Source organism: Tachypleus tridentatus, chromosome 9, assembly GCF_004210375.1.
Source record: "Tachypleus tridentatus isolate NWPU-2018 chromosome 9, ASM421037v1, whole genome shotgun sequence".
Classification (NCBI taxonomy): domain Eukaryota; kingdom Metazoa; phylum Arthropoda; class Merostomata; order Xiphosura; family Limulidae; genus Tachypleus; species Tachypleus tridentatus.
Genome location: NC_134833.1, coordinates 43842292 through 43952547, shown reverse-complemented (window position 1 = coordinate 43952547; position 110256 = coordinate 43842292). Strand labels below are relative to the sequence as shown.

The 110256-nt window shown below is 30.7% G+C and overlaps 1 protein-coding gene across 2 annotated transcripts; it reads left to right on the top strand.

Moving 5' to 3' along the window:
- The first annotated feature begins 28004 nt into the window (after nucleotides 1-28004).
- Nucleotides 28005-108977, top strand: LOC143225158 (sodium/potassium-transporting ATPase subunit alpha-like). 2 transcript variants are annotated; one of them, XM_076454100.1, is made up of 21 exons: nucleotides 28005-28158; nucleotides 45082-45231; nucleotides 45615-45674; nucleotides 49023-49226; nucleotides 51068-51181; nucleotides 53405-53657; nucleotides 56498-56766; nucleotides 61836-62034; nucleotides 69575-69686; nucleotides 72291-72423; nucleotides 75999-76191; nucleotides 76551-76726; nucleotides 80390-80526; nucleotides 82209-82426; nucleotides 85063-85164; nucleotides 86189-86343; nucleotides 92404-92498; nucleotides 99572-99746; nucleotides 103964-104094; nucleotides 104201-104302; nucleotides 107442-108977. In XM_076454100.1, exons 1-21 carry the CDS (start codon nucleotides 28042-28044, stop codon nucleotides 107560-107562), a joined length of 3216 nt encoding a protein of 1071 aa, XP_076310215.1. In that variant the 5' UTR covers nucleotides 28005-28041; the 3' UTR covers nucleotides 107563-108977. The 2 variants fall into 2 exon arrangements, with proteins under 2 accessions (XP_076310215.1, XP_076310216.1); XM_076454101.1 differs by lacking the exon at nucleotides 92404-92498 and adding an exon at nucleotides 91961-92055.
- The last annotated feature ends 1279 nt before the right edge of the window (nucleotides 108978-110256 follow it).

The following is a 110256-nucleotide window of genomic DNA, read 5'->3' as shown; positions in this document are numbered from 1 at the left end:
TATAATTGAAAATTTATTTGTGGTATTTTAGGCGTTCACTACATATTTTTAATTTTGAATTTATTTGTGAAAAAAAGGTATATGAGTTTACTTAATTATTTAGATCATATTTCGCAAGTTTCTGTTGTTCAACAAACAAGTTACAAAATTTTTAAAGTTATAGTCTCTGGTTATTGGTTGTGAAGTAGTTCACTTAATTTTAAAAATCAATACTAGGAACCTGTTTCAGTTCTTAATTCTGTCTCATTGTATCCAGTTATTTGCTTTAGTAACTGAACACAGGTTGAAGAAACATACGTAATGTGAGATTGTTGTATTCTGTGACCAGTAAAGCCATTATTAGAGATGAAAATACTCTAGCTAAGATAACTGTGTTGACATTTTGAATAAAAACATGGTGAAATGAATATTAACAAGTGCTTGAGGCTTTTTGCTTGAGGAAGAGAAGTGAATACAATCACCATTACTACCGTAAATTGTAACTTCTAGTTATACTAAATCTGAATTAGTGACTTTTCCCTATAAAAGGTTAGGATTTGGTTTGGAAGGTTGTTGGTAAATGAAGATCCAATTTGCAAATGGCTAAGTTAACACTGGAATCTTTAGACAAACTTTTGTTATAAAGTTCATTCATTTTTTGTTACTTGCTGTCTTTATTTTGAATAATTAAGCCAGTAAGTATCTAGGAAAACTCAGCCGTCATAATGAAGGACCCACAATCGTTCCCAACTGTAACTTACTTCTCCATGTTATTGAGCTGATGGTATCTGATTAGACCTTTTTCCTTGGATCCCTAACTGCAGTAATAACGACAGACCAATTCCCAGTCGTTACAGATGGATTAGTACAATTAACATTTTTATCTATAATGTGTAAATGCAACTGATCAGAAATTCCTTATTTTCCATAGCCATCGTAAAGTCTGTATGTAAACATATTTCAAATATTTTAATACTTTACCATGTTTTTTGCTTAACTTATTCAAATAACTTTATCTTTTGTCAAATTTATTTATGTAGTATTCTATGTAATTTCGTATAATTTTGAGTTTATTATGATTTTATTTCACTGTGATCTTGATCTGAGTTTATAGTGATTTATCCTCAATTACAGATTCTTTCAGTCATAGTTCTTCAGAACTTTTATTATTTTGTAATTTATTAAGTGTTTACTTTTGGCTTAGTTCAATGTTATTTGGTTTAGTTTCATATTGTCTCTAGTTTTGTTTTCACTTTTGTTTGCTGGCTGTTGAAACCAATATTTGATAAAATTTCCTTAATTTGTTTATTGTGTAAGTTTGTATGTTGAAATATATATTATCTAATCAGCTTATTATGGAAATCACAATTGTACTAAAGACTTAAGTTTGGAAATTTAAGTTTTATTTTAAGGCCTTCAGTCTAGAAAAGCCCTTCCATAACTAAAATATCAAAAATATATTTTTATTCAAGAATATCTTTCAAAATGGTTCCTGCAGATGTTTTGCACTAGTCAATGCCTCAATAAACAGAACAATTAGTAGTCAGTACCTTGTTTTAGTCCTCATCTGGAGCTAAAGTTACCATTCATTTAGGAGAGTCTAAATATATGTTTGTTTTGTTTGTTTGTTTTTGGAATTTTGCACAAAGCTACTCGAGGGCTATCTGTGCTAGCCGTCCCTAATTTAGCAGTGTAAGACTAGAGGGAAGGCAGATAGTCATCACCACCCACCGCCAACCCTTGGGCTACTCTTTTACCAACGAAAAGTGGGATTGACCGTAACATTATAACGCCCCCACGGCAGGGAGGGCGAGCATGTTTGGCGCGACTCGGGCGCGAACCCGCGACCCTCAGATTACGAAGCGCACGCCTTAATATATGTACTAATTTTGCTAATATTGTGGATTGTACTTAAGTGAAGAGGTGGTGCTCAGGTTTTACAAGTTGATATGAACTACAAGTTAACGCAAACGCAAACTAACGTGGCAGGGGTTTAGTTTAGAGAGAGAGAAATCTGAAGAATTCTCTCTCCAACTGGGGTGTTCAGGAACGTTGTAGTTCCTCTTCGTCCCCTCACGTGAGAAATTGTTAAAATTTCCATGGGGGTTTTTCCTTTACTTTTATTTTGATATTTTTAAGGTGGAGTGGGGTATTTGTGAGTGAGAGGAAAGACGGGAGAACTGGACGAGAGCAGCATAAGTGAAGTGAGCCAGACCTTGGCCCGTGGACGGAGTACACTGGCGACTTGATTTAAAATTTACTCTAGCTGGATAACCTATGACTGAATAAACGGCCCTTTTCAGAATGTGGCTGGAACCTACAGATCCAATGCCAGAGATTTTGCTGTGAGAGGAAACGGGAGTACCCCGAGAAAACCCACTTTCACAGCCTGGGCGCCGAAAAATCTACCCAGACCGTGCCCGGAAGTTGCTGGGAAGAAACATAGGAAACAAGAAGAAAAAAAAAGTAACTTCGTCATGAACTTGTTTTCACACTTGAAGCCCATTGGTGCAAGTGAAAAACGTGGTCTAGGTGGTGGAACAACTGGCTGTTCTTCGGTGAGTTGTTCTTCACTGGTCTGTGATGCTTTGTTTCTTCTTGTGACTTTGGTTTGAGTTTTCTGCGTGGAGGTAGTTTGTTTTTCAGTTTGAACTGTCGCGTCGATAGTTATCTTGGTAATGGTTTGGGTCTGGCTGGTTGTTGAATTCTGTGGAACTGGGACTGAAGTCTGGCATGATCTGTCCTTTTTCTTTCTTGGACTGCTCAAACTTGGCATGTTGCTAACAGAGGGAGTTGACGTCTTCCGGGTCGAGTTATCTGTATCTGTCTTCGTGTTTCTTCTGGTTAGATCTGGACTCGGCTGTATTTTTGTAGTTTCTCGTTGGAAGTTGTCCGTTGGTTGTTGGATTCTTTGTTTGACCAAGTGTTGAAGGGTCGTCGATGTGGGCGTTCGGCTCTAAAGTGAAATATGTGATAATAACATCCATCACGTAAAATACAATCAGCACTGTACTTCGACGTTGTTACTATCTTCATGAAGTACGTAGGAAGGTTAGTGTTCTTAGAAAAAATTCGATGAACAGCATATACATTGGCTTGGATTTGAGGTTCTATGGCTTGATTTCTTCTGGTTGTATTGATGGGTCGACGACCCTGAGGAATACTGAATAAAGACTGACTGGACTTTTGGTAGGGGAACAACTTACATTAAATTCGGTGTTCCATGGCTGGCACAGATAAATTTGGTCTGCGGTAGTGGCGGGTTGGATGAGAATTCCGCCCTGTCGTAAGATTCGGGTCCTGGATTTTTCAATGGTTGCCCCTGGCTTGGCTTGGGCGATCAACGTGGCAACTTGAAGCGGCGTGAGGTTCGACGGTAGACCGTTGACGATTACCGGCGGTACTAACGGCCTGACTGGCGTGGATGAACGTTTCGTCCATCCAGCACGTCTGACTTGGTCAGTGACTAGCTCTGGACTCCCTGCAAGTTAATTTTCTCTTGAGTGTTTATAATGAATATAATCAGTAGCACGGGTAATCTCAGATTATTGGATAATCCATTAGAACTTAAGTTTAACTTGAAAAATGTGACATAAATATTATTTTTTTTGCCTTCATCAAAGAAGTAGTATTTTCAGAAGCCAGCAAACATCAGAATTTGAATACAAAAGCAAGCTAGGCAGTTTAGTATGAATTATTGAATAAAGAAACCAATGCTTTGTATATTAATAAAAAATTTTTATTCTTTATTTGACACTTGTGTCAATTTCACATTCCAAGTGTCTGTCATTCTTATGCAACCAAATTTTTATCAACCTCCCATGTTAGGGGCTTAATATTTATGTGTTGGCTCTATACCTACCTGTGACTACCCTATTTTCTCCGAGTCATGCACTTACCAGAACCTTTGCTCTTTCCTTGTTTTTAAATACTTCATTTGAGCAACTGATAAACTAGAAACTGATATGTGACATAACATTACAACTACCTATGTAATCACAGTGATAACTATTTACTAGTACTTATTTTTATATATATATATCCACATTTATGGTAGAACATATCACAAAAAGGCAAACCTATCAAATGCATTTTTAGAAAAACAAAGCTTTTGTATAAATATCATATATATATATAGTTGAATTTATAAAGCAAGCACAATTTATAAGTTGAATTAACTTGATAAATTTTTGCCCTCAGTTTATGAATTAGTAAACCCTTTTATTTCAAGACTTATCATTATTGATCAAGTGTTACTCATATTAGTTTAGCATGTAAACTTATGCTTGTTTTATAATTTTTAAGAAACTTTAGTTCATATATATATATATAGAGAGAGAGAGTTATGTCTTTAATATAGATAACATAAAAATTAAATTAATTTTAACATGTAAATGAAAGACAGTGACAGTAAAACAACAGCATGTCCTTAGATACTATAAAGAACAACCACATGCAACTTACTAGTCTAAAGACAATAAGAACTACTTCAGGTTTGGCCTTAGAACTAGTCAATGAGGTCAAATTCTGGGATACTTCAAGCTTCTAATCTAGCTTGTTCTATTAGAATTAGTTCCAATTTGCAGGAGAAGTTGAATGCAACAGAAGTCATCTGGATGCCCAGAGAGTAACTGGGACAACCTGTATAGGACTCTAAGCCAGTCATTATCAACCACAGCCAAACCTTACTGCATGTTGGAGTCACTAGTGTCCAAAAAACAGCTCAGAATGTTGCTGGTAGACAATGAAAACCTCCAAGAATTGCATGAATAACTTAAGATTTCATTTGAAAACTTACAGTTTAAAAGAGGTTTCAGGGGCAATAAAGTTTAAAATGATAACATGAACAATTTTTCAAAGAAAAAGAAATCCACAGTTATTGTTGCAGTAGTTCAACCTCTTCTGACATACTTCAAGATCTCATCCAACAAGCTGAAAATCCTCAATTCTCATCTACATTTCTACAAGAAGTAGGTATTACCATGGTGCTCTGAACAAGTTGTTTGAATACTGCTGGAGAAATTGTCCATATCCTGTCATACAGGTTTTCTTCCAGCCAACTGCCAAGCAACTTCAGGAGAACTGAAGGAAAAATAGCTGTCACAACTTCAACTATTTTAAACTCTGATGCTTTAATTAGTGTTGGCTAATGACTAGGGTAAATGTAGCCACAAACTTTGATTAAAAGGTGTGGTAGGAAGTTCAGTTTGTCTAAATCTGAATGTAATTTTGTGCTTACCTCTAAAGGTACATGAATGTCAGTTTAAGTTTTAGCATATTCTTTAGGTATGTGTACTGTTTATTATATAATTTTATAGTATATATGTATTTGGAAATATACCTGTATCTTACATCTTGCATCTGTAATAAAATATTATAGACTAGGAAACTTAGAATTATCTAATAGGCAAAAATTACTTTAAATAGCTCAGATTATATCAAAGGGAAAATGTGATGCACCTATGAGGCATCAATAGCAGTAAATAATATATTAAGTTTTACATAACTGAAATAATAGAAGGTTTGTGACTTAAATTTGAATAAAGTAGCTTATTTCAAATGAGCAAAAAATATTTTATCTAGAGTTTTAAGTGACTTTGGAATTAAATATTTCATGATTTGTTGCAATTAAATTATTCCTGAGCTAGCAGGTGTATAAAGATAATTGATCAGGTTTTACTTTCTTCAAAGTGTAGTTTCATTGTACACGTAGTTTTGGCTATGTTGATATAAACCAAATATAAATATACTAAACATGGTATAAATTAGTTTAAATTTAATTTAATTTGTAACAGAGTTAGTGCTGAGATGTTAGCCATATGCTGTTTGACTCTTTCCAGAGTTAGAAGCACTAGTCATAGTCTAAGTTACAGTTAAAAGCATATGGTCCTTATACTAGCAGTTCACATCTTTCCTTTTTCATGGCAACTAGATAGTAATAGAATCTCATATATGTGAACAGGAAGTCATGTTAAACTGTAGGAGTTATTGTCACTAAGTGATAGCCTGACAAGAGAAAAAGTGTTTATTTCTTCCTTATGAAGCCTAAGTTGAAGTGGCACATTCACAAGTAATAGGGAATGTTTCTTACATCACAGAGTAATTGCATGTGGAAAAATTAATGTGTTGTTTTATTATTTTACAATCTGTTTTAGAAGTTTTCAATTCTGATTTATAATGTGCAATCAAGTTATTGGTTTCTTACTTGTGTGACTTCAGCTTTAACCACATCCTGATTCTCCACTACTATATTGAAAGAATTATCTTCTACATGAGTTTATGGTCTCTGCTGGAATCCAATAAAGTCCCCAAAGTATGCCCAAGGAAACGGATAAGTGTTACATGGAGAAAGAATTGGCAACTCAGTTTCTCGTAGCTAAAGCTAACTATCAATTTAGCAATGATTAGTGGGGAAAAATGCACACTTAAATTAACAAGAAAGTACCGAAATGTGAATTGAAATGGGAAAAGTATAGAAAAATGGGGATAAAGAGGTGTAAGTATTGTGTTGTAATGAAAATAAACATCTATGGAGGGTGTCATAAATATGAATTGTTTGTTGCCAATGAAAGAAGTATTGGAGCTCATGTGCTTTGCTATATTTTAATTAGTACAGGCATAAAGTTTATCTTGTAACATTTATAATTTACTTAGAACTCTCAGATTTTGATTTCATGTGCCAGCTGCCTCACGTGCAAATTATAACTTATAAAAGTACGTGTGTATAACTTATTAAAATTGAAAATAATATTTCATCATATATGATTCTGTTTGTCATTAAGTGCAAAGTTGCACAACTGACTGTTTGCACTGCCTACACCATAGGGATCATACTCTTTATTTTAGGTTTATAAACTCTCAAGCTTACTGTTGGTCATTGAGAAGCTTATATACAACTTATAAAGTATAAAAGATGGGGGAAGAAGTATACACACAACAAATATGTATATGAACAGAAAAATTCAAAATAGAACTAAAGAAGTGTATATACAAGGTGTAAGGTTAACAATTATGTACATACAAATAAGAGTAAAGCACAAAAGTCAAGAAATATAAAGAAATAGTTACCTGAAAGTTAAAAACAAAATTATTCACATTATAACTTATGAATGTTAAAATAATTTCAATTCTGAAACAAAGTAAATATATTTGCTGTATTACAAACTTTAAATAGTTAATGGACTTGTTAGTGTGGAAACAAAAACTCATGACAATCATTCCCAGCAAAGAATCTTCAGAGTTTCCTTAAACTTTAGTGAAGCTAGACCACACTTGGAGATCAGCTGAGTGTTTCTCTGTTAATTCTTTTCCCATAATGGGATTTGAACCCTGGTCTTATTAGTTACTGATATTTTGATTTGTTCATCCCTACACACTCTTGACCACAAGACCCACTGAAATTTAAAAGATTTTTGTTTCTAATTACTCTCCAAGTTCCCTAATTTCTCTTTGTCCACATCTATCATGAGACTCTTCTCTACTGTCTCTTCCAGTTCCTTGACATCCTGAGCTGTTTCAATAAGCAGTAGGCAGATACAGTGAATAACCATCTTACATTCACTTTTACAGCAAACAATTGTGTGCTGCAGCCCTGGCTCTGTATTTCATTCATGAGATCCTCATAATTTGCCAGCTTATTCTTAACTCACAGGGTACTGTCATCTCAATTTCTACTATTTTTCTGCTGCTATCAGAAGAGAGGATCAGGTCAGGTCCTTGTCCAATTCTAGCAAATACTTTTGAGTGTTTTCTTATATCTCCAAGTTCAGCTGCCATATCTCAGTCATTTGAAATGTCAAGTATTCCACTTGTTGGCAGTGTTTAGTGCTTTCTCTAAGAAAGTAAACTGCACAATGTCAACTGTTTCTGAACAGTTTTTGAACAGTTGGTTATGTCTATATATATATCTGCAGGCTGATAACACATAACAAGGGTCTGTATATCTCCCTAAATGCTACATTTTGGGTCATTTGACCTCACAGTTCAACAGATAATAAAACTCAACTGCATGGTGCTACATACACCTCTCCATGATAGGAATCTTTGCGAGACATCTTCCTACTTCCTCCATTTTCCTTGTTGGACTGCTCTCTGAATTTGACCTCTCCTATCACCATGTCTCACTTCTCTTTGGTAGAAGCCTTACCATCAAGTCTGTTTTTATTTTCTAAATTCTAGCCTATGATTGTCTCTTTGAAAGGCACCTATCACCTTTTTAAACTTTACAGCCTCTTCTGCCTATTCAGCCACTGCCTGAACCTTCCACTTCCCTCCTGTTTTCAGCTATTAGGTGTATTAGTACCCCTTCCAAAATCATCCAGCAGAAAGCATAAGTGTGTGTGTTAACTCCTTTGTTTGGGTAAACTTGAAACATGTATATGTATCTCTTTGTCAGAAACTACATTTTAATAGAATATATGGTAATGTAAATATATGGGTGTATTTGGCTAAGGTTTCTTCTACATTATGTGTTTGTAACTTGTTTGTGAATAAATTCTATAGCAAACAAACAGTGTGTACTTCACTTGTTTTCTTTTTTTTGAAACAAGTTAAAAATATGTACAAAGGTGTTTACACAATAGAGATCATAGTTGTATTTTAAACACTGTACAGTTCTCTGCTCCTTGTCAAAAGCCCACATAGGGAAGTTCAATTGCTTTAGAATTCAGTTGACAAGCCAAACTATTTTCGTCTATTTTTTTCACAATGGTAGCCATGTATAATTCACTTACACTGTCTCATGAGTTATCACTGTTATATTCTGAATTTCCGATTATCATCTACACTTTATACTTCCAACAATCGTCTGTTTTTTGTCAAAATCCATATAGGCAGGGTCAATTAGTTGAGAACACTCTTTGACAAAACAAATTATTCTCCTTAACTCTTTCAAACTATTAATATTATTCTAACATATCAACCATCAGGCCATTCACTGGCATGCATGTTAACGTTTTTAACTTTTTTCTGACCAAACTTCTCTTTCATGTTACTTTACTCTTACTCTGCTTCCATTCTTTTAGTCACATTTATGTCTATCACTTAGGTCTTCTGAAGATCTTCATGGTCTCCACATAATAAATTGCAAACACAATGTTTGATAGTCTCAATATTGATCAATTACAAACAAAATAAATTAGTAATATTACTTACACTAAACAGCCTTTTATATCTGATACTGTTGAACTTCTTAGGGAAACCAATTGACAATAAAGATATATGTATGTCTTATTTTCTAATGCCCCATGGCACAGTGGTATGTCTTCAGACTTGTACATCTAGAAACTAGGTTTCGATACCTATGATAGGTAGAGCACAGATATCTGTTTTTGTACTTAATAACAAACAACTTATCTTAAACTGTATAAAAGTTTACAGTTATTGCTCTCTATATTAGGCCAATTGCCCTGATGTACTGAAACTAATTACTAACTGGCTTGCTAATTTCCTAAGTTGCAATGCAAGGTTAAAATGTTTTGTAAAGCACTGAAGGCTGTATTAAACCATTTTATTTTTATATTTGTTTTGCTATTGTTCAGTATGGTATAAAAACATTAGTTGAGGTCAGCTAACTATATTTCTCGACATGAGTTTAGCGAGGCTTACCCTAAGTATGAATAGGATGAATTTTAGATTTTACAACTAAATTTTGCAGTTATATATGTGCTAAATGCTGTGAATCAAACAGTTGTATATCCTTTAAACTTCTTGGCTATGACCAGTTACTTAAAAAAAGAGCATACATTATCTTAAAGTTCTTTACAATCACTAAACAAAACTGAAAGAAAATCACACCTTCAATACCACATAGAGATGGCAATGGTTAAATATCACTTTAATATAATCTTGAGTTCAAGCTAATCATAATCATCTGGCATAGTAGCGAGGTTTGCAAACAAAAAAATTCCTGACACAAACATACACAGATACATATCATAACAACATAATACCATGAGCAACTACAAAATATCTGCATGTACAGTGTCTTTTTGTGATGTTAATGTGTACTTCAGATGTTAGAACCAAGAGGTAAGTGTCATGTTTTGATGATATATTTCTCAGGACATAATTTAAGCTACACTGTAGAACTGCTGGCTCATGTATGACTTAATAAATGATATTTTAATACGTGCTACAATTAATTAATAATAATTAATAATTAATGTAGCATAATAATGCTACAATTAATCAAGATTTGCCATAATGTCTGGCTACACCATATATAATTTCAAGAACAAATTCCATCAAAAATTGAAGAACAAATTGTCTTTTTTTTTTCACTGCTTCAGTAAAATAATATTTTTATTTTGACCATGTTATGATTATTTAAGTCACACCAAAGGAGTAATTTTCAATAACTATGGCACTTTCTTTTCCTAGTTTGGAGTTGCCTTTCAGATATCAGTTTAAAATATTTCATGTCATATAACAGGTTTCTTGTTGGAAATTACAAAAACTGTGGTCACTTTCATGTCTTTACCTTCCATGACTTACTGCAGTCATGAATGAAGTCAATATATTGGAGGATTCTGCCAGCAGTATATGTTCCTTTACATGCTCAAAGTCATTTGCAATCATGTGAAACAATCCTTAAAACTTTCTTTGGTACTTCAGGGTAGTAATTAATATCATTGAACTGTATACATCTTTCAAAGTCAGCTAAATATTTAGATTGCACAAATACCACTGGTTAGTTGAAGAATAAGAGAGATAAAACGGCCAAGAATTTGATTGTAAATAAAAGTCTAAATTCAAAATACAAGGATGAATTTTAATGAGTCAGAAAGTCAGCTAGGTGTGTAGGTTGAAAAGGAGTCATAACTGGTTACAGCCATTATATCCTTTTAAAAACTGCTTTTAGAAGCAAAGTAATAAATGGATTATCTTGGTCAAGTAACATTTCTACATGGTTGACAAGTTCTCATGCTCTAACTGCCCATAAGATGTATCCCTATCACCCATCAATGTTTTGATTCACAGGCATCGTTGAGTCTGCACTTGTACAATATCTTATAAGCCAAGCTATTTCCTGCTTTAATTCCCATAGTAATGCCCAATGTGCTTACCTTTCAACCCAGATGCACTTCTTCCTCTAATTTCTAGTTATTACATAAACTGAACCTAGCTCTAGTTGAAAAGGAATGAAGTTATGGCTGCAAAATTATATTCCAGACATGATTTGACCCACATTAACAAAACACCAACTTTCACTCCTGACTATTATAATCTGCTAATATTTACATTGTCTTCCCTAAGAGACCTTGTTTCAGTTACAGCTTTAGTGTAATTTACAAAGCTTCAGTAAGTGGATGTTACTTTCTGCATATGTCAGTACACTCATAACTTGCATTTTCACACATCATATATATATTGCATTTTGCTAACTTCCAAACATTCCAGTTTGATCTATCTGAAAAATCTGCTTTACTTTCACTGAAACACAACAGGTGAAACTATTTTTTTCTCTTAAACATTGTAGAAGTCTCTTTGTTACTTTCATTCTTCCACAAAAATTTACTACCTGCTGAATATTTCTGTATAAAAAATTGAAATACTTCTCTCAAAAGTATTAACAAAAATAGTCTTTAAACTCTTTCTTCAAATAATACCTTACAGTCCAGTTCACCTGATATCACTAAGTTTCAGCATCCACATCAAATCTTTTATGAGTGGCTTGATAGTTATGTTCTTTGTTTAACTTATTCATTTCTGTTTTCCAATACTCAAAGATTACTTTAAGCAACTTTCCTACATGTATGAAATACTACACACATATATTTATTCATAAGCTTGTAATGCCATATGGTATTCTTTCGTTAAACATCATTACATACACTAATAATTAAAAACAGACTGCTTATGGCTCCTGCTCAAATTACTTTATAATCATCTCAAACAACACCAACAATCTACATTTCGATAACCACAGTACCTTAATATGCTGCCATCTAGGACACATCACACTTAACATACTCTTCTCTTCAGGCATCACAAAATAAATAATAAACAACAAAATTTAGTTAAACTGAGATTTTTCAACCCAACTTCTCATAAAAATATAAGTGCTGTTACCACATACAGTATACATGAATACACACACACTGGTGAAAACCCCATTGTTGCATCTGGAAAAAAATTATATGTAGCAAGGACTATACAATATTTGCCAAAGAATTCTCATCACTCAGCTATATCCAGCAGGTGATTCACCTAAAGACAATCAGTGAGCAACTCAGAAAGCAAGTGTGCATCTCTTTCAACCATGTGTTTGAGCTCTTAACTTTCATCTCCACTTGTGCATGAAACTGTTGCTACTACTAATTATTAGGTTAGGTTTAATTCCAATAATATCGTTCACAATACCAGTGGCAATGACTTAACTGAGTTGAAGCTATATCTTACCTCTAAATCTGGTGCTTCTTGCCATGGCTTTCCATGAAAAGCCAGATAAGTACCATTACTTCTTTCTTTCTTATTCCAATGCTTTATTGAGTCAATCACTACACTAATTATTCTAGAATTTGTTTATTCCAAACAATTACCTGTCTAAAATTGGTTGTTTTGGTTTCTTTAATGGACTTTCAGTCAAAACCAGGCTAATGTGTCCTAAACATCAGACTTACCAGGCACAGTATCATCTTGATGACCCTCAGGCATCTATGTTTTCCTTTCATTAAGATTAGTTCTCAGAAAGAGAACTCGGGCAGCCATTCTTTATGCACCAAATTTTGTAATATCTTTTTTGTGAGTCTGCAGCAGCAACAGGAAATAATGCATGGGCCTTAGAAGCATTAGGAAAAGTCCAATGTCTCTTCGACATAACTTTTTATACAACCTTCTCCCTTCAGTGACCAACTCTCCCTCTTGGTCACAAGTTCTTCAAGTTGTGAAAAATGCTATTTATTCAGAACAAAACCATTTTAAGCTTAATAGTACATGAGTTCAAATGAAAGGCAATACACATATCAGCAGAAAACTCCAAATAAGACATCCTGCAGCCAAGTCACAAAATATTTCTCCTTCCTATCTACCTTGTGGTATTTTTAGGTGAAGCTTATTTTCCTCAAAGCAATGTGATGTGTCTGCATAAAAATAGAAGATTTAACTTAACAAAATATTTATTTCAAAGTTGTTTTGACTTGTTTTTGAGTTTTAAAAAGACTGGAAAGAAGGTAAAATGTGGAGTGAAAATAACTTTATTTGTACTCAAAACATTGAAAGTGACATGACAAGATGAATAACAGTGCTTTTAATACATATTTACATGTAATTCTTTATACTCTTAATAACTTTTAAAGATGTTTAATAACAATTAGTTAATGATACAGGTGAAACTTCAAGAGAATATTACTATTTACATAAAAAAGGGATTAAATTTAATTTACTAAACAAAGTTCTTGGGCTTGAAAGAGAAATAGTGAGTTAACCAAGATTTAATATTGTGCGTACACACGCACACAGGTATAAATATATATATATACACACACATACTAGTAAAAAAAAGTATTTTCTAAATATAAAATTATATTGAGATGTTACACTCTAAAATGAATAAGTACAAAATGGTTACGAGATTGGTCAATTCAACTGACCTTGTAGCAAGAACCTGTTATACTCCGCAATACTTAAGATATGTTTTAACTCAACTTGGTTTTCTTTGTAAGTCCTATGGTCTTATTTATACTACATTGATACCTACCCTGACATGGACATGATATTATGATAAACAAGCTGCATTCCAACACTCGGGAATATATAACTTCTAACTGCAGTAATATTAAAGTTAAGTAAGCATTTCATAATGTAACATTAAATTTTAACACTGAAAGTCATACAGGTGTGATTTATGTATAGCTGTAATATCCATATATCTTGTTTGCATTATTTTTGGCACTACAATCTTTACATTATTTTACATCTACAAAATGTGTTTATGTTTTTTATTTCTTATTTTCTGACGTTTTCCCTCGGACTAAAAATTAGTGTATTTTATGAATATGTGTAACAAAATTATATGTATAGATTTTTTTTATTCCTTACTTCATACATAATATAGGGTTTGGCTCCCTAAAGACACCGATTGTATAGTGTACAAAGCATTTAATACTCTTTACATTACAGTAATCTATTGCTCATCAATTATCAGCTGGTAATTCCTGTTTCACTTTGTACTTAAGCTTTTTGAAAGAACACCAGACTTCTGTAAAAAAGTTAACTTCAAAGCGTAATGACAACACTGTTTACATTGTAATTATAATTTCTTAATCACAACTGTGTGTTAGTGTGTTTTCTTATAGTAAAGCCACATCGGGCTATCTGCTGAGCCTACCAAGGGGAATCGAACCGCTGATTTTGCGTTGTAAATCCGAAGACATACCGCTGGAAGCGATTAATCACAACTACTTCTACTAAGCGATGACATTGTGCACTATCCAGAAACACATAAAGTGGATTTTGGTTTAAAACTGTCGTTAGTGGTAAAGCATTTGTAGAGTTTTCTCGAATGAAATAAAACCAATTATTAACAGTTTGATGGGTTGATCATTTCTAGTTTGGTATGTTAACAATAGTTTCTTGCCTAATATTTGTGCTCGTTGAGCACAGTAACAAACGAAAGTGAGTGGCAATATTTTTTAAAGTAAATCTCTCACTGTTTATTTTTATTTTGTTTTGTTTTGCATGCATATTTGTGTTGTGCCTATTGAATACCTTGTCTATCCCTACATATAGAATCCACAGACTCTATAATAACAATATCAATCCTATTGGAATATAAGGGGAGGTGTAACTTTGAGATATCACTTAACCTACCATTGGGGGACACTGCTGTCTATATTCTTACACAACTTGCAGTGCTACAGCAATATCTCTAGTGAGATGAACAGGTATATCTAGAAAATTACAAAAGAACAAAGAAAACTAGAAGGAAATGATTTAAATGACTTTCTGAACAACGTGTTGTGTAAAGCTTGAATTTATACAGAATAAATGAAAACTTCGGAATAAATGTTTTAATATTACAAGACGAAAATGCATGGTTTATTCATTTTACCACATTAACAAATGAAATAAATTTCAGAGCGTTTCTTTGAATAAAGATTGTTTGTTGCAACTGTACATTTGTGTTCAACCTCTATATTGTTATTTCACTGAATTAAATTAATCGCAAAATGCAGAATTATTTCGTAATAAATATCTTGAGAAATCCCCCGTTATCATGACACTCTTGGGATAATTGTTTTGTTTTTGAATTTCACGCAAAACTACACGAGAGCTATCTGCGTTAGCCGTCCCTAATATAGGACTAACTGCCATCCTATATTAACTGGATGGCAGTTAGTCATCACCCCATCGCCAACTCTTGGGACACTTTTTTACCAAAGAATACTAGGATTGACAGTACCATTTACAACGCTCTCACGGCTGAAAGTGCGAGCATGTTTGGTGTGACGGGGATCCGAACCCCTCTTGGAAGAAATCGGTGCTATCTGAAAATACAACAATTTTACACTTTCCTTTAATAAAGACTGCATAATTTGGTTACTCCACACGCAGAAGTATAACTTTCATTTTTCTAAATTTTAATTAAATGATTTACTTGTCACATCAGAGATTATTCCTCTTGTTTAAAGGACAGGTAATAATTTATTACGTCTGAGGAAGAAAAAAAGTTTTCAGTTCTTCGGCATTATAATAAACTTTTACAACCCATCTCCTCAATATTAATTCAGTAGGCAGAAGCTAAATCCCCAGGCCCTTTGTCAGAAAGGGCCTGTTATGAAGTTTTTGTCGGTTATTTTTAACCTTAGTTTTTAGTCAAGATTATAATAGATCCGTTAGAAAATAATATCCCCAGGCCTGTATGACACCTAATCCGCCCCTGTCAGTAGGAAGTACAAATGAATACAGGTAAGAACATGTCGCCATAATACATTATTATTACTGTACACTTATCATTCAAAATAAATCAACTGTGAAAATTTATAAAGAAATGTTGTAAATACCTAATGGAAATTATTTTCTGTACTATGAACTATTTGCCACGCATTTATTTATATATCACTTGTAATTTTAGCGTATACTTTTCTTTATAAAAATCACAGATAAATATAAAAAAAAAACTATTTACTACTTAGTGAGTTAATATTTAAGAATTTTCTTGGTGTTTCTAGGTTAACCAGGCACTACCACTATAGACATTTGGGATTTGGGCCAACGACACCCGTGCTTCCTGTATGTGTACAACATAATTTCGCAATATTTTGCTTCTACAGACGAAAGATATATACTATAAACTACTAAAAAGTTCCAGCTAACCTTATCAGTAAACACTAATAACAAGGCTGTTCGTTGTTTGGGCTGCACGGCCACGTTAAGGCAATTAAAGAGTTACAATCCATGAGATATCTCTATAATCACAGGTATATATTTAAATGTCGAAATGTTTGAGTAAATTAACAAAAACAAACGTCCAAGAAATGTTTTTTTCTTTAAACTAAAGGAAATTAGAACTTCTATGCTTACAAAGTTTTAGGTCTATTACCACGTGCCACGACCTTTAGAAATAGATCGTGGTAAGTTGGACGAAAACCGAAAATGAATGTTCACCAATTTCACATCAGAAGAAATCATATTACGAAAACAAAAATTTTGTAACTTTGTAATACTGAAATAGTGTGTGATGTGTTAATTTTAACTACACCAAACCATTGTTAAGTTTGTTCTTTTTTTTTTTTTCAAAATAATCCCAAATAAAACATTAAGAGAAAATACTTGATTCGGGCAGCATGTAATATTAATACAGCAATACACAACTTATAAACACAAAGCTATAATAATTGTATAAACATCACTGTAGTTACAAATCCTTAGTTAATTTAGTGCCATGGGTAAGCCTCCGCTAGTACAGCGGTATGTCTACGGATTTACAACGCTAAAATCAGCCGTTCGATTCCTCTCGGTGGGCTCCGTAGATAGCCCGATGTGGCTTTGTTATAAGAAAATACACACACGCCATCGGTAACTGTTTAATAGTCAGTTATTTGATATTATCAGCTTTAGTGCACACCCAAGTTAAAACCTTTAACTGCTTTCACACTTCTTAACAATGTTTTTGACATTTTTTATCTTAATATTTTTCTAAGCTTAACGTATACTGGAAATAAGAGTAAGTTATTATTACCAGAAGAAACACGTACATATTTTTTTGTTTTCTTTTGTGGGTTTTTTCATGTTATAACGTTACAGGCTACACTTAATTAAGCAATTCAGTGTAAATACATTGATGAAATAGTATTATTAAAGGTATGAGTATCACAAAATTGTCGATTTAAATATGCTAGTTGCAAGTAATTTGTAATAAAAAACTAAACAAAAAATTTAGTTGTTACTTTTCACCAAGCGTAGCAGTGTACGGGTATTATATTTATAACCTCCATCCAAACACCGGTGTATCACGTGGGTTCCCCGGTTATAACGCTTTTCGCTGCGTGAAATTTACCCAAAATTCCGTAGAATCTTTTCTATGACAAACTAAAAGAGTCAACTCTGTTACAAGATAAACATCACTGGTTTTCTCGTGCACCAAAATCCAATACGCAATTCTTTAAGCATCAAATACTTGAAAGGAACAAAAATATGTTGTCAAAAAAATCAATAAACTAATTATTATTGTTTGTTTTCAGTTCACTTTAAAATAAAGCTATATACAAATATATATATATAATTTGTTTTGTATTTTTGTTTTGGAATTTCGCACAAAGCTACTCGAGGGCTATCTGTGCTAGCTGTCCCTAATTTAGCAGTGTAAGACTAGAGGGAAGGCAGCTAGTCATCACCACCCACCGCCAACTCTTGGGCTACTCTTTACCAACGAATAGTGGGATTGACCGTCATTATACACCCCACGGCTGGGAGGGCGAGCATGTTTAGCGCGACGGGGCGCGAACCCGCGACCCTCGGATTACGAGTCGCATATATATATATAAACAGAATAAAAAAAAAGAGCCCCAAACACTTTGAAGTAACTCATAAAGTTCAAATATTTATGTTCAAAATACTGTCAAGTCTATTCAGCTATCTTCGTTTTAATATATTCCAAGTATCAGTTTTAGTTACATGAATGGTTATATAACTATTAAAGTAGCGGTAATGACATTACCTTAAGCAAATTATAAAAAATAGCAAGTAAAATTTTTAACTTTACCCAAACATCTGTAAAAAGCACAAACCTAAATAGCACTGATTCTTCTGATACGAGTAACATCACAAACAAGTTGTGTTAGCAATTGAAGTATTTTTGATTAATTTATCCCAAAATAATCACTACAATACCTGTCTCCAAGTTCATATTTAAACTACTGGTAGTGCCGAAGACTTGAACTGGTTGTTCAGTGTACAGACCAATTATCTGATAGTGTTTGTTTGTTTTAAGTTAGGCACAAAACTACACAATAGGCTATCTGTGCTCTGCTCACTGTGGATATCAAAATCCTGTTTCTAGAGTTGTAAGTCCACAGGTATCGCTAGGGGACAGTTTTGCAGTGTAACCACAGCATTTTCCTTGTGCACTTACACAAGTTGTATCGAATTGCGTTGTCACTTCTTTAAATGTTTTTAGAATTTCCAATATTTTAACAGCTCTAATATTTTGTACTGGCATCAGTTACCTCTGCAAGCCAACAGAAAGTAATACTGACACACAATTGTACAAAACAAAAATTAGAAAACTGAGCAACTACCAAAGCAGTAAATGATCATTTCTAAGATCGAAATAAAGGTACAGTTCATCTAGGGGTATATCCTTTGCAAAATGTGCCGAAACAACCGTTAATTCTCGCAACAATGTATGCCAAAATATAAATGATTTTAATAATAGTTTGATAATATAATAAAATACATTTACTTTAAGTCAACAAAATGATTTGCTGTACTATTACGAAAATACAAATGTAAAAGAAGTTCGAATGGGAAATAAAAGCAACTATAAATTAGTATTTAAATCTGAAAGAAAAATGAATGATACATTTGTGAAAGTCACATGTTATAGGCCAAGCTTAACCCTGATGTTCTTATTTACTAAATGCCACTAATTACGTGCTAAACGTGGAATGCTGATGCAATGCCTGTTTGATAAATGATTAAAATTTAGGAAAGGAGGTGTTAAAAGTTTTATTCCCATTATAAGAAAAAAGTATTGGTATTCAAAGAGCACTGGATATCACAATGAACATTTCTGAATGTCACTGTTTAGTTTATTATAGTTTAATCCGTTACTTGATGTTCATCATATCAGTACATTAAAACATCATTTACGGAATTTCGAAAATGTTGACTCAGTGCATGAAGATTAGCTGTTGTGGGAGCTTTGTCACAAGAAAACTTCAGTTTTAAAGAAAGATATAAATGTACACTCTCGTGCAAATTAATTGAAACAAATGGTCATTTTACAATATTTTCAGCATGGCGACCAGTGTAGGCTCGCTGGACCCGCTGATTTCCTTTAATAATATTTTTTTCACACAGACGGCGTCATTAGCTGTGTTTTGTAGTACGGTCGATCTATTTTTGGGACATATGACGAAATTTTGAAGAATATTACGTCATTCAATATTGTGTTAGAAGAGCAAGGAGACCAGTCAAAAAACAACTTCTTACCAACTCAATAAAGAAAAAACGGTATCAATGGGGTCTGAAATACAAGAACTGTACGCAAGAACAATGGAGGAAGGTGTTAGTCAGTGACGAGACTCATTTCTTCGTACAGGGTGAAAGAAGTCTGCATGTTCGCAGATCTCCAGGTGAGAAACTTCGAGAATCTCACATCAGTCAGTTCGTAAAACATCTCTTGAAGAAGATGTTTTTGGGCTTTTTCAGCTACTATGGCGTCAAAGGCTTACATATCGTAGAAGGTATGATGCGAGGACCACAGTACATCGAAGTTTTGCAGAGAAGAGTCGTTCCAGAATTGAAAAAGATATTTCCAGATGGATCTGGGATTTTTCAGCAAGATCTGGCTCCGTGTCACACATTGAAACTTGTGAAGAATTTTATGACTACAACGCGAATAAATGTGCTGACTGGCCTGGAAACTCTCTGGACTTAAATTCTATTGAAAATCTTTGGGCGATTTGTAAAGAAAGACTTCGGGAAAAAGACTGTACTACGAAAGATAAGCTAATTGAGGCCATAATTGAGGTGTGTTACCGCGATCCAAAAATTTGTAAAGATTACAGTCAACTCGTGGACTCGATGCCAAAGCGAATTAATGATCTTCTGAAAAATAAAGGCAGTCATATCATGTATTAATTTGTGAGTAATTTTTGGATTCTCAGAAATAAAACGCCAAAAATTGAAAAAATCGTATTTTTCCGTCTTGTTTCAATTAATTTGCACAAGGGTGTATGTTAAAACAACATAAAATGCTTTCCATGTTTAATTTTTGTTTTATGCAAAAAATAAATAACTCCCAGTTTATAGATAACTAACTGTTATCGACATTTTGTTTGATAATTTTCTTGGAATGATAAAGTTTTCACACATCTTCATCGGTGATAAGCTCTTTACATGATTTGAATTATACTTTGAATTATCTTTTATACTAGCAGTACAGAAAAAAAAAAGTTTTTTTTTATTCGTCTAATTACATTTTTAATCCAAATATAATAGCTGGTGTACAAGTTCAAAGCAAGGGGGTCGTACCTAAACACTGCCTCCTCCGCTTCTCTCCCCAGAGAACTCTAAGGACAAATGCCAGTTTGGGTTACAATTGGCCTGGCTGTTCATGTGTAATATATGCGTGTGTGTAATGCAGGAATATTATACATTTTACATCTTATTTAATGTAGAAATTCTCACAAATTTTCATTTATCCTACACGTTGGCAATGTTCATATAGCCCATAGTCAAGTAAGTAATTAAGTTTATTTTTTCTAGCTACTTTCGTACTTTGTCATTTATTTCGAGATACTGCCTGGTTTGCCCATGGGGAGGGGCTGTAGTTGTAAAGTTGCACTTTCTACATGAAACTCGAAACTTGACAATAGTGTCCTCGAATAGTAGATCAAGCGGAGTCTCATGTATGAACGAAAATAACCAATCACCTGGGTAATACCAGTTGCTCTCGATAAGCAAGTTACTGATTCAACTAAATATTGTGAGGTTTGAACGATCTGAAACATCATTTTGAGTGAGTCAGTCAATATGGAAATAAGACTTGAGGAAGTACATTGCTGCCAACATTCATGCACAAGATGAAATTTTACGGTTATACATCTTATTCACAGACCAGACATTATCTCTCAAGGAACGACAAAGAATGCAGTTACCTAGAAGAAACTCGATTTAACAACTTTCTTGACACATCTTATGCGAAAAGATTCCACATACCTAGAATAAATTTTTAAAAAATGTTGAAAAATTAAAATAAAAGAATAAAATAGAAAATGCATCTCAGCAGCTAACAAGACTCATACTTCAACCAGGTATTATTCCTCCTATATCATTTAGTGCACGAACACAGCGTGGCTTCAATAGGAAGGAATTGGGTCGAGACTACAGAACTAGTTCCTACATGCGAACTGATTCGTGTTAGGCAGTGGTGTTAGTACTCGTTAACGTTCAGATGGTTCCTCCTTAAGAATCTTTTTCCAGTAATAAGTTCGTATTGCATTTTGTGACACTTACAAAGTTTTACCACATGCATGTTTCTTTTCATCTTCATCCATCTAGTACACTCACAGCATACAATTTTATACAATACAACTAAACATTGCACTGAAACAATGTTAGTGAAATATTAAAAAAACTTTGTGTTATCAGAAATGTTCACTATGCATAATTTGATATTTTTTACCTTTAATCAAATAAAATCCTGGGTGCACAAAAGTTACCTTTGTTATGTTATCTTAGTTACTGATAATTTAACATACTCGTAAATATTTCATTTTAATGCAACTGAAATATTTTGAACTGTTTTTAACAAAAACAAAGAAAGAGTTGTATTTGCTCAAACGTACTATGAGTTTTTATGCTACTTTTTTCTTAATTCACTATGTAACAAATATTCCAATATCGAAATTGAAATATTCTTTCACCAATATTAATTATAATAATAAATACACTATACCTTCAAATAAAATATTCCAGGTCAGCAGTCACAGTTTATCTCATATCATAAAGTTTTAATATCTACATCAAATTATTTTACCATCCTCATGTTGAGTGACATTGTGTTATTTTGTGTAATTTATCCATTCAGATTATACATCGCTCATGAATGATTTTGTGAAATGCTCATATACACAGGTAAGGCCATACAAATGTATTTATTTATACGCATGCACTGCTATATACATATATCATTATTACACATTATCATATACTCTAGTAGTTTAGAACAGATTTCCTCTGGCTCTTGCACAGTGAGAATTGTCATGTTCAATGTCTAAGAGGCCACCGTGATAGCGACATTTTTCATGAAACTTAGAGTCTTATATCCACACAAATAAAATACAACGATAAAATGTCGTCGATTAGGAGAATTAAATGAAATAAATGCAGACAAAACTAATCATTAATAATGAAAGTCACACAGCAAAGAAATGGTCCTTGAATAATGGTATATAAATAAAAATATTGTGTGACATAGAATCTATCAATATTCTTTAACATAGAAAGCAATATTTAAGTTCAAATATATATACAAATATCATGTATATTAAATAATTACATATTAAAAATGCTTTAACAAAGATACTCTGCACCTTTCAAAAGTGGGAAGTCTAGCAATTTATATAAATAAAAAATAATTATAATAACAAAATGACAGAAAGGAAAACTCTTTAACATAAATTGCCCGTTCTCTTTAGAAAGGAATAGTCCAACAGACTATACAAGCAGAAAACTACGAATCAAATAATACACATAAAAATAGCTTTAACGCAGATAATCTGCCACCTCGATAAAGAGGTAGTCTACATATTATGCGTGTATAAAATTGCAAATAATACATTGTTAAAGTTACAATAACTGTTTAACAAAGAAATAAAATGGAAAAAAGAGATTTTTGAAATTAAAGAAACTAAAAACTTGTATTAAAGAACCAATATGCATTAATATAAAGTACAACTAAAAATTCCCTCAACCAAAAATAGGAAAAATGTCTATGTAACAAATAACATGTGATAAAATAAAACGTTTAAATGTAAAGATAATATAAGAGAAATCATAAGGAAAGAAAAATCCTTTTAAAAATAAGAGAATCTGATAACATAAAAGACGAAACTTTAACGTTAAATAAAATTCAAATCCTTTATCAATAAAGCAAAATACCAAAAAGAAAGTACTGATTGCTTCTAGCTAATAAGTGGGTAAAAGCACGTTATGAATACATATGTACAAATATAAATAAAAAAGGAAAGAAAAACATAAAAAGTAAACTCACAAAATCATCAAATACCTACTATTAAATACGTGTTTGCATTCATGAAAAAGTGAGAGTATGTAAGCAGAATCTCTCTCTATCCAGAAATATACATATTATACATGAAAGGTTAGGCCTCTTTCCTACATACACATCGATTTGAACTTAAACAGAGGATAATTTTAAATTAGAATACAAAGTCGTACAAAATGCGCATCGAAATTTTAATAAATAAATGTCTGAAGCTTCATTCCTCCTCATCTCAACGCCACATTAACAACCAGACAGAGCACTGGACAATCAGCAAGGTCAAGAGCGAAGCCTTTGTCTCAGGTGGTTTAGTCATTGCCATTAAAGGAACTTGTGATTAAATCCAATGGCAGCCAAGAGTAAATTTCCTGAAACCTTTGTCCATCATCTTCAACAGCACAATAAATCCCAATGATGAAGCGTCATTGTCAGAAAATGACTGCATGATGGATTGAGAATTAGGTCTTTTACAACAATAAGGAGGATCACTTAAGCTGAAGATCGTCATCACCATCTTTACAAGAGAAGGAAGTCCACAGGCTGTGGACGGAATTGGCCTAGACCCACATTTTTTTTGTCTATTCTTTCTGGTCTTTTTAGGGGAGTGTCTGAATAGGGAATAGATGTAAACATACTGTTTAAAACACTGTGATATTTTAGCATTCTGTAACGATAGGTCTATCATACCAGATGTTTTCTTCTCTCTTATTTAGACATTAATTATATCATGTTTTACCAAAGTTGAAGGATAAGACTGCAAATGTATGTATTTATCATTGTTGGTGGATTGGTTTTCGTACAGTTGTGGTGATTTTTCTCCCTTCTCTACTGATGCGTATGTCATAAAACGGAACGCTGTTTTGTTGCTCAATTCCCATGACGAAGTAGGTTCTAATGTGAATAGAATTAAGGTATTTTAGTAAGATTGGTATACTTTCCTTCATCTGAAAATTTAATTTGCATAGCCTCTAAAACCTCTCAAATAGTTATCAAACATTTTTATTCTGTAAAACATTATATTTTATGTATTACCATAATTCTATATGGACTCGATTGATTTGATGAAACTTGTAACTACCATAAAGAATACGAAGTAAATCCACATTGTTTTTCTTTCTTTCTAAATTGACTGCAAATCTTAACAGAAAACTAAAATTGTTTATCCTAAGAAATTCAAGGCTAATAACGTTCTATATCAGTCTATACTTAAATTGCCAATTTCTCGAAAAACGCGTAGCCTACGTTATTGCATTGAATGACAGGAAGCTCGAGTCTGTTTGTTGTTGTTATTTTTAACTTCGCACAAAGCTACTCGAGGGCTATCTGCGCTAGCCGTCCCTAATTTAGCAGTGTAAGATTAGAGAGAAGGCCGCCGCCAACTCTTGGGCTACTATTTTACCAATGAATAATGGGATTGTAACATTATAACGCCCTCACGGCTAAAAGAGTGCGCATGTTTGATGGGAGAGGGATTCGAATCCGCCACCTTCGAATTACGAGGAGAATGCCTTAACCACCTGACCATGCCGGGTCAAGAATTATTATTATTGTTCTTTATCTAATCTAATATAAACTTATCTAACCTTATAAATCTCTAATTCTTACATTTCAGTTACTTTTATAACCATAATTAAAAGATGTACATGAAAATAAGAAATATAGTGCTTATCTCTGACCTTTTATTTTTTTGCTGTCGTTATCAGTTGCCGATGAAATTGAATACCACTTTGTATATGTTACTAGTATACTATAATTTTTACTTACTTAAATAACGTACTTAAAACACAGAATAGCAATACCCAGAAAGCAAACAATACCTTATAACTATTATAATTTAATTGGCTTTCTAACTAGGAAAAGAAGTACTTAAATGGCTTTGCTGCTTGATACACGAACCACGAGATAAACTTTAAACTGAAGAGAAAAGTCACAATACTATGTTCTGAAAACAATGTAAGATTATGTTCATTCGATGTATTAAAACTATGATGATATGGTATGACATTTCAAAAGGAATTACGGACAATTTATGAAAGAGGTGATGCGACAGGTGGGTGTGAAAAGTGGATCTGATTTTCTAATTTATAAATGTGTAAATAAATAAGATTGAAGGCTATAAAAATTAGATTTTACCTCAGTAATACGTATATTAAGTACTTTCAGAGAGGAGTAATAAATACATTGTAAAAAATGGAAGACCTAAAGAACTATTGTTACAGTTTTCTTGCTACCAGAAACTGTAGCTTTTTGGGATACTTCCTTACAAAAGTAACCCTTACGTAAAATTAAAATTTGATTTACTGATTTATGTTTTTTATGCTAAATTTATTCATATAAATTGATAATAAAGAAATTGAGTTAAATTTTGATTGTAACTCTGTAAAAAGTCGTGACATGCGCACTTTGATCTATCTACAGAGAGAGTTAATGAATTAGAGTATATTACAACAATACAGTTCTTTAATAATCATTTAAAATCACGTTAAAATAAGTCTCTGACTAAAGTTTTAAGTTTAAGATTAATCAAATGTAGAAAATAACGTTTAACTGTATTTCTAAACCAAAACAGAGAATAAACCGTTCAGCTAAAAGCTTTAAATGGATCACCGTACGAAAGTGGCAAACAGATTACAGCGTTTCATAGATTAATACCACTTAACTCAAAATACAGTAATGCAAAAAGAAACTTTAAAACTGAGATTCATATCATAAAAACTGTAAAAACACTAAAAACATGAAACTATCCCAAACCACAGGAAAAGCATACACATTTACTTTATTTAATACTAATATATTTAGCAATACTAAATAAAAAGGAAATATATTGCTCAAGTTCGGTGATACACTAAAGTGGACAGACTAACAAAACTAATCATAGATTTAGAAATAAAGAAAAAAGAAAAAACAGAACACTAACATTTTAACAGAGACATAAATGAAAATACCCCCAGATATCATGAGCTGCCACCAAGGTCACAAGTCGCCTTTCAATCTTGAAAGGTACCTTACTCAACTACTCATTATCTTCAACATTATCTCATTTAGAAGAGAAAGAACTCCAACTGACAGAAACCATCTCGCAGTAGTACATCCAGCATCTTTCCTCTAGTTGCTGATGGTCTGGCCTGGGAACTACCTGTGACTAAGGTCACATCCCCATGCGTTCTTAAATTTTCCCCGCACCATTTCTTTTCCATGACTTCATGAATATCATTTATTTAAATAATGTACTGGTGATTAAAGGGTTAAAGGCAAGCAAAAAAAAAAAAAATGCTGACAATGATTTCATTGTTTACGGTTGTAAGATAGCTGGATTTTAAATGTTTTCTTATCTTCTGTCTTAAGAGTTGTACATACGAACAATATCTTGATCTTGAGTTTTATACGAGAAAATTAAATAGCTCAAATCGTGCAAATATTGTTGGAGCATTATTATTTCGTTCGGAGATTATTTTAAATTAATTGGTAGAAATAATTCAACTTCCAGTCCACGTGGCAATAACAAAGTTTATATACATATTATCCTCTCTTTACCGTTTGTACACTTTACAATACGTTTTAGGTCCCTGTTCGCAGTCACACTATCTGCACTACACTAAAGTAAAAATTAAGCTTACTTTTACAAAGTGATTCGATACGTATGTATCTAATACATATACAAAAACAAAAACACATCGATTGATTCACTTTACCGGTGGCCCGGCATAGCCAGGTTGTTAGGACGCTCGACTCATAGTCTGAGGATTGCTGGTTCGATTCGCCGACACACCAAACGTGCTTGCCCTTTCAGCTGTTGGTAAGTTATAATGTAACGATCAATACCACTATTCGTTGGTAAAAGAGTAGTCTAAAAGTTGGCGTGGGTGGTGATGACTAGGTACCTTTCCATTAGTCTAACACTGCTAAATTAAATAGATCTCGTGTAGTTTTACACGAAATTCAAAACAAATAAATAAACGAACAAACACTTTGCCAGCTGGAAAATAACTTTATGTTTTTATTTTTCTTTGCTTAACTAGAGAAATCAACTAAACTAAAAACACGATAAGTAAATAGGACAAAAAACTTTGGTTTCATAACAACAGAACTGTTTGTAAAGTTTCGATCTAGGCATGGTTAGTACAGGTCTTTCCTTGATCTCTTGTGTTGGGAATAGCTAAAATAATACTTTTAATTTAAAGAATGGAATATTTTATACATAGAAGTACTCACAACCGAGAGAAAGAGTTTATTGATGGAGAGAAATGGCTGCAAAAGAAAGATATCCAATCTATGTAAAGTCCATTCCAGACATAGAGCTTTTGTCCATACTGCAAAGGTCTATGAAATCTGTTAGCTTACAAGCATTGAATCAAGATTTGTTTGTGTCTAAAGTATCAAGAAGACTTAACTTAGAAAAATTCCTTGCTTCCAGTTTCAACATTTTCATTCACCTGCTTTTTATTAGCCTTTCTAAGTTCCTAATTTAATTTTAATGAAATATCTAATTTTGTTAGACTTCGGTAAATCTTCCATTCTATTCATATCATATTCTCTAACAATCCTGCTTGTTTTCTATATTTCGTCTTGCGCTTAAATGTGTTTTCTCTATTTTGCAACTCATACTCGTGATGTCATTACACTTCGTGTTTCCCAGAAATAAATACAGCGACCACAAGAACGATCGTTGTCTCTTGCTATCTGCAGTAGTAAGGAAAATGGCGTCTACGGGAAAGGCGGACGATCAAGTAAATATTTTAATCTGTATTTCAGTTTTATTACGATATATGCATATGAATTATTTATTTATATTTTTATGCACCACATAATATAATAACTAAGTAACAAAATATAAATCTATAGAATTAGAAGTAAACATGGTTGAGGAAAACTAAGTCCGTATAACATTCGTTACCTTTTTAATAAATTTAACTGGATGCTGCTAACATTAAATTGTTAATGTGCTAGCGCATGCGTTATGAGAGGAGGGGTTAAAGTAAGTGCACCCATAAATTGTATCTTTATAATGGTATATATGAAATACATCCAAAAAAGGTAAAGTGAAATCTCAAACAACATCAAAGTGCACAAGTTTAAATGAAAATTCCAAAATTTTGTTAGAGAGGGCATGCTCCAACTTCCTTTCATGGCTTTGCCATGCATTTTCCTTTCCCTCTTTAAGTAACATTCTAATATAGATTTTTTTCCGAGATCTCCACCCTTTTTCTTATAATTTATTTACCTGTGACCATACACTCTGTATTTTATACCAGTACTTAAAAACTTTTCATTATTGTTAAATAATTGTGTTAAATAATTGTAATTAGTTCTTCGTTTTGTGTAAATGAAATTGTGTTGTGTAGGGATGCCATACAAATAATCTAACAGCTTTTCTGCTATAAAAATTATGATATTGTAAATGGGTAAGAGTCCATTATTTAATTATAACTGATTAAAAAAAAAAAAAGCATATTACCATCAGACCTGGGGGAATGTTTACAACTAGCACAAGATCTGTGCATGATGTCTCTTAAGTTTATTTCACTTATCTTTGTTGATATGGGGCATAAAGCATGAAACTTGTGATTTTAAAGAAAAGTAATACACATGTGTTTGTAGGAAAAGAAAGTCCATCATTTCTCTTTTGTAATGTATTATAATATGAAGCATAGAGTAAACCTGTCTGAATGATTCTTATGAAACCCATTCCTTTTATATAAAACAATTTTTTTGTTCAAAAAATTGGAAATGGTTACTTACTGTTTAACATTGGCCATATTTAGTATAATGGTAGCATTATTCAGTGTGAAAAACCCCTCTATATCTGTTTTAAGCCCATTTTTAAAGAAAATATTTATTAGATTGTTTGAAAACTGATTTTGCATTTTATAAATGTTTTATAAACAAGTAAGTTTTTTATATATGTTTTACTGGAAAAGAAGAGATGCATATTTTCATTCTCTTCAATTTACAAGAATGGAAAGTTTGTTTATATTTTTAAAGTTTCTATCCCTTTATTCTTAATATCAGTATAGAAATGACTGACTATAAATTTAAGTGGTACTGTGCATGATATTTGTGCTGTTTTTTCAACTTATTTGGACATGATTATGATAAAAGTTTGCATAAAGCACAGAAGAGAAGGTAAGGTGGTGATGGCAATATGTATTATCCATTAAAATAACTCATCTTTCATAAAAGGGGGAGGGGCAATATTAACAAGCCCTTATTATCCATATACTTATCTAACAAGATTTAAGAATTAGAGTTCAAACTGTAAACCCTACCACATTATCAGGCAAACCATTCCATTATTAAGGAAAGTGTATGCACAAGTTATCATAGTTTAATCAAATTACCCATAATGTATTAAAGTTTAGTATTTTTTAAACTTTTTTTCCACAAGTTAAATTCAGTAAAGAAAGCAACTATACAAAGTATTAGTTTGAAATTCTAGTATTTTGGTCTCCTTCCTTTTCAGGAAACAAATTTTAAACTTTTAAGTCTTTTTTAATTAAGTGGAAGATATAATCTAAGAATCCATTTTAGTTGTGAATCTTTGCACTTTTCCAATGAATTAATTCCCTAATTGTAATAAGAGGGCAAAACTGTGCCCCATAATTTAAACTGACATTTGGCTAAAGTATTGTATAATATATTTCAAACTGTTCAATTACACTAGCTTCTGAAGAACCAGCAGATAAATATCTTGATAAACCTGTGTGTACAGGTTGGAGACCACGTGCACATATGATCTTTTATGGAGTATCATTTAATTATCACTTTATCCTACAATGCTAATTTAGCAACAGTTTGTGATTAAAGTGAGTAAATACCAGATGCAGTATCCAGGAGTAGTTGATAAAACTGCATGGTGTGTATTTAGAAGATTCTGCAAATGTGAAAACTGTATGGTGTCTTTATTTTACATCTTAACATCAACTTGCACTAACTTATTAAAACAGATTGATGTTGTTACTTTAGAAACACCCCGAGTACAAATACTTTTGTAACACTTGAATTTTTGTGTACAATGGATTTGCACATTTTCACTAAAAGCATGCAACATTTTGTATAGGTACACATAGTACGTTTGGAATTATATTCAACATTTCTTTTCTAATATGAGATCTATACAATGCACATTTAACATTATTCCTATGGTGTATGTTACTACCTATCAGTATTTTCAAGTATAGGTATTTGTAATTGGTGTATATAAACATACCCTAAAATTGTATCTTAGAATGGCTGGTATGGGTATTTACACTTTTATTGATTAGGAGAGAACAACGTTTCAGCCTTCTTAATCTGAAGAGGACCTGGAAAGGCTGAAACGTTGTTCTCTCCTAATCAATAAAAGTGTAAATACCCCCACCAGCTGTTTTGAGATACATTTTTACTTCAAGTGAGTTTCTCACAATCAAGAAATACCCTAAATGTGTCTCAGCTTCACAACTAACAGCAGTGTGTGATTTACATAATAACCCAAATTCACTACCATGTACTTACTACATAATTAAAGCTCATTTTCCAAATATTTGTTCAGTGTACAATTTTATCTAAAAAAATACATACTTTAACATCCTTAGTACAGCCAGAAATATTTGAGAGTTTAATATCATCGATATTACACAGGTGTTATTTTTTCCCAATTTTATTAATGTACATAAGAAAAAAACAAGGTCCCAAGTACCACCATGAAACACTCCACTAGTAATAAGAATCCTGTTTGATTAGTTTTACTTGATAATAACCTTTTGCTTTCTTTTGTTCAATTGACTAATCTTGCCCAACTTTTTCCATGAGATTTTCTTAGCTGATCTTTTATGTGGCATCATTTAAACAACTTTTATAAGTTTAAGCATGCAAAATTTAGATTCCTGCCATCATTCTTTTATCTTTCTATTTTCCTCCAAAGTTTTAATATCTAACTTATTCAAGTCAATTCCAGTGCTCTGTATATTGTATTTAGGGTCAGAAGTATTAGATATTTTCTCTTGTAAAAACAAGCTGTAGCATCTCGTAGTATAATCAATCAATTGATGAGCACATTAGTTGTTTAGTAAATATCTATAATTGCTCAGCTTTAGTTTGCAGCAGCAGTAGGCCATTTCCTAGGTGTTCCTATATTGATTTCTGGTATTGGAGAGATTAAAGTTTCTGCTCTTGTACATAACTAGAAGAGTAAGGAGCCATTGACAACAGCAAAAAACACTTGTCACAGAAATGAAGTGTGTATGCTGTTAGAATAAAGATTAAACAAGAATATTCTGTATTTAGCATTCTGGAATCATATTTTGGAAGTTGTTTGTTTTCAAAAACTGTTGGGTTTCCATTGGTTCAAAAGTTGTAATTCTCAGTTGATTCCAACAACCTCTGGAATACTTGTACTAGCCGAGTTATAAAATTGCAGTTGGCCATGATAAAGTAGCATAAGCCATAGAAGAAGTTAAGGATATTGTTAATTTTATTTATTTCAAGAAAACTTAAGGTCAGCCAGTGTAGAAACAATTAAGAACTTCTTGAACTTGTCATAACCTTTCTTGGTAATATCCTTCCTCATGAAATGTGATTTATATCAAATGGAACATTATACTGTGCATGATGGCTGGCATTATGTGCCCTCGAAAGCTGGATGTTTATGGAACAATAAGTTTGCCAGCTATGAGGAAAGAGGACTCTGCAACATCTGCATCTTTGTACTTTGAGTTTTTATCATAGGACATGGCTCTCTACTCGTATGTCATGTTTACTTGTTACTGTAACTTCATTCAGGTTCCTCAAGAGATCTGGATCATATTTCTTAGTCATGGGAGCTCAAAAACAAAAATTACAGGGGCACCACAGAAATTACACACTTGAATAGTAAAAGACAATGCTAAGAGGTGTGTAGACATTGTTAAGAAGAACAGAAACATTTCCTGTTATGAGTTGTGCAGCATTATATAAGACACTTGTCTATTATCAGAAATGGGCTAGTAAGTCAAGTTTACAAAATTTTTTGGGGGATTGATATGATAAAGATTTATTATTTTGATGATAGTTGGATCATAGTACACAAACTATGGGGGGGGGGAAAGGGTTAAACTCCAGTAGATACAGTGTTATTGTTATAACAGAATTTTTGGTATGAACTGTTATTGACATTAATGAAAGTTAACACTATCAGAGTTTAAGAGAGAAATCTATGATATCCTGGGAAATAAGGTGTTTTTTTTTTTTTCCTTTCATCAGTAGGTTTGTATGAAAGGACAGTCTTGCAGGACCAGATCCTTGTCTATATATCATGGTGATTGGTACTCTATACAGGGTTATTGAAAATGTATTTTAATAAGTCTGCAATGAGTTGCTTTGATTATATTACCACATTGGATATAATTGGTGGGCTCTTTTTAAATTATCTGGTTAAAATAAACACCCACAAGGATAACAGTTTAGTTTATTTCCTCTAATTTTTCTGTAGGCTTTGATACTGTAGTAATTTGTAGGCCATGTTTACATCTAAGTTTACTGTACTACATTAATATAAACTTCATCATTGGACTGATAACAAAATAAAATACTGACTGAGATTCACTGCACCTGACTACAAAGAACTTTTATCTTGTTTTGATGCTTTGCTAAAATATCTATGTATAATCTACTCCTTGAATTTACCAGAAGACCTGGCATCAAAATGTTTATAACTAATGTCAAGCTTACATTGTTGAATCTTTGTCTTAACATCTAAACTACAAGTACAAAATTAGTTAATATTATGGAATCAAAGTTAATTGTTATATTGGTTTTGTAGAGATGGAATTAATAAAGAGATAATATTTATGGATTTTGTTTAAGATTCTTGAAAAAGAGAAATACTTTCATGATCAGGTAGTTTATTGATATGAATATTTCATTATTTGTTCTTTTAGGTGCAACTGGCTTTTCACAAGTAATAAATTATCCATATATATTATCACTATCATGTATAAATCATGTAGATGCTAAAGTGCATATATGTTAACTGCTCATCACTTAACCTTGTGAGCAATTTTCAAAGACCTTGGGCCTCAAGTACAAACTGTGATGTCATAACTCACCAGTAATGCGACCATAGTAGACGTTGATTAACCTTGTACAATGTGTTTTATTTGCTCTTCTTGAATAGATATGTAAAGCATTATAAGATTGCTACTCTAAAATTAATAATGAAATAGTAAGACACTACAGAAAATACTTCATTTACACTTATACGTGCCTGTTATTAGTTCCATGCGCTTTTAATAACATTCTTTTATAATATAAAATCGTTTTCACTTCCTCAGCATGTACTTGTTTGTCGGTGACCGCCCATTATTTCAAAGGTCAGATAGTCATGGCTTTGGTTTTCACAGTATAAGTAAAAATTGAATGAATAAATATATTCGTAGTTCCTTAATATAAGAAATTAATTTCAAATGAAAAGTTTAAAAGGTACGTCTTTGTTTGGGATTGGCCGATCCTGAACGCTTGCTCATTTTAAATACAAACGGAATTTTTTGAACTGACATTGTATACTACAGCTCATTGCATTGACTTGATGTCGAGAAGATTTTACTTACTGGAATCTTTCAGCACGTTTAATGAGTTGGATGCAACATTCGTTGTCGCAGTACTGTGGAACTAAAATCGGCAATAACCATTATCTCAGCAGAGCTGGATTCCCAAATCCAATTCTGACGTGTAAATGTGTGGGATGTGCATCTACTAATATACGTGAATAGATACAAAATAAGATTGACAAAAAGATAATAAACATTAGCCATCTATTCATGAGAAATTTCAACCTTTTAGACATATTCAGGGGTGTTTTTGTAATAAAGTTTCACAAAATAACTGGACAATCGATTTAGCATTTAAACTGTTTAAAGAAAGGAAAAATACTTCGAAGTAATGAGGGTCTCGAACTTACGAATCATCACTCCTTTGTCCAAGCTACGGGAATTACATTGTTTCGTGTAAACATTTCCAGGAATTGCGTAATATCTACAAGTTTCAGTAATTTTTTTTAATACTTCTAACTGTAGCAAAAACATTTTAATGTACAGATTATCGTAAACCAACAGAAATACACGTTTACGTCATTGGATATGACTAAATATTTACAAACACATTAAGAATACTAATGGTAATTAATATTTCTTAATGTATCAAGACACCAAACCTACCTCGTAAAAATTAAAAGCACAAAATTGTTATTGTTACGAGTAACAATTATAAGGAAAAGGGAAGAATCGAAAAAAAATTCTGTCCGTCGTGTGTTGAAAAGTTTGTAGAAGAGGATTTTTGTAAAGTATCATGGGTGATTTTGTTGGGGAGGTTGAAAACGATTTGTGGACACCAACCTGAAAGTTTGGCTGTAAATAATTCTTAAAGACACTTGAGTGAAAAAGCGTATTACACTAAAACAATTATAAGTTAACACTCCTACGAAAAGACGTTTCTAGTCCTGATTTCTCCAAGCCCGTTCCCCTGGCTGTGGTTTCGCTAGATAGTAGATAGGGACAGTGGGAATCTCGTTAATCCATTCATTAATGGATTTAAATGACAATTTCATTTAAATACAAAATTATTAGCCTAATATTAATAACCTTTCAAGTTGCTCTGGGGCCTATTAGGCCCCACTTTTCGTAGGAGTGTTAACAAACAATGAAGTGATTTATTTCTTGGGGAATATAGTACGTATTTCAACAGAACGCTGATCTGCCTTTACGTTTTTTTCTACTGTTTTTTAGGAACGTCGTAAAAATGGTGGGATGATAGTGTGTGAGATTAAGAGGATGTTTCAACCAGTTTTTGATATTCGAAAGAATTTTATTGGTAGAATCAATTTTGAATAAGATACATCCATCATTTAGTATAGTGTAGATCCCTGCTTTTTTAATGTTCTATTTACAACTGGCTTTCTTGCTGCTACCACAAATAAAACCAGAATATTCAGTTGTAAAATGTCACTATTGCAAAATAGTCATAAAAGTAGTATTCTAAAGGAAAGGTATAATGATGAAAGCTGAAATCCTGTTCAAATGCTAGCCTTTCAATAGACAAAGCGGGAAAGCCAGTAATATAGGGATTTTATTCCGCGTGTAGAGACGCTTAATCTGTTACGTTATCATTAGTCGATCAAGTGATATGTCCACTTCCATCCCTACTTTATTTGGTTCCTCGTTTTTTTTTCTTCAAGTTTAGGCAGTTCTACATAGCTACTTATATTTAGGGATAATTTGTTTTCCATATATATCAGAATCTCGATCTTAATTTCTTTTAAGGCTTCATTGTTGTTCAGATGGGATTTTAATTTTGCCATTACGTGTTTTAAACCTATAGTGTATGTTAATTCTGATTATTTTTTTTTCAACTTCACTAAGATTCAGGGTTAATTAATGTACTATTCTGTAGTAGCAACAATATGTCTCATTGGTGAGTTATAGGTCTGATTATCAGTGAATAGATCACTCACTCGACATACTTAAAACTGAAAGGAAAAAGATTAACAGGCTAGAAAAAAATTTTTCTTCTCATTTCCTATTAGTTGTGTTTCTTGTTTTGTTATCTTAAAGAAGAAAGACCAATGTTCTGTCGAAACACCTAGTATGTCCCCATCTCCAAATCACTTCATTAATAAGTATAATAGTACTTAATAATAAGAGTTGTGATGAAACAAAATAACGGCCATAAAAATTGTCCGTTTAATTAAAACATTTATAACGTTTAAATATTGATGACGATTTCATAGCATTGGCAAAGCAAAACTAAAACTTGTAAATATAAAGCCTCCTATATTTCTATACGTGTTTACAGAGTGAATCAAAATTCCACTATTTCAACGTGTTGTCATCTTATTAAGTAAATGACTCCAAGAAAAGTAGGCAGAAAAAAAAAAAAGACGAACATTATAGCTCCAATTCTTTCATAGTACTCTACTAGATAATGCGCTACTTTGATATATAATTAGATTTTAGGGTGAGTTGATAGAGCTTCCTACGAGTAATAAAATTTAATCGGGTATACGGGTGCCTCACTCGTGGTATTGCTGGCGCACAATAATGTAGCTCATAAAAAGGAAACGGGTATAATAATATTTTATAAAGACCAGTACGTAACCTAAAGCATTACGTTTTGAATTACTACAGTTACCTAGGTTACACATATATATCGATCCCTAGTTACCTTAACAAAATTTTTATACGTTATATTTATAAATTGCTTTTTGTCAACTTGTTAACTTAAGGCGTGGGTGACAAAATTTCGCATCAGGTTATCTTTTACTGATGTTAGTAGAAAACTTATGTTCGCAGTTGATTTTCATTTTATATAAGATGTTTACTAGATTTTAAGCCTAAGGTTATAGCTAGAAGATCGAGCCTTTGGATATTAATAGTTCAGAGTATAGTTCTTTGGCTCGACGCGTGTACGTGAACTGGACCAAAGAAATGTATACGTACGTACGTACGTGTTGACGTCAATACAAACTCGCAGGAGGTGTTATAGTAAGGAAAAAATCGCTATTGCAACATGATTACGCAAATGCTAGTGAATTTTAAGGAAATTTTCGAAGTGGATTAGTAATTCAGCTTATTTATGAATGCTTGAATGATGAAATATGGAAGTCGTTTTTCCTTTTTATGTATTGCGAATGTTAGTGTAGTGTTCTTCAGTGATGTTTATTTCTGTGGTATCAAATCTGACAACATGGAAAGATTGCAGCTGTAACAATGATCTTTCGCAAACGAAAAATGACAGAATGGAAAGAATATAAGATACAAGATTAGTAGAGGAAGGAAAGATAGAGAAATTAATAACGGTAAATAATTAAGAAATAAAATTGCCTATGTATAATATAGTAATATCTGACATGAAGGATGTAAATGAAAATACTGATAAATATTAATTAAATGTAACACGGTAATAATTTTGGCATGTATGTATTTGTTTAGTAAAAATAGAAACCGTAAGGAGGAAGATTCCCTAGGTCGCCAAAAACGCCAACACCAAACACCGACCCAGACAACAGGACGACAATGTCGTCATTAGTCGAGGCCGTATTGCCTTAAGTCTGGTTCAGTATAATCGAATCTTGCCAACGAACCTAACAATTCAGGGAAAGCTTGCCTAGTATGCACGTGCTCTGTTACGTCATTCACTTGCAATCGGCTTTGAAGTGGTTCTATCTTTGATTTAAATCGGAAGTAAAATAGGTTAATCGAAGTTTGTACAAACTACAGACTACACAACTATAATTTTCCGTTTTTGTGAACATTTACAAACTAGTTGGTCTATCTAAAGCTATTTGATCAACTGTGTACCCACAACTTACACTGTTTAGATGATTAATACTGAGTGAGTTGATGTGACTGTTGTTTCAATTTCGTGGATTCTGATATAACGTTTGAATAAATAAACGAGTAAGAAAAACATTATTTACTTTGTTTCTGAAGTTAGACTTATATCATTAGTTTGTGAAAGGAGATTGAAACTTAATAGAAATATGAAACGGTAAAAAAAAAAAGATTAAGAACAAAAATAAAACAAGATGAATGGAGGGGTAATCTTGTTCTGACAACTTCTACATGCAACCTGAAATGTGACAAAATTTCCTTTATGATGCTTACATCATTAATATGTTTATCTTGGCAAAACAGCAAGCTTCCATGCAATCTGTGTTTAGTAGTAGTAAAATATTGGAATACAACTACTGAAAGACGGGATGCAGATATTTGACACATTCATTTTAGAATGGGTGAACAAAATATCTAGTGTAACCACTGAATGTTTATATCAAATATATGTTGCCTTGACAAAAACTGGAAAATATAGTATTTGTAACGTTTTTTCAACCATATATTTAATTCCACAAGCTAAAAACCAGTATGTTCCAATAATTGTTTATAGAAATATGGTGTTTTAAATTCCTTTATGAATGATTAAAAACTTTTGATTAATATTTTGACCTATGTTTTTGAGTCATTCATTTTATTTTCATATACAAATTAAACAAATAATAAACTGCTGTAATCTCCATTATGTCAAAAAGTTCTTACTTCTAATTACAATCTTGATATTATCTGTCATAGGCAGAAGAACCCCTAAATATCAAATATATATGCATTAAAGTGCATCAGGCTAGAGTTTGAAGTCAAAAATAGCTCAAGTTTTTCAATTTCCCAGAAATGAAGAACACTGTAAGAGAAGCACAAAACTTTAAAAGCAAATCTTCATAGTAAGTTAAATTACACAACCATGTAGCATATGCTGGGAAAACTAAAAAATAAAACTAGGAATGTGAGAAAACTGCAACTTAATACCAGAGATGATAGTTACCAGCCTCGATATTTTATCTTTCATTGTTACTCCTTAGTGGATTATTTTTGGTCAACTTAGGATGAATTTGTTGTAAAACTTGTTTTTGTTTCTTCCCCATGAATAATGAAGCTTTTTCACAAAGGATTTTTGTGTTGTAACTGAGCTCACTTCATGCTCTGTGATATTAAATGAAAAGCTACATAAGAGTGGCTAGTAACAAATGTAATTGAATTTTTTTTCTTCTTACTGGAAACTGTTAAGCCAATTAAGAATTAATATTAATAAAATCAACACATTTATTATTACAGAAAAAGTGTAATGTATCAGTTTTGGCATTTTATATTGTACACAAATACATGTCTGAAAATGCCAGGGTGTCAAATGATCTTCAGCTCATTCTGTATAAGTTTTATGCAGGTTTAAATGGAAGAAATGCAGTGATGTATAGCTACTCTAGCATCAGATCTTTCTCTGAAGACCTGAGTTAGCAAATTGAATCATTGTTCTCTGATAGACTTAAAACAGATATAGGAAACTATTCAAATTTTTCATAAGTAGACATTGGGTTTTGTAGCAGAGCTGGCCTGTTGAATTTTTGGATATCAAACAAGAGGATTTTCTGGCCTTTACAGTCACAATACAACTGAAGTATTGTTTCACTTATAGTATTAGATTATTGAATACAAAGTTGTATTGCCATTTCCAAAGAATTTTGTTTTCTGTTGTATGTTTAAGCTTTCAGTGCATACAAAGGTAGTTATAAATAAATAAAATTAGAGGTTGAGTACGTTGTACTACAATGATTTTGAAACCTTGCAATATCTAGTCATTTTCTGACTATTGTGTATTTAAACAATAGCCCTGCAGCACAGTTTTTATTCTGAGAGGTACATCATTTCTCTTACCATGATTTTTGTAGTCAGTTTAGTGCATGAGGACAGCTGTTTACTAATGCAAGTTTGAAATTCAGATTATACAGAAATCTGTGAATGCTGCATATTTTAACTTGATCACTGTGTTTCTGTGTGGAATAGTATGAATATTTGTTTCATTCTCCAACTTCTTAAAATATATTACTGTTAAACAGATATGTTGTAAAAATAACTTTTATACAATACTAGTATTAATTTTCCAAAGAGAACAATTCTTTATTTAGCATACTATTGCTTAGGGTGTATTGATGAATTTTGCTGCTTGCTTTTATTTTTGCAATTTTTCACCTGTTATAAGGTGCAACACTATTTTCTGGATTGCCCTATTTCTTTGTTTTACAATGCCAATAAGTACTAAGGATATCCCTGTCTTAAATACTAAATTCTTGATATACATCCACCTTATGATTTAAGTGTATAAATGTATTGTATCAGGAAGACCTGTTAGGTACCCTTCCCAAAAGTAATCTCTATTTGGTGGTACAACAAAATCCCCTTGTAGCACATATGACATTTAATGATAATCCCTTTTCTTTGAAAATCAGAACCTGAGAATAGAAAATCAAAAAATAATGGGAAAGATTTTGAAAAAAACAAAAAAAAAACATTCAGATATGGCTGCATCCCATGCCTAATGCTGTGCTGCTGCATACACTTGTTTAATTTCCTCCCAAACATCTTTTGTCTTTTTAAAAGTGCTCAGTTAATTTCTCCTGTGCTGTGTGGTAGTGCAACCTGGAGTTAACAGTGACACCCCAAAACCAGTTATTAACTGTTATATTTCCTACATAAAGCAATGTTAACAGTGAGTAAGAAAATCTAGAATTTTGCCATCTTTATGCTGGTGAGGCAGCAAACAAGCTTATTGGAACTGCCACAGTCTATGAGGTAAAAAAATGGATATTTAAGTTTTGATCTCAAGACTGTGTCTAACAAAGGTCTTGTACAACAAAATAATACAAGAAAGTTGAAGGTTTCCAGAGCTGGACAAAGTACTTTTCTAGTGGTTCAGAAAACAGATTACAATCACGATGCTACTTATTATAAAGAAAGCCAATCAGTTTTATGTCAATTAAGCTATCCAAAGAATTAACATGGTGCTTCATTCTCAAAAATGTTTTAGACTGACATGGTATTTGTAGACTTGTTTTTGGAGGAGGAAATGGTCTGCCAGTGATAGTTGTTCCAAGAATGTAACAAAAGAAAATTGCAAAACTAATTGACTGTAAATTTACTGCAGAGTAAATAATGAAGCTGTGGGACTAGACTCTTTTTGTCTGTGTGTGCCACAAAAACATTAGTGGCAATTGATTAAGAAAAAAAAAAGTGCAGGCTTTAAGGGGGTCAAGAATGTGATAGTGTTGCTATATGCAAGTGCCTGTATGATACAAGTCTTTACTTATTAGAAATTATTCTTATCCTCATGTCTTTTTAAGAATATCAAACATTTGGCAGTGATTTACAAGAGTAGCCTAATGCTTGGATGATAGAAGATACCATTCAGGAATTAAGTGATCATTCTTTGAAATATCAGATAAAAAAACAAGTTATTGACAAATTGATTTTTTTGTATTTTATACCTTGTAAGACACTTTTTTCCTTTAAAATTACTTTAAAATCCCCCTGTGTTTTCCAAAAGAAAAGGATTGGTTAAGGCAAGAGGTTATCTTAGGGTCTACTCAAAACAGTCTCTCAAATAGATCATAATCTCATTACTTGCCAATTACAAGCATTTTAAATAGGAAATATAATAATGGAGTTAAATATAAAAAATACATGAATCCTGGTAATTAAAACAATGTTGATAAAGCTATGTAATATCTTTCCTTTGTCTACATTTTGTGCTTGTAGTACTGGTGCCATTTGTCATTTCTCAAAAAAAAAAAAAAATCATAACTACACCTGGATAACTTTCAGTAAAATTGGATTTCTTTTTATCCGTGAATTCCAAACAATGCCAAAATAAACTTCGTATACTTTTCATTTTAATGTTGCTTTATGTTTGTTGTGATTGTTGTGCGACTTGGTTTGAACATTTAAAATTATTCTAATATAAGTCATTCAACTTTTATTTCAAGATTCTGAGAGTAGATAGGTATTACACATGTGACCAAAAACATTGTTTTGCATGTTGGTACAATTCTGGTTTTGTGAGTCACATGTGAGTTGCATGGTATACCTGGGATAAGTGTCAGGAAGTGGAGAAAATGAGAACAGTTTTAACTTGCTTGATTGCCAAGATATTTAGAACACAGGTCAATTGGCTATACTTGCACCATCTGGCCTTTGCAGCATGACTATAAATACTGTGTGGTTGCTTTATTAAGAGTATAGGGTTGTCTTTACTAATGGGTGCTATACATTTTATCAGTTCAGTTTTTGCTCAATAAAGCATCTGTTTTCATTTTTGAAAATGGTTGGTTAAATTGCAACACTGTTACATATAATTAAAATAGGTTTCATAACTTTAAAGTATTCGGAAAAAATAACAGTGTGATAGATGACAGAAGATTTACACACACAATATATACTGTTTGTGTATTAACCTTTAATATGTATAATAGTCAATATGATGCAGCTGCAAAATGGGGAGGAATAACTAACAATCATTAATCATTTACTCCTGTCTTCAAAATTTAAGGCTGAAGTCTGAGTAAGTATATAAAGCTTACCAAAATTAACATTTAAAACACTTTCTATATGTGTTTTAAACTCAATATAAAACATAATTTAAAGGTGACAAGGTACATGTTGAGGTATTTAAGCCATCCTATCCATCAAGTTAAAAGCATTCAGAGTCAGTCCTTATTCAAATATGTATCTAGTTTTTTTCTTAACCACCTTTAATTTTATTGCAGCCACCTGTGCTATTGGGAAAAAGTTGCAATCTTAAAGATCACTCTCACCATGCCAAAATTTGCCCCCTGCTCTTACCATTTTTGCTATTAATTACAAAAAAACAATAAGGCATCAACACTGTCAATACCCTTAACAGTATATAATGCCTTACTTGGATACTATCTCCTAATTCTTTGTTTTTTCAAGAGAAAACAGTGTCGTATTACATAACCTGCCCTTGTATGACAGCCTTTCTGTTCCAGGTATTATCCTTGTAGTTGTTTTCTGAACCTTTCTTCCTAAGGTGAGAAACCCAAAACTTGACACAGTACTTTAAATGTGGCCTAAGCAGTAACTTGTATAATAATAAAATTATAACATCTTTAAGACTTCCATTAAATATCTCTAGACATAACCTACAATCCTATTTGCCCTTTCACTGAAATTTTTGTGATTTTTAAAAGACTATCTGTAAAAGGTTCTACTCATCTTAACTTACCCATAAATGTTTTAAAAATTCCTTACTTTTAATTTTTGCAGTTTCAGTCAAGTTTTGTTATTTCTTTCTTTACTTCCATATACCCTTTTCAGTTTCTTATTCTGTTAACTTCTTATTCCTCTGTAATCCTCCATGTCTCTTGCCATACTAACCAATTTACATTTTTTAAACCTTATAATGCATTACTTTAACTTGATCCTTTATAACGTTTGTGAGTCAATCTAGTTGGTTTTTACTTCCAACCATAGTTTTCTTTTCTATAATAAGTATGTCTATTTTAAATTATTAAACATTAAAATAGTTTTACACATTTGATATCTCCAATTATTCATTCAGTTGCCCACTTTACAACAAGTAATTATTTTTTGCATCACTTCAGTGTATCTGATCTCCTTAAGCAATTAAACATTAAACCTAATAGAGCAATGATCACTTGCATCTAAATATTCCCCTCTACATTTTTGGTGGTTTCTGTATTAAAAGTTAATAATTATAAAATACATTATTTCTTGTCATTTTCCTAACCAGGTGGTGAAGAAAAGTTTGAGAAACTTTTGAATATAATCAGTGATGTCGAGAAAACCCACTTGTAGAGGAATATAGTTATCTACCTCATATCTATTCTGTACACCTGAATTATAAGTTTTCCATAATTATGACCTCATTAACAACTAAAATCTTAATCTCAACAAAGTTTGTTGTTAATTGTCAATTTTAATTTGTGGCTTACAACAGATACCAACAAAATGCCTTCTGTAACTGCTAATAGAAACCCAACTAGTTTCATTCTCTGTTAGCTTTAACATCCTCAACTGTAAACAGGATACAACTTTCATTTTACAACAAAGCTACTCCTCCCCTTTTCTTAGTATTCTGTCCTTATTAGATAACCTATAATCCTATATTTGAAACAAGTTTCTGTAGTTAAACTTTTGTACATTTAACCAAGTTTTGGTTATTCTTATTGTATCAAAATCCCTAATTCTCACTAGCATTCCAAACTCATCTACTTTTTCTTGCATACTTCTAGTGTTAGATTAACAACAACTTAGCTTATCGTAAAACCTGTTTTTGTATTTACTTCCAATACTACTTTTCTGTGCATCTTCTTTTTTATTTATTTAGCTTTAGAATTGAGTTTAATAGCCCTTTTAAACAAGCCAGCCCCTACCATGTTTAAATATAAACCATTCATTCCAGAAAGCTCCTTTGTTTTCCCTTTCTAACTGATGAACTTGAACGTCCTTGGTATTATTTGGCTGTAGTGGGTTACTTAAATTCATCTCAACATTTAACTGTTAATAGTATCCCTGACAGAATTAAGCTATATGGGCCTTTTGATTTAATGCTTTTGCCTATACTTTGTACCTAAAGGTACATCTTTCTCATACATAACATTAGTACTTGTGTACACTACAGAAACTGCAATACTGCTGTAATGAGCATATTTACTACATTATTATTAACTCGAGGTTTTCTCCTTTTTGAACTTTCAGAAATGATGAACATATTATATAGATACTTCATATATGGTATTAAGTGCAATAACAAGACATTAAATTTTGAATAATATATTTTGTTGTTTTTATTTATATGTATTTATTTAAATACTGTGTAATTACAAGAACATCTGAGTGAAAGTAAAGAACATGTAATGAAGTATTGGCCAAACCTTATCTCTTTATAAACAGTGCTAATTACACCTTTTCTGAATACATGGGCTTTTTAGCCTGGTTGACATTGATCAGACAAGTTTTTTTTTTATTGGAACATTGCAAATTGTTTGGCAGAACTGTTAGCATGTTAATTGTAAAGTGGGTGTAATATAATATTAATAAAAATTAGTTTTATGTTGCTGTACATCAGAATTAATGTAACTATATTTTAACACATTTTATAAATTAAGACTATGTTAATACTTAATTATTCCTCATTATTATTTCTGTTTAAATTGACCCACTTCTAAGATGTATAAATACCATACCCTATGAGAATGACTTAATTTTTTTATGAATAATTGGTTCCTAATTATGTGCTTTAAGACATTTAAAAAAAATGTATGTTTAAAAAATATTTAGTATGGAAGATCCGACAGCTACAGAGTTGCAGTCACTCCAGACGTTCCTGATGATGGGAGAACCTCTGATGGTAAGCCTAAGACCCAGAAACAAAAGAAGGGGAAAAAAGGAAAACCTGATCTGGATGATCTCAAACAGGAAGTTCAAATGGTTTGTAACATATATTAATGCTGCATGTATTCACTTGTGGTGTGTCAATGTTTTTAAACCATAACATATTTTGTTACTTAAAGTAGAAATTGTAATTGCATTACTTGAAATTTGTTTGTGTTTTGCAAGTGCAGATGTTAAATGTAGTAAATATTTACTTGTTCTGTATCATTCTCTCAGAATAACTTCATGTGGTAGTGTTTTGTTTCCCCCCTTCATTTTTTGATTTGTTTTTCCATAAATTGAATAATAATAACTTAATCAATTTTAGAACATATATTCAAAGGTCTTATAATAGAAACTGTAAATATTTTTTTCTTTTATGTTAAGTCCTTTTTGTATGTGTTTTTAAGTGTTGTAATCTGGTTAACATTTTTTTGCAGGATCAACACAAGATTCCAGTTGATGAATTACTGGCAAGGCTAAATACCAACATAGATAGGGTATGTACAAGGTTTTTGTATTTTAATAAGAATTAACTTATAGGAACTCTTCTAAAGTTGCCTGGCATTTCTGTAACTGTGACTGTAAACAAAGGATGGATTGAAGAATTTTTATTTACTTTGTTTAATAAACCAAATCACTGTATTGGTATATTGAACATGGTTTGCAGCAGTAAGTGATAATGGTATTATGGTTCCTGTTGTAGTTGAAACTTAAAGATCCTTTTGTTAAAACTCGTGTTTCTGCAATTCTTGTTATAATCTTGATTGTTATTGGAGTTTGGAGTCTGAGCATAGTAATAGAAAGAATAATATTAGCAAAAAGCTTTTTGTATACATAACAAAGACACAAAGGTATGAGAATATCTACACACTAAAATAGCAGGGATTTTTATTGCAGAACAAGGATTTGTGGTGTTCTGTGGTCTACTGTTGTGTGCACAGCTATTGCCATATGTTCAAAAATTTTAAATTAATTCAGTTGGTCCACATATCTAATGCTATAGGTTTAAATTATTACACTTACTCTCAGAAGGGTTTGAAGTACAAGTAAGGTGAGAACACTTACTAAAAGATTTAACTATTTCCATATGTTTCAATCATACAGATTCCACAATAATCTGTCATCTTGCACATTTAGTATATTTGCAAAGTAAAATGATAAATTGTTCAAATTTGCACTTGCACACCCCTGAGAATCGTTGACTATAAACAATATACTTTACTGCTTTTTAAGGATTTTTCTGTCTGCCCCATGAATTGTTTTATGTTTGCTAAGAAACTGTCCTCTCTTTAATATAATTCATAATTTGTTTTTCATTTAATTTTTTCCTTCTCTTTTGTTGATTTTGTTATTAGTAGTACAGCCTTTTGTTCTTGTACTTCATAATTTCTCAGGTTGTGATCTGAAGTACAATTAGAGGTAATTATATATTTGAAATTCATTTTAGTTCTAAAAAATTTAAACTTCAGGTAAACGTTCAGCTGGGAAAATCTAAAAGTTGGAATATTCACAAATAAGTGCAGGAAGAAACTGGAGATTGTGATGAAGGACACCAGTTCCCCCAAAAGTAAGGTTCTTGGCCAGAAATGTAATAGTAACCAAAGGAACTAAATAGTCAAACAGAGCAAAGGTCAATCAGCTTGATTTGCAGTGGAATCAAATGGAGTGGACCAGTGTCAGTAAGACTACTCCAAAGTTAGGAAACTTGGTTATGTGAAAAGTACCACCATTAATAAGATGCAAGTTGGAATTAGACATTAGTAATTGAACTTTGGGAGCCATGCATACATGGTGACATAACATTTAGCAGGGTCAGAATGCATATTCTTGTCCTGTGCTCAGAGTGAACAGTTCTTGGAGAGGGCTTTTAACAAATAAACTGAATATTCAAATAGGACTGATCCCCATTCATTCTACTCTGAAAAGGCTGGCCAACCCATGGAATTGGCATCATCAGAGAGTACCTAGGAATATTCAAAGATAAAGGTATACCCAACAGCGTGCTTGAAAATTGTAGGACAGTGTATTAGAAATGCTGAATAAGGTAAAGGAAAAATGTGAAGTTGCAAGATGATCCACTTTGTGGTTGAAACTATCTTGAAGAAATAAATCCTCATCTAGGATTTCTTAAATTATTCAAAGAAGTGTACATAGTGTTAAGGAAGGTATCATTAAGATTTCATTATCAACAGGATGGCATCCTCTAACTGTTTCAGAACATCACCCTCTTGTTGAGCTTGAGCATAGATGAAATGCTGTTTAAGGAAAAGAGTCTTGAGAGAATAAATTTATTATGATAGCAAATATATTTAGAGGTAATCCACACTTTACCTTCCTCTAACTGTTTCAGAACATCACCCTCTTGTTGAGCTTGAGCATAGATGAAATGCTGTTTAAGGAAAAGAGTCTTGAGAGAATAAATTCAGTCTTACATTACAGAGAGAGGCCCTGGTTTTTTAATAATAACTTTCTGAACCTTGAACCCCTGAAATTGTGAACAAGAACAATGCATGCTCAAGTAGTAATAAGCAGATAAGGGAGAATAACTTGCTTGTTTTAGATTCCATTGAGTAATCAAACTCCACATAGTTGAAGAGCTTTGATATGAATAAAATTTTAAAAACATATTGAGATCTACATATGAGCCTGCAAGATATATACTAAAAATGACTGTGACAAGAATGCTGAAAATATATTGATAGCAAATATATTTAGAGGTAATCCACACTTTACCTTCAGGACATTATGGTAAGCAAGACTGATAAATTGCATAAGCCAATTTGTCAGTGTAACAAGAACAAGATCTGAGGTGTTTGATTTGTTATATGGTTCTAAATGATTCAGTAATTATAAAATAATAGTGAATAGCTTTTACTGAACATTTAAAACAATTGTTAGAATAAGGATTAGACAGGGTAGGCACATAATGGGTGAAGGCTTAAGCATATGCTCAGTCATTCAGTAAGAAAGGATCTAAGTCCTGTAAACTTTTTAATTTGTTTGTAAAACTGATGATATAGGTAGGACTTTTTTTATTGTATATTTAAACTTTATGCTTATGGTTTTACTATTTCATAAACATATTGTTAGTTTGAATGAAAAGTGAAAATTCCAATTCTGTTTCAAAGGAATGATGTTTAGGTCCAAAATAGCCATAGTGTTTTTTTGGTTTTTTTTTTTTAATAGCCTAAAATAATTCATGTGCCAAAATATTTTTCATACAAGTTTCATTTCCCAGATATTAGTCACTTGGAATTTGACATTGTAAACAAAAAATAGTAAATTACACATTCAGAATCCTTTATCTAATTTTACAAATTCTGAAGTGTAGCCCAACATGATTTATGTTTCTTTGGGGATGAACATTAGTATATGGACAAACCATATATTGCTTCTAAAACCACCATTTATTTTGTTACCTTTTACTTTACTGCATGTGGTTTATATGTAATTAATTAAAAATATAATATTCCTTACAATATTTTATTGATTTGACTATTGTTGTTTAACCTTTTGTTGTAAGTGTAGTACATTTACTATATAGTATGTATTATTATAGTTGATTAAAAATGTAACATTTTGGAGTATGTTAATAAAATGAACTTAACACTAATGGTGAAAACAGCTTAACATCTAAATAGTTCTTGATTAGATATATAACTGCACATTATTATTTTTATTCAAATAATGTGTGAAATTTCAACAATTCTAGGTTAATTTTAGTGCTTGAAAATTTGTTTATGCATTTTATGGAGCAGAGAAAAACAAGTTGTAAGAAATTCAGAGCATTTAAATTTTTGTCCAAATAAATGATCATTTAAGAACATATGATTTCCCCATTTTAGGGACTTACGCCACAACAAGCCAGGGAGATTTATGAAAGAGACGGCCCTAATGCTCTTAGTCCACCTAAAACAACACCTGAATGGGTAAAATTTTGCAAACAACTATTTGGTGGGTTTTCCATGCTGTTATGGATAGGAGCTGTTTTATGCTTTATTGCCTATTCAATTCAAGCAGGTACTTTTGAAGAACCTCCTGATGATAATGTGAGTTGTTTTTCTTTCTTTCTTTCTTTGTGTTTTTTTAGTTTAAATATTAGTTATTTAAGATAAATATCCTCATACAGAATTCAATCTGATCCTTGAAATCCCAGAAAGTTGTTGAAAATAACTTTCATTACAATTCTTATAAAATCCTGAAATTTCAGTTTTAAATAGAAAAACTCAAGATTATTTAGTCAAATTTTGCTCTCTTTTTTTTATCATAGTTTATTCACATTTCATATTAGCTATTATGATTTGTTCTTTACAGATCCACAACTGTTAAAATTTCTGCTGACAGATATTTGTTAAATAATAATGACTAATTCTTAGTGACCTTGGGTACTGAAAGCTATTAAAGACTTTGGAAATCTGACATTCAGGCATTTCTAATTTCAAAGTATAATGCAGATTAATGTTAATTGTAACATTTGCCAACATGTTCAATTACTGCACATAGCCTTTCAGTGGTAGTTTCTGATGCCCATCATTCCACATATAGGTCATTGTTTCGTAATAGCTAAAATATGATGATATAAACTCAGCTCTATGACCTTTTCAATTAATGTTATCTATGTTTTCTCAGTTATTTTTCTTTTTCAATAATCTGATCATTTGAGAGCCACAGAAAGCGATTTTTTTTTTTTTTTTTTTTTTATTATTATTATTATTATTTTTTTTTTTAAATCTTGCTTTGTTGGAAAATATAATGTCTTACATTCTAAAATCAACTATTATCACCAATCCTTAAAAGTTTTTCCAGACGAAGTGCATCGGTACTATCAAAATTGTACTATGTACAGCTGCTATACATAATGTGTGACTCTACAGTGCCCAGATAAATGCATCTCACCTTGAAGCAAAAACTGCATAATCTGATTTAAACAAATTCTAAGATAAATTTAAGTAAAACTTCTTTCTCTCTCTCTAGTTGATTTTAAGCACTTTCAGATGAAAACATTGTGAATTTCCTAAAGTTTTGCTAAGCAAATGGCACGTGTTATACCCCTGTAGGAGGAAATTTAAAATAATTGTTAATTAACAACGACACTAATTTGAACCTTGTAATTTGAGTACAAATGTAATTTTATTTATTTTTGAAGCAGTTGCCATTTCTAATTTTTGGGTATCATTATGTGACACAATTGCTTAAATGTCAGCTTTGAAATTATATAGTCTAATGATCTTAAGTAATTAAAGCTCTCTCTTATGTTGTTTTCTACTGTTTTAGTCAGTATGGCTTCCAGTTTAGAATGGAGGTCAGAGTAAAGGGGTATAAAAGCTTAGCTTTTTGATGTGTTACCAGTAGAAAAGTGTGTTTCTGAACATGTTCCACACAATTACAGTCCTGATTTTATAAGCTTGCAAAAAGCTAGCTTTTACCATTTTATAATTAACTTAAATTATAATGTTGATTTATAAATATGATAGAGGAAAAAAACTGTCATTTGTAATTTAACATGGTAGAGTGTAAAATGTCATTTTGCTGCTGTATTTAGGCTGATAACATTTTTCCAACTCTTCTGCCTCTTGTAGCAATATCTTCAAATTATTCTGTGAAAGCTTTTTTTTTTAGCTCTAGAGCTTTTTATTATTATTTAAACTGATAACGTCTAAAAGTGATACATAGTAAATATTTTTAAAAATCTAAAATAACTTTTATATACTTTTCACAGTGAATCTTTAAACATCTATAGCTTTTTTTCTGTGTGGAGGTTTTACACTATGCAGCTTAAACTTTTAATACTATTAACCAAATTACTTTGTTTTACGTTAAACTTAGTGTGCGAGTTTTTGTAATTATTTAAAAAACTGTTTTGTGCAATTATTATTTTGTTTGTTTGCAGCTGTATTTAGGTATTGTGTTAGCTGCTGTAGTAATTGTCACTGGTTGTTTCTCATACTATCAAGAAGCTCGTAGCTCTAGGATTATGGAGTCTTTTAAAAACATGGTCCCTCAAGTAAGTTCCTGTGTGTCTTAATCTGTATAGTCAGTTTTCAAAGGTTAGGTTCTTTATTTATTTACAAATAATAATTTAAATTCAAACCACTGCATATAAATCATATATGATTTATATGCTCAACTTATTTAAACTCTGAACTGAGGGTCTAGATTTTGTGTGATTTATTGGTTATATTAAGGCTCATTGTTTATATAGTGAATCACAATATCTGAAGTGTTGTTTCATATACTTTGTTAGAATATTTCTTTTGGGCAGTTAAATCTACAAACACGTTGTGTGAACAAAAAACAAACAAACATAATTTCAAACCAAACATGTGGGTGTTTAACCCTCTACATGTATGTTGAAGTGTGCATATCATGAACTTTTACAGAATTTAATTCAAAATGTAATTAAACTACTACTTTTATCAATGTATACAAATTTGCATGACATCAAAATATAGATAATAAATCAAATTTTAATATTATACAAGTTTTTTAGTTTATTTAAATATTTCTTTTTTATATTTATAAATCCTCAATTTTCCCTTGTATGAGAATTAATATTTGTTTGCTACATTTTGCCCTGTCTCCTAATTGTTCAGCATTTCTCTCTGATGTACTGAGTTTTTAATGTAAATTGCTCATTACAGTACAGATATTACTGAGGGAAAATTGTTATAGCCTTCAGTCATTTGTTCATGTAGGAAATCTGACCCACTTGTCATGCCCACGTCACATCCTCTCATAAATTGCTAGTAATTCTGCCAATGGACAGTTTTAATTTGCCAAATAATGTGTGATGCTATATTGTTTTCAGTACAATTATTGTTAATCTATTTGTATATTGAAAGTTGCTATCATCCAACTAAGCTCATGTAGCAAAGGGAATTAATTTAAGGTGCTTATGCCTTAGTTAAATTATAGATAGGAGAGCTTTTGCTCTGGGTGTGCATGTTATTTTGTGTATTCTTGAAAAGAATAAAAATGATTTAATGTGTCTATTATTACAATTTAAAAAAAAAAAAGGTTAAGCTATATTGGCAGGCTGATGGCATAAACAAAGCAAGAGGCCAAACATAATTATTAAATTTGTTTTCTCATTCTGGTATAAAAGTAACTAAACTGGAAAAATTAGAAATGCATTAGGTTAGACTGACTAATACAAAGAAAAATTAGTAATAATAAAATTTCTTCACAAGGTATGTGTATCTTGTCATTCAATGTGGTAATTTTAGCTACTGGTACTTTGGATGCATTATGACTTGTAATGCGAGATTACTAGTTGCATGGTTCATTGGACAGTGAAACAGTTAAGTGTAAAAAGATGTTAACTGCAAGACATTAATCTGCTTAGGATAAACAATTATAGTTTCATGTTACAATATGCAGTCATTCTATTAAAAAAAAAAGTAAAATAGTAATAATTGAAAACACTAATTGAATGCCTTCATAACATTAATGTTTTTAAATCTGTTTGATATAACACTAATTTACTCGATTGGAGCTCAAGTATTTTAATTAATTGCTCAGCTCTTTTTAATAGTATCAAATATAAAACATTTTGCTTAAATTACTGGTTAAACATGTAATTGATTTTTGAGTGTTGGAAAATTGATAACCCCATCCATGAAGTCCTGTAAATTTTTTATGGTCAAATTTTAATTACCCATGTTACTGAATAAGCATAAAAGGAGTTAGTGGTGGTTACTGCTATTATGTTAGTTACTCTTCTTGTCAGAAGCTCAAACTTTGTGAAAATAGCAAATAGCTTCAGTATGTTTGACATGTGGAAGACATGGTGAAGAAGTTTGCTATTGGTACCTTTTAATAAGTTTTTGAGGTTTGCCCTCCCCTAAACAAAACATCTTATGCTACACTGTGTACATGTAGAGGGGTTTGTATTAGGTGACTTTTAAATCCACTGAACTCCAGGGAAAAAAATTGAATGTATGGACTTTTGTTTCAAATTGGTTGGTAGTGTGCATTCATTGATTCTTATTTTTTCTATTAAAACATAGCACTAGATATAATGTGCTGTTTTTTTTTTTCTATTACACACTGCAACAGTAAGAAATTCTTTATGTTTGGGTTAAGTTTAATGCTGATTTTTTTTCACAAAAATATAAACTTTTTTATAAAGTATCTTGAAGTATTTGCATTGTTTAAAATTAGAATGACTTAGCTCAATATAAATCAAAATTTAATTGTGTAAAATAATTTTCTCATTTTTGGCTAGTATGCAACTGTTATTCGTGATGGCCAGAAATTTTCAATCCCTGCTGAGGAGGTGGTGGTTGGAGACATTGTGGAGGTGAAAGGTGGTGACAGGATTCCAGCAGACATGAGGGTTCTTGCAAGTCGAAGCTTTAAAGTGGATAATTCTTCCTTGACTGGAGAGTCAGAACCACAAACTAGATCTCCAGAAATGACTCATGAAAACCCCCTGGAAACAAGAAATATTGCCTTTTTCTCTACTAATTGTGTTGAAGGTAATACACTGTTTATTTTGTTTCACAGTTACTGTGTTTAAAAGAGAGAGTGAGTAATAATGAAAAAATGATAAACAGGTTCTTGATATGGTAATTTGTTTTTCTAGGGATGAAGTTATTTCTTTTCATGATTTTTCTATCTGCCAAATTTCTTGCTTTTTTCAAAAATGACCTCTTTTTGTCTCATAAATGTTACATAGTGGTAGAGCTGGGTGATTAATGATATTTGTTAATCAGTTGAATTATTAAATTAATTGAGTAGTACAGTGAATTCTCAAACCATGGACCGTGTTCCACTAAATAAAACAAAACTATGATGGCTGCTGCTAGTAAGTTAGTTGCCATTTCTCTAACCAGAATTTAAAAATTGGTGACAGTGGCAAATAGCCTCATAACTGAAAGAAGTTGAAGCTGAAAAAAAAAAAAAATTAGGGGCTAAAATTGGGCAAAGCCCAGACAGCCCATAATGAAGCTTTGTGCTTAACAGTAAACAGATATATAATAGGAATATTTCAATAAGTTGCTTGAATGATTAAAGAAAAGTAACAATCAGAAATGTTAATTCTGAGTAATTGCTTATTTTCAGGACAATCAATTTAATTGTAGTGTCATAAAATATTTTTCATCTTGGAGTAAGTACAAAACAAATGTAGTAGTGAAAAGAATAATATTCATGTATATTAAATAGTAATACAGAGGAAAATATTGTGCCAAACATAGCTGAAATTTGTAAAATAGATAAACATAACTCAAGATTGGTTGCTTTGTTATGTAAAATGCAAAGACATTTTGCTAATTCCAAAGATCTGTGATATTTAGTAATGAAGAAAGCCACTATTCATAAAATTAACTTGTATATTTCAGTAAAGATGTAAAATACCCTTTATTAAACCAAATGTATTACAAACTTGCTGCATTTGAATAGTGAGTGTGTAGTATTTCTGTTTCCAGGTTGAAATGTGAGAATTGTCTCCATTGTTAGATCTGTGACAAATTGAACACATGTAGATGATTTGATTATATTTGGTTCATTTATGCTTAAGAAAGCTGATGTATTGATATTTGAAAATACAAGGGTTAAAATATTTGTTCCATAAAGTTATGGAATTTTGTTGATTACTTCTGCTTGTCTTCATATACACATGTGTGCAAAGAAATATGTTTAAAAATTGTGTTAGAAGAATAAAATGCTCTTTGAAGATTATCTTGACTTTCTATGTATTTAAGCACAGTTTTGAATAAAACTAAAATAATGGTTCACTTCAAGAAATATGTTTAAAAACTAGATATCATTATGTAGACTTAAATTCTTAAATGTTATTTATTTTCTTAATAAAGCATTTTATGAGACACAAGAATATTTTTATCTAATAGGGTGCATCAAAAGAGAGTGGGCAATCCAGGAAATGTATACCACCCATTACTACAAAAAAAAAAAAAGTTCAATAACAGGAACCTTATTTCTTTTAGACTGTATTAGACACTTTGAAAGGGAACTTGTAAATGTTATTCATCAGCATGACAGTTTGTTGGGCATTATGAAGTGAACCACACTTGTTCATAACAAGTAGACAAAATGTTAATCTTTCACACAAATGTTCTAGCAGGTTTAATATACTTAAAAATGCCTTTTCAAGCAGATTGTATCTAAAAGTATTTAAATTTGTATTTTGGTGAATTGTTGCAAATTAATTTAACAGGTTTAGTATTTAACCCAAAAATTTAACTTGTGCATATAAGTTGTTTTAAATGTAAAACCTTGTTGTTTTATTGTTCTATTCAGAGGAAAATAGGAAAGTTAGTTTTAAGTGAGAACTTTTTTGACCCATGATGATGACAAAACCACTTGTAGAGAAAATTATATGTAAAAATGGCTGGTCTGGGTAGAGAAAACACTATGTAGAGGAGTGAACAATGTTTTGACCTTTCATTATAATAATTTTTTGACACTTGATATTTTCTTTTGGGTGTTGCAATAGTTGGAAATTAAAACTATCAATGTAAATTTAGATTTATGGAGAAATAGAAATGTTAAAGTACTTACAGTTTGCATTAGTCTGATTTACTTTTTTATCTAATAAGCTAAATGAATTATACTTCTAAAGTCAGTATCTGTTAGTTCATCATGATTTTTATTGTGAAGAAATTTTTAAATGTTCTATGCCCTTGCTTACATGTGGGTTTGTAAAAAAGGCAAAGTACAATAATTTTAGTGACATAATGTATTTGAAGGTTAATAAATCCCATGCCTCAAAAGAAATGTTTTAAACCATACTTTTACCAATGTCATATCTATTTTAAGCTGCATTTTATTTCTGAATACTAGCATATTTTTATCATTCTAATAATACTTGTAATTTTATCTTATCGAAATTTGTGTGTTATTAAATTGGTATCTGTGGTATATGCCAGTAAACTTGTTTTAATTACATTGATGTTTACATGTGTTCCTGCCCTTAGTTTTAATTGTGTGCATCTATAATTAGGTAGATCTTGTTTACCCATGCTTTCAAAGTAAGTGAAGAGCAAAATAAGATTGTCAGTGCAACTTAGGTTATAAATTCTCTTGTACCCACACTTAAGTAAACTCATCAACTTGCTATTAAAGTACTAAATACAAAACTAAAAGTTTATGTTGGCAATTCAGTTTGACTTTTGGTGATGTTTATAGTATTCAGGTGTATGTAGTAATTATCCTATGTCGGATTGATATTTCATACTTGTTCGTGCATGCACACACACGATCTTGACAAGGTAACCTGATGACAAAAGATTAGGAATTAGTATTTTTTTTATCTTCTTTTAAGTATTTTTTGAAAGCTTTATTGAAATATTTTTAGGGACTGGAACTGGAGTTGTAATTAATACAGGAGACAGGACAGTAATGGGTCGAATTGCTAACTTAGCATCTGGACTTGAAATGGGAGACACCCCTATAGCCAGAGAAATTGCCCACTTCATCCATATAATTACTGGTGTTGCTGTCTTTCTTGGTGTTAGCTTTTTCGTTGTTGCTTTCATTCTTGGCTACCACTGGCTTGATGCTGTCATCTTTTTGATTGGCATTATTGTTGCAAATGTTCCAGAAGGTCTGCTTGCTACTGTGACTGTAAGTAATTTAAAAAAAAAAAAGTGAAGTACGTTTTTGTTAAATTAATCTTGTGCATTATGAACTTTATCTTGAAATATGGTATACTTGTGGAAATGTATCTCGCACTTACAAGTAAGAAATCGGTACCTGTAATAAAAAAGATGGTTAGCATGCATAACTGGGTAATATTTTTCCATTCTTGTATACTTAATGAAGTTTAAAACATTTTAAATATTCCTAGCATTATATACATATAAATATTGTAATTAATATGTGTGATAGGATAGTGTGTAAGTGGTGAACTTTTAGCAGATTAATATAACTTATGAGGTTTGAAATATTTTTAAACATACAAGTCTTATGTATGAATGATGGTAACCTACCTAACTAAACTGAGTTTGGCCTGACATGTAACCATGAAATTTTACATCCTATAATTCTGAATGTATTATGCATCTTTATGGAAGTTTGCAAACTTTTATTTACCTATTTTACTCTGTACACAGAATCAGTCAAATTCACCAAACCTATATTACTGACATTGCCTTATTTAAGTACTTCACACTTTACAGTTTTTTCAGATTAAGTTTCATCAGTCGACAAGAGAAGTAGAATAAAAAAAGTAAAAGTTAATGACTGTATATCAGTCTTTGTATTGTTAATTTGTTACTTAGCATGTAATGTTTTTAGTAAAAGAAATGAAGACAACATGTAGTACTCATCATTCTTTATTAAAATAACTTTTATAATCTTTACTGAAAGTTTTTGCTAAATTGTGTGAATGTGTATATAAATAGTATAATCATATCATGCTTTGTGATATATTTGTCCCTCTTTTTATTGCTGTATCATCATACATTTTTAGTATATACTAAATGCAGATATTCAAGTCTCTCTTTATGTACTGTATTAGTGCAGATAGCCCTCATGTAACTTTGCATGAAATTGAAAACAATATATTGTATCTGTGCATTTTGGAAACTTTAGAAATGCAACATGGAAACTCTACAGTTGGTTAAAGTATATTTTTTATTTTGCAAACAGACATTTCCTACACTCCATCTTGCCAGATCAGACTGATTATATTCAATTTGCAGGCATATTTTGAATTACAAGTACTATCATAACACATCTGATATTTTGTGTGCAACAGACTTGTACATTTTACTAAGAGGTTGCAACACTTCATATAGATACACATAATAAATTCAAAATGATGGACAACATTCCTTTAATACAAGGTCAATCTGCTTTACTTGGCCTCGTGCACTGTCAGTTAACTGGCTTTCTTAAATAAGCTGTTTAGTGTGTTCAAATAACTTGTTTACCTTTTAATAAGGCATTAGTTTCTTTTATTTTCTCATATTTTTAACTTTTTTCAGCCAGTTTATTATTGACAGTATTATATCCCTGTTAGTTTATTAACTATTAAAAAAATAACTATCCAGTTACGAAAAGTTGCAGTAAAACTAATTAGTAGTATTGTGGTTAATAATTACTAAGGTATTTGCTAGCATGTTGTAAGGTGTATATTTTTCATTCTATGATTTTAGTTGGTTTTAGAGGAGTCTGCCTACTATTATAATGGTACAATATAATAATAATAATGAGTCTTTAATATTGAGGGAGAAGGATAAAATATTTATAAACACAATTAATGAGCCAGTGAAGTTTAATGAGATTTCAGTGAAGTGTTTACTATAATAGTTCAATGTTAGAAAGGTAATTCTGTACTCAGTAACTTGATTAATTGGTTGTATAATTGTACAGGCACATTAAGATTTGTAAGTTAGGCATTTTATGTTAAAATAGTATTTATAAACAAATAGGCCTACAGTTTAAGTCAAAGTGAGCATAGCTTGTAGGAATGTTATAGAAGATGTAATTTATTATTGTTACATGGCTGAACTTAACATTATTTTCACCAAATAATTAAAAAAGAACATGCCCAAAATTATAACACATTAGGTGGATCACAGTAACAAGATTGAAATATACAGAAAGGCTACAATTACAAAGTTAAAGAAGTACAAATGATTAATAATAGAATAAAATAATAAAAAAAGAATAGGTACGTACAAAGATCAAACCATTTGCATCTTTCTGTATTGTTTCAATTTCACAAACCACTTACTATTAACTATGGAACATTTGATATTTAGTGTGCACTTGTTAGCACTACTGGTGTTCTATCTATGACTGCAGGACCTTTCTGAACTATACCAGCCATTATGCTACTCAATCAAATTTTACAAATTAATTGACCAGTTCAACAATATTACAATTAAGAAACTAAAATACCATGACATAGAAAGTTATTGTGGGAGGTATACCAGGCTCGGTTAGGAATTATTTCCAGAATTAATGAGCAAAGTAGTGTACAAGTTATTAACCTTCTTGTACATTTAAGAATACCAGCCTTAATGACATTAAGTAACCTTCCAGGTGAAACTTGTAACAACTATCAAACATTGGTAGCTAATTTACTCAATAGTTTGAGAATTACATATGAGAATGAAGTAAATGGAGCAATGTTCCTGAAAAGAATATAAAGGAAAGAAGAGACCTTAGCCAAATTTGCAGGTTTGGAAAAGCTTACCCAGTTACTATAGGTGGATGTTTCTTGTGAGTTGATAACATACCATTAAAGGACAATAAGAAATCTTAATTCATCTAGGCCATTCTATCCACTGAATTAAATACTACAAAATGCACAGCTAGCTCTTATTTAAATACTTAATATTACCTGTTCAGTGCCGTAGACAATATAACTCGTCCAAGCAGATTGGTAACATAGTGCCACTGATGAGTTAATTCGTTCTCGATACTACCTAACTTCAATGCTAGTTGTTGGCGCCATACATGCATTTGACCTACTTACAAATTGTTTCACTTTCAATCCAAAATGGCACCATAAAAAAAGTTAGAAAATGAAGAAGCTTTAGAGTTTTATTTTAAATTTTGTTCGGAGTTACTGTAGCAGCTGAAATACTTGGCAGTCAACAGGTTATTGGCATCTCCCACATCTGAATACAATATTCATTCCAAAGGTTAATTACATTGTTCTCTTTACTGAAGATGACTTCTACCATGTAAAACTTTATGCTTCTGTCCCCTAGTTGTACCATTGTGATCATTAAATTAAAAAACAAAGCATCAATACTCATTTTCCTTAACTGTGTTAAAATGCCTGTCATATCCTCTAACTGTTCTTTTATTCAAGGGAAAACAAGTTTCGTAGATTGTTTAGGCAGAGTATTCATGATGAAAGTTTGTAGAATGGATGGCAACTACCTGTTGTGGAGACACAAGTGTAAAGGATGACGTTTCGAAAGTCATTCTCTACACTTGTGTCTCCACAACAGGCAGTTGCCATCCATTCTACAAAGTTTCATCGTGATCCATCCACCTTTTTAAACCCTTTTTCAACAATTTGATGTCCTTTCTGAGGCAAGGAGCCCAAGATCGAACACAATACTCTAAATTCAGTTTAAACGACAACAAAGAGGTTAAATATTTCTGTAGATACAACCTAAAATCTTGTTTTGCCCTGCCATTAAAAACACCACATAGCTTGTTTGGCTTAAGAGACTGAAGAAAAGACTCAATTTAAACTTCTTGCATTCATAATGCCAATAATGTGAGCATACAAGGACTTTCTTGAATATTTAAGAAATTTTTATTAAGCATAATTAATCACATCTTTTTAATTATTAAAGAGATAAACATTATCTTTTCTTGCTATTTAAATATTTTCGAAATTGAGGTACTAGGAAGTTTGTATCATCATTATCTTAATGCTACAGCTAGGTGTAGGGTAGTGAAAAACTGTGTGTTATATTTACCTGATTTCTATTAGAAGAGAGAGAGCAGTGAATACAGAAGAAAGGAGAATCTTAAGCAGTTTTGGCTTCTTTTTACATTCAAGGGATGGATGTTGAGCAAGCTAATAGATTTAATAAAATAAAGTCAAACATTTTATTAACTGGAGGTGTTAACATCTTAGGCTTTGGTGTGCTTTTGCTTTTGAACAATAAGCATAGACAGACATTCTAACAAATCTATTAAACCTACTGTGAGAACAGCAAAACCAATTATATTAATAAGTTATTTTCTGATCCCTTGTTATCAACATGGTATTAAATAGTGAAACAAGTTACTGATGGAGTTGCATCATATTATAGACATGTCTGTATATACAGAAGAAGAAAAAACTTCTAAAAATATGTTAGATATAAATTTTAAGATTCCAATTTTTCATTCATAAATACATTTATAAATTGTTTTTGCTAACTTTGTATAAAATGCAACCACTGTTCTATTGTGAGCTGTGGTGTTAGGGGGGTGTGCATATAAATTTTAATTTTTCTCAATTTAGTTTGAAATTGTGCAACATTGATTTTGTGTGCATAAAGTTATAAAATTTCATATTTGTTTATTTAGTAGTTATCTTTTTAATAAATACTGAAGCTCATCATAAATAATCATAGAAATATGAATTTCATTTTCTAATGTATGTATGTTAGTTTTTCTGATAGCATGTTATTTTTACAGTTTGTCCTTTTTCTTATTTAAAAAAATATGTTGCTCAACTATTGCAGATTTCAAATGTTATTGAAACTTGAATGTGTATAATTTGTTTATTTAAATACATATACTATATACATTAGAGAAATGTTATGACTGTGATGCATCATTCTTCAAGTTATTGCCATTTATTCTGCATTTAACAGTAGGGAAAACTGTTACCATCAACATTAAGTTAATGTGGAAGGTAGAAAAATGTATCATGCACACTTGTCATTTTGGTTTACTTTTTGTGAAGTATTGTCATTTAGCTGTAAAGAAGTTTGCTTTTATGTGATAATTGCAAGATTTGTTGGTGAAAGTGCCCAGATAACAACCTGTTCTCATCTTGTCCACATTTTCTGTCCCATATTTCATAATACTGTGATGGATGTACTTAAATTATCAAAATGTATACTGTTCTTTGATAACATGTATAAAGTGTGTTTATAAATTGAAGATATTTTGTTGAAATACACAATGAAACAAAGAAGGAAATTATCTCTCTCTTTAAACACTAGGTTTGCTTGACTTTAACAGCCAAAAGAATGGCTGCCAAAAATTGTTTGGTAAAGAACTTGGAAGCTGTAGAAACCCTAGGATCTACTTCCACTATCTGCTCTGATAAGACTGGAACACTGACCCAGAATCGTATGACAGTTGCTCACATGTGGTTTGATAACCAGATCATTGAAGCTGACACTACAGAGGATCAGTCGGGTAATTTTTCAGATGTATTTTGTTTTCTGCATTTCATGATATTTCATTGTGATCATTGAACCGGGTAAAGAAAGTTACTATTTTGCTTTCTGTTATCAAAAGCAATGATGCTCATTTTATAGTTAAATAAGATTAAAAATGTAATATATGTAATACATTTTGAATCAACTGTTATATAAATAGGAGCATGCTTTTCCAAAAGTAAATTCATGTACAAGCGTTTCAGCAGAAATTAAGCATAACTTTAGAAAGTTTTGCAACTACTTTTTTAAAAAGAATTAAGTGGAGATGCAAAATGTACTTGTTACAACTTATCAGTAAATAAGTAGATATTCATAGAACATATATTTACTGTTTTCATGATTTCATGTGTATAAAACTCTGATGTTTTAATACAGGAGTAGCTTATTAAAGGCCACAAATTACAGACATATCATGAAAGGAGGAATTCTATTAGTTGATCATATTTTTATAAGGTTGGATAGTTGGATGATAAGAGGGGTGCTCAAAGTCAGTAGGAAATCACTATATTGCCTATTATTAACACTCACAGTGAATAGGGTGCCAGTGCACTTCTGTTCTCTCCTTTAAAAACAAAAACTACATGGCCCAAATTCTCAAATCCAAACAGAACAGACTTTTCATGCTGTGAGGAGTAAAAATGGAGAATGGCATGTCAAATAGCTGCTGCTGTTGCAGAACAGATGGAATTGTGCACAGTGTTATCAGAAGTTATCTTCATTTTATGTGGTTACACTGAGAGCAGTTTAACAGAAGCCAGTTCTCACTCCAGGCAATATCTTGCATTGAAAGCACTAAACATTGAAGATGCTTTCATGCTCTTTTGCCATTTGGAGGACTAATTATTATTCTAGAGTCCAAATGTGCTTATTTTTTAAATGGTGAATGCACTTGAATTTCACAACTATTTTCCCAGGAACTTTCACTGAACTGTCTGCAGGCCATTGTATACAAGATTTTATGATATTTTTGTTATGATTTGGGGTGTCATTTGTGTAGCTGATCGGTATATGAAGGAACAACCACTGCTCCTTCATACATCGCAAGTCTCAAACGAAGCACCCTGCCTGTCTACATCAGTGATTAGCATACCAGATAAGACAGTGTTTATATACAAGGTGGTACTTTTGGTTATTTACCTTGTGTAACAGAATGATTTCTTAAATCGGGGCATTACTATTCACAGGATGTCAACCTTAAACAACAAGATGTGATCTGTTCTCAAACAAATTGTGGTTTAAAAAAAAAAAAAAAAAAAAAAAAAAACAACCCATACAGGTTACTTCTATGGGCATCATTCTTCGAGTTATTTGATTATGAATGGGATGAATTCCTACAGGTGTTAGATTTAAAATTTGATAAATACTGTATATGGAAATGTTTTTTGCTTTTAAACGTGGCAAGGGGCATATCCAAAAATGATGTTAGTAGTTTTGTACTCAGTTTAATATGTATTTATTCTGTAAAACTTCTTTTTCTTCTGGGTAAACTGTGTATTATTATGTCATTCATTTATGAAGTTTATGTATTCTTTTATACATAATGACCTATTAAGTTGTGGATTAAGTAGCTAGTTGTGAACAAATGTACATAATTAAGTTGTCACATGGAAACTTGATTTTCAATAAATGTACTATCATAAGTCTCGTGTCTCTTGAAATATTTGGTTTTTATCAAGGTGTATTGTTCAGGGGGTGGTAGTGTGATCTCTGTCTTAATCTTTCTGATTGTATACTGCTTTAGAGGTTATTATTGGAGGTGGGCAACTCAGTGGGAGAATAGTTTAGGTCATATCCTCCACAGTAAACTATTTGAACTAACTGTTTCAAATTTATTGAAAACTGTACAATGTAATGCAGCAATAGATTTGGAAGATGTTCAAAATACAGCATAAATTGCAGATGATTTGCATTATTTTAGAAACTTTTATCACTTAATATTACATTACATACTTCTGTGTCTAAATATGTAATAAGTAAAATTGTTATATTGTATAATGATAATATTAGTTACTTTAGGCTTAATAATATGCTGTTATATATTACATAAGATGCTTCAATGGTTCCTTTAGTTTTATTTCTATCATAGGGAATAGTTAAATAGAATGCTTTATTCTTTTGGAGTTTTGTTCATCATTTCCAGGTTTAAGATTTAACTTTTCAAGTCAATAGGTGCAGTAACTATTGATAGAAAATTTAGAAGTAACCAAATCATTAAGATCAGTAGACAGAAGTTGTATACCATGCACTATGTATGATAATACTGCACAAGCTCTGTTGCTGTGAGTAGTGCCAGTTTTGGAACTATCTGTATAATGAAGTTCATGTTTCTCAAATAATGAATGATACTTGCTAATATATCTGTAAAAGATGCTATCAACACAAATGGCTTTTGTTCATTTGGTGATGTATAAGAATTAATGTAGAAGTATTTTACAGGATATTGTGTATGCTTACTTACCCATATAGTTGTACAACTTGAATATCATGTAAATTAAATTGTGCTTACCAGAACCATACTACAATACTGTGATTGACACAACTGAACTGAGTTTTTTTCTGATCAGTTGAACCTCAAAATTTTGTTTGCTCTTTAGACAGTGTATTATTTAATACATAATAGCAAATTTTTACATGTTATGACAGTTGTTTTTATCTCCTAATATTGTGTGACATGGCATTGATATTTATGTAAGGTATGTTTACTTATACTAATTGTGGTACAGCTGTACAATGTGTGAAGTTGGTTTGCGAATGTTCGGTATCCACCATGTTCATTTTGCCACTGTTTTATCAGCAAGAGTATCTAACGTAAAATATTTACCTTTTTTGCTAATTTGAACAATGTAAAGGAAATGGTGACATTTTAATATGTACTATGATTGCAGATGCTATTACAATAGTTTAAATGTGCAAATAAACCTTTTTCTGTTTTCTTATATATGGCATAGGTGTGTGTTTTAGCTATTACAAAAAATAATTTAAATCTGTTTCCTGCTTTTGTGGTCTTATTAGGACGGGTGAAGTAACTAATCTCAAATAATTAGCCAGTTGATGGTAATGTCTTTTAAAACTTGACTTCAGGTCTTGGATATATGAAAAACATCCAGAAATGGAAGGGATTATTTAACTATCTCACTTTAGCTGTGTCAGAATGTGCATGTCATGACCTGTTCCAGAATTACATCAAAAAATTAAACCATTTTATTATCAATATTGAATTAATCATGGAAAAAGAAAAAGATGTACCATTTCTGGATATTCTGTTCATCAAAAATGGTGGGAAGTTTGAAATTGGAATATACCATAAACCTACATTCTTAGATTTATATTTCAAGTAGAGTGTTTTATAACAATGAAGTTTAAAGAATATCCGATTAGAATTTTGATATGCAACATTCAAACTTGCTATCAATGTAGAACCATTCAGAAAGCTAATGAACAGTATTAACTGATATTTATGCAACAGTGACTTTCCAACAAAAATGATGCCCAGTGCAGTTGATGAGTACATCAAGAAGGCTTTCCCCTCTAAAGAGGTATACAATGTTCCAGAAAACTCTTCATATAATACTACCATTTAAAATTTTATTATGTAATGTTTATCCACAAATAAAACTGACTCATCTCTAAACTCATCACCATAAGGAACTCTTTTGTGTTTAAAGACAGAATTGGTAAATCAAATTGCTGAGTGTTCTAGAGTTTGTACATATATACAATCTACTTAAAAAAGACCAGCAAATAGAATCAAGGTATATGAAAGTGTCAAGCATGTGTTATATTGTAGTGATTTCAAGTAATTATTGAGCAGTTTAAAAGTATTGGCACTGACGAAAATGGCTATTCTTTACAAATCGGAAAAACTTTAGACATTAAAAACTTTTGAATTCAGAACTGAATGGTCAGTCAAGTACTGTTGAGCTACTTTCAGAAGTATAAAGAAAATAAAACATTTACAAATACTAATTATTTGGTAACGTAAAAGTTGTTTTAGAGGCTCGTATTTAATATTCTGAAACTCCTACAATACACAGAAGGCTTTCCCCTCTAAAGAGGTATACAATGTTCCAGAAAACTCTTCATATAATACTACCATTTAAAATTTTATTATGTAATGTTTATCCACAAATAAAACTGACTCATCTCTAAACTCATCACCATAAGGAACTCTTTTGTGTTTAAAGACAGAATTGGTAAATCAAATTGCTGAGTGTTCTAGAGTTTGTACATATATACAATCTACTTAAAAAAGACCAGCAAATAGAATCAAGGTATATGAAAGTGTCAAGCATGTGTTATATTGTAGTGATTTCAAGTAATTATTGAGCAGTTTAAAAGTATTGGCACTGACGAAAATGGCTATTCTTTACAAATCGGAAAAACTTTAGACATTAAAAACTTTTGAATTCAGAACTGAATGGTCAGTCAAGTACTGTTGAGCTACTTTCAGAAGTATAAAGAAAATAAAACATTTACAAATACTAATTATTTGGTAATGTAAAAGTTGTTTTAGAGGCTCGTATTTAATATTCTGAAACTCCTACAATACACAGATGTTTATCAATACAAAACAAGATTTTTCATGATTTGATTGGTGAGAGGAACCATCACAGAGTTGTGCAAGTAAGACTTAATCCCACATTGAGAAAATACATTAATTGTACAGGTGAGATTAAAATAAAGTTCAATAATTAAAGCTGAAAGTAAGTCTGATAACAATGAACAAAATTAAATTTAATCTCATGAAATCAGAATATGAATGTGTAATATGTAAACAGAAAAATATGGCAATGGTCAGTCTGGACTATTAAAATTGAAATGAAAATAACTATTTAATTGACATCTGTTTTGCATTTAATTTCTACTCACTGCTGTAGTTTCACTTTTGTTAGCTTTATATGCAATACATTTTTTCATTATTAGTATTATTATTAAGTATACATCTGTTTTTGAGTACCTTCTTTCTGAACTCTTTTCACTAGTCACATCTACATTGCTAGAAGAAAATTAATATTACCAAACTCATCTCTGTATGTGTGTGTGTGTGTGTGTGTGTGCACCTTAATTAAATTGGACAGTGCAGTGATGACTGCAATTCCATCTAAATAGATTAAATTACTTTTTCTATCTTCAGATGTTGCAGGTATGGTTAAACATGTAGGTGAAAGTCCAAATATTTTTGAAGTCCTCATGTAAAAACTTTGTTTAACAACTCTTCCATGATGTTACATCTTGAGTGGAATCTTTCACATGCCACTTAAAACTATTCCATTCTGTTTATGCAATTTTGGAATGAGCTTATGCTTTTGAAGTATAGATTTAGTGTTTAATCAAGTGCTAACTTCTAGTTTACACAGCTTGCATATATTTTTTTTTTGGAAATGGCCTACCATTTAAGATTATGGATTTTTGTGGCCAGAAAGGCTGTATTATCTTTCAACTATATATCCATTGCAAAAAGTAAATTTTTGAGCATCTGTTCTTTTGCATTCTCAAAGTTGGAATTTTCTCCTATAGTTGTTATATCTTTCATTGCTTGATCCATTAATTTGTCATCATATGTCAGTACATTAATCCTACAAGAACAAAATTAGTTGATTTGGCAAACATTAAATAAACATTAGAGTTCTGTTAGGCACAAAACTTGGGTTTTCAATAAACTTATTTCTATTAGAAATTTACCTGTGAATTTCTGAAGCCTTACTGAGTTGGTTTAAGTGAGAGATGATTTTCAAGCAAGCCCTGATGGACAGGCCTGTAAAAGCATACAATAATTTAATGTTTTTTTACAATTGGTGAATTTTGTTTCCAATTGTGTAGTCTGTTATTATTGAAGATTTTTTTCAATGATGATCATGAGTTGCAGTAAAGGAAAATAAATGGAGATAAATACTGAAGTATTTCCAAATGTGTACTTCACAGTGACACTGTTAATGATTAGTTGAAAGACATTGTTCACCAGTTGTATGGTTATAATTGTGGTATGAAAGAAAAAAAAAAGTGCATAGTAACCAAATATGTGTGTATGTGCTGTTTAATATAGTTTATAATTGAGATATGTGATATTTAAGATAATGTTGTGATGACGGGAGAATATCTAAGAAAAAGTGTTTTGCATATTGGCCTTAAGATGGTCATTAGGTGCTTCACTGAATGGCTAAATACTTGAAAAAGGAATCTTAGATGTCAAATGCCTGACAACCTGCCCACCTCCAAAAAAGAAGTCTTTTGCATTATAGCAAGAACCATATAAGGATTTTTGTGACAAACTAGCCTCTAAAAATAAATTTGAAGAGGCTGGAATTAAACTACTACAACTATTGCATATAAAGTAAAGGCTCTATAGTTTTAAAACAATTGAAACTTGTAGAGAATGGTTGTTATCAAAGCTAAAATGCTTGTGTGCAAGGCACTTGTGCCAGCTGTTAAAAAAATCTATGGTTGCAACATAGTATCAGGGAGTCTTTATTCATTTATTATTATTATTATTATTAATGGAACAAGCTAATTGAAAGAAGTAAAAATATAGATGGATAAATAGGAAGAAAAACATTTAGTTCTTAAAAAGTGGTTACCAGATGGATAAAAATAAACATTGGTCTTTGATCAATGATGTGCATAAACATACAGGACAGTGTCAGAATTTGCTATTTGGAACTAGTTGTACTTATTTTTCTTCTAATTATTGTTTATATGAAATAAAAAATAATTACTTTAATCTCATGCAAATTATTTTCACACTGTTAAGAAATCATTTTGGCAGACTTGTAACATAATTTAAATCTTACTCGCGTGTTATATTTATGTAATCTGTGCACTACAAAATTAATTTACACTTGGAGATTAAAGCCTGTTTTCTGTTATTTGGCAAGATTGTTTTGAGTGATGTTAAATCTTGACATTATTATATACAAATACTATTGTGCAAAGTAAAATTGTAACCTAAGGAAAAAAGTTTTAGTATACTTGGTGATAATGCTGTTTCAGTGTAATATTTTTTGATTTTATGTGTATGTTTGTGTTATTGTAATGAGTTTAAAATATATTCCACAGGGCTACAATTCTTTGCATGTGAATAATTTAAGGTTCATATTAGCAACGAAATTTTTATAACTTGTGAGATGCTATAATGTATTGTGAGCCATAAATTGTCAGTAAAACATTTTTTGTAATTGTTACTTATGCAGAAATATGAAAAGATAATTATTGAACAGTGAAAATTTTGTTTTGTTAACCTTGCATAAGTGAAAATAAGTCTGACATTGTTTCATGATAACAGCAGTCCATGAAATAGCTTTCTGGACAAAAGTTGGAGAAATTGAATCATGATGGCATGAGACTTTTACATTAAGGTATGAATTACAAGAATAATTGAGGTTAATGAAATTCTTTATAAAAAGAAAGACCTTCCTGTATTATACACATTTAAATTCCTTTTTTACATATAAGGGTTGTAATAGGTGATTATATGTATTTGTGTTTTATATCTGTTTATTATAATAAATGTTTTATTTCAGGTGTGCAGTATGACAAATCATCTTCTGGTTGGAAGGCCTTGTCAAGAGTAGCTGCTTTATGTAGCCGTGCAGAGTTCAAAGGAGGCCAAGAAAATGTACCAATTTTGAAAAGGTGAGCAAAATGTATTTTTTGAAATATGTAGATGTATCAGAATAGTTAACCTCGAAAAGGATATAAATATTTAAATATGACTATAGCATAGTTTCCAAGTCTGAAAACCTAGAGATTTAAAACATATACAAAACAAACAGTGAATGTGCTTTAAAAAACAAACAAGGATATAAACAGTTACAGTGGTCCCTTCTCCAACATGGAGGGAATAAATTCCTCAGGCAAGCCATGTTGGGCAAATTTGTATTGATGAACTCAATATCTTGCAAAGATACAGAACACTGCTAAGTTAAGTCTCCAATAAATGCTTAGGTAGATATTTTGTACATATAAATGAAAAACTTTACTTGTACAATATTGTATATGAACTAAAAATGTAAATCATAAACATAACATTCAAATGTGATATCATGCACCTGTAAATGAAAACATGTTAAATGAAATAATGCATCACTGCGTTTTATTGTAATATTTGCCTGTCAATGGTGAAGACAAATACCTATTGTTAATGAGAGCATGATTTACCATAATGATGTTGATAATAGATTTGGAGGCTGATAGGTTACTTTAAGGCTGATTTACCATCAGAGAATTTGACCTCATACTCAAATGAAGCACACATTAATGGGATGGGGTCAAAAGGCATTATGCTGGCTGACTTGGGCTTTAAGGAGTTGGTAACTTTTGGCTGTTTAATTTTCCTCTGCAAGTCTTACAAGATTTTCTATAGGGTACTAAGATATCATTAAACGAAACTTTTAAATTTATTGCTCCTCTCCATTTTTAGATCTACACGCATTTCTGTGAGAGTTCCTCTGCCTTACATACAAAATTGAACAGAGCTTTTGCCATAGGATGGATTTAGTAAGCTCTGTCTTTTCAGCATCTTCACCACTGTCATTGGAGGCTATCAGCCCTTCAGTTTCTTTGTTTGTTTGGTTCTCGGTGTAATTCCAGCAGCTTAACCATCTTCTCGTCCCTCATATTCTCAAACCCAGTTGAATACCACCATGAACTCTCACATTTTTTGATTGATAATATGTGCTATTAATAGTTCCCATAATATTCAAAATGACCAATTTTACTATCCTGGTGCCTTGGTAATGTGGATTGTGGTTCTTTACAGATATCAGGGTTAATTAGGTTTCACTGTTTTTCCAATTGTTAATTCTCTTTATCATTAACTTTACTCCTGCACTTGTAAACAAAAGATAAATTCAGTATACTTGGTAATATGAGCTTTCTGTTTTGTCTGGTGCTTAACTTGTAAATTACAAATCTTTCTCTTTTTTATTTTTTTTTATTATTATTATTATTATTATTATTGGTTCCAAAAGTGATATTCATTGGAAGTAACCAAAGACAATTGAATCTTGCAATAGATTCTTTGAGTACCTGCATGATGATAAAGCTAAGTGTCCTGTGGATAGACTAATAAAACAACAATTTATTCACTGTGTTTTTCATAGGTTGTGAAGGTACATTACACACATAAAAGGAACAGTGTGTACTTTTTGTATTACAAGTATATTTTCCTTTTTTACTGGTTGTTAGCTTTTTTTTTTTTTTTTGTCACATTTTAAGAAAACATTTAGTAGGCTACTTCTGTTTACCAACCACTATTTGATTTTAACTCATGAAGTAGATGCATTTCACCTTCTAATAATGACCTTTACTATTCATTGTCTGAGTACAGTGTATGTTTATCACATTTTTTTATAACAAAAAAATATTTTTAAAGTTATCGGGAAAGGTATGTAAATTCAACTTATTGACTTTCCATTGTTTTTATTTAATTTTACATATAACATCAGTTTTGTGACTTTCATAATTAATAGAAAGTTGATAATAGAAAAATAAGTTGGCATTTTTAAAACTTAATCAGAATTTCTTTCTCTTAGTTTTGTGTAATTTTCTGTTGTCAAGATATACATACTTAGAAATAACTTACAATTGTGTATCTGGTATGGCTAATGTAGTTTAGTATCAACTTTGAAGTTCTGAAGGGAATCATGAAAAGTAATTACCAGTACTATCACACATCCATGAAATCACATTGTATCAAAATCGACATTAAACACTGGAAAAGTTTTTGCCCCAGAAACTAAAGGCTGATTGAAGAGGCCCTCTAATATCGAGCACTACTGTAAGTTTATCTAACAATTTGTTGTTGCATTTCACCAAACTTTACATAAGCAAACTACAATATTGAAAATTGGAAAAGGCTTACAAATTGAGTAAAAATGGTATGGTATTGCTTCTTCTTAAGAAGAGCATCAGTGTGATAAAACTTGGCTCTTTAATTGGTGTTCACCCTCAGCTTGACATGTGTACTTATGTCAGTTATGACGTGTCAACATAGAACCATGGTGTCTGAAGAGATCTCAATCTTGGAGATCTTGATTCGTTCTAGAATTGTAATCAAGCATAAAATATTAAATGCACTTTCAAATGTCAAACGTAGGGAAGGCAAAGAAAAACAATTCTGTTTTGTTTTACCCAAATCCACAATATAAAAGACATTTCTTACCTTTTATAGCTTATAAAATAATATGCATCAACTGTTGAATGTTAGAATCAAAATTTCTTCTAATTCTTGTATAGGGAGTGCTCAGGTGATGCATCAGAGTCTGCTATCTTGAAGTGCATGGAACTTGCTGTTGGGAACATTCAAGAGTTTCGAAAACGTAATCCTAAAGTGTGTGAAATTCCATTTAATTCTACAAACAAATATCATGTAAGTACATTCATCTGTGTGCTTGCATTTTTTGGAAATATCAAAAACTTGTACTATCAAAGTTTTGTAACTAATTCCTTGGTTATTTTTCATATATGGGGAAAATGCACTCTGTAGTGGTTCAACTAACACCTTTAAAATTTATACCACTTGTATATCACATATTAGTGTGTCTAAAGTGTTTATAGCACCTTGCTCAAAACTATTTAATTTCAATATTACAGTTAATATACCAGTATAGGTTTTTTCATGCCTTATTCCTCTACTTACGTGTAAGTTAAAATGCTTATGTTGCAAACCTTTTCGGAGAGAGATATTCAAAATAAAATTAAATAATTTTGTAATCAGTGTATATGAACAAATATGGCATCAAATTGTAGTTAATAAATCAAGTTTTTATATCATGCAAGTTTCAACTTCTTAAGTTAAAAGGAAATATTTAAATCTTTAATCTTCCCTTGTATGAGAATCATGACATTTGTTCTCAAGGTCTAGTCCATTGTCTAATTTATTTACCACCTCTTTTTGAAGTAGGGGGTTTAAGGTAAATTATTTGTAATAAGGATAATATTAAGGCAAAATGTAGTTTTTGTAGTCTTTAATTTTCTTTGTTAATGGAAACATAAACAAGAAAGTTTGATTCACCTGCTACACCCACCTCTCACGCCCTCTTTCACAAATTGCTACTAATTCTCCGACACTTCACATTATATAAATTTTAACCAATAGAAAGACAACATTTTTATTTCTCAGATGAAGTATTATATTATTTTCAGTAGTGAGGATTTTATTTCATCTTGTGTAAGACTGTGTTTTTAAAAAAGTCTGTTAAATTGTAATAGTTGTAGGGCATTGTTTGCTTTGCAAATGTTATGTATAATTAACTAAAAAGTGGGTAGGAGGTAGGCTTACATTTCCTTGACAACCGACTGCAAAAAAACTAGAGGTCAGAGATAGGTACTTTGTTTTTTGTTCTTTATATATTGTTCTAAATACAACTAAAATGTAAATATTAGAAAGTTGTTAGGTTAAGTTGCATTTTTTTGGATGGGTTTTAAAAATAAATTTGAAATCCATTATCTAAGTCTTCCTAATTCTCTGAGTTCTAGTACCTGAAAAGGTCGAATTTTTAAACTTTTTTTTATGAAAAGAACTTAAATAATACTAAACTCTGATTTATTTATTATGTGTGTTTTGGTACAACATTAATTCATACACATAGATAATATGGTAGTACAATTAATTAAATGTTTAATGCAACTCTGTGAAAGGTTTGTGTAATTTGATTTGCCTAGGGTGAAAGGGTCAATCATGAGGCTTTATTTTCATACACTTTGTTGTTTTTAATGAAACTTGTGAGAAGTATATTGTGGACAGCTGTGTAGAAACTGTATGCTGTATAGTTTGTTATGGTACAAAGTTCAAAGCAAAGTTGTTGCCTTGTGTATGGAACATTTTGCAGTGTGTACTTGGTACCTGGGAGATCAAATATCATGCATTTCAGCAAATTCTTTTGCATGTGGGACCCAAATAGTTTAGGTTAACTAGAACCCTATAGGGTAGAAAATACATTTTTCTAGAATAATTCTAGAGAATAATAAAATACATTTTGCTGAAAAAAGTTTGCTATTTGTTAAGACATTTTTAGGTTTAATCAAACTAAATTTGAAAGCTACAAGATGAAGAAAAGTAGTTTTTAAATTTTAACATGCAAATCTCTGCACTTGTCAGTCAACGCTCTGACTACATATCTTTACAGGCAAATCGTAAGTAAAATTGCTTAATCAGAAAATTGGAAATATTTGTGTGCAAAAATAGTTGTAATGTTTACTGAAAATGTGCCAAATATTGTGAAGTAATAGAAAATATATTACTTTGTGTTTCCAGAGTTGATAATTTCAGCTGACTCTGTTTGGAAAGAGTTAAATGAGTTATTACCTCCACCACCAAAGGTGAAGGAGGGTTATGTTTTCACCCTTGTGTGTTTATTTGCAAGATTTTTCAAAAACAAATGAATGGATTTAGACAGATGTTGGTATATATTTGGAGTATCTCCTAACTTAGGAGTGATTAGTTTTTGGAGGGTCAAAATCACAGCAAGATTACAAAATTAAATTCCTTATCTATGAAAATGGGGTCTGATATTTCATGCTATGTTTGATTTATGATTCAAAAATGATTGGATTTTGTTTAGATGGGTGGTCCACCATGTTTAATTTCATATTGCTAAAATTCTTGAACAGTTTATCTTTCTTTTTAATATTGGTACCTTTATGTATTTTTATTGCACTTTTAATGTTTATTATGTTAAGGAAAAAAATGCAATTTCTCATCCTTTGTTACAAATGAATTAGTTTACTCGTTCAGTGATGAAGAAAAGTTCTAATGAGAAATATTATAAATATTGTAATATTTGTTTGAAGTAAAAGTATTATTTTCAGTACCTTTTGATATTTGAATTTTTGCTGTTTTAAAGCAGTTAATACTGATGTGATCAGTGGTTTTATTTTTCCAAATGAGGATATTATTATTATTATATTTAATAGTTAGTGTGTGTGCTTATATAATGTATGTATATGTGTGTTGTTTGAATGTGTAATAAATGTATATAAATTTTGTTATTCAAATAAACTGCCATAGCCGAAGAATTACCGTTATTTTATTTGTAAACTTGACATGATATTTTATCATGTAACTTTCAGGCAAATGAGCTTGCACCAGCATAAAATTTTTGTTAAATTTTTATCAGATTCCAATAACTTCAGTGCTACATGTTCATTGATTTCACATCAATACCATCTTAATATTACTGTTTCTGTAGTAATGCTTTGAGATCAGTTCTGACATTTAATGGAAACTTGTTAGAAGATCTATATAACAGCTGACATGTTTGTGGCTAGGTTATACATTTTTTTTAGTATGCATATTTCACTTTTAAGTGCATGATAATTTTGCCACTGGAATTTCTTTTCTCTCTCTCTCTCTCTCTCCCATCTTTCATATATTGAAGCTGTAATGATGTATGATCTTAGTTCTTAACACACTAGAAAACATAATACCATATATAACTTCAAATTTAACACTTGCACCACTTTTAAAATGGATATTCAGGAAAAAAAAAAACTTTTGGATGATAATTAGAAATGCTTTACCATGGGATAAAAATACAATAAAGTAGTATCTGAACAATAGGAAAGTGGGACAAAGACTGAGCGTGATGATGTCAAACTACACTGCTAGAGGCGCTGCCATAGCAAATTTGACATGTTGTACGTATTTTTTTGTTTGTTTTCATCTTTCTAAGGTAAGTTCTTTTTCAAATATAGTCCAATCTTTTTGTTAATGCAGGATTTTTTCAAAAGTCTTTTGAGAAAAATTATGTTTTCGAGACTATATATATAACAAGCAAAAAAATGATTCTTAGGGATGGAACTTGTACTGAGAGTCAGTGTAATGATTTTGTATTTGTGTATGGGGGGGAGAGTATTACTTTTTTATGATTATACTGCTAATATTCTTGTACTGTTATATTTCCTAGTAAATCATATTTTCAACTTTTAATTATTTTTCTGTAGGTAACTATTCATGAAACTGAAGATCCAGAAGATCCAAGCTATATTTTGTGCATGAAAGGAGCTCCAGAAAGAGTTTTGGATTTATGTTCCACAATTTACATTAATGGAAAGGATAAAATCCTGGATGAAGAAATGAAGGAAGCATTTAACAATGCATACCTAGAACTAGGTGGACTTGGAGAGCGAGTCATTGGTAGTGTTTCTTTATTTTATAAAACATGCTATAATAATATTCAGAGAAGTGATAAAAAATAGTTTTTCCATTCTGTTTAAAATAGCTGTTTTCTGGCAATGTACTTACACCAGTTTATAATAAGAGTCATCCAAAATAAGATGTATAAAAAAAAAAATGGATTAAAGAAAAGCAAAAAAACAAAATTGAATTAAAATAAAAAATGCAAAATAAACAGTTGCACTTGCATAACAGTATATAAATCCTTGTATTATCAGAGCTATTATATGTGTGTTTATTTGTGTTTAATAGGGCTTATATTATAAATTAGTGAAATTTAATGTTCAAAGTGATGTGTCTAAGTATAATATTTTCCCCAGGATTTTGTGATTATAAACTCCCAGCAGACAAGTTTCCACCAGGATATCCATTTGATCCTGATGAACAGAATTTTCCCATGGGTAACATGCGTTTCTTGGGGCTTATTTCCATGATTGATCCACCACGTGCTGCTGTTCCTGATGCTGTTGCTAAGTGTCGTAGTGCTGGTATTAAGGTATGCTCCACAATGATTCTCTATTGAAATGCACTGTTGAGTTGTTACATTATATGCTCTTGTTTTTGTATTCATGTTGCATATTATTTTGCAAAGCAATTTTTAAATATTTTTTTTAGATTAATAATTTCAAAAAGTTGCACATGTCATAGTAGTGCTAGTTCTTCACTAGTAATAATTATTTTTAGAGGGGTAGTTTGACAACCAAATTGCCACTACTGTAAATATGTCATTTCCATAAGAAAGTTCTAGTCATTTTAGTATAAATTTATTAATCTGAAGAAAGAGAAACCAAAAATACTTTGTTACATTAACCACATTTTTAACAATGGTTTGTAAGAAAAATATATTAATTTAAATATTATTTAAAAAAATACTGTCAGTATGATGTTTTAGCTTATTTTTATTTGAAACTTTGTCATATTAATAAAAATGTTAATCATTAATCTTTAGCATCCAGGCTACATCATTTTTACAGATCTTGCAACCATGAAACTTTTAAATACTGTAACCGAATGTAGTATGTGTATCATGAAATTTTGCAAGCTTTTAATAAACATTAAGTGTTGTACACAAAAAATAAGTTGCTTTTTTTCTCCAAATCCATTGAGCTTTAATGGCAAATTGAATCTTATGGCTTAAATAAAACAGTCACTTGATTTACAGTGTACAGTTTGTTCAGTAAGCATCATGACACTAATGTTTCCACTTGCACTACAACTTTATTCATATAGTTAAAAAACACTTTACAGGTTATGGGGGACAGTATGATCCAATATCTTCAGGAAACAAAGTACAAAATGATATTTGTGTATGTACAGTTAACATATCATTCATTGGTATAGTTTTATAAAATTGAATTCAAGAAATTCATATTCATGGGAACTGGACCTAAGTATCTGTTTAGAATCATCATTTTATTTTTAACAATTTCTAATGATATTTGTGTATATGTGAAAATAATTAGTTGCTTAAATTAATCTGTTAAATCTTTTCACATTTTCCCAATCAGTGATATGAAGAGTCATGAGATGTTAGTTTTTAATTTATCAAGTGAATGTTTTTCCTCTTATTCTGAATTTCAAATGTTTTACACATCTGCCTAATAAAAAATACAATTAATAATAGTTGTTTAATCTTATGTGCATGATCAAGGTCAAAATGTCATGACCTTCTGCACAATGAAGTTCAAAATTCAATGTAACCCTGTTATTTTTTATTCATATCTATAAACTTGGTATCAAAGTATAGTTAATAAATCAAATTTTACATGAGATTTAATTTCTTAATTCAGAAGGAAGTGTTAAAAAATATTGCTTAAGACTTGCTCTTGTATTTAATGCAATGCCCATGATACGAGTTGTTCAATTTACATTTTATTATTTTTATTTCTACTGTATTGCAACTTATGACAAAATAAAAACAAAATTGAAAATGTTTAATACAAGAATAAAGGTTTGAACTGAAAAGAACTGTTGTTCAGCATGTATTCTTTTCATTATACCAAGGTGATATCTTTAAAGTCCCTGGGAGTGCAGATGGCCCTTGAGTAGCTTTGCGAGAAATTAAAAAAAATAATGACCCTGGAATCAAGAGAGTTGTTTGTGTAGAAAGATATGCAGATAAAATATACAGTGTTACCTAAAAACACATTCAACAGAAAGTTGTATAAGAGATTGTGGAAATGAAATGTGAAAACTTTAAAATGAAGAAAAATGTTATTACTATTATGAAATTAACTTTTCATGAGGACTTGTTCAGTAAATTCTTAAGTGAATCTTTGATAGAAATACTTTATTAAAAATCCGACTTTTTTATACAAAGTACTTTTTCATGTTTGTTAATAGATTGCCAAATTTTATGAAGATATGCAAAGATAATTCATTGTCAGAGTAATAATTAATTTTCTTAATTGGATTGTATTTCAGTCAGATGTATTCTATGGATTAAAATCTTTGTAAACTGAATATGTTTTAACAATGAGTTTGTCGAGCTGATTTGAGTGTGAATGGTGAGAGTAAACTTTGCTTGCATTACACAAACTTGTTATTTCTGTAAGCTTAATAAGAAAAAAAAATCCTTCATGAACTTCTGCTAGGGGTATGAAAATTCAGTTTCTTAACAATAATACAAATAGCTGTAAATAGTAATTATAAAAGTTTAGTATCAGTATCTTTTACTTCAAACAATTAAAACTTGATTATTCAAGGATAACCTAGTAAAACATTGGTATAGTAACTAAAAGTTTAAGATAATTGATTTTCTTGAAATATTATGCATGATTTAATGTGTAATATTACACAACTGTATAAAAACATCAGTAAAAACTTGGAAAATTTAAGAATTATTTATCATGTAGAATTTGTTTTTCTTGTTTTTGTAATGGGGAAATAAATGCACAAGTAAACATAGTGTTAAGTTTCTGTGTGCACCCAAGTATTGCAGTTGTGATGATGGTTAGGCCTGATATTATGGCATAGTATAATTTAGTAGAATAAAAGTTGCTTAGCCATAGATCAGTAAAATTACCTATGAATCAGAAGAATAAAATGCTAATTTTTATACACTAATATTATTGCTGAGAAAAATTGAATTATAATCTACAGTTGTCTAACAATAGAGGTAAATATATAAAATGGTAATTCAGTGAGATTTTGAATGTGAGTCAATAACTGTGATGACATGGCCTTTGACCCATGTTCTGCATGGAAACAACATCTTTATAGAGGTTGTTTTATTTAGAAATCAGTTATTCAAGTTTTATCATCATGCTTACCCTCGTGGAATTGAGATTTGTCTTTAAGCCTGGATTTATATTAAACTATTTTTTGCAGATGTAATGATCAGTTACTCATATTTGAACTTTAGATGTGGTATATGGATATAAATGTTTAACTTGTATTGGGTTTAAACTGTACTTCATTTTTCAACTATTGGTAACCATATACTGTGTGTTTGTGTAAAATGGAGCTAACAATGTATTTAATATTTGCTTAAGCAGATAACGAACAAGAACTGTATTGCAAAAAAGGGATTAACTGACTCAAATGATGAAAATAAATATTAATTTAAATTACCTATACCCAACAAAGAATATTTTAGACTGAGTAGCAAGTCATCAGTGTTGATATAAATAAGACAGTAATACTATAAACACACCTGTGGTTACACAGACTTGTATTATATTATAATAAAACTGTCACTTACCATGGAATTGTTTTTAATCTTTTGAAAGAAATACTGTTGAAATAATTGTGTGCAAAAATGGTAGTTAAAATTAATGATATTATTAATATCTTGTAAACTATTTTCAAGATGTTAGAGAAACACGTAAGTTCAAGAAATGAAATACAAACCCTATAACCCTATATATGTAAGTACTGGAACATTTCACTTGGCCACTTTTCATGTTTGTAACAGATGCTATATTGTGCTGTTTCTCTTTTTTCCTGTTGTATCTTTTGTAGGTTACCATGAAAATATTACACTTGGGAAATACTTATATTCTGTGAATTAATTTCTACATTATAATAAGATGAAAAAACTTGTTTGTCATGAGCTGAGTTTATACATAAACAATTAAATGATATTCACTGTCCTAAGTTACATTTTAACTTCACATAAATTATTACTCAAAATGCATTTGCCTTTGTCATATCATAGGTAATTATGGTAACTGGTGACCACCCAATCACAGCTAAAGCCATTGCAAAAGCTGTTGGGATTATCTCGGAAGGCAATGAGACTGTTGAAGACATAGCCCAACGATTAAACATTCCTGTAGAAGAAGTGAATCCTAGGTAAACATAAGCTTTACATGTTTAATTTTTTTATTACCCACTTTGGGTCTCAAGATCATGTAAGTTAGTGTTCTACTCCTAATAAAAATTATTTCACTTGGAAGTTGAATTTTTTGCAATAAAATCATTTATTTTTATCACTTATAAATTAAAATACAAAAGTTCTTGTTCTTGCAAAATGAAAATATTTTTTTTTGTAAAGAACATAATTAAAAGCTAAATTATCAATCATTTTTCGACATTGAAGAAAAAGAGATCTGAAGTAAACTTTAAAGTAGTCTTTCAAGTAATGGACAAACCAAGAGAAAAATATTGTGTGTGTGTGTGTGTGTGTGATAAGTATTATTTGGTAGTTAAAGCAAATTCTGAGACTCAAGTTTGAAGACATTAGTTTTTCTTGGGATTTTTTTAGTCCTCTTTTTAAATCACTATACAGTAACTTAAATTGATTTAAATGTGTCAATGTTATGACATTGCATTTAATTCATTATTCAGTATTATACAGTGTACCAACTCTTTGATGTATAAACATTTAGCTTTTGGTAACTTGCAGATAATTTATTTACAAAAATTCAAACTTGAAATAAATGTTTACAATTCTTAAATTAGTACAGAATGCTTATATTCCAACAAAAGATTTGGAATAATAACATTCACAAGCCAACCTGTAAATGTATTAAATCTTATTTGAAGACTGTGCCAAAGAGTAAGTTAGTTTACATCTTAAACTATGTTTCACAGTAATTATTTGACACAGTAGTATCTATCTGATAACATTTTTTGATTCTCCAGAATATTGATATTAAAAAGTTGTATATTTACAGTGTGTTCTGTGGTGCTAGTTGTCGCTGTGTATCTGTTTGTTGTGCAAAAAGATTTAAATTCAGTTTTAATCAAGTGCTTGAAATTAGAAATTCTTAAAGTAGGTGTACTCAAAAGTTTTTAGATTGAGTAACAAATCATTAGTATTGATATAAAACATGATAATACTACTATATACATGGAATTATTACTCACTTTCATTCTAATAAAAAATGGTGTCTAGCTTAGCTGTACTTGCAATTGCCCAATGCTATTTCCAGTTTATTACATTATATGTAATGGATTTTTACTACATTTTTATTTATAAATTTCAAATTTACATATTGTAAGGCAAATAATATACTAGGCATTTCATTTCCATGGTAAATTTTCTAAGGCTCTGTCATTGGAAGATAATTTTAAAAAGAAATTCATCCTCAAGCCCCTCTGTAACTAAATACATTGTTAGAACAAAAGTACCAATTTTTTAAATTTATTGTGAAAGTGTATGTAAGAAGAAATAAGAAAATCTTGGATAAATTACAAGGCATTGAAGATTTTTATGTGAATATTTAACTTTATAAACTTACAGAAAGTAACAAGCTCATGTTTTGCAAGTTTTTATATACAAACTTTACAAAAACAGGCAGTATTTTAGTTATAAAAATGTAACTGAGGTACTAAAACACATAAAGTAGTTTCTTTGGTAGAGTTTTAATGTTGTAATGCATTTTGGTGTTTTTAATTAATTTTCTAGTGTATCTTATGGTTTCAAGATTTTTGAAGTAAAATTTTGAAACATTAAGTGCATTATGAAAACTAGATATAAGGCTTGCAGGTAAATGTAAAATAAACATTCTTATTTTTTGTTTATATTACAGGGATGCAAAAGCAGCCGTTGTGCATGGATTTGAGTTACGAGAAATGACCCTAGACCACTTGGATGATATTTTGAAGCATCATACTGAGATTGTGTTTGCAAGGACCTCACCACAACAAAAACTCATCATTGTTGAAGGTTGCCAACGTTTGGGAGCAATCGTTGCTGTAACAGGAGATGGTGTCAATGATTCACCAGCCCTGAAGAAAGCTGATATTGGTAATAACTGCTCTGTTTTTATATAGACTCTTTTTATTACACAGCTGTTAATACAGATCAGAATTCAAATATTTAATCTTAAATAATTTTTCTTTTTCCATTGTCTGGTGACTGAGTTGTTAGTTTAACATATCACTAAAAGTGAATAAATGAATAGTTTTGTTATATATTTTCAGAAGAAACTCGCCAGTCTTCTTGTAGAAGACCTTTTGTAAAATCTACTCTGAACCTTTTATACACGTAAATAGTATTCAGGTGATTTAATTTATATATTCTGTCTTTAAAGTCAAGAGCTCCTTATTCTTATATGTTTACAGATCTTAGTTATAGCAATAACATTCTTAGCTATATATTATATAGCTAAATTTTGGATTTTAGAAAAATATTCAACTAAATCTAGAAAAACAAACCTAAATAGGTGTTTGTTGAAATCAAAATGAAAAATAAATTAACAATTACACAAACAAAATCATCTGACTTGCATGTTAATATTTTTTATGGATGTCCAAAAATACACATTGCCTTGTGAAATGACTTAACATATCACATGTTGAATGTTATATTTGAATTGAGATTTAAGTAGACAATCTAGTACCATTGAGCTACTTCTGTAAGTGAAGTGAAAACATTTAAATGTTGGTATTTTAGTGAGCTTGAATATCAGTTTGTCTCAAATTCAGTATCTTGCATAAGCAGTCTCATCACTCTTTAAAATATTTAGCATAGTTATTTATCTATAAATATTACAAAAATGTGATTAAGGTGTAGTTTTAATGTTTGAGAGATAAGGTTGGTTTTTTATATACTGAAAACTGCCATATAAATGTGGATAATTCAAAACTTTTAGGGGCTTGGCATGGCCAGGTGGTTAAGGCACTCAACTCGTAATCCGAGGGTCACGGGTTCAAATCCCTTCACTCCGAACATGCTCGTTCTTTCAGTCATGGAGGTGTTACAATATAATGGTCAATTCCACTATTCATTGTCAAAAAGAGTAGCCCAAGAGTTGGCAGTAGTGTGGTGATGACTAGCTGCCTTCCCTCTTGTCTCAACTTCAACATTTAGAGATGGCTAATGCAGATAGTGCTTGTGTAGCTTTGCACAAAATTCAAAACAAACAATCAAAACCTCTGACTTGATTAGTTTCTAATTGAGAGCTTCCAGAATGTTTCTTTATGATTTTTTTTTCTTTTTGACAGTTATTGTGTTATAATTGTAAATTTCTTCAACTTTAAGAGATGGTTTTAAAGATATAAAAACAAATGTATTATGTTACTTCATTACACTGTTCAATTTGTATGTTAGAGAATTTGTAAGATATGTTAATAAAGTATATAAACAACTGTTTGTTATATAAACTGATAATATATGTATTAAGACAAAAAATTCTTAGGATGAAATTATTACTGGAATTGTGTCTAAAAGCTAATATCAAAAATAAATGAAAATGTGGAATAATAATAACTTGCTTTTATGTCTATATACATATACAAAGAGGGGTTTATTTAACATCATGTGGAATAAAGTTGTATGTATACATAATGCAGACATTTAACATCATATGGGATAAAGTTGAGTGTTGAGCATGCTATGAAATGGTGATACCTCGTTTGTTATGACAATGTGTAATTTACTGAATGGAATCCATTTTGTGTTTTGGATATTTATGATGCTTAATCATTAATAAGATTAATTACTCAACTTTACAGAAAGCAAAAATATCAAATTTTGAGTTAATATGTGATGAATTAAAATTTAACAAGAGTGCAGCAAAACTCGTACATCTGTTATACACAGAAAAAAATTAAATACAAAATACATTGATACTACTGTTTGAAAAGTGAAATTATGAAATTTAAACTCTAATGAAATCTACTGAAAAAGTTTTGGATTTCAAAAGAAATTGTAAGTGATAATTTAATTCATACTTGTAGACTGGCAGGAAATGTTCCAGTTAATAAAGGTGCAATTTTTTATTAAGTTGGACACAAAACAAGACTTTACACCACTTTGAGATAAAACTTGTTGAATTTAGATAAGATTGATTGGCAAAGCCACAGATTCATAGCTCTTGAGCTTTGCATTAATACTTTGACTGACTGACCACTACATGGCAGATAAATAATGCCTCTTTCAAATGGTCCAGAAAAGACCAGTATAAAAGATTATTCATATCAATTTTATATATCCTTTAGTCATTATGAGGTGAAAAATCATATTTATATTCAAACATCAGTATTTTGTATGTTATAACTCATTCTTATGATTTCATAGTATTGTATTAATACTTTTAATTATAAAAAGGTATGAAAATCATTGTTCTAGTGTTGTGCTATAGCTGTTTTTGAAAGTAAATCATCATAGTTACAAAATAGTAGTAACTTGTTTAATTAAGATTGGTGTTTTACTATAGTTACATTTGAGTAAGTATTTAAATGCTATGGTGAGTTTGAGAAGTTTAGTAGTTTCAAACTTAGTCCCATAGTGGCTTAGTGGTAAGTATTGGTTCTTATAAATAACAATAAAATAGCCCATTGTGCAGCCTTGTTTAGCAAGACACAAACAAATGAAAATAACTTCTTTTTTTTTTTTTGTTATTATTAACTCTTCTAATAATTTTGTCCCTCTGTGATCAGGTGTTGCTATGGGTATTGCTGGAAGTGATGTAAGCAAACAGGCTGCTGACATGATTCTGCTTGATGACAACTTTGCATCCATTGTCACAGGTGTTGAGGAAGGTTTGTAGAAATAATGATTATTGTGCTTATTAACTCTTAAAATAGGTTTACAAAATATGTAAGTAAGGATGACAGTCAAACTACACATACCATGATTTTTTTTACAAAGTGCCATTTAACGTGATATTGTCTATTTAATGTCAGGTTTATTAACTAAATGTTTTACCTTGCATTGCTGATTTAACAACACTTTCTGATAAAAGGAAAATCTATACCAGATACAGCATACAGAGATACAGTAAAGAAATTATGATATGCATTTTGGAGGTTCTAGAGAATATGCAGTATCCAAACTTTACAATGGTCAAAAATGTTTTTGTTCTTCATAATAACATATTACTTTGTACACTGACTTGTCACTTTTACTCCCACCTATGTCTTCAGTTCACGGACATCTCTAATGCATTACTTTTGTAACACATCTCACTTTTTGTATACAATAAACTTGTACATTTTATTAAGTTTTCTAAATTTCTTTAGATACAAGTGGTAAATTTGAAACTATTCAGAGTTTCTTAAATATGAGGTTGTTCCACTGGTTCAACATTATGTAAATTTTAGATAATTTGCATCCATCTTGATTTTCTTGGAACACTGAATTATAATATCAAAGATAATCTGCCTTTTTATAATTTTTAATTGATCTCACTTGTGAATCTGACAATCTTTTCATTAGATACTTATCATTAAATCTAATGACACTTGACTGTATTATTAAGGAATCAAGAAAGATTTTAATTAATTAATGTTAATATGTTTTAATAATATGAGTGACTTTCAAAATATAAAACATCTTACACTACTGCTATTACATAATTTCTAGATTAATGCCATTTTATTGTAGTTGGATATTTTTGAGTTTAACTGCTTTTTGAAAATGGTGAACAGATAATTTCTAATTAAATAGTAGCATATTGATGTTTTGTTTCCAGCACTTTTTGAGTAAAATTTTCTAAAATTATTTTAAGAATTAGTAGATGAAAGTGCAGCTTTCAGGAATCTAAGCAGTTGATATATTTCTTAGGACGTTTGATTTTTGACAACCTGAAAAAATCCATTGCATATACTTTGACCAGTAACATTCCTGAAATCAGTCCTTTCCTGCTGTTCATTCTTGCTGATGTACCACTCCCTCTAGGAACAGTCACTATTCTGTGTATTGATTTGGGTACTGATTTGGTAAGTTGAAACTTAAATACATTGTAATGCTTTTTTTTTTTTTTTTCTCAAAAATTAAATTACCTCATATCTGATTTTATTGGTCTGTTAGGTATGAGTTGCTATTGTTTTATTTTTTATTTTAAAACTTGCATAATCTTCTCATAACAGTTGTTAGATATGTTTATTGTTTTGTTATAAGATGGCTATACTACAAAAACTTCAGTTCCACATTTATTAGTGGTTACAAAAAATAAATTTGACAAAGATGGATAATACTAGTTTTCTGTGTGATTTAAGTATTTTTGTGGTTTTTGGATATCAAATTTATAAAAATGAGAATTTACACATGTCACTAGTGGAATTTTTTTGGTGTGTATGAACTTTAATTATTTAAATTGACTGCATATTTCAAAGCTGGTCTTCCTAACTGGGATGACATGCTATTTTATCTGCTTTTAACAGACTTAAACATTAAGAACTTGTAAATGAAATATTTAAAAAAAATTGCACCAATTAATGTCTTGTAATGCTATTTACCATTTAAAAATAATAAACTATATGTGGGTTAAATGTCTGTATTTTAGCATACCCATTCTCATGATGCTTTGTAAACATTGGAATATTAATGTTTCATATGATGGTAAAATACCATTGGTGAAGTATGTGCAAAGAGGTAACTGGAAACAAAAACAGAATTATTTGGTAAAGTTTTATACATGAAACAAAGACAGTCTTACAAATCCCTTCACCCACTCCATATTCAGATAGGTCCACTTGTGAAAACTGACACCACAGTGTTATATAAAAATGGCATTAACATAAATATATATCTTAGTAAAATATCAACATAAAATGGTTTTATTTGATTGAACTTGGAGGCTCTGTCTTTGCTATTTTAAACCCTCCTCATCCTCTATAATGCTCATGTAGTCCAAGATCTGTGGATGATAGAATGAGAAACTTTGATCTAGAGTAGTGAACTGTATAGATAAGTATTTTCTTCTAGACCATTATGAAGAAAACCTCTATTCAAGTTTTAAAACATTGAAATGTAATTTTATACCTTAAAGAATGTTTAACTTGTGCAGTTCTTCAGTTGTTGTTTGTCAAACATTAATAATTGTTGACAGTATTTTTGAACAGTAATTTTGTTATTGAAATTGAATTTTTTCAGTTTTTTGGGGTGAGTTTACTTCCTCCTATTTATTTGTGCCAGTAAATTGTGCAAACACAGAATGAATATGAAATAACTGTAGTTTTCAAAATGCATGAATTAATAGAAGATAGAAGAGCATGGGGTTGGGTCTATATTATTGCTTCTCTAACTAATCTTAACTTTGAAGACTAACAATTTAGAATTGTAGGTATTTAAAATTTAATTAATCAGCAGATTAAGACTTGAAACTTCAGTGAACTTGTATTATGCTATTTATTGACAGTAATAATCAGAATAATCTGTATGAATACTGATATTTCATTTATACTCCCAGGAAAATGTTATCATAAGAAAACCCTGGTATTTATATTTTTAATTTAGAATATGTAAAATACAAACACAAGTGGTCATAACTTGGTTGTCATAAGAGTAATTAGCCTATTTTCTGCCATTAAAAAAGCAAATTTTGCCTTTATAAATATTTTCCCAGATATTTTATTGAAAAATCAGCTATAAAACATTGTTCAACTCTTAGTATTGATAAGTATAATTCTTAGATTGCTAATGATTTATTAAAGTGTTAAAATTATTAAATTGGAAAAACTTTAATGAGTTAGCACAAAACACACTAGGTTAACTTAAGATTAAAGGATTTCAACCTCTAGCATGTTTGGCAGTTGAATGTTACACACTGTGATGTGTTGTATGCAATTTATCTGGTGTTTCAAAACTATTGGTGGAAGTTTTATATAACATATATCAAAAACATAGAGGCAGAAAGTTAATATTGCTTTGAAATTGTGCTTGAATGCAAGTTCAAATTATAAAATATTTCTCACACATTATATGCATTTTTTTCATATTGAGAGAGTGTATAGCTGGTTGGGTGTATTTTACACTTGCTATCCACTTTACCAAACATAGATAATGTTTCTCTAATCAGATTTCAAATTTTTGCTGTTTTGGTCTCTTCTTTTTTTGTACAACTACAGCAACAAACAGTAGTTAATTTGTTCAGCTCAAAGTAGAGCGATTGTCAACTTACTGTGAGACAACTTACAAACCAGAGAAGATTGTTTAAAATCACCTGTATAATATTGATTATTTCCACAACATAGCTGTTCAGATTTGCAAATCCAGAGCTCATGACTCAATATAAACTAATCAGAATCACATTATATATGTCCAGCTTAATTTGAAAAAACCTGGTGCAACCTTATGGTTGAATGGGTATCAAAAATCAGTTTAATTCACTAAAAATGACATCAACAGTAATGGGTTTCTTTATTCTTCAAAGATGATGAATTTACTATCTCTATAGATAATTTATTCTTGTCTGTTGCTTAAAAAAAAGTGAAATTCTGTGTGTAGCATCATTTTCTATATATAAAATATCTGATATCATGTATGAAAACATGAGCTTTCAGTGACATATGCATCTTACTGAGTTTCTGAGAAGTGTATTTGTGAGTCAGTAATATGTCAACAAAATATTGGACCAATATGTAGGACATTTAATGGTTGTAATTAGACCAGACTGTTCTGATCCTGCTGGATGATACTCCTCGATATATTTCCAGGAATGAGAGATTAAGAAATCATAGGTATCATGATTATAGGTATATAAATGATTTATAAGCATAAAGAAAAGTTATTGATGGTGAAACATGCTACATGTTTTAACTAAACATTGGTCTGTCTTTTTCTGGTATGACTAGTACTCAACAGCCCAAGGTTTATGTATCATTATTAGGACAGTAGGGACTAAATGTGACAAATAGTTTTAGTAGGTAGAGGCTGAGTTTCTTATTAGGTGTATGAATGGTGAAAATGCCTTGCCAAATACAGCTGATGTTGTTGAGGCCATCATTATGGTTTAGTTAGAGGTCATTTACTTTGATTTATATAGTTTCTAAACAGATGTTTTGCATAATCCTGGTTCTGTATATTCTGTAAGCATGGCCTACTGATTAGCATGTCATATTGTGAATCCAAGGGTTCATGGGTTACATCCCATTTCACCTATCACTTTACAGTTAGGGATGGGTAGAAAAAATAACTTGTGCAGTTTTGCTGAAATGAGGCAACTAATATTCTAGAAGCACTTGTATAGCCAAGAAATAAACTTCATGGCTGTCATGCATAAAAATAACAAAATAATACTAGGATTAAAAACAGTTGGTCATTGTTAACTATCTCATAAAATTAATTTCTAGTTTCATTTGAATATTTTTCTCTTGGTGACAGTTGGACAACAGTAATTGGTGTAACATTAATGGTTGTGTTAACATAGATGGAGGAGTACAGTTGATAGTATGTGGTTGATGCTAGAGACTATTGCAGGATGGTTGAACTTTACTTTTTTAAAGTAATAGGTAGAAATTAAACTATGTTCTGATTGAAACAACTGTACATCTATGTTTGTTCCTTTCTGGTGTTTATAATAGCAGAGCTTTCAGTAGAATGAAAGTATACTTATCTGACATGCAAATAAAGATTATTTTAAGTCTTTCTTCATCATTTATGGATTACTTAGGATGTGCAAATGATGATAACATTTAAAGTAATTTGTGACATGAGATTAATCTCTTAAAAACTCTTATCTGACATATTATGTAAGTACTAAACTTATTTGACTACTGGAACATTTTTTAGCAAACAAAAATTGTATAAAAGTAAACAAGTGTAAAAATATGAGATGACTGTAAATGAAAAGTATCTTTGTACACATCACTTTTTGTATAATGGTCATCTTTGACTAATGCCTTTTTTAATAAAACTCTAATACTGATGTTATAAAATTGTGATTTTAAATTATGGTATCAAGAAGTATAAAAATCAGTGTCTTCAATCATCACTATTTCACTTAGTTTTCTCATTCCTTACGTAATAGTATTTCCTCTTTTTGTTTTTACTATCCCCCAAAAATATTTGATTTGAAAAGCTTTTGATCCACTGCCACCAGTAACATAAATGGTGTCATTATTTAGTTTTCCAGGAGATAAACTTGTTCTTCACCTATGAAGCATATTTAAACTTAGGCATAATTATTGATTTTTCTTATGATAGTTTGAAAAATAAGTTGTAAAATAGTGAATTTTTAAAATTACAGTATAAGAATGTGTGAAAATCAACTTTTGTCATGTGTGTTTTTATAAATTTGTATGCGTCTAAATTGCATTAGTATATCATCTGTAATTAATGAAGTTGTGGCTAACTACTGTAGATGGTAAAGCAAGTAAACATATGCTTCATGTACAAAGCATATCTAAACTTTAGACATTATTGTTGATTTTTAAGCATATGTTGGAATTGTTATTGATATGTAATGTTGCATTATTTACAAGCCATGAGAACTCAAATAATTAACTGAATATGTTTCCTTGTGTGTTTATTTGTGTCAATGAAATAATAGTCTTTAAAGTTCATATTATAAATATATAAAGTACCACTGTACAGTTAGCCAATAGGGATATTGGGTTTTGTGTGAGCTGGCACACACAATGCACGGACAAACTGAGTCACACACATTGTTCTTTTAACTTAATAGATCGTAATTGCTCTCTCTTTTAGCCATAGTTTTAATGGTAGTGAAGGGGATGGGATAAAATAGTAATACTTGGCTAATGCAACAGACATCTGAGTCATTTATGATGTTGGAAAAAACATGTATGTTGAAGAAGGGTTTTTGTTTCAAACATCCAAGTCACTAGTGTGTAATATTGAAACAAAAATGGAAATTGTTTCCAACAATACCAAAATATTTTTATTGAATTGTTATAAATTATAAATTGAGCAAACATTTATTTAGCTCATTTCACTTACAACTGTGACTAAGTTTGAGTTGTGACCTATAGTCACCTTATTATAAAATTTGGTATTTTCCATGGTATTTTCCATGTAAAATTAAACTTTCAAAGATCACTTAATAAATTTATCTTTTATGTAAAGCACTTTCAATACAATTCCATCTCTCTTTCATTTTCTCTGGTATTGGTAAATAAACCTTCAAACTCACCTGTTCAGTTTAAGGTACAATCAATTTCCTCCATTTTATAAAAGTTCATTAAAATTTTACCATTATTCTTGCATATACCTGTTTTTAGATGGATATGTGTTTTAGGTTTACAAGTTTTGTAGTCCTCAGTGGTAGTATTTGTAATTACAAGTAACCTTACTGTAATTGTTATCTATACTCAGTGGTAGTATTTGTAATTACAAGTAACCTTGTGTCTTTAGACAGGTTGAAATTGAATTAGCATAAGTTTTGTTATTTACATTCATAGAAAGTTTAATAGTATTATTGTGTATTGGTATTGTATATATGTTCTTTTTTTCACTCTGAAAGTGTACCTGTTTATTGTATGACCAGAATTTAATTCTTTCAGTTGTAGTAAATATGTACTTCACCTCTTTGTCTACTTCTATTATTGTTCTGTGTCTTTATGTATGTTGTCCATCTTGGCTACTCTGCTGTAGGTGCCTGCTATATCACTGGCATATGAGCGCCCTGAATCAGATATAATGAAAAGAAGACCTCGTGATCCTCTGCATGATAAACTTGTAAATGAGAGGTGACTTAACTTTCTTTCCTTCTTTGTGTTTTTCTATATTTATTCTCTTTGGAAGGCTTTTAACCAATTACACATGAAGAGTAAGGTCTTTGTTCTTTCTTTCTAATTATAGGATTTCTACATGGGCACTTTAAAGCTATCTATTGCTATTGTTGGTTGCTTCGTTGGATGTTCTGCATGAGTCTGTCTTTGCATGTCTTTGTAAACTAATACCCTAGCATGTAACAGTTAGCTATCTTATTTAGGTCAAAATATGATCTTGACTTAATTCCTTTAAAATTTCTGGAAAAATTTTTGTTGCTGCTGAGTTTACATTTGGTTGTTATTGCTTGAACACCCCTTCCACAGGTTCCTGCTATTTCTCTTGCTTATGAGAAAGCTGAAAGTGACATTATGAAACGTCAACCACGTGATCCATTTCATGACAAATTAGTAAATGAAAGGTAAGACTTTTATTATGTTGTGTAAAGATTTACTTGGACTATTGCATGCACCTAATAGAAGGCTTAAACTTTGTTTTGTGATAGCTATGTATTAAATTTTTTTCTTTCATACAATTTTTAAATTTAAGTATCGTTTATTTGCTTTTCATGCTTGTCTATTCACTTTAGTTTGTTTGCAGTTATGTTTATTTCCATCATACATACAAAGTTATTAGATACAGTATTGCTTCAAAACTTGATTCTTTTAAATTTGTGTTAAAGAAGATTTCCAGAAGTAACATCTATATATGCGTGTATGTGTGGTGCTTTTGTGTATTTATAAATGTTTCAGTTTGTATATACATGATTCAAAATAACATTTAAGATGGTCTTTTTTACAGGAATCTGGATAAGAGTGTAAAGTGTTTGTTTGTTTAAAAACATTGGGTATATCCAATGTGTAATGTGGGTGAAATTTTAAAAATCATACTGATATCACGTGCACACACACACTCTCTCTCTCTCTCTCTCTCTCTCTCTCTCTCTCTCTTATAATTACAGAAGAGTTCTTTTGTTGCTCTGTGCAAATTGCTAAGGTTTTAACAAGTAGCAAGACAAAGGAAAAAAATTGCAGAATTTCAGATTATCATAATAAAATCATAGACATAAGTAATAGTAGAATAAACCATAAATGTGTGTTAGAATAGTTACTAAAAAAACCAGAAAATTTTGTATTGCATCAACAGAGTATTTTATACATTGATGTGATTGCATTTTAAGTTTAAATAAAAACTGTCAATAATTGTATAAATGTAAGAGTAATAACAAAGAAAATAATTGGCAGAGTTTAAATGGAAATATTTCTCTTAAGAGAGATCTTTGAGTCTCTCCATTAGAATCAGTGGCTCTAAAAAATTTTTACTGCACATTTTAGAAATTGTTATTGTAAACAAACAAACATATTACTGCATGTTTACATTAATGTTTTTGTACTTTGAGAGCTGTAGTTCAGCGTACTTGTTGTCTGATTTGATTTCTTATTAGGGCTTATCATTAATTATCAGTGTGATATTCTGGGACTGAAAATGCATGGACACTTGTTCACTACAGTAATAGGAGGTATAAGTGGAATTAGATGATGAAAGGGTTTAAACAGTGCTAAGGTCAAAATTATACCTTGAAAATCAGTTCTTTATTTATACTTCACTAGAGACATAATGCTAAATAAATTTTGCATGTCACATAAAATAATTACTCTGTAAACACATCAAATAAGGATCAAATAATATCTTTTACAGTAATAAAAAACAACTTTAATAAATGGCAATAGTTAAATAATGGGTTCCAACACATCTGTAAAATCTAAAAGTATTTGAGAATTTCATATAACAATTTTCTAGACTGGGAAATTTGTATTATTATTTGGGAAATCTCTTTTGGATTTAAAATATGTTTCTCTTTTTCTTTCTTGAAGGATCTAAGAATCTTATTTCATCAATGCATTGGTCAGTTAGGCATCAATTAAGTTAGGTTTCAAAACTGTGCACCCATTGGCAGATTTCATGGTGTATGTCATCAGCCTATTTACAGTTTGGAGCAAAGTGCCATAATTTGATGTTAGTAAATATATGCAATTGTTCATGGTGCCACTCAAGTCAACAGTGTGTTGATCTTGCACAAATATTTGAGGAGAAAGACCATATTACTATCATAACATTTGAGAATGTTAGGTCATTGATGGTTATGGCTCAAAGTGCATTTAACAGCATTATTTTGATAGCTTTGCTCTAGTGTTATGATAGGCTGGTTGAAATCGTTTACGTTATCAGTGTACCTGGAGGCTGCTTGGGGAAATTTGAATCATAGCTTCATATAAGAATTATCTGCAAATTTAATACCATAAATCAATACACCCCTGTACAACGTTATTACAAGTTTGACTTTGTCATTCACACTTCTTCATTAAACCCTATGGCCTACAGCACCATCTTTAAATATCTGTGTATGATACTGTGTTACATTCAAAATTTCATTAATTCACTTTACTATCAATAAATGTCAATGAAATTAACTTTAATGTTTATTATAATTTGAATTTTTGTTATGTAATGTTTTATCATTTTTCAAAAAATACTTTAACAGCAGTTTTCATGTCACATGATCCACAGGCTTTGAAAAATCTAAACTTTAGCAGCATACACTCTTAGCCAAGTAAGCTGGCAGTGTGCATGAGTATGACCTATTTCACACATGATATCCAAAGTCCTACAACTGCATTCACTGAGAAAGAGAAGTAAACTTTCTATCCCTTGGTAGTTTCCACACTCACGTTCTGTACTTTACCTTGAAATCTACAGTGTACTTGTAGTTAATTGACACAAGTGTGTGTGTGTGTATATATATATATATATATTGATCAAAAAGAGCTCAGTTTACACTCTGTTCTTTCGGTGGTTAATTTGAAATTAGTGTGCACAATTTCCTTGAGTATACACATAACTGATGTTCATATTGAATGTGCTTTATCAACAGTAGAACTTATGGTGGTTTCTTACCAAAGTATGCTACAATTAGAGACACCATTAAATTGTAATTCAGTCTTTCTTTTGTATTTTACTTAATTGTGTATTAAGTGTGTTTGTAAAATCATATTTGAGTGGTTTAATGATTGTTATGAGTTGAAATTGTTGTTGTGTTTTGAAATGTTATAAACAAGATGATGCAAGTACCATCTTGTTTCGATACACGTCTCTACAGGGAATCTGCTAAAAACATCTTTATAAAGCCCCACGAGCATCAGTTTAAATACAGTTGTAAATGATAAATGACAAATATTTTGAAAGTAAAATGAAATATAAACTAAGTGAAGATTTAAATATGTGAAATTGAATATGTAAGATAAATATGGCTCTTCTGATGAATTTCTACAAAGAGTAGAAAGGTAGGTACATATTTAACCTTCTTGGCACAAGTTTCCTTTACTGCACATGACACTATGTTTTAGTATCTTACATTTGAAATTTTATTAACTTATGTTGCACCAATTAGTATATCATAGAACTTTATCTAATTATCCATATTTTAACAGCAAACAAAATTTTCAACTTTTATATTTTATAAGGTAATATTTAGAAAATCTTAAATTTCCCCTAATGTGATTCACATTTTCTTTAGGTATCTTCTTATCACTATTACTTACTCGCCAAGAAACTACAAAAATAAACAAATTACTCAAATCAAATTAGACAAACCATAATTTTTATAAAAAAGGTCATGTGGTCAGTTAAGTTGACTGAACCTATGTGGAGAGAATTAATAAGCTTGTCACAGCATAGTCATTTGAAAGAAAAGAAATGGGCACAGTGGTAAAATGTTCAGAAGACAACTTATAACTTGTGTTTGAAGTGCTAATGAAGTGCATAACCATGCAATTCAGAAAATCATTTTTACTAATAATTTGGTTGTAAAATGTTTGAATATGTTAAATGTATTTTTTTTTCTCTTCTTTCCAAGGTTTAAAATCCATTGAAGAGTAAACAATTATATAACCATTTAATGATGCTTGCCAGAATCCCTTATCAATTGTGGGGAGGACCAGGGGCTATAAAGCCACTGGTTGAAATATTAACTAAAAAAATTTTTTGAAGTTTTTTCATATAATTCAAATGTCTCTTTCATTAAGAGTGTATAAACTCAATTATTGTTTAGAACTCATATAAAGGTTTGCAACCCTAAAACAAAGAAATAAATCACTTATTCATAAAAGGAAGGAAATCAATTTTTTTTATTTTCAGTAAAGTGTTATAGCACTTGATCACCATCTTTATGCTAGAAATTCTAAGAAAAACTGTGAAATAATCCTTGAATTTCATGAAAATATTCAGAATTTTTTAAATTTTTTTTTCTGCTGAAAATGTGGGAAATCTGTATATAAAACATAATATACTACTAGCTTCCCTGCAGGAAATGCAATAAAACAGTGTCATTAATAACTATGGGGTTGGGCAGGTTAATGGCTTCATGCACTGGTCTCATAGTTGCATGTTAGTGGGGTTGAGCCTGTCTCATGTTGTGCCATTTGGCCCTGAGCAATGCACTTTATCCCAGTTGTTTCAGTTTAACCAGCTCTGAAGAGATTGACCTGTTATGGATATGTCACAATTCTGATCCACTTGTGCCAATTAAGTTGCTGTTTGTCACTGGAATCCTTTGTGCCCTCTTTATGAAAGAGACTAGACCTTTTTGGATTACAAACTTAAATCTCAGACCCAGTAATTAAAACCAAACCAAACTGATACTTTATGAAAATCACAAACAGCCAAAAAATAAGTAATGTAGAAAATTTCCAAAGTTACAATCACTTAAAGAGAACACATGTAATAGAATAATATTCAGGATAAACTGAGAGACAAAATTATAGTGTAAGAAACATTATCATACAAGCAGAATCAGATCTGTGTGTAAATATAATTTACAAATGCTATTTATTATAAATATTTTGTCAAACAGACACACCTTACAGAAATTTGTCATTTTCACATTATTAAAGTAGATAAAAAAAAAAAAATCTGAAAATTTATAATGCTACAATATGAAGTTTCATTCTCTGCAGTGGACAAGAGTGCAGGTAGCTCATTATGCTGCAACATGACAAAACAAAATATTTGCCAGTTTTTCTTATTACTAATTGGAAATGATGACTTATGCAACTGGAGAAATAGATCTGTATTAATGAGTATCAAACAAGTTGAAACTGACTAGATTATATGAAATAAACTTTCTTATCAGTAATAAAAAGAAATTTATAAAAGGAGATAAAAGGAAGCATTTGAATTTATTGTTTTACAATAATGTATTTAATTCTGTTGGGTTTTTATTTTTATAGAAGAAACCAAGGTCAACTTAGAAAGTGTGTATTACATGTAATGGTATGGGCAAGTGAAAATGCACATTTTCAAAATTTTTTTTTTTTTACAGAATAAAATTAATTTCAGAACTTTAATAAAAGTACTTCATTGTTAATGTATGTTAATAAGCAGAGCATTAAAATGTACTTTTATAATTCTGTTTTTTATATTATCTGTGTGACTTTACATTCATAATTTATTTATTTTCATTACAAGAGCTTCAGATTGTTCAACAACTTAGAAGTATGCGCCATAAATAAAGAAAAATTGGAATATAAAGCATCAACCATTTCTTGCTTTAAAATGATTACCATTTGTTCAGCCTACATTGACATACTTCTTCTATTATAGCCTTTGTCTTTTTAGAAGTGCCTGTAATTCTTCTAATAATTTCTGAACATTCTGATTTAATATCTGAAGTGTGTTTTTGTGTTCTAAGATACGTATTTGAAAGCTACATGTATTGTGTGGACAATCAGCTTAGTGATTAAAGAAGACAAAAAAAACTTATTAAACTGCTTAAAAGCAAAAGGTCTTAAAGCAAGTGAAAAAACTTATTTTGATGCTTGTTCGTTATTTTGTTAAGAAAGTAACATGCAAAAACTAGAAGCTTAATAGGTTAAGTAAGAAAACTTAAGTGAACAAATAATAATAATAAATTTCTCCACGAAGATACCATCTGTTAACTATGGTGATATTTTCTGAATTGAAATTGTATATTTTTGGTAATTTTTCTTAACTTCTCCATATTGTATTTTGAATTTAGAAAAATAAATTGTAGTTGTAATTTAATGAAAACTACAAATTCTAAGATATTTACTGTTAATTAGGTTGCATAACATATTTAAAAAAAAATTAAACAGTGACAGTTGACTGAAGTATCAAAATGTTCACGTTTAACACAGCAAAAAAATGGACCTACTTATGGTAGAGTAATAGCTGTAACAGACGTGCAGCATAACAAATAGTGTACAAGACTCTTATTGTGCACATGGTTGGATAAGTTTAGTAGTGCTGTACATTTAGAAAATTATTACAGAACATTTCTGAAAGTACAAGGAAATGATAATAATCTAACAGGAAAAAATAATTACATATGGCCATTATTGTCATTAAACGACAGTTGACCACATTTTTTATCACATTTAGAAACCTGTTTGCTTTTAGTAATTTTAACCATTTATTCATGTTTTAATTGTCCTATACTCTTCCTGCACAACAGTAATACATATATCAAATACAATTTACAAAATGATCTTGGAAGGATAAAGCTTTGTGGAGAGCTATTAAAAGATTTTTTTGCTTTACATTTATAATGCTTACCAATAACCAACTTTTCTAAAGCTTCAGTATAGAAAGCTTCCTCAACAGGTTGAAGTGGTATCTGACAACCATCAGTTCTCTTGAGATGGTCATTGTAGATGTTAAATGATACATGTATTTCCAGTACACTCAGTACAAGTGTTTTGATATTTGTGTGATCATTTACGTAAATCTGTAGCCATCTCTTGGCACAAGAGGAAGGTTTAAGATATTGTTTTTAACTATAACATTATTACTCTGTATTGAAAATGAATAGTGTATACAATGACTGTTATCTCAACCTGTATGTGTAAGTTCTAAGACCAAGTGTGTCTAACATTTTTTACCACACAAGACAATATCATAGATACATAAACTTCTCACTGTAGTTGTCTAATGTTTAGATAGCACAATCTATGATACAAATGGAAAAGTTATCCTCTCCCTTTAATGAAAACTTATCAAAATTTTCAGTAAATGCTTGTTTAATAAGCAGTACAGTATTTCACTATTTAATTGCATTATTTTTAAATGGCATGAATATGAAACTTCATCTTCTAAAAAGTTTTTGTTTGGTTCTTTTATTACTTGATTAATAAGATATGAAGATAATTATGAACTGCAATGTGATCTTTACAAGACTAAATCTGTAATTTGCAAATTGTATAAATGTAAAACAAAGTGTAGCAACATGTGAATTTACTTGATTTAGCTTTGTTTAGAAATACTATTTTTTGTTGATTATCATTGATGTAGTAGCTGTGCAGTAATATGTTATTGTCAGAGTAAAAGTAGTAAAGATTGTATATGGTGTAATTTGTGCTGTAAGGAGTGGTAAATAGTAATATAAGTGTTTCATCATAACAAAATTTAATTTTCTCATAGGTTGATCTCTATAGCCTATGGACAAATTGGTATGATCCAGGCTGCAGCAGGATTTTTTGTTTATTTTGTTATTATGGCAGAAAATGGATTCTGGCCAAATAAACTACTTGGTATTCGTAAGCAATGGGATTCAAAAGCTATCAATGATCTGAAAGATTCTTACAACCAGGAATGGGTAGGTACTCTTACAAGGATTTACATCACATCACTGGTAATTAGATTTAAAAAATCTATGAACTTAAACTATCAAATAGTTGTTTTTTTTATTTCAAAATATTGGAATACTCACTTAACAACTGTGAAAGAGTGGTATATTCACAGTTTTCTTTTTAATTACTAGACTTCATGAATATTTAATTCTGACTTTTTTCAGAACTTAGGAAATCAACAGTTAAAAGCTTTCGTGACTAATATTTGATAAATAACATGTGCCTAGATATATTCCTTTGAATTTTTGTATGTTTTTATATATATATCAATTAACTTTTGTATAATTTAAATAGTCTTAAACAATTCTACATCTTGCAGTAGTATTTCTTTATTAGGTGTTAACATATGGATAGGACAGCCTGGAAGGATCTTTTGCTGTGAACATATTTTTCTCTTTGTCTGTTGCAAGTTTTAATGTTACTTCAAAATTTTATTGAACTGTCTTTTTATTGTGGTAAGAATAAACTGTGGCATATAAATGTAGCTAATAATCCAAATTTTAATAGTATCCAAGTTTAAAGTTCTTAATTTTATAATGTAAAATTTTAAAAAATCCTGAATTTCACCTAGTATGAAAATTGTAACATTTTCTCAAAACATTATATTTTCAGTAATTTGGTTACCACCCCTCCAAGAAGTATGAAATTTAACATAAATTGTGATATCATTATTTTCCAGGCAAATTATAATTTTCAGAGCCTTCAATCTTGTGTAGTTGCAGAGCTATGAATCCGAAAATCGGACTTCTCTTGCCACACCCACCTTTCACATCTTCTACATCAGAAATTACTAGTAGCACTCTCTGACTTAGCTTTCTGTTGGCTATACACAATATATTACAAATGTTTTAATCTATTAAATTGCATACTAAATTGTTTTCTGAACTATCTATTTTGTTTTCAGTTCAAGCTTTATTCTCACAAGGAACGCATTGAAAGTAGCTGAATTTTTAATGGCTTTGTTGCATAGTTAGAAAGCCAGAAAAATTTTATAATTATGGGTGCAATGCCTGCTTTTTGCATGCTATTGTCCTGTGTTCTTTGGTGCATTATTTATCTGTATATGTATATAAACCTATTTAGTTCAGTACAACCATAAGTATGTAAAAGTATGGTTAAGTGTTGTGAACAACAACAACAAAAAAAGTCTAAGGTAGGTACTTTGTTTGTTCTTTTTCATGTATATTTATAGTTTCATGTTGCAATTTGAAGTCATTGTGATAAGAAAAAAGGGTAATTTTGATTTATTTTGCATTTTGTTTATGGGAGGTTACATGGTTGATTAAAGTGTTGAAATGGGTGTAGAGTTAGGGTAAGGAAAATAACAGGTGTATATAAAGTTTAAAAATACTTTTCTTCATCTGAAAAATCTCATTTTATTTGCATTATATAATCTATAAAACTACCTAAATAAATTTAAATCTTAACATGAAAATCACTTTGTGCTTGGACTAGTAAAAAATAAATTCAATATATTCACATGCAAATCTTTAGTAAAAATACTTCCTTAAAAATCCTTTTTGTGTGTGTGTGTGTGTGTAAAGGACTTGTAACATTTACTGAAATTCTATCAGTTCTTTCAAAAATCTTAAATACTTCAGTCAGATCTCCTTTAATTTTATTTTATTTTCTCAAGATAAAACAGTGTCAAAGATATTAACCTGAAGTATTTGTATCTTTGCAAGATTTGACATTCTGCATTATCCTTTTATTACTTAACATGAGAGTAATAAGACTATGGGACAAAACCCATACTGTTTAAAGTAGTCATAAACAATCTTGTCTCAGTCATTGCTTTGAACTGAATATGTTTGAATTTCACCAAATTTAATATGCATTATGGCTAGACCTGAATATATGTTTGTATGTTTTATATTGGACAAAGAGAAGCAACCCACTCAAAGCAGAAGATTGCACTTCATAACTGGAACTGGGCAGTATATCATTGATAGATGGTTAGAAACTTAGAAGTTCTCTGTTCATAAGCACAAGACAACTCACCTACAGTGATCCCCAGAATATGTGAAACAGACAATCAACATAAGGAGCAATTTTCTTTTTTACACACATGATGTCCTTCACTCTACATTACCATAATATACTCATTTGGAGAAAACCTGGATTTCACCCACCCAATTTTTGTCAAAGAATTTAACATCTCTGGCAGATAAGGGACTACATCCTGTGATCCATTTTGGTGTTTTTTGTATCTGCACTCTGATTGGCATTACTCATTACTATTAACTTCTGTGATTAACACAATTCCTTATAGTACTGCATATTTTCACATTCCATTTCAATACAAATAGTAAGTTGTCACTGGTATAATACATGAACACAACATGTGAAAAGCAAATAAGTTGTACAATGCATTCCCTCAACACAATGTAAGTATGCTGTTTAATTGCTGTTTCACCTTTTCAGTTTCAGTATAATCCCATATAGCTCAGTGATGTACATATCAGGACTAACAAACTATGGTTCTGTTCCATCAATCTTTTTATTCAGAGGTATTGTTTTACTGCATTTATTTCATTTTTGGGGCTACTGAATATCTAGTTAATTGGTCCTTTATCTAAGGGAATGATATGACGAATAAGAATGTGGTTGGGTGTGCCTTTCAAAGTCAGGGTGCTGATAGTTTTGTAAAAATTTCTAATGCCATTGTCTGAGATATGGCCCATAGTTTTATTCAATGTCAAAGAGAACATACAATATCAAAAAGGTAATTGATTGTTGGCAAAAACCTGAACTTTCATTAATCTATAAACAAGACACTGCTTCAGTTTTGCTCATCCCATTATTTGAAGATGGTTTCCCTTTTCAACCTCTTTGTTTGTTTCCTTCTCACAAGCTGTGATTTTGGAGCTAATCTTTAGAGCTAAAATTAAGATTAGGTCATTGCCAAAATTTCTCCTAAATTGTCCAATATCTTGTAAAAAGCAAACACCTGAGTTGCTTAAACTTTCTTTTAAATAATTTGGGCCTTCTAACTTGACCTTGTTTGTAATCAGTAATATTAATTTCATCTATGTTCTTCAAAGTTTCCATACAGTTCCTACAAAAATATGAAGTGTTTTTTCATGTGGCATTTCTATCCCTGGGCCCATAGGTAGGGTTTATTACATCACTGAAAAACAGTATCATTGTCTATACTTTTATAGGCAATGTGTAAATGTGGCACAATCTATTGGATGACAGCTAGTTTAATGCAAACTGTCAACACAGGAATGTACTGATACAGTTTTTTACAGTCTGTTGAATAACAGCTAGTCTTAATTCAAACTGTTAACAGATGAGTGTACTCTATTGTGGCTTATCACAATCTATTGGATGGCAGCTAGTCTCAATTCAAACTACCAACAAATGAGTGTACTTTGATGCAGTTCCTTTTCATACCACAAAGAAGGAACAATTCCATAACATTTGCATTTTATACCCATTTTGTTCACTATTTTCATAACTTTAAGTGCTGTGTAATTACATCTACCCATTTGTAAAGATAGTCTAGAAGAAGTAATCAAGGTTTTTCAGGAAAGAAATCTGATTTTATGTTCTGAAAGAGATGGGCCTCCCACCTAAGCATTTTAAAGTTTTGGTTGGAGTTTTTTCTGTGACCACTTGAGTCGGTACAGTTCTTAAAGCTATAAATTCCATGCAAGATTTTTATGATGTCATGTAAGTGTGGTTTTATTCAGTAATATCTAGTCAGGTGCTGTGTAACACTTTGTTCTTGTACAAACCTGCCTACAGAGTTGTGAAGTTTCATAGACATTATTGAACATTACTATACAGAGTTTGTCATAATTGACATACTGAACATGATGAAACTAATCTATATATATGTCTGTTAAATTGAACCCATGCTCTGTCATATAATAACAAATACTTAATAGAACTATTTGTTGTTATATCTTGTCCATTGGTAGCACAATTGTAAGTCTGTAAACTTGTTATGCTAGAAATCAGGTTTTATTACCCATAATGAATAAAGTACAGATAGCCCATTATGTAGCTTTATGCTCTGCAAATAAACAAAATACTTTTTCAATCAATAACATTTCTCATCATTTTTAAAAACATTTTCTTATGTACCATTAAACTGTGTTTTGTTTTGTTTTATTTTGTTTTATGTAGTGTTATTGTAAAATTTTGTAATACCTACAATTTTCTCATTTTGTAGACATACTATGATCGTAAGATTCTGGAGTACACCTGCCATACAGCATTTTTTGTATCCATAGTGATTGTTCAGTGGGCTGATTTGATCATTTGCAAGACTCGCCGTAATTCTGTTGTACACCAAGGAATGAAGTGAGTACAACTTTGTTTTAGAAAATTAACATTATATATTTTTTTTAATTATGGATTGATATTATCATTTACTAGATGTGATGCTTTTTGTAAATTATATTTTCAGAAATCATGCTTTGAACTTTGGTCTATTCTTTGAGACTGCCTTAGCTGCCTTCCTCTCTTACTGTCCAGGAATGGACAAAGGTCTTCGGATGTACCCACTAAAGTGAGTTTGCTGTATTTGTGATTACTTTTACATAACAGTAATAGAAATATTTGCACTAATACCTAGAGTTTTAAATCTGTATATAGTGGCTTTTATGTAGTTGTTACATCCGTCACTGAAATGGGTGAATGTTATGTTTTCACCTGTGCATGTATGTTTGTGCATTTATCAACAAGATTTCTCAAATCTCTAGATGGATTGTGGTGAAAGTTGGTATGCATTTGGACTATGACCCAACTTCAGAATGACTAGTTTTTGGAGTATCAAAAGTCAAAGTCATGGAAAACTAAAATAAAATCTCAATCTATTAACAAGAGACCAACTTTTCATGATACATTTGTTCTATAACTCAGTCACAAATGACTGGATTTTAATGAAACATGGTGGACATATGTAGAATTTTATTCCTCATTGTTCTTCCAAGTGGTCTGCATCCATTAATTACGATGGATGTATAAATACATATTTGTATTTTTTTTAGCCAAATGTAATCAACACCAGAGGTGCATGCTCTACTGATGCCCCTCTGGTTCTGGACATTCTCAATTTTCTGTCTGAATAAACTTGACAAGTTATCTGTCTACTTCATATTTATGATAATTTAATAATTATATAACTTTAAATTTGGTTCTTGTAAAATATGATATCTGTTAAAGTTTATAGTTAATATGAAGGCTTTTTCTTTACAGTTAATTTTGTGAAGTTTTGGCTCTGAAATATTTAAGTGAAAGCATTATGTTCCGTGAACCTTTTGTTATAGTAAGTAAGTGGGAGAAAATTTGACTTGTGTAATTATTTTTCATGATTTAAGGTCTGTAGTCGAATAACAAGCATTTTGCTTTGTTGTTTTCTCTTTTACAGAATATAATTTTATATTTATTAGAAATTGTTTTATGAATAAAAGCAACAGTACTGGTGTTTCTCAAAATGCAAAATGTTATGATTGAAAGGCCTAATCATTTGTTAATTAAACTGCGTATCACTTAAGTACATACAAAATGTTAGAGGATTAGAAGCATATTTAACAACAAAAACATTGACTTTTGAACTTCCATGAACCTTGTACTCAGTAACAAAACCTTTTACATTGTATATTGTAAGCAGTAAGCACTTTGAGACTTAAGTTTATCAACTTTTTAGCATTCAAGAGGTTTTAAACCATAAATTTTGTTCATAACTAAGGTATTGTTAGCACTGATTATGTATAGTGAATTTACTTATGGTATAGTGAAGAATTCAAAAATCTGATATTTCTTATATTGTAGTTATAATACAGATGCTAGGTTTCTGAACAGTATTTAAAGCTTATTTGTAATTAACTAAGGGTACTGCAACTTGAAATATTTTGGGACAGTAAGAGTAATGTTTTGTGTTTATAAAATAAATATAAAAATGTAAAGTTAGTGTCCATTTGTTTTTATTTTGTTTGTTATGTGTATAAGATATTTGTAGAAATGTAAGATTAGTGTCAATTTCTGTTTTGTGTAATTGTTTTAAACTTGCATTTGTAAAGAGAACTTTAACAGTCTGTAAAGTGATTTAAATAGTATTTTGTGTAAGGGGTTGTTCATTTCATTTAACCCTTTTGCAACAGATCAGGGTTCAAAGGCCTTGTCATTACATTTGTTAATGTGCATTCATAATTTTATTTAATTACTATTTTATAAATTTGTCAGTAAGTTTGAATTACATGAGTTAACTTCTTAATTTAAAAGTAAATATTAAAATAACACATTTTAAATACAGATTTTAGTAAGTTACATGGTATGTTAAATGCAGCACTGTTTAAAATTAGATGTTTGTGATATCAAAATAGAGTAAATAATGTTGTACAACTTGAGAGCTTAAATTACTAATATTGACAAGCTAGAATATAAAATAACAACCTCGTATCATTTATTTTCCTGAAATATGGATTATGTACTGAATAATACGCTGTGGCCCTGTTCAGCTCTTTCCATTTTTTGAAATGGTTCCATATATACTCTTACTACAGTATATGACATGTGAATAACCAATCAACTGCTTAGAACATTCCTAGAGTGGTTTTCCCCCACCATTTTAATCTTTGAAAAGGTTTTCATGTTCTTTTGATCCAAGTTTTCAAGGAGGTAGGTTGTGTCTTTAGTCTGCTTAAAGTTTCATATTTTATAAAATCTAAAAAAAACCTTAGTTGCTAAACTTGATAAATCATAATGAAATTCAATGGTATAAGTGTAGTTATTTATTTTTTGGTTATTCAACTGTATACATAAAACGTCAAAAACAATGTTTGTTTGATATTCTCCATGTGTGAAATTTTAAGGCTTGACAACCTACATCCAGCAGCAGCTCGAGTACAAAGGTTGTATCGAGAAGAGAGAATTATTTGCTTAACTTCTTGATTTATTGTTCTATATTTTTAGAAAACTAAGTAAACTTATTTCTAAATAATAATCTATATACATATATAATCTATAATAAATGAAATATGACTATATATTACAAAATACTAATCCACTAAACACAAGGAAGACTAAAGGTGAGTTTTTTATATTCGTGGATATGACCTGAATTCACACAAGCACTGCATCACTGCAAGTATTTAATGTTAGGTCAGTATACTATATCATTATGCAGGAAAAAAACATAATTTATATTTATGTGGTTAAGTGACAGACTCCACATAGAGTATAGAAAATAAAATATAAAGTCTTGCTGAGAATAAACATTTGAAATAGTTTTTTTTTAATCACAACATAAAATCACTTTTTGTTCCAAGACTAGTAACAAAACACTCATTTTTCACAAATAAGTCTTTATTAAAAATATTTCATTAAAACTTTTTTTTCTTGTATACAAAATATTTGTAATCTTTACTAATAGTTACATTACAAATACTTAATTTGTGCATGTAGAAAACTCGTGTATAATACCAAACCTGTTGTGAAAGGGTTAAAAGAGCGTTTTTTTTTCTCCAACAGTAATGTTAATTTTGTAACTCTTACTGTTGAGTGTGTATTATATAACTCCATTGATTGAACATTTAAACTACAATTGACAAGAAAGATTTGGTAAAAAGAAAATGTTGAGAGTGTGTTAATTAAAATTTATGTACACGTGTGAATATTTATTTATATTTATACATTTTTGTTTGTAGGTTCAACTGGTGGTTGCCAGCTCTTCCTTTCTCACTACTTATTTTTGTGTATGATGAAATCCGACGTTTCATCTTGCGTCGCAATCCTGGAGGATGGATAGAAATGGAGACTTACTATTAGTTTTTCACTTCAGCACTTTTGCCTATCACAACCACTGTGGGCACTTAAAGATTGTTGAAATGTGCCCATCTTATTTGATACTGTGCAGGATTTATTTCTCTCATTGACTCAATCCTTATCTGAACTGTTTTTGTTTTTTTTAATGTTATCTTTTAGCATTCAGCTGTATTGTTGTGATGCTCTACCTTTTTACTATCTTAATATATTAACCAAGATAATGAAGATGATGATGGGTATCTTTAACTCGTCATCCTATAAAGTGTTTATCTGCAGTCACTCCCAATAATCTAGATAAATTGATGTGAAGAAATTTATTTTGTTGTTGTTGTGTAGTGGGTTTTAGGTTGTGTAATTAATTCATTGTAGATAGGATTTTATGTGTGTTGTAGAGCAGTACTCATAATTTAGCAGAGGTCTTTAAGACAGTTTGCTTTGTGAGCAGAAATACATTTTAACTGTCTAAAAAATCAAAATGTATTTTAATTTTTCTTTATCACTTACTAACCTCCTGCAGATACCGCATTTACTTTACTTTTTTTTTCTTTTTTCTTTTACAAACAACTAATGGTTTTTCATTGTTGCACATCATTGTCAGGTTCACAATTACTTAGGAGCATTTTGAATGTATGTGACCACCAGTATATCACATTAATGTAGTTGACATTCCACTTAGGGGTAATCTGAATCTGATTTCAGTATCAGTTCATTTTATTTTATTTGTTTTTTAGCAAAGTAGCAAATGCAACTATTTCACAAAAATTATTAAATGGATGAGAGAAGATGTATGGGCAGTTCTCAGGAAGTTGCAGCCCAAATTCAGAAGATGAATCAATTAGAGAAGATAACAGGGTGGTCATGAGATCTGTCATAATAATGTTAAAGCTCAATGTAAGTTTCTTACTCAAAGAACAAATTATCTCTTAACATGTTTAATTTCATTTGAGATCTGTAAGCAAAGACATGAACAAAAAAATTTTAAATTACTACACATTTTTATTAATTGCTGCAACTTGGTGTCTTGTATTTTTCTACATTCTAAAGAAGGTAGTAATGTTTGAGGAAAAATTGAATTGTAAGAGACTAATCTCATGAGTAATGACTCTTAGATCACCCTGTCAGTCTTTTCAGATCTTTTTATTTTCACCTGATGGTGTAAGCTCAAAAGTATCACAGCAATTGTTGTGAAGTAGACTGTAGGTAATCACACCATTTACCAAATGTTCTGTTCTTTATTTAATATTAATTCCTTGAAAAGCATATTCTCAGTAATAGTTTTTAATGAAATCTAAAATTTTCTCAAGTGTACCATTTTGGAGCACAATGTAAACTGGGTGTCAAACTCAACACCAGAAGAATACATATTACTTAATTCAAATGAATGCAGTTTTAGAAAATAAAATATATCTCGGAAATAATTTATGATTTTTTGTTTGATATGTTGGAGGAAATCTGCACTTTAAAACAAGATGTGAGAACTAATTTCTAGTCTATCAATTATGTCTACTAAATAAAACATCATATTTGCCTTAGATAGTAACATATGAAGATCCTCAAGTTAAGTTAAATGAGTTTTATATATTATTATTGTCACAAAAAAAACATTTTAAATCCCCATCTATTTGTTAATAAAATGCCTTAAAACCTATCTCTTTCAGACTTGAACAAAAACAGTATTACCCCTTGTTGACATGTAATTCTCAAACCTCCTTATTTTGAAAGATGGACAGTGCTTGATGTACAAAGGTACATTTTCTGTTGACTATTGAACAGTAGAAAGTAGTGGTTTTATTCAAAGAAGGTTAATCAATCACAATAAATAGATTGAAACATTAAAACTTGCAGCAATTTTCAACAATATTTCATGAATAACAGTTACCATATACAGAACTGAATAAATCAATCTCATAATAACGTGACTTGTTTTCTTTTTTTCTAATGGAAAACATTTAACAAAGTAACTTAGTAGATCAGCCCCTACAATCACTTGATTACCTGTTATGTTTAATTTCAACAAAAATTTGTGAAGATAATTTTGGGGCATGTAAATAATTTATGTAAAGCACTAATATTCTTTAATTGATATACAAGATGCAATTGGATAGGGCAGTTATTCATGTAGTGGTTCTGTAATTCTTAAGTCCTGACACAAGTAGTGGGATAAAGCTCCCACGATCTATTATTCATTGGTCCTGACATAAATTTAGTTGTATTGCATGCTGTTGTACGTTACTCCAGAAACAACTGTACAAAAGTAAAGCTACCTAATGTACTGTTACAAAAGAGAATGTTGTCTTACGAGGGTTCTGCTATTCATAATTCTAGCCCAAATTTAACTCTAAGAACCTGTAAATGAAAACGAAGGAGAATAGGTCATGATATGTCAACAGCACACCATCTGTGTTATCCACTGATATAACATATTCTACTACTTAATTATTTGCTACAATTTCTCATTTCTGATTTTATGTTTATCAGAACAGAGACTGACTTCAAATCCATATCTTAAAGTACAGAAAGTTTTTTTGTGATATTTGGACATTATGCTCAAAGTAGCAGAATATTGACATAATCATAAAATTCCTGATGGAAAATATGTTTTAATTAACGATTGTTACAAAATTTACTAAAACAAAAGAAGTGGTGCATGAAAATAAGTGTTCACATTCTAAACTTTATGGTTTAAAAACTGAAAGC

Coding starts and splice junctions, on each gene's coding strand:
- LOC143225158 (XM_076454100.1), top strand. CDS start 28,042: ATGTCATTACACTTCGTGTTTCCCAGAAATAAATACAGCGACCACAAG. Junction 45,232..45,614: donor TCAAACAGGAAGTTCAAATG/GTTTGTAACATA, acceptor ATTTTTTTGCAG/GATCAACACAAGATTCCAGT. Junction 56,767..61,835: donor GTCTGCTTGCTACTGTGACT/GTAAGTAATTTA, acceptor TTTAAACACTAG/GTTTGCTTGACTTTAACAGC.